This window comes from Amblyomma mixtum, chromosome 2 (genome assembly GCF_055824585.1).
Source record: "Amblyomma mixtum isolate Tamu chromosome 2, ASM5582458v1, whole genome shotgun sequence".
Lineage (NCBI taxonomy): Eukaryota > Metazoa > Arthropoda > Arachnida > Ixodida > Ixodidae > Amblyomma > Amblyomma mixtum.
Window position 1 is genome coordinate 73124470 of NC_143013.1, and position 142143 is coordinate 73266612.

The window sequence follows — 142143 nt, forward strand, 5'->3', positions numbered from 1 at the left end:
CCCTACGAAGACACCAAGCGGCCCGCGAATTTTGAAAAACACGGTTTTTAAAAATTCATAATAAATTGCCGGCTGAGTTCCGAAGACTCATACTTGGTGTCAATGCTTCTGAGCATCACTTCTAACATTTGCAAGCGGCTTTTAATTCTTTTCATGGTCCCTTTAACACGCAGACCACGCAATACAACGATACCATGACAACACAGCTTATAGACGTAAACTTCAACTTGGTTTTTTTCTATCGACTGATTCATTTACTTACAGTTATTTTTTCTTTAAATCGCGATAGCATTTCGATTAACACGCTCCCTAAGTTTACCGATGGCAGATTTAGGGGGTGCGGGAAGGCAGTATTCTACTCAGCGAAAAATTTATTTCGGAAATGTATGAAAACACAGTTTTTTATATAAAAACCCATTAATGCATTACGCAAATAGCACTCCCCTCTAAATGCTACTTCAATAGTGAGTCCCCTGCTAACTACGACCATTTTTGCATTAGTTACTCATACTGGTCGTGGTAAAGAAAAATGGCAAGATACTCTGTGAGCGACTTTTGACTGCATACTATATAACACACACACACGCACGCACACGCATGCAGACACAAGAACAGTGTGTACATGCGCGATTAGCAAGATTTCAAGAAAATCTTGAACTGAGGTCAAGTAAATAGAAGAAACATGCGTTATCCTTCTGTTCTCCCCACAATTCCGCATAACCTATTACTACTGACTGTTAGTATACTATAACTGAATATGAGAGTTTTCAATGTTCTGTCCTTAAGCCGCTACTTTTCCTAATATACTGAAAAGACTTGGCTTTTAACAGGCTGATGCAATTATAATTTGCGCTAATGACTACTTTTTGGCCTTTTGATTCTTCTAAATCTTTTATCGCCTTCAAAAATCACATGATAAAAGAGGCCACACTTGATTTTCAAAGTTTCTCCGTAATTTTTTTTTGGTGTTCATTTATTTGCACGCTTCTATTCATTTTGCAGTACACAAGTCTCGATGCTGTCGAAAAGCGCAAAATGTCATGGTCTAGTCGCATTTATTGAATTTACAATAATGCACTAAATGTATAGGTTGCCTGCGGCCTACATAACCGAGTTGTCTAAATCAATCTAAATGACTAGTGTGTACATAAATCTCTAATGATTCATTAGCTTGAAAGTTCGCATTCATTTTAAGATCCTTGCAGTTAATCGAAAGGTCATCCAAAAAAAGAGGTATTCGAGTTATGACGTGATTTTGAAAAGAAGTTTTCACCTGCGTCGGCACTGTCTACTCTAAACAAAATCTCGTTCTCTGCATGTCGCCGTTTTTATACACTGAATTTCATACGTTAGGTTATATATATGTCTCTCAAATATCGTCATACAACGGACCCACAGACAAATCACTGAAAAGAAGACGATTTGCTACGCATGCAATAACGCTTTTCATCTCACTTTTCTCTATCAGCACCACAGCAGTATGAAACTTTCTGCTTGCCGACACGCGCTCATTTCAGTCTCACCTATTTGTACGCGGTACTGAGGAGACAGAATCAGCTGCTTCTGGGCTTGTTGAATGCGCATTTTTTCCCCACCTGATTATGCCTTTATCTAAACGTTACTGTCCTAAACGCATCATTATAGCATTCCTTCCCACTCTTCATATTGTGCATTTAGCTTTGTAATATGCAGAAATAAATAAAACAAACAAATTGCTTCCTATAGGAGGCTAGAACCAAAACAAGGGAAAAGAACTGATGCGTGCAAATCAGTTAGGAGGCGGCAGCGGTTAGCCGAGGTCTCCTTCGTAGCTTCTGGAGGCGGGACGCGCGTCCGAGTGCCACCTCGGCGAGGCAGACCAGGAACGCGCAGCCCAGCATGGCCAGGCACAGCTTGAGCAGGTCCTTGAAGTCGGCGAAAGTGAGCGTGCCGTCGCTGACCGCTTGGCCGCATCCCTGCCAGTTGCCGGACGACTCCTTCCACCACTTCTCGACGAGGCCGCAGTCACGTAGCCACAGGATTCTGCCACGGACAAGCGTGAAGAAGGGGGAGAACAGCGGCTTATATCAGGAAGCATGGTAGGCTAAGAAAGGAAGAGGCTTTGATGATGCCGGGTTTCATTGAGTAATTATATTGCAACAATCGTTGCGTGAGAAATTCTCAGTGAGGCAAATGGCGCAGGTGTCGTAATCGGTAGTGACTCCAATTTAATTTTATTTTTCGATACCTATGTACTTGTGGTTTGCTTATTGCCTGTAGTTAGGTCTTAGGCCAATAACCCTGTACTATCAGCAACGAATGAAACGCGAACAAGAAGAATTCAGGGGGCCCTTTGGCTCTCTAAAGTGCTGCAAGGCGAAAGCGTTTCCTGGCGCACTGTTTGTTTTTATTTACTTTTTTATGTTTCATATTTTGTTTATTTTTTTTGCTCCTTTTCTTATTTTGATTGTTATTATTTTTATTTTCATATCTTATTTTTATTTTGTTTTAGCTTTTTGTTTATTTTCTCATTTTTATTTTTATTTTTCGTTTCCTTCACTTTATTCCTTTTTATTTTATTTATGAAACCCATGCATTCATTAGATGCGCCTTTATTCATGCCCAAACCTTGAGCCTTCGTGCCTCTTTTGTTCTGACAAAAAGAGTGTACTTGAGGCTCTAAACTTGACTAAACAGTTCTGCGATGTGTTAGGCGCGGCTCTTAATTTAGAGAAATCCAAAGGCTTTTGGTTGGGTTATTGGGGAACTAGGCCAAGCCAGTTCGGTGGCATATGCTGGGACTGTAGCCCTCTTGAGTAACTAGGCGTTCCGCTGCACCAAGTTCGCAACAGTACAGCCTACTGGGATTCACAAATTGTAACTCTACGGTGGCAAACACAGGCTTGGATTTGATATTTTTGATATTTTGATATTTATTTATTTACCACCACAATATACATGGTGACAGGGTGCCCATAGTAAAAGCGGCCTCTTGGACCGCTTGACTTGGCCATGGACACCCAGCTGCGAACTTTGGCAACAAAACCGTGGCACACTAAATACAATATTGCAAAAAAAAAATCGCGACAGGTACTTCCCGAAAGAAAAACAAAATGACAAACAAAGCAATGAAGAGTGCAATACAGTCAATTCGGTTCACAGATTCAATGCAGTATCTGTAAATAAAAAATATTCTAAAAGCTTTCTGTGTCAGGTGGTTTTTAGGTCAATGTCATTGACACAAAGAGCATTTAGTAGACCCAGTAATATGTTTTCAAGTGTTTGACAGCCATATGTTGTTCTGTATGTTTTAATGTGCCACTGATCGACGTTTCTTGTGTTGTGTACTTTATAGCTTACTTCAATGTTGGATAGTTCATGAAGGAAGGACGTGTGATTAATAATTTCGCGCTTTAGTGCGTGGCTGAGGCGAAAGGTGTACAATTTAGTTACCGGGAGTATTTTGTATTTATAAAAAAGTTCTTGTGTATGGAATGTTCTAGGAACATTTTGAATTATTCTGATAAAATTTTTCTGTAATACGAGTAGCTTATTGATGTTTTCTTGCGAAGTTTTTCCCCACACTAAATTACAGTAATTGAGGCGAGAACTAAAGAGTGAATGATATATGGCCAGCAATGCTCTTGTTGGCAGTAGTTGGCGATATCTGCAAATTAAACCAATAATTTGCGACAGTTTGCTGGAAATAAAATAGGCATGGTCATCCCAAGTCATTTTTTCATTAAATACAACGCCCAGTGTTTTAAATGTAGGTACTATATCTACATGAGCATTATTGAAGCAAATGTCTTTTACAAGTGTAACTTTCTTATTTTTGGCTCTAAAAATAACTGCTTTTGTTTTCGCGACATTTACCTGTAAACCATTTTTTTTGTCCATTCATATAAATTTGAGAGGGTAGAATTCACTGTATCTATTAAAGTATCTACTTTAGTTCCTGAAAAAAAAATATACTGGTATCGTCAGCATATATTATGTATTTTGCAGGGGCGATTTGTACAATATCATTAATAAAAATATTAAAAACAAAAGGACCTAGTATGCTTCCCTGGGGAACACCGCGGTGAAGTGATTCTATTTCCGATATATACCCATTATTACTGACAGCTTGTCTGCGATTACTCAAGTAAGACTGTACAAGAGATCCTGCGTTACCTCGGAAACCGTAGCGGTCAAGTTTGCGGATTAGTAATGCATGATTCAACAAATCAAACGCTTTTGTAAAGTCTATGAAAATGCCGATGACTATTTTATTTTGATCAAGGTGTTTTAATATGTACTCTTTTTGAGCTAGTAAGGCGTGCTCTGTAGAACGGTGCTTACGAAATCCGTACTGTGAGTCAGTTATTATATTTTGTTTCTCCTCGAACTTTGCGAAACGTTTGTGAATTAGCTATTCAAGTGGTTTAGAAAATACTGGTAGCACAGAGATGGGTCTATAATTGCCGAAGTCATTTTTGTCGGCTTTTTTGTATATGACAGACACACGTGCAATCTGCATTTTAGATGGAAAGATAGCATTAGCCATGCACAAATTAAAAATATGTGTGAGGCATGGAAGCAGGACATCAAGGGCAAACTTGATGGGTTTTAGTTGCATCCCGTCAATGTCTATACTTGTGGTATTGTTCAGCTCCTGGAAAACATGCAGTACCTCACCTTCTTCAATAGCGTCAAGAAATATTGTTTCACTGCTGAAAGGGATGTTGCGAAGGTCGTTATGCACGTATGGCGGGATTGAAAGATTAACGAAATGCTGGTTGAATTTGTTTACTAACTGTTGTCCCGATATCTCAACCCCATTTTGCTTGATAACATTAATATCATTGCGAGTATTACTAAAAACGAAAAGATTGCTTAATTTTTTCCACACTATCTCCGTCTTACCTCCTGCAGAACCAAACTGGTTAACGTACTAAGCGTTTCTTGCTCGCTCAAGTTCTTTGTTCAGGCGGTTTCAGTATATTTTGAAAGTCTGCAGTTCATTGATCTCTTTTGATTTGATGAATTTGTGATAGAGTTCGTGCTTCTTATTAATTTTATTTTTCAGGTCAGGTGTGATTCATGGTTTACGGGTGTGATGACTGCACTTTGTCGTTCTTACAGGAAAGCTTTCTTGGTAAACACTCTTGACGATGTCTAAAAAATGTTCGTACGCTTTGTTCGGGTCAGTCTCGTGAAGCACACTAGTCCAATCGACATTTGTCAACGTGCCTCTGAATTTAAGGAGGTTGTCGTTGTTTATAACCTGAAAACACTGCTTTGAATTTTTGAACTTATTTTTCTGTGTTTTATACAGAGGAATATGGGCAAGTGGTCACTGAGATCAGAAATAATAATCCCAGCTTTGAGATTGTCAGTTTCAAAATTTGTGATGAACACATCTAGTAATGACGAGTAGGTACGTGTAATTCGCGTTGGTGAATTAGTTACATTGCAAAATCCGCTTACTTTTAACAAAAGGTCTAGATTTTTAGTGTGACTATCTGGCACTAATAAGTTAATATTTATATCACCACTAAACAGCAGCCTTAAACAGTTATCATTAGCATAAGAAAGCAATGATTCAAGAAAACTAAAGAAATTCAAAGTACAACCTTGAGGGGGCCGATAACAAACAACAAAAATCACATTTTCGACACGAGTGGACAAAATTTCATAATCACATGTAGAAATAGTGGACATGGGTAGTAACTCGGGTTGCCATGCCTTCTCTAACAAAACACACACACCGCCACCGCGGCCAAAGACACGGTTTAAAAAGAAAGTCCGGTAGCTGTCTAACCGAGGGACGTCTATTTCACTCGTACACCAGGTTTCAGAAATCATAATGACATCAAAAGAATCATTGCAACATTGAAGTAAAGCTGATAGCTGCGATTTCTTGTTTCTTATTGACCGAGCATTAATATGTAGACATTTTAAGTGCTTTGAAAACGTTGAGCCGATATGGCCTCTAAACTCACCCGGAAGAATGTACGGGGTGGTAGAATGACGTACAGTACCAGCCATGCGATGGGAATACAACCTTAGGTTAGCCGATCGAGTTCAGACGCTTTAGTGATGTGAATGGCTGACATGCCATCAGACTTCCTTAGCAATACCTTGCCATTTGTGTGCCACACATACTTGTGATCGTGTACTTTTGCCCAATCCTTGACAGTTTTCAAGAGTTCCCGGTTTCTTCTAGTCAGGTTTTCTAGCACATGCACTCCGTCGTCAGCAGCGATCAGTTTCTTTCGATTCATCCACCGCATGTCCCTGATGCCTTGCCTAGCGAACCGGCAGATAACGCCCGGAATTTTATCGCGCCTTGCTGGCAAGCGATGGAGTGCATCTATATCTTGGTTACTAAGCAGTGGCACTTCAAGTTTTTCGGCGATAGCGTTCAGTTTGCCGAAAAGATCTTCGCTGTCCGTTTCCTGAATTCCATGAAATTCTAAGTTTGCTCGCTGATGTCGCCATTCAAGTTCATCGAACTGGCTTTCAAGTGATTCCACACTTTCTCTTTCGCCTCAAGTCTGTCCACTCTAATGCTGATTTCTTTTATTTCTCGTTCATTTTGTTCAGTGCGCCGAAGCAAGTCAGACATTTGATCAGACATGAACTGCACGGCATCCTTAATGCCATCGACTGTTTCTTTCAATGGCATTAAGATATTAAGTTTTTGATTGATTGCGTTGAGAATGAGCAATATATCCTGTTGTTCTTCTACGCTGTTGATTTCGGCTTTTTCAGTTCGTTGTGGGCGACCTTTCGAACCTCTGCATTGCTGACACCTCCAAGCTTTGCGATATACATCGCCTTTTGATTTCAGAGTAGCCTCAGACACTCCGGCGCATTTACCCATGTGATACACAGTGCTACAAACTAGGCAAAGCACGCCATCATCAGACTCTGACACACTATCGTTACATTCAGGGCACAAAGAAGTTCCAGACATTGCGATAGTTTTGGCAGCAGCAGCAGCAATTAAACAAAATCAGATGGGTAGGGAACTCTCGGATGGGAAGGGATGGGTAGGGAACTATCGGATGGGTAGGGAACTCTCAGTGTTTGCGAGGGCACAGGTCTGTAACATATTTTTGTCTGCAAAGCTCGCGTATGTCCTTCAAGTCCTGCATTGTGCGAGGAGGAAGGTGCAAGCAATACACAGAAGATTTGCAACACTCGTGTGGCGCTCTCAATGGGAGCCTATGAGGCGTGACAACTTGTTCCTTCCCTTAGAGGGTGGTGGAGTGGGCCTTGTTCACCTGTTCGTGCATCAACTTGTTTCCCGTTTTTTCTTTTTCAAATCGGCAAACCACCCGTTTCTGGTAGCTGTGCTCATTAGGCGGCTTAGTTTTCATTTGCCTTACTTATTCGCACCGACTGTGCAGGCTCGTGAGGGGACTTTATGGGGATTCCTTAAGGAGGTTGCGGACATTTCAATTTCCTCACTGTGCGCTTCTCTTTAGATTACCTGTATAGCCTCTCGAGAAAACAGATGACCCAGGCTCTCACTGAGTCTTTGTTCCCTACACCATTGTATCGGCAGCCTTATCTGGGGTCTTTGGACATCAGTGTTCTAAAGCGTTAGGCGGATGTGCGTTCAGGCAGCCGCTAAAACGTTCTTTTTCAAACTACGCTCAGCGACGCTGCCTGTCAAGACATTTCTTAATGACAAGCGGATGTTTGTACCCTGGAATGTGAATTGCCGTCTGTGTAACGCGCCTGAGACAATTGATCATTGCTTTATCCTGTGCCGTGATGCCATGTTCTTTTGGGACATACTACAACGAACTCTTAAGAAGGACATTGAAATTACATTATACACTATTACATTTCTGCCTGTTGGCAAAAACTCTGTTGTGCCTTATGATCTGTTTGTGTTGATGGGTCTTTGGAAAAGCCGTATGATGGACAGGCATGCTGAGCCACCAAGATCGTCCAAATCTGTGCTTCGTGAACAGTGTGCTTTGGTGAGGAGTGTATATGCTGCACGCGAAGAACCTCCAAGCTGGCTGCCGTGCCTAGATGCATGTGCGTGCCTCCCTGAATTTTGATGTTTTGATGGGGATGCAGTGTTGAGTTAGGGCTATGGCGGGCTCCTATTAAGCAGCCCGGTAACTTGAGACGCGAACCAGTCTGATTGAAGTTTTCCTCTTTTCTACGGAAGTTCTTCCATGCAATAAAGAAAAAAAGAGCCTTCGTGGCGGGGTGGTAGCGTCTCGGCTTCAAATGCCAAAGGCCCTGGTTCGATTCCCACCCTCGGCGCAGTTTGTTTTTATGCAGTGACGCCGAAAGGCGGACAGATCTGCCGACACGGTTGTCGACACGGCTGCCGACGCGTCTGCTAACGACTGTATGAGGCATTAAAGGCTTTAGCCTTAAAACTGAGGAAGCAACCCAAATACACCAACATATTAGCTCCTAGAGGGCAAATACACGCGAGGTCGATTAACACTTCTGTAGAAGAGTCTTCACGCTTCTGAAATGACATTTCTCTCCGCTTGTACAGAGCTTCCCCTTCCTAAGAATTTGTTACTTTTATGTGCCTGGCTCAATTGTCATGTTCGAGTTTCATTTCTTGCTGGTAGTACATCATTGATGACGTTCATATACAGGGTGCGTTTTTTTAACCTTTGCAGATTTTTGTTTTAAGAACCCTAAGAGATACGTCGGTGCGGTCTGTTGAGTAGCCCGTATAGATCAACATTACTGATTAATTAACCTATACTAACTAATGAACTTTTTTTTTTATTTTGGGGGGCAAGATTTCTTTTCTGCATTGAATACAATCAACATCGAAGATGAGCCCTGTATTTTAATCTAAATCTGCAATGTGGCTCGAAATGTTGAACGTCAAAAATACACATTTGAAAGCTTTCTGAGTCAGCTTTTCCGCATTACTTAGTAATCGGTGTCGCTGCGCGTGGTGTCGTCATATAAATCAAGTTAACTTCTTCTGCATCATTAAATGCACTAATTTCGCCCGTATTTTATGCTTAAAAATTGCTAGAGATGCGGTTTTTACAATAGAATCCGGAAAAGTCAACTCCACGAGCTTTGAATGCGCATTTTTGATGTTCACTATTTCGAACCACAATGCCTATCAAGAAACTTTGAAAACACAGCTCACCTTCGATATTGACGACCATCGATTTCGTAGCATAAAATTGCCCATTAAAATAAAAAATAAAGAGGTTTATAGATAACTTTACATAACTGTTTAATTACTGCCAAATATGAGTTATATAATGTCCACCTTGGCTTACAATCCAGCTTATCGAGCCGCACGGACGTATCTCTCTGTTTTTAAAATAAAAATCTGCAGAGGTTAAAAAATCACCTGGTATAGCACTCCCATCTTTGCAAGAAACGGATCTCATGTTCATTCTTCTGTCTGCTGGCTCGCTTTTGTGTCTCGGCTCCGATCATTCACCCCCCTCTGATCACTACAGGAATACACCGCGTATTCATGCTGTCCAAACACAGTGCCAACTCGGGAAAGGCTCAACAATACAGAACACGCGCGACGAAAGAGGGCATTCTCGCTGTTGCGCCACTCCCTTACAAAAAAAAGTTTTAGACAATCTATAGAGTGTCTATAGACCTCTGTCTATAAAGACTATAGAGCTGTCCATAGACAAAAGCCTATAGGCAAGACAAATGCCATGGACAGTATATAGACAATCTATAGATTTATGGCCATACACTTTTAGTAGACTTTTGTCTATAGACAGTCTATAGGCTATGAATAGACAAAAAGCAATATCTATAGGAAGTCAATAGAGTCAATAAGAAGTCTATAGACGATTTTTATAAGGGCTGCTCATACGCCCAGGTAATGATAGTAGTGAGTGACCTCTTTTATGGCGCAATTTTTTTTTGTTTTACTGCGAGGACTATTGCGGTTGCCTAAAGAAGTAAGCTCATGACACGAACGCATAAAAATGGTTGGCAGTCTGCCGCTGGGGCAGCCATCTGAAACACTACTCATTTCACTGCATCTCGAGGCCATGCCTCCTCGAGAAGCTGCCGCAGTAGCCCTAAATTAATTAGTGATTTATTTTATTTATCATATAAAACCGGCGTAAGATTGCATTGACAATGTCTTATGATCCACTGCAGCAGACCAAGTGTGAGGAGATCACTGAAGCTCGAGCGCTGCGTGTAGAAGACTCTTTGGGAAGGGATGCTGCGGCGCACATTGACGTTATGCCGGGGCATACAGGTAACAACGGCATAAGATATACCATTTAGTGCGCAGTTCAGGACAAAATGAGTTTTACTCTCAAGCTGATTTTGAAAACGTTCCGAAAGGATCGTATGTTTGATGGAATGGTATATATCAACAAAACAAAAGAGATGGTTAAGTCCATGTAAAGCTAATAAAAACCTGCATACAAATGAAAGTCCTTTTTCACAATGCTCAAATTTGCATGTCATAGTAGCTGTTTGCGGCTTTTCTTACACTCGCCCGATCGACTGGTGCGTGATATCAAATCTGTAATTACTAGCAAGCCTCTCCGACATCACAAAAATTATTGCGCACAGGATATGCCTGTGTTCTCTGCTCCATTGACCCGCGAGACTGCTGCGTACAAAAGCATAGAGCCGACACATTTGGCATATAGATATAACTGGAACAATCAGTTCAGAAAACGATGCACACAAAGAAGGAAAGTTCGCACAGGTGCAGAGCGCTTTTTGACGTCGTTTCTCAACGCATATCTTGGCGCTGCGTCTTCTTTCTCGGGCAGATGTCCGCACTGTGCGGAGAAGTCTTCGGAGAAGTCTTCGGACACCTATCACATGGTGTGGGCCTGCCCCTCTAACCCTGCTATCCCCCCTCACCCCAACCCAACCCGGGAGGACTGGGAGGCGACCCTGCTCGGCTGCTCTGACCTGCAGGCCGAACGGGGCTCAGTCGCGCGAGCCCGGGCGGCGGCCGGGTCCCGAACTAGAGACCTCCACCTAGTACTTGTAAGGGCTGGCCTCCTCTGGTTCCGCTCATTCATAACCTCCCGAAGTGTATCTATACATAAATGTTTTTCACCCCCACCACCGCAAAATGGGCCTTACCGTTTGTTGATGGCGTCCCTCAAGGGCGCGGCCATGCGCTTGTTGAAGTAAAAGACCGAGTTGAACTTGAAAGTGGGCACCTGGCCAACGTAGAACTCTCCCTCGCTGGAGTTGGCGCAAACCTCGGTGGCCCTGGCGGCCAGCGTTGGACGGCTCAGGATCACCACCGCTTTGCCGCGTATGACCTCACGCATGGAGTCGTCCGATAGGACCACGGCCGGGGGAAGGTCAGTCTTGTATTTCTGAATCATTCGCCACACCATCTGGTAGTACGGGTCCCTCGAGTCCTGTTTCAAGAAAGACAGAAAAAGGAAGCTAAGGCGACGTGGAGAAACTCAGACATCATACATAACGGAAGTCAACAGTCTGCACATATATCATGCGTTGGCTATCTGACTCGTAGACACAAGGACAAAAGAAAGGTCCATCAGTTGGCCTCGACGCAGATCATTTCGGATCGCAAGGTGTGTACCGATTTTCAACCGCCTGTTCGCGAACGATAGCGTTCCGAAGGAGCCGGAGAGAGTTAATCCTGATAAATGATCCAGTGCGCAGTTACTTCAAAGCCTAACCAGCATTTACCTGCCATTAATGAAATATGCATTAATTACTGCGCATTAGGACTAAAACAGTGTTCTTCATTCGCCAGAGCTGTAAATCAAATTTCTTTTTTGCTTTGGAGCAGCACGCTGAATAAAAGTGAGAAAACAAAGCTTTTATAAATTGATTCAGGATTGAGAGAGTGAAAAGTGGGCGCTTTGCGGAAAATGCCCTCAGCAAACAACTGTGGCCTCACCCTGATGGAGGATACGACGGCGCTGCCGGCCGGTGCGTACGGCTTCATGTAAGGCCTCTGAGACAGGTCCCGCAGGCTGTCGATGCGGTCCGCCTCCTCGCGTACCATCAGCACGGCCTTCATTTGGCCCGCGAAGGTGGTGGTCAGGACGATGACCACCATCCAGTAGGCTCCGACTAGGATGCGAGCGGAGGCACGGCTCGGCACTTCGGGCGATGCTGCAAAACCCCGTTCACAGAACGCATAGGTTCACTTCCAACTAGGGTGCCATCATATCAGCGCTTTGGGGATCGAGAAGCGTTTTTCGTTTGGGAAACGCATTTTGTTTCCCGATGGTTACGTCGAGACCTCAGAGGAAGACGAAACTGACAAGTTTTCGCCTAAAATATGATGATTAAGCCTGAGGACATTATCATCATCATCATATGATTTCCATGCCTGGCAGCTGTATTGCTCAAGAAGAACTCTAGTTTGGGCTAGTTGGTTCATGATTCAGGAGGAAAACGGCGAAAAAAAAACGTGGACAAAAAAGAGGCAAACACGACAGGACCAGCGCCACTGTCTGTATTGTACTGTCTCGTAACCTAGACAGCCGACAATTTGTTCTTCCGAGCAATAATACAGCGCCGCGAAATTGACCCTGTGCAACTAAATCGTGTATTTTTCATCTACCATCTTTTCATACCTTTTGGCGTATTCTGCTAGAAATTGTTCAAAATGTGACGCCCCCTTTACACAATGCCCTACGGGACTGTAAGGTATTTCAAATAAAAAAAAAGATTACCAAACCAATCAACGTGAGAATCGAGGATACATACTTCGCACAAAGCAAATAGCCAATTTCAAGCCCGTCGAATGCTATGAAACTAGATTACAGAGCTCTCGCTTGATGTAAACAAGCTAGACCAAGCGTTAGTTGCCATATAAATGCAGTGAAAAGATGTATCCCGAGGCATGCTCAGTAATCATTCGCATCCAAATTCATTCTTCTACTCTTTTGGCATTGCCAACTACCGCCTGTGACGTTATGACTTAGAGCTAGCCACTAATGTTCCTGGCTTGCTGTGCTATATCAAATGCTTGCACGACCAATCGAAAAGAAATGATAGCGACAAAATTTCTTACGAATTGTCACCAGGTTCTGCAGCTCAGGACACGTACTTTTTAACGATTACTTCATTTTGATTTCGTTCTGTCATTTCCCATTGGTCGCTGCCAGGGGCGTATCTAGGGGGTTGTTTTGGTGTCAGAACACGTCCCCCCCCCCCCCCCCCCCCGAAATTTTCTGATCGCTGCATCACCCTCCAACTCCTTTCGGCCTTTTTCTCGCTCATGCTCTTTACACACCGCATCGACATACTAAAATGTAAAAAGGAAAATAAGAGTGTCGGTTTGTTCTCTAAAATATTTGATGTACGTTGTCGCGGCTCTATAATAGGAAGTTGAACGCATTGCAAAAAAGTCACTGTTCTTCGCCATCGCACGGCGTATGGCACACCTTTTAATTCTAGGTACAGTTCACCTAATTAAACCTGGCTTTTGACGTCAACCTACTTTTTCATCCTTTGCATTGTCCTAAAATGATCATAAATTATTGCGAAAGTAATAAAGTGCTGTTTTTTTTAAAGCGCCTCTGTAGCCGGGCGCAGGTTCACATGCATATAGTGTGGAAGTTTTGACAAATGCCTTTCGTTCGCAGTGGCTGACTTTGTTGTGCAGAAGAAGTTTTTGTGTTGTTGTATAGTGTGGGCAAAAATTGTAAGTACAGCCGCTGTTTTTCGTACGAGTGTTCTTTTTGTGAGAAAGTGAATGTTCTTATTTAGTTTATTGGGGTTGAACGTCCCAAAGCGACTCAGGCTATGAGGGACGCCGTAGTGAAGGGCTCTGGAAATTTCGACCTCCTGGGGTTCTTTAACGTGCACTGACATCGCACAGTACACGGGCCTCTAGGATTTCGCCTCCATCGAAATTCAGCCGCCGCGGCCGGGATCGAACCCGTGTTTTTCGGGCCAGCAGCCGAGCGCCATAACCGCTGAGCCACCGCGGCAGTGTAAACCGGGAAATGAAAGCTTTCGCGGCGCCCACAATCATGTTCTGAAAACGGCAAGGAGGGCATCACTTTTACGCAGGTCTCTCGGTTGTAAAACGCGTCGTTGAACAACAGCTTCTTCTTTTTCCGAGCACGAAACACACGCATGAAGACGCTTTAATCAAACATTATAAGGTCACCTCAATTCACAGCACGTCCGCATCCACTACCTGCCAAACCACTTATTTTGCAGAGCGTGTTCCTGAGCGCGTTTATAATTGCAAATTACTCGACCGAAGTGCATTGGTGCCTTCGCATCTCGACTAATTTCATTCAGGGGCTCGAGAATAAAGTAACCCGAGTGGTCTGAGTTTCATTTATAAGGATAACTTGTTTGGCGAATATTTTTTTTCCCACTCAGTGCAGGCGCCTTCCGCGAGATATTAGGGCTAGAGCTGTAATTTCCACGTACCTTTGTTTTGTTGGTTGGACGACATCAGCAGTATATGCTGGTGAAAATGAAACTGTTGGGTGCTCCACCAACCAAGTGGAAAAATTGCTTTCCAATATGTGGTACAGGCAGCCTTTAGTGCCCAGGTGGCGTTTAAAGCGTTGCACTGGGCGTCTAAAAAACTGCTGCATTCAGCCACTGGGGCTACAAAGTCACGACGTCATTTTTTTATAGCTATTAAAGACTGGCATTTGGTTGATAGCGATGTAGCCCAGTTAGCTGCCGCATGCCGCGTGTGACTTTGAACAAGAACAGTTTTCTTATGCCGATAAGTGCAGGCATGTGGCATGGATAAAGTCCCACGGGTGTGCCAAAAACTGCTAGCTTCTCACGCTAGGGTGTGTGTTATGGCGGTGTGATCGACAGGGCAAACTTAAGTGCAGGTTGCGTATGGCACATGGAGACCCAATGAATCTTTGCTGGGTTGTGTTTTACGCCGTTGACTTTTTCAATTTTATTTATTAGTTACCTGCATCGCCCCGCAGGGCATTACAGCAGGGGGTGTACGACTTCATAAAACAATTATTGCAGTGTATGAAAAAATGCATCATTAGATGTGATACATACAATGCTCGATGGCAAACAGTTCCAGTCTCGAACAGATCTAACAAAAAAAGAATAACGCAAGACGTCATCCTTGCAAGAAAATTCCCTGACCTTCAAGCAGTGGTCCAGTCGCTTTGAGATATAATGAGGTGCCTGGATATATTGTTCGCAGTTTATGCCAGTTTTCGAATAATAAATCTCATGGAAAAATTTCAGTCTGATGTACCTTCTACGGTCCCTCAACTCTTGCCATTTAAGTTTTCGTTTGCTTTCCGTCTTACTAACTTGCCGATTATAATTACCAAGAACAAATCTAACAGCCCTATTCTGAATTTTCGCTAATTTGCCTACACACTCAGATGTGTGTGGGTCCCAGCAAACACAACCATATTCAAGTATTGAGCGTACATGACTGAAATACAGCTGTGTTTTTAAGTTACTTGGTAAATGGCGAAAATTCCGCCGTACGAAACCCAAACGTGATGCTGCCTTATTCGCAATATAATAATGTGCTTATTCCATCGTAAGTCCGATGTAAAAAAGACGCCTAGATATTTAAATGACTTGCTTATGTTTAGAGTAAAGTCATGAATTCTATACATATAAGGATGATTAGCACGTTTTCTTGTGAAGGTGACGTGAATAATTTTGTTTATATTTAAGGACATATAAACGCAGGAATAGTAACGTGCTGTGAATTATATGAAAAACTACCCATTTCCAGCAACACAAAGATTAGCTAGAGACTCACAAGGCAAATGCGCCTACTTTCAAGAGATAGCTTGAAATGATTTTCAATTTGAGGCACACTGAGTAATCAGGGGTCGAATATTGTAACAGTTAGTTTCCTGGTTCTTCTCTTTGCCACTCTGCTATACTGGTAACGACCACCTGTTACCTAAAGGCAGACGGGTAGAGAAAGCTTTGCTATTCGCTGAATCCACTATACTTCGAAGGCAGGCTGGGCACTGTTGAGATCGACGACAGCGGGTCTCGTTTGGAACCAGCCAGCACACCTGTTTCCACTGTAATGCTTCGAGCAACTGGAGAGTGATTGCTTTCGGGCCTGCCGTCTTAGACCCCACAGAGAAGACCCAGGTGACAGCTGATTCCAATTACCGAGTTTTGCCCGATCGGAGTGCCGGACCAAAACGAAGGGGCTGAAGTTTAAAGGGCCACTGACCAGGGTCCGGACATTTTTGAAAAACAAGCCCACTGCATAGATGAGGCATCGAAGATAACCTCTGCAAAATACTAGAGCCATGCGCGCCCCGAAAAGCTGCGAAAATTCAAATCAAAGCCTGTTCGTTCTTTCCTTCCTTCAAAAACGGGCCCGGCCCACTACTCTGCACCCCGCTGACGTCAGGGGGGGCTACTTTCGCTAAAGGCACTCCATTGGTGCATCGTTCTGACTGACGGGAGAAGGTTGGGCGTAGCCTTGGCGTCGCGTCGTCTGCACAACGCTTTCCGCAGCGCCTTCTGTTCTGGCTCATGCCTACAAACCCGCATGAAGGAACAAAAAAAAAAAAAACTGCGGAGGGAGCGTGCGGCGACAGCCTTGAACCCTAGCCATAAAAAGTAAAAAAACAGTAAAACTGAGGGAGTTGGCTCGCCCCCCCCTCCCCCTCCCCCCCCCCCCCCCCCCCCCCCCCCGCCGTGATCCCGTCACGAGACGCTCTGCGTGCGCGCTCCCTTCTCAGTTTCTTTTCTTCTATGCGAGCCCCCCAAAACAAGGTTTTAATTAGTAGTGCAGCAGAGCCTTTCCCTCGCTCGCCCACTTTACCGCTCCGCACACATACCGCTTATCTTTCGTGCATCTTGCGTACGCCTTGACTCCAATGAATGACATATGCTTTGGAGCGGAGAAAAGACACAAACACACAGAACACAAACACGCATGGAGAAAAGCAAACGGGCGGTTGCCGGGTCCGCGCTTCGCCGTGTGTTTCGAACACAACCGACTTCCGCCCCTCCGCTCGTGAAACGGTGGGGAGGCCTAAAAGAAAATGAAAAGGTGGCTCGTTAACTGGGAATGACAAACAGATGTATGAAAGGATGCGCTCGCTAACAAGTCTAGGTGGTCGAGCCGATCGCGCCTCTCGATCGCTCAGTGTGCGGAGAAAATGCAAAAACCAAGAAAAGAATTCTATTGAAGGCGGGGCCATGACGTCACCCTGTGACGCACTCCACAGACACCACGCCTCCGGCTTACACCGGAGAAGGAAGGGGTGATTTTGCCTTGCCGAGCCTACTCGACGAGGAGCGGGAGAGAAAAATTTCGAGGAGGGAGTGGAAGGAGAGGAGGCTCGCTGAAAGAGAGGTAGAGAGTGTCTGCTGAGCTGGGGTGGTCCGTGGCCCTTTAAGCAAAACCAGAGCCCCTTTCCGAAGTGTCTGCACGTGTCGAACGCCGCCGCCGCCGCCGCTGGGAGACGGACCTTATCTTCCCCAATTGCTGTGACCGTGCCGGGGAACAAAGGGCCTCGTTTCCTATGGCTCTTTGGCGTACCGAGCACGGCGACGAGCTGGCAGCATCATCCCCAACCCTCGCGAACAGCTCCAAGCACGAGGGACCACTTTCCGGCCTTTTCGTGACCTCGCGTTCCGGCCTCGAGCGGCGGGTGTCATTTGATGAACAACAGATGTCGGTGACCCGCGGGAACCTTCGGCTGGCAAAATCACCCCTTCCTTCTCCGATGTAAGCCGGAGGCGTGGTGTCTGTGGAGTGCGTCACAGAGCTACGTCATGGCCCCGCCTTCAATAGAATACTTTTCTTGGTTTTTGCTGCTGGGTCTGTTCGAGGGGAGGGGGGGGGAGGGCGCTGCGGGCGCGCACACTGAACGATCGAGAGGCGCGATCGGCTCGACCACCTAGACTTGTTAGCGAGCGCATCCTTTCATACATCTGTTTGCCATTCCCAGTTAGCGAGCCACCTTTTCATTTTTTTAAGGCCTCCCCACCGCTTCACGAGTGGAGGGGCGGAAGTCGGTTCTGTTCGAAACACACGGCGAAGTGCGGGCCCGGCAACCGCCCGTTTGCTTTTCTTCATGTGTGTTTGTGTTCTGTGTGTTTGTGTCTTTTCTTCGCTCCGAAGCCCATGTCGTTCATTGGAGTCAAGGCGTACGCAAGATGCATGAAGGATAAGCGGTGTCTGTGCGGAGCGGTCAAGTGGGCGAGCGAGGGAAAGGCTCTGCTGCACTAGTAATTAAAACCTTGTTTTGGGGGGCTTGCATAGAAGAAAAAAAACTGAGAAGGGTGCGCGCACGCAGAGCGTCTCGTGACGTGATCACGGCGGGGGGGCGAACCAACTCCCTCAGTTTTACTATTTTTTACTTTTTATGGCTAGGGTTCAAGGCTGTCGCCGCACGCTCCCTCCACAGTTTCTTTTTTTGTTCCTTCATGCGGGTTTGTAGGCATGAGCCAGAACAGAAGGCGCTGCGGAAAGCGTTGTGCAGACGACGCGACGCCAAGGCTACGCCCAACCTTCTCCCGTCAGTCAGAACGATGCACCAATGGAGTGCCTTTAGCGAAAGTAACCCCCCATGACGTCAACGGGATTCAGAGTAGTGGGGCGGGCCGTTTTTGTTGAAGGAAAGAACGAGCGGGCTTTGATTTGAATTTTCGCAGCTTTTCGGGGTGCGCATGGCTCTAGTATTTTGCAGAGGTTATCTTCGATGCCTCATCTATGCAGTGGGCTTGTTTTTCAAAAATGTCCGGACCCTGGTCAGTGGCCCTTTAAGTGCGGTGTTGTATTTGTGCGCACAAGTGAAAGCTCTAGGCCCGTCCCACTCCGGCGTGGGCGTCCTCAACCTAGGGACTTTAGGGAACGAGAAGGATATAAAAGTCGACAACGAATGCGGCAGAGGAGTCTCACTTCTAATCACCATGACGTAACAATGTAAATAAACCCACTCGTAATCTTCCTCCCATCACCCAACTCATTGACTCGACGGCACTCCTGTCCTGATGGTGGGGGGAACGGGTGGCGAAGCTTGACCGCGGTTCCGTCAAGCGAGCAGCAGTAGCCAGCTGCTCATCGCCAATAGTACTAAGAGAGAGTGAAATTGATGTATCGGAAATATATCCGTTCCAGACGTCAGCGATGACGTAAGAACGTCGTCCTGCATGACTTTCTCAGCTTTAGACATACAGCGGCAAAGTGAAATTAAGTGATGAAAATTTTAAGAAGCATACTCTTGGTGATCTGATTTGTTTGAGACCTTGCCCAGCTGCGCAAGCAGGTAAGTGGGCCTTCAACGCTGTCGCGTTAAAACAGTCTGTGCAGCGTATTTATAGCGATAGCGCAGATTATGCTGACAAATGATGCCCACGACAACTGGGGTGGCGCGAGAGAAACGACTACGTCTCACCTTCCTGAAAACTGCTCTCAACAAACGCCCAGATCCGGCCGAAGAAGGTGGCCGTGGAACTGAAAGAGAGGGTCTGGTCGCGGAGCTTCATGTGGACGTAGTCGCTGACGGACCACAGAAATGCCGAGATCACCAGCCCGCAGAGCGCTAGCAGCCACACCTGCAAAGGACGAGGTTGGTGCTCCTAGTACTCGATGATGAATAATATCAGTGCACTTCAAAAACAAAGCTTTCGGACAGTGTTCACAGCAAATATTCTACAATAGATTCGGAGTCTGCTTTTCGCAAAGTGGGCTCACACTTGGAAGCGGTTAATACTTGGTCATGCTTGGTTACTAATCCCTCTTAAATACTTATCAAACGTAGTTATTAAAATTGATGACTGCACTTTTTGTGCAGGCATGTTTTGTTAACGATATAATTATGAAATGGCCAGGAGCGAACCTGGAAGAGATATCAAGTAGGGCGAGAATTGACCTCGTAAATAACAATACTAAAACAGCCGCAAATCAGCTACAATGCAAGGGGAGCCGCAGTTAATTTCACTTCACTATGGAATGCATCAATGACGGTAGTGCTTTAGTTGAGAGAGATATCGCGTGGTCGCCATCGTGCTGAACATTCACTTTCTTCTGTTTCTCTGAAGCATATGCCAACTTTGTTGTAAGAAAGAGGAGTGTTCTCAGGCTGTTCAGCTAACCGCGCCTTCACATGTATAGAAGGACATGCGACAAGAAACTTTCTACTTTGGCCTTTGTTTTCTTTATTACGGTGAGCATAACTTTCTCTAAGATAAAACTCGAGCAGGTACGGCCCACTGCATTTATTTATTAGACAAGTGTGCTATAGCCTAGTGCTTGGGCTTTGGTTTTCGCAGGCTATGACACAAAGGGCCAGTACAGTACAGAGCTGACTGAAGTGATGCGCGTCTGAAGGAAAGCTACACATTCGTTCCTATGTCGTCTGCTATAAATCACGGAGCATCCACCGGTCACGTCCGCTCACCGCAACCGACTCAGGTGCAAACACGTTATGATCCGGTAGCTCATGATGCTCTCAACGGTTCAGTATACTGGCCTCTAAGTCACAGCCGGAGCAATACGAAATTCCTGGCGTAAGAATAATTTGATCGAAATTTTTTAAACGCCTTGGGCCCAGTTCTACTAGTATGTCGTTCCTTAGGCACTGTGCGCCAATATCAGCAGGAAACTGAAGCTGGATACCTGGTGTCGCCGCTCCATACAGCATTGCTTGAAGCATTCACGTAAAACTTTAAGCAGCCCTGACTTTGGCATCCGTGAAGTTTTTCATAAATTTTGCCGTCTGCTTAGCGCTAGTGGGGTTGGTACATTTGCTTTATCCCAGTGTTTGCGGTCGTAACAACTACCTTTGCGAAAAGTAGCCAGGCTGCCATTGGCGCTTCTTATCCCATCAAGAGACTTTTTTTTCCTCCAGAGGAGGATAGTGACGGAGCGGATTCATATAACGCAGGACATCCTTGCGGCCGATCAAGTTTTAGCGTCGGCGGCCACAGCGTAGCCGCCCTGCTATGAGCCCACTCCCGAAACAATCACGGAAGTCTGGTTACTTTTGGCAAATACGATACGTGACAAGGGTATGCTGCAAGTGCGTCATTTGAGTCCCCTTGCTGGATTACTGCTGCTGTATTACTCTAAAAGACTGCAAGAGTTGTTTTTGGTACCCTTCGCAAACGCTACTCAACGACTTGCATGCAAGTGATAAAACATTGCGTTTCACTTCCCAGAGGGCGAGCGCAAGGCGATGTGAACGGCTGCTTCCATCTGGCGGTGGCAAACGAAAACGCGCGGATCTGCTTTCTCCACGACAAGGCGGGCATATTAAAATAGGTTGATAGTTTCTTGACAGCTGTTTCGGTGCTCCTTTCTTGTTTTACGTATCTTTTTGTCGCGGAACATAGTTTATTTCAACAAGTGAAATTTCCGTTGGGTGCTTAACATTCTGAAAGAATCCGCTTCAGTGGGGCTCAATAGTTATCTGAGCTAGATCCACACTGCCAACGGGCGTGAATGGGCCAAAGTAACGTCTGCTCTTGAACTCGAGCGTTGCATCGGTTCTTCCCTTCCCTTTTGTAATAAATGTAGGACTGTTACTACCACCGCCCCTTCCCAACATCACCAGCGTTCTTGAAGCGCAGAAGCTGGCTACTGATGCATGTGCAGTGTTCCTGGTGCTAGGCACTGCAATTTATAGCATACTGTGCTACGTAATTTTTCTTCCCACGATACAGTTCAACCATCAAGTGAAGAAGCCGGACACAGATACGCTCTTCGTCGTTGGCTGAATTGACGCTACGCCTCCGATATTCTTCGCCTTGAGTAAATAACGAAAAGCGAACATAGATCACGGCCTCAGTTTGGCGAGTGGTACAGAGGGGAAAGAACAAAGAAATGAACCCAATAGATATCGAATGTTCACATTATTGTGTCCCAAAAAACCACAGCGTATTTGATTTATGTTATAACGTGGCTATTAATAAGGCGGCCCAAAGATAGCGGCATATCTGAGACAGTAATGCAGCAAAAAAGAAATATGGGCTTGTGCGCGCAGTCCGCCGCATGAGTCGATGCAAAATTAAATATTTCTAATGAGATCTATGACGGGTGCTCTCTCACCTCCCAGGGAAAAATCTGTATTATGCCGAGTATGTTGCTCTCGTGACGTGATTGGCGGCCAGCGAGGATCATGATTTCGATGGGCAGGATGGTCTCGGACTCGACCGCAACATCTTTCTTCTCGCTGGTGGGGTTGATCACCGACAGGGCGAGGTCGGCCTCCTGAAGAAAGCGGCAGAAACATGTGGGGAAGCGGGCTCTTGCACGCAGATGATGAAGTCAAAAAAATGTGCATGCACTCATTTCTCGCCTCACTCAACACATTTCAGGGCTACGGACCTGAAAACACTTATGTATAACGAACGTCACGGTCTTAAGATACTCGCCAGCTTTTATGGCGTAACATAAAGACGCAGATTAATAGATAGATACAGAGAGAAGGGAAAGGCAGGGATGTTAACCAGAAATGATTCCGGTTGGCTACCCTGCACAGGGGAAGGGAATGAGGGAATTAAAGAGGGAAGAGAGAAGGAATGTACACAGATTAAGACGCAGATTAAGAAAAAAACAAAGCACTGTGATACCCATGCTGTTCACATTCGTCTGTCGTGGCTGCGCTTAAAATAGTGACAACAAGAACACAGCAACTTGTTCTCGTTTTTGATTCAGTCTTGTTTGGACAGTAAAGGACTGATTACAGGTGGCACTAATTTTGGCACCAGCTGGCAGGATGAGTAAGTGATGCATGAAAATTCTGGCATGTTTTGTGGCGGTGCTCCTACCGCGAAATTATCAGATAGCAGTGAGTGATCATCTTCAGTACTTCGAAACATTCAGTATGTCTCCGTTTGGCGCTTTGACCTGTTTTACGGATGTTGAGAAGGCTGGCCGCGTGAATTTACTAAGAAGATGCTGCCCCTGCCACTAGCCCTGTGCGAGGCACTTAGTTTAACGCTTCATGCCCGACATTCAATAGGTTGGGGCAACCAAAAAGAATCAGAAATAATAGCTCCTGCCTTAACCACTTACGTGCAATAGGCTTAATCCAATTATCAAATAACAGAGGAAGCCCTAGCGCAATTTTAATTTTTGCCACCCGAAAGTGAAAAAATAAAATAAAGGGGTAGGGGTAGCTACTATAGCGACCCACAGCCGAGGGAGCGGGTCCAGGGAGACTCCCCTGATCTCCCCTGGGAAGTAGCGGTAAGGATGGGCGGTAAGGATGGGATGTAAGGTTGTCAGGAAGCGGGTTATGGGAATCTCGATGCGAATGGGGACAGCGAGTTTTTTGCTCTGATCCTTCAACTGTCTTGACTCCATTACTAGCCTGCCTGGCCAAGACAGGGAGCGCGTCAAGATTGCCCAACGGTGCGGCGCCAACTAACGGGATGCCCGACCACCCACAAACGCAACGGGCTCCGACCGCCGGAGACAGGACAACCTAACACGGGGTCAGCTACCTGGGGCCCCTCCACGACTGAAGGAGTTTTTGCAACCTACTAATTACTAACCGTCGAGTGCTTTTTCCGGTTTTTCAGACACCGACTACGGAACAAGGACACTGGCAAGAGCACTGGGTAGAGCACAGGGCCTGGTTTCCTGGAGGGGGGAGGATTCTGTGCCGCCGCGGGAAGCTTAGTTCCGAAATAGGCTGTAGATAAGAAGGTTTGTATCTAGTTTTTTTTTTTAATTCTATCTCTTCTAGGGTATAACAGTTCTGCTTTCTGTGAGTATGGCGTCTTTGTCGTTAGTATGCAGTAGACTGTCTATACAAGCCAAGTTCTATTTGCCCTCAGTGCCCCCCTCTCTTTTTACTTAGTGGAAAAAAGGTTAGCAGTAAATTTCTCCCACGAAACAGTTCGCAAGCAAAGCACGTTCGTCCTTTTTTCTGGCATCACTGACATCACGTTGCAGCATTCCCAGCACTCCGGTCCAGTTTCCGTCCGGCTTCAGCAGGCCCCAGAAGGAATCAAGGGGAAATGCGATGGTGTAGCTGCGAGAAAGGAATCGAGTGACTAATTTCACACAATTTACCGTTCGAACGTTAGCATTAGTAAAGTTCAAATATGAACGTTAGCAAAGACATTCCATAACGGCGGTGAAACGAAACGGTGTATGATAAAAAACCGTCTTGCTGATCTTGCTTCCAACATGCCGATACTGCCTCTATTTGTGATTACTGTCGAATAACGGTAGATATTTTTCCTATGTCTTGTTCAGGGACTGAATAGATTTGTTTCATCGTATCAATAAAAGATTGAATACATAATACACATATATTAAAGCCCATCTGAGCTCATGTTTCTCTACGGGATGCAATGTTTGTCGATCTTTTGAGCAGTTTTTGAACAATTTTATGATTTAAACTTGGCATATGAATAATCGTAAACGTGTGCAGTCCTCGCCATTCCCTAATCTATAAGCCATCTCTTTCTTTTTCAGCGCTTTATGGAACCAAGGAACTCGCTATAAAAATTTGTTTCCATAGGGACTTGGTAGGAATTTGTATTTTATTTTTATTATTTTATATTATATTTTATTTTATATTTGTGTTATATATTTGCGAGGTGCATTCAAAAAGTATCGAGCCTTCTTATATCCCACCTAGACCAATGAATAGCGGGAGACTTCCTTCGCTGGAGATTTAGAGGGGACATTCATGCGCACGCGCGATAATTTTCCGGCTCGCAGAAAGCGACCAAGCAGTGCGCGGTCGTCGCGTTCCAGTAAGTTGTACGATGACGGAACAACATGAGCAACGATACTGCATCAAATTTTGCCAGAAGCTTGATGATACTCAAACCGAAACCATTCGCAAGATTTGACAGGCTTTCAGGGACGATGCCACGAGCAGCTCACGGATAAAGGAGTGGTAGAACCGCTCCAAAGATGGCCGCACATCAGTGGGCAGTGACCCGCGTTCAGGCAGACGATGAACAAGCCGGAATGAAAATGTCATTCAGCAAGTGCAGACTTTGGTCATGAAAGACCATCGCATTACAGTCCGAGAACTCGAGAACGGGGTAAGAGTAAGCATTGGATCCGTGCATTAAAGAGTCAGTCTACTGAATTTTATCGACCATATTTTCTTTGCGGCAACCGATACCTCTTCACTCAAATTACCGTTTAGCCAGCTGTGGTGCCAAGGAGTGCGGTAGAACATTTTAAAATAGGATTTATTAATGTGGGAACACATCTGTATGAAATGGTAGTCTCATCTGGCAACCATCTGGATTTCCGCCGCGCGGCGACAAACATGGCGGCGCCCGTCGAAGCCGGACCTCTCGCTTCGGACTGAATTCTCGTTGTTGCTGCCTTTTTCAGTGCGTTCACTGGCCATAAATGGGGCGCCTGTCTTTCGCTTCGTCTCATCTCGCCTATAAGAAAACATATAAGAAATAAATTTGCTTTATTTTAATAATTAGAGTGACGATTCTGCCGCTCCTAGGCTTAAGTGGAGAGTCGGTTTGTTTACAGCAATGGTTCCCGTCCTGACGACCATATGGCGCCACTATATGCTGAGTTTATTTTTGCGTCTCTGCTAGCATACGCTGAACTAAAAGTGGGAATGTGCCTGCGTTTTGCGTACGTGTAACTATAAATATTCATGTGATTTACAGAAATAGCGAGCGGTACGCCTTCTACAGTTTACTAGAACAAAACGTGCGTTTCTCTGACATTGGGGCATACAAATGGTACGTAGTATATTCACTTATGCTTCTACAAAAAAAGACTACCACTTTCTTGAACAAAATGAACGTTTGGGGTCGCCACCATGCTTTTTTACGCGACTTTTAACGCCGAAATAAAATATAAATTCCTGCCTAAACCGGGCGCAGACCCCTCGTTATTGATGTTATAGGGTGCCAACTACCAGAATATGCCATTATTTATACACTCATCTCGGTGAGTAGACTGAGCCTTTAAATTTTGACTGAACACTTCGGCATGAGGAGAATTTCCGTATAAGTCGTACCGAAATTGCTAACAAAGGAGCAGAAGGCATGCCGTCAGGAAATCGCGCAGGACAAGCTGGACAATGAAAACCGTGATCCCAACTTTCTGAACACCGTGATCATAGGCGATGAGTCATGGGTTTATGGGTACGACCCAGAAACCAAGATGCAGTCGTCACAGTGGAAACATCCGATATCCGACATCCCCGAGGCCAAAAAAAGCAGAGCAGGTCCGCAGCAATGTGAGAGTCATGTTCACCGTTTTCTTCGACTCCCGTGGGGTGGTGCATCATGAGTACGCACCACGAGGCCAAACCTTCACAAAGGAGTACTACCAGGAGGTCCTTTGTCGCCTTCGTGTAGTTGTGCGGCGCAAACGACCAGATCTGTAGGCAGCACAATCTTGGCAGCCCCATCATGACAACGCGCCCACCCATTCTGCGCGTCTGATTCAGACTTTCTTAGCCAAGCACAACATTCCTATGGTTCGTCAGGCTACCTACTGCCCCGACATGGCTCCGTGTGACTTTTGGCTGTTTCCCAAGCTGAAAGTGCCGCTGAAAGGAACCCGATTTGAGTCAAGAGAAGACATCATGAGGAATGCTACGGCCCGGCTAATCTCCATTCCAAAAGACTCGTTCCAGAAGTGTTTCCAAGAATGGAAGTTTGCGCAATACCAAGGAGACTACTTTGAAGGCGATTAAGGTTTTGTGCCTCCAAATAAATAAATGTATTTATGCCGACCAAAGGTTCGACACTTTTTGAACACACCTCGTATATTATCTTTCTGGCCGACCTCGTTGTCTTTGTTTCATTAAATTTATCTAACTATCTATTATGTTTTAAATGGGCGTAGACAGGCCTCAGCCGACAGGTGCGCCGAACTGCATTAAAGCGGCGCGGCTTTCCATGAAATCGGTTACGTCGCTGGAGTTGATATTCTATACTTCATTAACGGAATGATTGCAATCTATACTTTGTGTTTGTTATTTTTGGTACAAGAAACTTCAGACGCCTTAATTTATTTCCCTTTCAACTAGTCATCATTTGCTGCGCGGTTTAACCATGCGTTCCCATCGTCTGATGTTTTCAGCAAAGCAGACTGCCACTATGCTACCAGTGACGCTGCCATCGCCAGTTCTGCTACCGACGAAAGCGGTTGCTGGTATCTGCGATGTATATCACCTTCTTTACTTTATTGATGGCATTTCTTTCAACCGAAGTTTAAATAAAACCTATGAATCTCGATGAATGTCACGCTCATTAGTGCCACTTCATGCCGCCTAAGGAAAGGGGCAGTTAGTCACTGGAAATGTTTTTCCAATTTGTTGACTCACTATATATAGTGTCCCCCGTGTGAGCGTTTGCATAGGCCTACTATCAAGCGAGAGCGATGCTACCGCATAGAAAAATGAGATTTTAAACTGTTCTGCGTGTTTGTCAGCGTCACAGCGGGGTATTCGTTTATTTTGAAGAAGTTATAGTTTGGCGGCAAAATATAAAAATAATTTCTTCATTGTAGAACAAATTCTGCACACTATGTGCAAAATATGCATGCGTGCAAATCGATTCAGATAAAGTTAGGCACAAAGTGCGCTGCTTACTTAGTGTTAAGCGACTGCGCGATTGCGATGAGTATTTCACCACAGACGCCTTTCACCTGGGCGTTGAATCCTTGCTCCGTGATCACGTGGTATGGTGCATACTGGGGGAGGAAACAGAATCTTTCATTGCTTTGTTTTTTGACAGAAAAGAGTCGGCTGCAACCCTTCCTTTTCCTTCGACTAATGCAACAGTGCAGCTTCATTAAATACTGACAGCACTACTCATTAGTTTTTTTTCTCTTAAGCCAATCATATCTAACGTGGCATGGTGCACTCGATATCAAAATTTTCGCTTAAATTTTAATCGGTAATGGCATCTACATTTCTGTTGAATGTAGAGTGTAATTATTTATTGCCGGCAGGAGACTTATATGCAGAGCAAACTACTACATTTAGGCAAGTACATCTCGAGGTACCGTACTTTAATAATTACTTCTGCCCTGAAGGGCGATGAGGAGTTGGGATGCTCGCATGGCGAATAGTGCAAAGCGGGAAGGTACTTAAATGATAGGGACTATATAAGTGCTGATTTCAGCTGAAAACATTTAGCAGTGAAAACAAACAACAAATATTAACCCGAAAGTCAGAGTATTATTTTCTCGTTCCCTCTTGCATTGTATTTTTTTTCTCGAACTGCTACTGCTAGCTGTCTCTTTATCTGGGTTGTGTTTTTAGGTACTTTTATATTTAATATTATTTTAATGGCTCGTTACCTGAAATATAAAGTGAAATTGGCTGCTTCTTACACTGCTGTGAATATACGAGGCAAGAGAGAAATATTAGTAACGTACTGAGACGACTCCGCGTAAAGGGGCTGGATACTGCAGCTCTTTCGCGCTAGCATAATAAGTAAAAGCAGTGTCACGGAAGCATGAAAATTTCGAAGTGAATGCATGCACTGAGAGAGACACAGGAAAAATCTGGGCTCTAATTGTGGGCATTGCGCCTTATAATGAACTGCTCTGGACTATGGTCGCCGTGTATAATGCGCCGAATGCGCACATCTACAAGATTACAGCATACAACGTAGGAATTGTCTATGCGCAAGATGCACTCTGTTTTTAAATGTTTATATGTCATATAAGGAACACGCAGTGATCTCAGATGAGTGCTAATACTTGCGGCCCGAGGAAAGTCCTTAACAAACGAGGTTATTTTTAGAATGTAAGTGAACGACATTCCATATGTCCGACAGTATTGGAAGAACTAGAATGTGATCACGAGTCTTTTTAATACGTTCACTATCGTGGCTAGGACGTCCAAGCGTCAGCTTGGAAATAAATTGGGAAATTAGTTTTTGAGAAAAGGAAATGGCGCAGTATCTGTCTCACTTATCTCGGTGGGCACCTGAACCGCACCGTAAGGGAAGGAAGGAAGATGGGAGTGAAAGAACAAAGAGAGAAAGAGGTGCCGTAGTGGAGGTCTCCGGTATAATTTCTATATTCTGTTTCAAGTAATGTTACCCGTTAATGACCGGGCGTAATAAAGCAAATTAAACGTAAGCATAGCTGCGACGTCTGGAAACACACACTGAGAGGAACATCCTATATAAATATCTCCTAAAAATTTCTGTTTTTGGAAGGGGTTTCCTGAAAACGTAGGGATTAGGAAGAGCTCGGCTTTCACCTCAAAAAAGAAGAAAGAAAAACGCTTTCGATCCAGACGACAAAGGCCGTCCCGTGAAAGCTGCGATTCTTTTCAGTGAAAAAATATTTTGCATTCCAGTACGCTGTAAATGAGTGATTATTTAAATACCCTCGTGAAGCGGCTCAAATGTGAGTCCTTTATGTTCTCTGAGTGCAGTAAACGGGAGGAAAACCTGTGGAAGTTTTTTTTGCGCGGCTCTGTTAAATCCACTAATCGCCAAGTCGAAACGGTTATTCATTTTCGAAAGCAAGGACACTCGAGCGAGAGAGAAGCATATATATAAAGAGACATGTGCTTACGTTGAAGCTGCTCACTCGTAACAGCCTGCCAGCAGCCATGTCGGACCAGCTTGTGGTACACGCAACTCAACCGCACCTCGCAGCTTTGTGCACCGAAGTGCCTCCAGCTCAGCGAATAAAAAGGCACGGCCGCTCGATGAAAGCACACGTGGTTGCAGCCTGCCACATACAGTGAAAAAGACGTAAAGCGGGTAGTACACCTGTCCGCCACCGTGGCGCCAGAGGTCAGGAACAACGCCCAGGATGATGTGTGAGAGAGAGAGAGAGCAGGCTTTTCGTACCGTTTCTAGGTTATGCACTTTTTGTAATCGTTGGCGTTTACCGTTTTTGTTGTCTTAAGCATTCGAGGGATCGTGCATTCCCCTGAATACAATTGCAGTTATTTCGTTATTGCGGCTGTTGCCAGCAAGTAAGGAAGAAAGGGTTGGTTGGAGCTTATGAAAAGAAAACTTGAGCGTTAAAAAGAATGCAACTGAAGACTACGGTTATCGATGACAGTTCTTTTTCCTCTTTTTTTTTTTGGAAACAATGTGCCGTGAAAGCGTTCAATAGAATGCGTACTTACTGCTCGTTTTATTATGAATCTTTTGATTTCTTGCCTCCATTCTTGCCCAAGCACGTGCATCAACTTTTGTTCAAAAGCCAGCATTCACTCTAATGTCAGATAATTGATGGTTAGGTTTTACATACATTGTCTTTCTTGGTGATGAAAAACGCTCGACATACTTACCTACTGCCACGTAATCACGGCTTTTCCCCAAAATCAGTCTGGTTTTACAGATGTATTACATTAAAGTCTGCATGCTAAGAAGGGAAGGTGTGGATGTGCCGGTGCATTTATGTTTATCCAATTCTAGAGCACACCGAGACGTCCATTCATGCAAAGGCCTGTCTAGTCGACGTGCGCCTTTCCGCAAGTGAGCTTAATTTCGCGTATGGGGGAGCAGTCCACAAAAGAGCAGAATGAAACTTTGCACCATTTTGACGAGCTTTTGAGTCTATTCATGATTTTGGCGCAAAGCGACTTTCCCTACATAGGGCGGGAAAAGCAACCCGCACTGCTTAACTATTCGCAGCGTTGTTTTAAAGTGTGCGAAAATCTTTGTACGTCGAGGAACCTATCAGTCCCGACCTATTTTGAACGGCTGTTTATTTTGTATGCTCGTTCTCCCACCTTTATTGCTAATATTTAAATAATGCAACTAGAAGAGAGCAAGAAACCTAGCTTTTTGACACTTGGAACCGTAATAGTATTAATTAACCTACACCAGACAGAAAAAAGAAAGAGATACAGAAGAAAGAAAAGCATAAAAGTTGACCGGCGATGCCTGTTTGGAGACGTGGCTAGGGGATCAAAGGGTTGAAAGAGGAGACTTTTAAAAAGAAAGTTTAGTGGCATGTTGAAGGCGCACCTTCTAAAGGTACCTGCCAAACAGAAGGAAGCAACTTCCCTTTTCACTGTGATGGGATGGGCTGAGGAAAGAGGTAGTATAGGTCACTTGTGCTGACGTTAATTAATTTGTTCTCTATCTCTATCTTCCACACACACACGCTCTTCCTTATTTTTTTCTCCCACCACCCGGGTTGGTTTGTGAGCTCTAACTTAGGCGAGCGTGCATCGCGCTTCCTTTGCTGTCAACGAAGAGCCCTGTACAACGAACGCTAAAGAGCGCAAGTCAGACCAGCGCGAAGAAAAACCTGAACGCGCGAGGAGTGCGGTGGCGACAGGAAAAGATACGGTTATCGAGAGTGCCAGCTACATTTTCGCAGTATTCACGTGACTTCGAAGATACTGTCCAGATAGCTGTTTTTGCCAGTGCAATTAATGAACTACACGATATAAAATTTATTGCTAGGTAGCGAGAGAGTGAAAAACATGTATTTGCTCATAAATTACGTTATATGAGGCTCGCAGATACAGCCGTATAACCACAGTCTCAGCTTATCCCCGAACTAAGAGCTGGAGAGGATCACCTCCCACTGGTTACTCATAATCCTTATAAACGCAGTCGTAGAGTACCTCAGGCGGCTAGTTCTCCAGCAGATCTGGTTACAATAGTCTGGTGTAAAACCACTACACGGTTACAGCTCTATGTCTCGAGCTCTCGCTTACACGAATAACGTGCAGCTCAGCAGGCCTCGCTTTGTTTGTTGCTGCTAAGTAACTGCGGTAGTAAAATTTCTCATCATTGAGGCCATAGCACAGGACTCACGAAGGTATAGATATGTGTCTGACAGGCTGTCCTCATGTCATTACCGGGTGGATAGAGATCGTTTCCATCGTTAAAATATGCGCTTTCGTGTACACGTGCATTTGATGCGATTATGTTGATCTGCATGTATTCCGATGGATGGGAGCTCAGTGTCTTTTATGCACAGTTATCAGATCTGTACTCATTTGCTGAATTTTTTTGTTTGAGGTATGAGTGCCATGCGAGAGGTTCATATTTATTCATCCTGCGGACAGCAGCAATCGCTAATGTGGGGTATGTTTTCATGAATCGCGGCGAGTTCTTGAGTTACTAAGGGATGCGCATAATAATTCAAAGGTATTTCCGGTTAATGCATTGATGACAAATCAATCAGTGTTATCTATAGCGTACAAGACTGCATTTACTTGGAAGTACGGTATGTGACCCACTCACGCATCAAAAATAACTGTGCCTAATGATCGCGTATAGCAGTTTGACGATTTGACGAAGCGTTTGCTAGAATCTCTGTAAGCGCCTTCTACGTCACAGCGCCTATTTTTCGTTCTTATCCTTTGTTCACTGCTCCGCTGAAGCGGTGGTCCCGGGTTCGAACCCCGGACCAGGACGAATTTTTCTTTAAGTACGAAGTTTCTGAGAAAGCTGTACAGCTTTCCTTTGTAGCCACATGGCTGCGCTCGGGTGGATGTCAATGAGTAAGTACTCCCTTATTATCCTTTGTTCGCGTACTACATTGCAGGTGCGGGCATTGTCCCGTTTCGTATGCACTTCATTTTCCGTGGTTTTACAATGCAATTAATGCCGTGCTACTTTGTGCTTCAAAAAAACCATGTATCTGACGTACGCAAGGTAAGTATCAGGTTTTGTGAAGATACCCACCTCATCTCAGCGCGCGATTTTTCTGCGGCAGTCCTAAAAGGGGAAAGTAAAGTTACTTCTCCGTCATCAACTAACCTACTAAAATTGCGCATACTTCTTTCTGGCCCATACATGCGCGCAGAGGGGGAGAAACAACAGAAATAAGCCTTGCTAGGAGTGAGCGATGAGTATGAGACTGTAGCGCTGATGCCGAGGCCGACACCGTTCTCCCCTCCTTTGATGTCGAGAAATGGATTAAAGCTCAAACATCTCTGTAAACGGCAAGCGCTGTTTGGCAAAGCTTCACGCGCGAGAACTTGAGGGGACCTCACTTTTCAAGGGATCCGCGACGCAATGGTTCGCAGATAAGCACCAACTTTAAACAAAACGGAGCGCTTAATACAGCACAACACCATGCTAACGGCCCAGGCTGCGAACGTTACAACAGGCCGAATTTCTTGAAGGCGAAATTCTAGAGGTCCGTGTGCTGTGCGATGTCAGTGCACGTTAAAGAACCCCAGGTGGTCGAAATTTCCGGAGCCCTTCACTACGGCGTCTCTCATAGCCTCAGTCGCTTTGGGACGTTAAACCCCAATAAACCAACCAAACCAAACGTTACAACAGACGAAACGCCACGGGTGGGCAGTGAGGGTTGCTTTAACAAGTTCGCTCACGGTATTGGAGATTCCGAGAGCCATGAGCTTATCAAGCGCGCGGTGGAGGCCGCGACATCCCAAGGGAATATTATACTAAAAATATAATATTCGAAATATATTCGAAAATTTCGAATATTCGCACACCCCTAAATAAAAGTGCTCGTTAACAGTCTGGCCAGGGGGAACAAATTCTTGTTGCACAATACTACGATTGAAGAAGCGTAGCTTGTTGGGCCAGTTGGTGCATGTTACAAAGGAATAGAAGAACCTATGTAGGCATGAGTCTGCTTACGCGCATGTGCGCCCTGCTCTGCTCGAGACTTTCAGGAAATAAAATATTCAGTTGTGTTCCAGCACTCTTCATGTGTATTTCTTCGCCGTGTGAACGCGACCTGTTTTGCTGGTTTTCTATTCCTTTGTAACAATTCCACATCAAAAAGACGATCATCGTCTTCACATTCGGCTTCAACTGCCTTGCTTTTCTTGGTCTGGGATAGTTGGGAACTTCCACTGGCTGACGCTTGCTTAGTTTCTGGGTCATACCCGTAACACCATCGAATACATAGCGCAAAAAGGACACGGACGACACAGAAGTGGACAGGACAGGCGCTAACTTGCAACTTTATTCTCGACTTCTGTGTCGTCTGTGTCCTTTTTGCGCTATGTATTCGAAGAATTGTTACCAACTAGCCCAAACCAAGCTACCGTAACACCAACTCTCATCACCTGTAATGATTTTGGTAAAGATGTTTTGATCACTTTCAGTCTCTTTTTATAAGTCCCGGCTCAAAATCAATCGAATGTTCTTTTGATCCTGCATGAGAAGGCGAGGAACAAGTTTAGTGGAAACACGTCTCATTTACAACTGCTCAGTCAAAATCCGCTCACACGAGCTCCAACTCACGCCTGTTTTTTCTGAAATTTGGTCGACCGTGAAACGACGATCTTCGTAGATTTTTTTGACGGATTTTTTCAACGTTTTCATATTTTCGATATGTTGAAGGACGCAGTAATGTTCACAGGTTCTTTATCTTCCTTCCTTGCACCAGGGGTGCCCCTCCGGAGACGGTTTGTTTAACTGGAAGACTGAAGCTTTTCTTCGCACCAGCGGTGCCCCGTCAGAGACGGTCTCAAGATGAGTTACGAGCACTGGAGACATATTAAGCGGCAAAAAGATACAAAACAACAAAAAGGTGGAACTGGCTAACACTAGGGGAGGTCCCTACTCGGCGTAGCCGAAGATGCATAGCACCTGACCTTAGCCCAGAACCCTTTTTCCGGCTCCGGTGCCCGGTTTTAAAGACCTAAAGACCCGGCCCACATTTGGCAGCTTCCAATCATGTTGCACTCTTAACATGATTGGCTCTTTAAGGGCATGGCCAGCCCTCCGGCCTCTATAAGGTAAACCACCCTCTCCATACCAAAATAAAAGCAAAAACAAACACAAACGCTCAGTCATGCCAGCACGTGCGGGGTAGAACATTCTATCCCTCCAAAATAAAAGTAAAAACAAACACAAAACACACTCGTGCGAGCACGTGCCAACGGTTTCTCCAATGACCCCCCGACCTTGGCGTCGTCTCGGAATTGGGAATTATCGGGCTTAAGCGGGCAGTTACCGCTGTAACTGCCATTGCGAGCTCGGACCTGCGTTCCAAGGCGACTTAGCCTTCCCAAGGCTGTTTAGTCGGCGCCCCACCGACACCCGGTCAGTAGTGTCACCCAACTCGGGCCTTCGCTGCTCCCGGCTAGCCGCGCTGTCGCCGGCTATTCCTCATCTTTATTGCTCCCCTCGTCAACGGCGCCCTGACGCCGTTCCGTACGGCAGTGCTTAATCCTGTCAGGAATTCTGCAGACTTTTCGAACGAGGCGTTCGTCACGAGTCTGCGCCTCGGCTGGTGTCCGTTAAGACGAGGGGATTAAGACAAGTGGGGGTGTCGTCGTGTGGCGGCTCTTCAGTCCCATAGTTGTCACCGCTCTTTTGCCCAGCCGCCGCTAATTGGCACCGCGGGGCGATGGACACCAGAGCGGCCCAAAAAATGTCATCCAAGAAATCGTTCCAAGAAATCGTTCCAAGAAATGTCATTCTTCGCTTCGAGCGCACCCCACCGTCCCGTCGCGGAGGAGGACGGGGGAGGGGGGGGGGGGGGGTGTCTATTGAAGACGGCAGCGGCGGGGTGCTGAGAAAGAATGACCGGCCCCAATGACCCCGCGTGCACTACCGATACCTTACAGACGCCCAGAACGAGTATGGTTTTCAACATGAAGAGCCCAAACCACTCGAAAACCTGTGTGCGGCTCATAGCATCCTCTTTAAAAGCCTGTTGCAACATTTGGTAAGCTTTCGTTGCTGATTTTTCAAGCAGAAAACAAAACATCAAGCACACTCTTGTTGTTTTAAATTTGCCATATATATTTCGCAGGCGGAATAGAATAACAGCAAGCGAAACACAACACACTCGAATATTTACCTACAAACTGATGCTGTCTGCACAGCTGTTTCGTGAAGGTCTCTACTAACCCCATCGAACTCTCTACTGCGTCTACGTATGGCAGCGCGCTCTCAGTTCGGTTTTTTTTGGGTGGGTCCCCCGTCGTATGAAGTTCTCCTTGTCTAGGACGCTGGAGAGTGTTTGCAGAAAGGCGTCGAATCAGACGGATGCCTGCCAAACGCCCTCCAGTGTCTCCAGCATTTAAGATTCACAAACAATTGTGTACTTAATTAACAACCTAACCACACATCAGTGACACCAGCAGCAACATCGCGCTAAAAGCTTTGGCCTCACCGGACTTTAAGTCAACAAAGTGCCCCCTGAATTTTTTATGCTATGGCATAACAGCCCCCATTTTCCCGCACCTACCACCTTTGTCGCACTTATCCAGCTGCAACGTGGCAAAACACGGAAGAGCCAGCTGCGACCTGCCACCTATCACGGTTGGCAGGTGACACAGTATAGAGAGGGAAATTTTCTCTTCTTCTCCAGGGGAGAGGAGAAAGAGACTGGAAGGTGGTCGCCGTGGGAAGAACCCTGTCACCTGCCAAGTTTGGCTCACGGAAGAAACCGCTGCCACCTGTCACGGTTGGTAGTAGCCAAGAAGATAGAGGGAAATCCCCCTTTTCACTTCAATGACATGTGCGGTCGTGCATGCCTGCTCACAACTAAGATTTTGTGCTATTCTACAGCAACAGGTAGTCGTAATTAGGTGCCCTCCAAGTTTTTGCTTGTCGAAATACAGTCAGACAAAAGCCGTTTTTCTCCAACAAAAATATATCAAGATTGGGCATTAATTAATTTTTCTATATAATTTACTGTTCGCGGGTCTTGTCGTCTTTCGAAATACTATAGTTTCAAAGACAGAAAACGAGTTCTAGTAGTTCATGAGTGGCTGCTACATGTTTGCGCTCGTAAGGGGATAGTCGCGTCTCTAGGTGCCTATTTCTCAGTGAGGATTATTTTTGGGCCAGACAGCGTCCAACAGTCATCGCTGCACTGTTAAGAAGAATTGATGCCCACCGACAGGCCCAGTTCTGAGGTGTGATAAAATGAAGATGCCAGCTACGAGCAAGTCACACCATATGTTGTGGTTGGTTTCAAGCAATCGTCCATCCCGCTTTTGCGTTCGCGATATGAACCCCTTCCGCAGACAGAACAGTGGTTTTTGAAGCATGCATAATGGCCCGACTCACGGCGAGACCAACGAAGGCCGAGCTTCGATAAGCGATGCGGCTTTAGTGCTGCCCATGGTGTCCGCGAATCAGGCCTTCTCAAGGGACGTTCATTTTCGCCAGGAAAAGCGTGGACTGGTGCGCTAAATCAAACGGCGCATTGAATATCCCCTCTTTGTGTTTTTTTCTTGAAAATACAAATAAGTTACCGGACAGGTTGGTTGGTTTATGGGGTTTAACGTCCCAAAGCGACTAAGGCTATGAGAGACGCCGTAGTGGAGGGCTCCGGAAATTTCGACCACCTGGGGTTCTTTAACGTGCACTGACATCGCACAGTACGTTACCGGACTGAAATTATACTCTTTTATTCTTGCCTAGTTATAATATTCTAACTAGGCTATAGTTAATAATATTATATAATAGACTAATAATACAGTCTAGTTATTAATGGAGTAATTAGGCTTATAATGATTCTATACTGCCACATCTTCCTGTGCGTTTCGGTCTCTTTTCCATGTTTCAAATATTTTCGAGTCGGTCTTCACTGTGTACACTTACTGCATTTCCAATTAAAGTGTTGGAATTAATATGCAACGCTCTAAATCACAGGCTGTTCTTGTGCTACTTATTGTTGCTTGGAGGCGCAGAAGGCTGTAATTAGCAACAACCAGAGTCATACACACCAAGTAATACGTCTATCCTTTTAGAAGTGAACACGTCATCTCTTTCGCTGCCATTGTTATAATTCCTGCGAGAAATGCACAAGAAAGCGCTCTTGTCATCCTTCCCCGCATTTTCTTTTACTGCAGTCTTTTCCTGACTTTTTCTTTTGCATTATAATACATCCTACTACAACAATGTGATAACTCTTGATCAAAAACACCACTGAATAAATATTCAAGCACTGACGGCTGCTTTGGCTCGGGCCTTGCTGACAAGGAGCGTGACCCACTCCAATAGTAGCGAGAGAACAGCGACTGCGAGGCTTGCGCAGAAGAGTGAAAATATCCCTTGACAGTTGTCGAAGGACAGCGTGTCTTTGTCGTGCGCTTGGCCGCAGCCTTCCCATTGGCCCGATGACTCGCGCCACCACTTCTGGATGAGGCCGCCCTCCAATAGGCGAAGTATTCTGCGGGCGCGAAAAGGAGCAAATTTGTGTAAGCCACCCTAGATGGCAGTATAGTGCCATTAGGGGCGGAATTGTCGGCCGAAAAATTTCTTGGCCTGAACGGTTCTTTGCCCTTCTATATAAACTTCACTAACACGGCAGACTACCACGACAACAGGAATGGTACTACTAATATTATTATAATTTTTTGGTGAAATCAAATGTGCAGCACTTAGGGTGGACAGCTGAGGCGCAACGTGAGGAAAGGCATGAAGGGAGCGAACGATAGGGTAAAGGCAGAGTCGCTACTGTACTGTGCTTTTAGTGCAGCAGCCCCACTAGCCGTATTCTCGCAAAATCCGGATGGCTGAAGCTTGCTCTCTGGCAGGCTGCCCAACTACCCATCGGATTGTGGGAAACCCGCCCAGGTGTATATTGTACTATAAATACCATATATACATACACATACACTGGACGGTTGTGTGACGTCTCAAGGTCACGTGATTTATATGGCAGGTTTTATATAAACAATAAAACAAAGTCCACACAGTGCTAGCACCCCTAATTCAGGTTTAGTCTAACTGCTTAAGTCGACCAGCATTTTTTGATTAACTTCGTCGACCTGTGTTTGTTTTAAAAGCTTCATTTGACGTTACACAGCGGAAAGGTAATTTTTTTTTAATTTCTTAGTTCACCTCCGTCGAAATGCGGCGACAGCAGGAGTCTGTAACTTCGTTAGCAACCGAACGCTGCAACCACTGTGTGACCACAGGTGCGTATTTCCACCACACTTGTTCTGCGCAGGAGCACAATTCTAATATGTGCAAGCTATATTATCAGAAAGGACATATTCGTATTAAATAACGTATCATAGTCCGACAACAAGTAAATCATTGTAAAAATGTGCCGCCGACGCAACAGGGCAACGAAAAAAAAAGTGGCTGTGGCTCAACTCAGCAGAGCCAGGATGTACAGAGCGAAGGCTATGTTGAGCATGGTTAGACACGGTTTAGCTTTGGTTCATCTTCATTTTTTCAAGACTTCAGTAAGAACAAATTGTTTCAGCGATCGAGTGCAAATCCCGTGATGCATCATCTGCCACAAGTGCAAGAGCGAGCGTCCAGAGTGGCGGTCGGCGCAGCTGCGGACGTGACTGCCAAGCGCAAGAGCGAGTCACGTGACATATCACATGCCACAACTGGCGAGGAGGAGCGGCCGAGCAGCAGCCAGCGCAGCGGCGGACGTGACTGCCATGCGCGCAGCTATGGCGTCAATGAAGGAGAAGATCGAATCATCTGTCACGCGATATTTTGTGCATGCGGCGCGCCTTCTGTTGGAGGTCAAATCTAAGAGCCAGGTGACCTTCAGGCTCAGCATGGGGGGAGTAGAGATTTTCGCTCTAAAAATACGGCGACATGTGTCAACACCGCGACGTTGCAGTAACGGGGATGAACGCTAATGCAGGTACAGCGCTCCGTTCGGCACAAAAAGAAAAGTGTGCCTTTCGAAGACTTCGCGAGCGCTGCAGAGTTCTTGAAAACTTTTTCTTATGTTTAGAAGCCGATACAATAAAAAAACTCGTATGGTTCGTTCATATCTATTTATAGAACTAAATCCAGTAAACATAACGCTCAGAATTCTTTCAAGCATTAAGTTTTCATTTCCTGCATCTCATAATAGCGAGTAGAAGAATTCGTTTTTCTTTTCATATTTAGTGCTTGCTTGCACGGATTAAAAACATCTAGATCTAGGACGTGGTGTACCTGCTGTTGATGGCTCTGCGCAGGCGCGGTTCCAAGCGCTTGCTGAGGAACACTACCCCGTTGTAGGTGTAGCACGGCGTCTGGCCCACGTAGAGCTCGCCACGAGTATCGCTGGCACCGCAAGCCTTCTCAGCTTGAAGGGCGTGCGAGGCGCGGCTCGATATCAGCACCGCTTCTGAGCGCATGGCTTCTCTCATTGTTTCTGGGGTCAGAATTCGATGAACCGGGAGCACAGAGGCGCGCCTTTGTGCCATGCTCCACACGAGACGGTAGGACGGATCTTGAGAACCCTGCACGATGAAACAGCTCATCTCATAGGCAAGTCTTCGAAATGAGCATTTCACAGGTGGAAAAGTTTGACCACAAGTGTCACCATGAGTGTGGGTGGTGGGGTACCAAAGTACGCTCTCAACCACTCTTGGAGAGAAGTTCGTTAGGTACGGGCCATCCTTTTCAACGGCGGGATTCACTGACGTCCAACTATAGCTCGGATGCTCCCATCGATTCAAGACTAGAGGACGATGATAAGAAAGCTCGCTTGTTGTTCTCTCAGTAATTGAGTTCAACCCTTAATCCTTTCAGACGCGCATTATGTTTTACTGCAGAGAAAGATTTGTAAATCTGCGTGCGTACATTAAAGACCCTCAAATTCAGAAGATTAACGTTATGGCTATAAGGCTAATAATTGGCCCACGGCGAACACTTCCGCGCTCACGAACGAGCCGCCATATTCTTAAAACAAAAAAAAAACATTATGCCCAACTAATCATTTTCCTTAACATGCGAAGCTGTTTCCGCAAAGCTAGCTCAGCCACAGCATACTTTACTTTAGCAAAACATTCTACAGCGTGAGCGAAGAAAAATGTTACAGAACGGGACACACTTCCTAGGCGCTCCTTAGAATTCAACTGGCGATATTCATCTCAAAGTCTGGATTTCCAAAGGTGATTTTTTTTTATAGCCGTGAAATGGTCCTACCATTCTGTCAAGCAGAAACCTAAAATGTAGCCGTCATCACTGATATCGTGAAGACAGTTCTAGACGCTAATAAAAAAAAATAGTTTGAAATGTGACGTCTACAAACGTTGACGCGGTGCCTCAAAAGGGTTAAAGACAATGCGAGCCTGATGCGTACACAGTGCCAGAAGCCAGCCATAGCTTGACTAATGTGACGCACCCCGTTTTCATGCAGCCAAAAATTCAAGGATAATTAACAGCTCACTCCAACGACACTGGAAAAGAGCAGAATTCACTCAAAATCTTGGAATTAGGTAGAACAGAAGACAAAGTACTCGATGAGCTGATAGAACTTAAATGAAAGGCCTGTAATTGATTGGAGTGGAGCCGTTTGTCAGTTTTTGTTGGTACGCAAACAAAAATTTCTCATTGCTTATAACAGACAAGTAGCGATAATTGTTTAAGAACACTACGAAGGCACCGCCTTGCTGTTGTTACCCTGGTTCCTCACCTGGATCGAAGACACGACTGAGCTGCCTTCCGGGATGTACGGCTTCAGCGCGGGTCTCTTGGCGATGTCCCGGATGGAATCGACTCGGTCGGCCTCTTTCTTGACCATCATGGAGGCCTTCATCTGACCCGCGAACGAGGTGCTCATGACAATCACCAGCACCCAGAAGACAGCCGTCACCAGCCGAGCCGGAACAGTGGTGGGAGTAGTTGGGGAGGCTGGGCGATACCCGGCATCCTTGATTAGTGCCAGCAAACACGCACGATAATTCGCGCATGTGCTTAATAAAAACTTGTACATGATAGAGGAAAGCCACAAGTAGTGCATAGAGTAAGACCTTATTCATTACAGCCTTGATAAAGTAAGTTGGTTCCTTCGGATTACTCCCTCCAAAGTTATTGTAGGTACGAATTGCGCACAAAAGACACGCACAGGAAAACACACGAGGGAGACTGAAAGAGCGCTCTTTTCTGTCTCCCTCGTGTGTTTTCCTGTGTGTGTCTTTTGTGCGCAATTCGTACCTACAACAGTATGCACCAACTCGCCCAACAAGAAGTTCTTAACTCCCTCCAAAGCCATATAGGGTTGTATGATGATGATGATAATCAGCATCATCATCATCAGCGTGACCACGCCCATTGCAGGGCAAAGTACTCTCCCATGTCTCTCCAATTAACCCCGTCCTTCGCCAGCTGCAGCCACTGTGTCCCCGCGAACTTCTTAATCACATCCTAATTCTTATCTTTCTGCCGCCCCCTGCCACTCTTGCCTTCTCTTGTAATCCACTGTTTATCTTGCCTTCGCTTTACATGCACTGCCCAACCCATTTCATCCTCTTGATTTCGAATAGAAATTCATATAGTTGTATACGTTTTAAAACAAAGTGGCCGATCAGAAAGGCCCACAGACACCGCTAGTTAGTAAGAGGCATCTGGAAAAGGCAAGTGGGATTGAACTGAGGAGTAAAGACCGCGATCTTCCGCCTTCTATTTTCTTTTTCTTTTACAGTTGGGGCGACGAAAGGAAGGTTCTGACTTTGAAGCTCAGTACGCCAACTTCTTCATCTCATACGCCTTACCGCATTATGATAACAAAAAGAGGGGATAATGTGCATGCAATGCCTTTCCTATTCCTCCTAGAATGACGTGCATTCTCTTGAATACAAATGAATTGCTTTGCTACTCGGCGTGAGTAAGCTGGATCCTGAATTACAAAGAAGGCGACAAGAAACGAGGAAATATCTGGAAGGCATTGAACTGACAGAACAGTACAGACGTGGTGGGGCGTTCTGGAGTAAAGAGGGGATTAGGGGCGGGAGTAACTAACCTTCTTTTCTCCACAACCACAGCAGTTCCTGAGGGCCGTACACTCTAAAGAGAAAGGAGTATAAAGGGATTAAACTGTCCTTCAGTGCAGTCTCTTTTATGAAAGGGAGTGCTCTAGAGGACAGCTTATTCCGAATTAGAACGAAACAGAACTGCGCGAAGACGACGGGAGAAACGAAGGCGCGAATACACACACACAAAGCGCAGACTCGGCGAACATGTCCCCAGGAAGGGCCCGGGGTGCCGAAAAGCCTGTGGATTTCGGGCGGCACAATCTTACGGTTCAGGCAGTAGCTCCAGACTCTTGACTGACACGTTGACAGCGCGATGAGGTTAACATAGGTAGTTGCTGCTTGTTCCTTGTTCATAGAAAGAGTGGTAGAGCCCAGAGTAGAAGAAATGTATTGAAGTAAGACATGATGTTGGGCTAGTTGGTTCATGGTTAGAGCGAAACAGAACTGCGCGAAGACGACGGGACAAAAGAAGGCACGAATACTCACACACAAAGCGCCTGTTAACCTCATCGCGCTGTCAACGTGCCAGTCAAGAGTCTTGGGCTACTGCCTGAAGCGTAAGATTGTGCCGCCCGAAATCCAGAGGCTTTTCGGCGCCCCGGGCCCTTCCTGGGGACATGTTCGCCGAGTCTGCGCTTTGTGTGTGTGTATTCGTGCCTTCTTTCGTCCCGTCGTCTTCGCGCAGTTCTGTATCGCTCTAACCATGAGCCGACTAGCCCAACACCATGTCTTACTTCAGCTCTTTCCCTCTTTACTTCCGCATAGGCGTACTCGTGTTTAGAGTGTAAGCGCATGAACAGAAATTGCCACGAGTGGGGCTCCAATGGTACGGGAGCACTACGATACGAGCCACTCCTTTCGCGCAGGCGAACAGGTGACGAAATTGCACAAAGGAAATCAGTAGGAAACTGCCGTCCGCTAGTCCGCATCGTATCACCGCTACCTTACACTGGCTGTTCGTCAGCCATGCCAGCCTCTGCACACAAGTTCACATCTTGCCTATTTTCTAGGAGCAACAGTGTCTTACCGTCGGTGAAGATTTACGAGACGCTGAACTGTCAATGTAGATACGAAGCATTGCCGGTTTACGGAAACAACTGAGTGCCATTTAATTTTTAACGCCTGGAATCTTTCCGTATTCCAGCATGCAAGTAAAGCGCTATTTGACACTTGACCGCACAGCGTGTCATGTGGGCCGCTCATCAAAGTATTTTTGCGAGAGGCAGCTGACTTTCACAGCCCTCCCCCCTCCTGCTCACAAAAATGGGTTAGTGGCCCTGCCAACCCTGCCCTCATTGTTTTCGTTCTATGACGGCGCCGCGCGTAGCGCTTTACTCGCTCCGGCCTTTGGTCACTTGGAGCAGTTTCTCTTTGAGAGCACTGTACTGCGTGTCAGGCGTCTCTGGGCAGGAGATGATAAAACAAATAAATTCAAAAATTTTCATTTTCAGTAGTATCTCTTTTTTTACTTTGGAAGCAAAGCCACGTATAGTGGCCGTCTTTTTTCCAACAGAAGGCGCAGGACACAGCAAGATGTTTTACAAGAGCAAGGCAACAAAGCTGACTTGCCGCAGTTCGCACCCTGTTTTACATTCACGTAAAGCCGCATGCGGAACGAGTGTAATCACAGAAACTAATCGCGCAGACACAGGAGGATGAAGATGGACGATGCACGCGGTGTTCGTTTCTATCTTGTCAAACCAACTAGGCCGTGCCAGTACCTTTGAGAATGTAACAACGTTGCCCAACGAGCCCCGCACGTCCGATATTACTTGTTGAATGACTTCCATGCTGTTAGATATTTTCTTTTTAAATTTTCCGTCACCGTGAACAGTAACGGTTGTTAAAAATGTCGCTTTTACGTTGCACATCTCTTTTAAGGAATTAAATTTTGGAACGAAAATTTGTTCCTTTTTTAACTATATTGTTTGAATAGAAACTTCGTGCATAATCAACAGCTTTATTGAATGTATTCAAGGCGTTCAACGAATAGCGTACTTTCTTCCGCTGAGAAGCTTTCTTTTTTTGTGCTCCATTAAAAAAAAAAAAGAAAGTGGAGCTGTAGGTAACACCACCATCACCGAAATGTTTGGTACTACCTGCAAGAGTAGCGGTTATTAAGAGGCGCCTGAGTTTCCAGAGTACTCACCTTCGCAGAACGTATTCGCAATGAGCTCCCAGACTGCCTTGTTAAAATCACGCAGCCACGAATTCCTCTCGCTAGTGGTCCGCTTCCTGAATTTGCTCGCATGGGTGCTCCACGCAATCACGATCGCCGAGGAGAGCACGGCTCCAAGGAAACAAGCCCACACCTGCATTAAAAGCACACCCTGGTGTTAAAACTGATTGATCGCCATTTGAATATGTCTGGCTGATAATGCGGGGATATATTTTACCCATCTTAATACTTAGGACACGGAATAGCTGGAGATTAAACTCAAGTCAGCGCAACGAGCAACGAAGAGGAAATCCCCACAGGTAACACCAAGAGACGGAAAGCAGCGTGGGTCGGTCAACAAACACTTGTTAACCATCTCCTATCAGAAATGAGGAGGAGAAAACGGAGCTAGGTGAGGCCTGTAATACGAAAAGCAGGTAACCGATGCTCTTTTACGGGAACAAATTAAATTCCAAGAGCAGAAAAAGATAGCTTGAGTTAGGAAAGGGCCCGATGGGGTGATAGGACGCGTAAAATTTTTGCGATAGAAACCTTTTTAGAGCAGCGCACGTTACTAGTCCGATTATAACTGTTAATGCTGTAGTATAGAAGTTATCGTCCCACCAAAACCACGCCGATGTTCACTGTTAAAATATTCCCTTATTCATAAAGACGGTGGGGACGTCATGAGTGTCACGTGACCACAAAAGACCAACCCCAGAGCACCACCCACTGCGCCTAGACTCAGACCACCAAATGCGATGTGTATTGAGAAGGATTATGCTACAGCATTGGAGGTCCCGTTCTCAACAAAAGTAGGTGCCCGTTGTTTTAGAGAGTGGTGAGAAAGAAAGAAAAGCAGTTTCGCTTAAAATAAAAAAGGTGGTCAAGTGGAATTCAGCGGCTATCTTGTGGGTCGCGAGCCGGGCATGATACCTCTGCATTACTAAGGAGCGTTCGACACAATGCTGTAGCATTGTACTCTTAGGGGTAGGCTAAGAGTGGTCAAACTTCATTCATTTATTACTTTTTATAGTAACGAGTTCTCGATCACAATGACAACGAGACTGCCTAATAGGCTTCCAATATTTGACCAGCGAATTTCATCTACTGTAAGCACATGCTCTTTTGTTTGCGTTTTTCCTTGCATGCTGGTTGTAGATTCAGTAGTTTGTCTAGTTCAAACCGATTTTCGCAAGCCGATCATCCATTACTATCTCGCTTGCAGACAGCTATACTGCCTTTGGGTAGCATTACGTATAGGTTCAATTAGGTGCTTTATTGGCGCTAAAATTAATATAGGCGAGGTAGTGGGCCTTCGGAAAAGCTCGGTATGTGGCATACGGAATCCAAAAAGGTTGTTATATTTACATGCTTAATACCGCTGGTTTCGTGAGCTTTGTAAATTTTGTTCACACATGTGGTACGTGCCTGCCAGCTGAATATGCCAGCTGTGTCGAGGATGCTGCCGTTGCTCCAACTGGTGCGTCCGGCCAAGATGACCAGCTCAATGGGCACAAAGATCTGCACGCCGAAAGCCACCTTTTCAGCCTCAGCGCTTGGGTTGATCACCGACAGGGCCAGATCCACTTCCTGCGACGAGATAAGATAACAGCAAGTGAAACAACAAGCGCGGATGGGCACATGAAACACGCTGTAGACACTCTGTTGATTTAATACTGTCAGCGTGGTTCTAGTGGCCAAAGGTGTGAATAATTGGCCTTTCAAAATTTCATCCTGGAGTGCTAATGAAGGCTGCATACGAAGGCTTATCTAACACTATCTGGCTTTTATTTTTTTTTTCGGAAGCCTATACTAGAATATCTGAGTTAACACTAAACTTGTATCAACTGTAAAAAAGAGAACGGAGGGCTCGCACATAACTCACTCAAAGGCAACTGCTAAATAAAATGCTCTCTTTTTGTCAGTTATAATATCTCAGCCTGTTGAAAATTTGGCGCTAGTTGAATGTGCACATGTCTAATAAATTTTTTTGTATTTATGCATATATAACGCGTTCAATGGGGAAGCGTTCAGTGCTGTGAATGGGAACCTTTCTTGAACAGGAAATAGGCTGGATTTCTCCTCGCATTTTACCTGGATTAAGACGCAAGTGTAATAATAATTTCTCCGATTTTGCTCAGTCATCTTTAGGCTGGCCACGGAGAGTGCATGCTTACAAGGAACTAAAAGAAGCGAGATCAAAAGCAAGATGAGAGGAGAAAAAAATAGAAACAGTATGGCTCTGTGCCAGACGGCTATGTTCTGCGCTAAACGCATTACACCTAAGAGGCCACATATCTTGTTAAGATATGCTGCACTTCTGCTGTAGACGCGTGAATTTATTTTATTTTTATTTTTTTAATTTACAATAAAATCAGTACAGAAGGAGGTCCCATAGTACACGACTGTCGGGGGGACCTCCTAGAACAAATCAAGTGGGGTAAAATTGCAAAGAATGGAAGGCAGTGTATCAATTAGCATAAATAAACAATCTACAAAAAAAAATTTACAATGTTATGTGTGAAAAACGGAACAAAAAGTATATACAGCAACAACTTTGTAACATAATGCAAAGAAAATGAGACTTTAAACAAGGATTACTACTGTTTAGGCATGTGAACTACACAGGAAATTAATTAAGTACTCTTTAATGCGGTGATGAAATGAGTGAACAGTAAACGACGCTTTAATTTCACATGGCAAAGTATTCCAACAGGATATGCCGGCAAATATTGTGGTAAATTTTCCATAATTAGTCCTCACTTTAGGTAGAAGAAGATTATTACGCTGTTGAAACCTAGTAGAATTAGTATTTATAAGCTGATCAGGAAACTATACGGAAATACCGTGACGAAAATTATAGTTTTTCTTAAATTGATCCCGTCAACCTTCTGCTGTAGACGCGTGAATGAAAACTATACGGAAATACCGTGACGAAAATTATAGTTTTTCTTAAATTGATCCCGTCAACCTTCAATTTAACCTAATGCTTTTATTTGGTCCTGGCAGTTCATTACTACCTCGAAGGCGAAGTAAAGCTACGCTTTGAAACACGAGAAAAAACATTCAGCACTAAGAACAAAAGAACGCTCTACTGATCTGCTCTAGCTTACCGCGTTCAGTTACCTTTAAGAGTGCATATTTTACCACAAGTTTCCCTTGCGTTCATGTTCTGTGTGTCGGCCCCTTCTCCTTGCGTTTCTGCAGGCGCCATGTACAATAATTAAGGATAGTACTCAGAGTATTCAGGCAATTGTAACACAAGCAAAGAGAGTGTTCATAACATGATTTTGATGATAGAGCTAAAAGAAGGGGAACTTTTTTTAACACGATGTTTGAGGTTTTCCAGTAATAGGTAATACTCCTAACCTTTCTTCATTGTTAAAGAAATAACCAGCCCTGCTTCCACCGTGACATCTTGTCGTGATCACTCTTAATATTGCGACCTTATACCGTGCTCAGTTCTCCAGCTTCTCTTCTATAATGCTCAGTCGAGCTGCAAATTCCGTAAAGTCCGGAAAGTTTAACCTCCTGGGGCTCTTAACGTGCGCAGGCATCGCACAGCAGCACATGGGCGGGCCCCTTTGCACTTCGCATCCATTGAAACCCCATGTGCCATGGCGCTCTTTGGCCAAAGATGCCCTTGCGCCATAAAAACCCATCGTCATCACCACCACTGAAGCGTGACCGTCGCAGCCGGGATTCGATCCTGCGACCTAGGAATATGCAACCTAATGCCATAGCCACTAAGGCAAGAAAGCGGGTGGCCGGAAAAGGAGGCGAATATGTGGAGGAGCTGAACCACGGAATGGTGGCCCATTATGTTGTAATGTCTTGCAACCCCCCCCCCCCCCAAAAAAAAAAAAAAGCTGTATCGATGTGCTATCGATCGTTTTCCGAATTTCTGCAACAAAATGGTTCCTCTTTCATTCGAAGCGACCTTGACTGCCGTAAACGCATTGGAACAAAGCCCGGGCCCGCGTGCCCGCTTCTCGCTTGCGCTCTATGTTTAGGAGAAAATAAAGAAAGCAATATGTGTCACGCCTTAAGGTTAGCTGTAGGGGGCGAAACGAAACACAGCTGCACAAGCGCCGTTGCATGTGTCGTCAATAAATGTAACTGAACGAAGCAAGGACGTCGCAAAGGAGTGAATACCGAAAGGAAAGAAATGGCTCGAATGGAGGCGTCGCGATTAGGGACGTATAACAAAGCCGGCTGCGCGAGTTTGCGCTGTTTTCGTCACTGCTTGCAAGTAAACGGAAATAAGCTGTCTGACGCTGTAGGCGGTGTGGGATGGGTGATATTCTTATGTTTTTGCTAAAGCAACACTACGCGAGTCGCCGAGCCATTTCGCGGAGCTGACGAAAAGCCATACTGCGCAAGCGCGAGAAGCAGCGACGCCACACGGCGCACAGCTGGCGCGCCGCCGCCGTCGCTTCACGGGTGACTCAGAGGTGCCGCCGCCGTGCTCGCCACTTGCGCATGCGCAGTAGCGGCGCATAGCTCGCGTGCCGGGGTCACCGCCGCTGCCGCGCTCTCTCCATCGCCTCTCTCTCTCTCCTCGCTGCCTTCGCAATCCTCCAGGTTTAACGACTGCCATTTTTTTTCTTACTAAAAGGCTCTACTAATGAATATCTCACGCTCGTCCTGCAGAATTCTGGCCACTCGAATTAGGCGAATTTAGCTGGGCTCGTGAAAGCTGGGTGTAAAATGTGGCATTCATTACGTCTCTCTGAACCATGCCGATGAGTCCCGTCCAGTTTCCATCTTCCTTCCTGAGGCCCCACTGCGTGTCCCGAGCCGGTATCAAGTCGTAGCTGCAAGCAATAGGAAATACATACGTTTAGAAGACGCAAGAAAAAAAAAAAAGGCAAGGCACCAAGACTCTCACTTATGTCTTGTTATAGTTGGAAACGCATTCACGTTGGTAGACAGGCATATCTGATATGCCCACCTCCCATATAAATTAAGAACTATGTTACTAAGCATATTAGAAGAGTTCAAATCCAACGCATAACATCGGATTTTTCGGAGAAGAATCCGAGCTTTAAGACTGCACTGCAATGGAAAAATAGACTTTTTCTTCGGTGCATTATAGCCTCCACAAAATATCATGAAGTATGTGACAGCTACCACTCAGCAAAGTAACAAAGTAAAATTAACGAATTTCTTTTTAATTCGCAAGTCTATCAAGAATTGGAGCTCATCCCAGTCCAGGGGTAGTGTAATTAGTAGCTATAAGGGGATTAACATTTTATCCAGAATAGCTGGCAATGAAATGTAGTAAAAAATATACCGCCTTTCGTTGTAACTTTGTAACAAGAAGGCCTATTATCGCTGTGTTGGTCGTTATCCATTGCCCTTGTTTCTCTACGGACAAAAGCTTTCTTACGTTTCGGTCTGAGTTCAAATAACGTGCTCTAATATAAAATATTAACTGAAAGCATACCATCCCCCTTACCTCATCTGCAACGATGTGACCACAGTTCTCAGTATTTCACCACACACACCCTGGATGGAAGCGTCAATGCCTCCGCGTTCAAACACATGGTAGGGAGAGTACTGAAATGGAAACAGGCAATCTACACGTGAATTTGCAGGCCGAAATGGTCATTATGAACAAGTTAGGCCGAAGGTCACAAAATTCTAGGTTGAAATTGTATGCAGCACTAAACCAGAACTCTTCGATGCTTTCTGATGGCCTCTCGGACGCAGAATCCGGAAGACAATCCGACAGAGTGGAACGCATACTGCGTCGACCAAGATTTCTTTTAATGTTTTCAATTGCCGACTATAGCTGCGCGGCAAATTTTGACTCCCGTGTAAACATTGCCCTTAGGCAAGGAGATTAATGGTTTTGGAAGAATGTGTACTGAACTACTGCTTCAACAAGAAGGTAAAAAATCACTTCTCCCTCTCAGAAACAAAAACTAAGTTTCCCGGTAGCAAGTAGTGAGGAGGAGGAGGAGGTTAAACTTTATTTTCGTCGACAAATGCAGCTGACGGTGTGGGGTTACAGCCTCATCAAGTGGCCATGAGCCCGTGGCGTTCGGCGACTTCTAGGGTTCTTGTCACAACCCGGATCTGTGTGTCCGTGTCGGAACTGAGCAATGCGGCCTCCCACTGGTCTGGATTCGAGAGCTGCAAGCCTCGAGGGGGGGAGTCCCGAGGGCAAGCCCAGAGTATGTGGGATAGAGTGGCATGTCGGCCACATAGTTGACAGGAAAGGGAGTAGACCCCAGGGTATATGCGGGCATATATCACGCTGTTGGGGAAGGTGTTCGTTTAGAATTGCCTCCACGCAACTTCTTGGGGTTTGGTGAAAATTGCACTTGCAGTTTACCGTAACAGCCCACTAACTCTCCCGCGGTAATGTTACAGTGCGACGTTAAAACAGCGCCACATATTAGAAATCATTTTATTTTCTGCTATAAAATGAAGGATACATCCAGGTCTCATTCAGGCACATTAAAACCTTTACGTAGATCCTATGTCTAACAGCCGCTTATTAGGACGGATGAGAAAAAGTCAAATAATAAAGTAAATTGCATAATCGGGCGTGCTGCGCTTGTGTAATGAGCTGGGCTATAACTTTTCAAGGTATTAGTTTAGCACCGCGATGAGTTACTATGACCAGCGGTATGTAACATAGAAAATAAACATAGAATAATCTGCCACTTACTTTTACGGGCCTGTCTAAAGGCTTAAGTTATGCTTTAAAGGAAAACGCCCTGCACAGCGTTCATTGCGCTGATCGAAGTCAGTTTTCATAAGTTGGCTCGTTTTACAGTTCAAAAAGCAGTGCATTAGCGGATCCCTCAGCCTTCTCTAGAATCTACAGTTAGCATCAGGTAGAATTGTCTATTCGGAGTCATTAGCGTCGCCGAATGCCACGCCGTATCTATGTTCATTATCTATTTCGCCATACGCATAAAATATTCCTCTTTCACTCATTATTGCAATATCTAATCGATTCGTGCAAAAAGAAAAAAATTGCACGATATTCACTCACCCCTTTTCTGTGCACTGTGCTCGAAGTTGAGCGTGTGCAGTCAAGCATGCACGTGCTCAGATAGAAAAATTAAGACGGGTTTTATGAGCTGGAACCGCGACTTTCCGTTTCTTACATCAAGTTCTGTTTCACCAAAAAAGCAACTGCTCCTTGTTCTATCTTTTCACCCCACCGTGAAAACTGTTCTGTTTCTTTTTGTAGCTTAATTTTTTGTTTGAAAATTCTAGAAGAGGACAGATAATTTGTTACCGCTTTTGGCTGATTTTTAGCCGTAAAATTGCGATGTTTTGTTCAGCAGTAGCACAAAGCTCATGGGCCTATATATTGTAACTCATGGAGATGGAGGTAGCGTTACGTAAGGTCGTACTGACGCAATGCCTTTTTTCATCTCTATTCCTCGAATACCCGCCGCAGCGGCTCAGTGGTTACGGCGCTCGGCTGCTGACCCGAAAGACGCGGGTTCGATACTGGTCGAGGTGGCTGAATTTTGATGGAGGCGAAGTTCTAGAGGCCCGTGTACCGCGCGATGTCAGTGCACGTTAAATAAACCCAGGTGGTCGAAAATTCCGGAGCCCTTCACTGCGGCGTCCCTCATAGCATGAGTCGTTTTGGGACGTTAAACCCTAACAAACCAATAAATCAAACCAAACTATTCGTCGAATAAAACATGGAAACGTGTGAATCCCCTCTCCCCGTTTTGAAAAAAAAAAAAAAGAAGCTAATCTCTGCTTGAGACGAACCTCTAGCAACTAGAAGATGAATAGGCGTTGGCCTATTCATCTACCGTGCGCGTGGTATATCTCATGTCGCATGAGACACACCTATACATAAATGTTGGCTCTTGAGCAATAAGGTAACATTGAGATCGAAGGGAACGACGGTTTTAGGGTTCGTTGTGGGCTCATACCTTCAGGAATAAATCAGAGAGGCTCAGCGCTCTGTTTGTTACGGCCACACCAGTAAATCTTTTAGTAGGATTCTTGAGCTCCTATAAATTTCTCAGGTTCACAGTTCTTACAGTGACGGCATGTGGCGCGCGTCAGTAGACAGTCTGCATTTGCGTATGCCTTTTAGGCCCATTCCTCCACGCTTTTCATGCAATTAGAGCTGCGGACGACCACGATGACCTGCTCTTTAATACTCGTGGTTGAGAGCAATCTGTGCACTGCTAGGTTTAATACGTGTGCTGAGCAATTTTCACTGAAGGTGATGCGCAAGAAATGAAGACAAAGACAAGGGCAAGCATCATCTTTCTTCTTATTAGTGACATTCGGTGATGCTAGCGAATAATCTGTTGCAAAGAAGTATTACTCGGCGAAGACGCGTGACCTTTCTGCACAAAAATCTACACCTGGCACTTGCAGTGTCCGAAGCACTGTATGGAATTGAAGAGGCGCAGTGGCAATCACAGACGCTTGCTGTAGGGCAGCTTATTTGAATAAAGCGACCTTCTACCGCGATGCCACTTGAATTAGTTATAAGCATAAGCAGGCGTCTAACGGCAGACGAAAAAAGGATAACATTAGAGACCCTGCATGCTGTTTGGCGCAATTGATCCACGCGCTGTTGAATATGCGCGAGAGTAAATCTCAGCCGTGCACCGGGCTGAAGGGCGCATGTATTTAAAAAAAATATACGTACGCTACGCAGCTCATACCAATCTTTTGCAGCGCATACGCAGTCGCATAGCCAAGGGGAACTGGGGGTGAACTGTGGCAGCAATTAAATATGTTTAGCACCATTATCATCAACAGCCTGATTTAGCCCACTGCAGGAGAAAATACTCCCTCTTATCTCTTCAATTAACACTGCCCGGTGCCAGCCGCGGCCGCCTTATACCCGCAAGCTTTGTAATCTCATCCGCTCATTGCCCGCCATACACCGCCCATTCAGAATCAAACTAAAGACTTTGCAACGAAAATTAATTAACTTCGGGTTTGATCCTGGCCGCGACGGTCGCATTTCAATTCAAGCGAAATCTAGAGGCGCATGCGCTCGACGATGCCAGTGCGTATTAAAGAACCCCAGGAGGTTGAAATTATCCGGAAACTTCCTCTACGGGGGGTCTCATCGCCTGACTCGCTTTGGCATGTTAAGCCCCATAAACAATAAACCATAAACCACTAATTAATTTTGAAAAGTGCAGGGGTCATCACGTACAATTCGACCACCTGATGTTCGACTAGTCAGGCATTAAGGGCAGAACTGCAACCTTTATATTGCACTTACTGCTTGGTAAGTTGGGAAATTTTTTGCTGCCGCCTTAGTCTGTGCATAAGCGTCGCCACAATGCGCTTCAATAACAGAAGTGCCCCGCATTGAAACTACGAATCCTTCTAAGGGTCTCTTTTCTGCCTTGCATAGCCCCTGAGTTGAACGAGTTTGAGAGAACAGGTAAAGGGAGAACGCGACGAGGCTTTTTGACCGTTCCTGTTGGATATTTCATCATCGAATTCAATGTGAGTTCTTCCTTTTCTTAGTACGTTATGACTAGAGCTTCCAATCAGCTGCTTAGGCGTGATCTGTGAAGTCCCTCTCTGTGCCCATCGGGTTGTGGACAACCTGTCTAGGTGGCCCACCTGCCACCTTGGTTGCCCCTGAGGTGGCGGATGGGCCACCTAGGTCACGTGACTTCGTGACGTAATTACAACCTGCCCACCGCATTGTGAGCAAACTGCCCACCGTGGCTGGTGGCAGTTCAATTAATGACTGATCGCGAGAGCTTGCTCAGGATGAGCCTTATAGGTTTCACAAGGCAAACATGTGGCAGCGCCTGTCATCGCAGAGCAGTGCCGCATCGCTTAACCGCTGCAACAGGAGTACGATGAGGACTCCCAACGATGTATGCATGTAAAGTAGAGAATGTCCAACTCCACATATATGGACATTAACCCATTAGCTACGCAGCCTACCCTTAAGGCGGAGCTCAAGTCCAATTTCGCCGATTTTTGTCTGAAGCCTGCATGGCCTTGAAAACAGAGCCTCGAACCTGAATCGAACTGCTAGCGCATCTAATTCGCATTGGACCTAACCATCTAAATCGCCGCCACTTTTTACAGCGGAGATCTTCCCGTTCCTGCGTTCTCCGTCGCAGTAGTAGTCGTCGGCGTTGTCGGCGTAAACGGTTGTCCACGTAGCAGAGCGAAACGCCACTTGGAAGGTGGCTGTTAAGGGAAGATAGAGGAGGGTGCCGAGCAGCGTGACACTCCACCCGCCATCCCAATACGCGTCGGCGTAGTCGGTGTAGCACGCTATCTGACAGGTGACAGGTAACCTTGTAACCGTAACCATGTAGGTCACCCTGTAGGTAATCGTCGATGTGGGTAGGTCGCTGTAGGTCGATGGTAACCCTAAGCCCAGTTCTCGGTATGTGGCCTGGTCAGCCTTGCCTTGAACACTCCATCCTTTGTAGGTGCGGAGCAAGCTAGGGGAAACAATAAGTGTGCGGTTGGTTGATTGGAAGCACGGGTGGGTCCCCTTGGAGGTGTTAGGTCATGGTGCCAAGAGCCCGACGGCCAGAAGGCCGGTAGGCTGACGATCTAAGCCTCTACTCGCCGGATCATACATACATACTCCGTTGTCTGAAAAACCGCGAAAAGCACTCGACGGCTGGTAGCTGGTAGGCCGGAAACACCCTTGAGTCGTGAAGGGGCCCCAGGTAGCTGAACCCGTGTTATGTTCTCCTGTCTCCGGCGGTTGGGGCCCGTTGAGTTTTTGGGTGGTCGGACATCCCGTGAGGGGGGGCCGAACCAATTGGCAGTCATGACGCCCTCCCTGTTGTGGCCATGCAGGCCATTAATGTAGTCAAGACAGATTGAAGGAACAGCGAAAAAAACTCGCTGTCCCCATTCGCGTTCAGATTCCCATAACCCGTTTCCTGACGACCTTACATCCCATCCTTACGACCCATCCTTACACCGTTACTTCCCAGGGGAGATCAGAGGAGTCTCCCTGGGCCCGCTGCCCCCACTTTGTGTGGCTATGGTAGCTCCCCCCCCCCCCCCCCCCCCCTTATTTTATTTTTTCATCTTCGGGTGGGAAAATTTAAAATGGTCTTAGGGCTTCCTCTTTTATTTTATAATTGGATTAAGCCTGTGGTACGTAAGTGGTCCAGGCAGGGGCTATTTATTTTTTTTTTCAATCTTTTTGGTATCCTCACTCTATTGAGTGTCACATGAAAGGTGGCGTGCTGATAGGTAGTAACAGAGCGAAACGCCACGGCGAATGCGGAGGAATGGACAGCTGATAGGTGGCTGAAACGCGAAGCTACCGAAGTGGGGCGAAACGAAATACGTGAAGAGCTGCGCTTAAACTTTTCATTACCGACATAGTGATCGTCTGTCAATTAATACTTCTAGAACGCGGATTATAAAATTTCACTCACCTTCTTGTTTGCCTTATTTGTTTTATTCACATAGGACTGGGAGAGTGAAAACGCTAGCGAACAGGAGGACTGCACCTGTCATTGTCAATTCCTGCACCACCTGCTCGGCTCCCATATGGAGAGCGAGTCTTTCGACCTCTTGCTCCCCTCCATGCGTATTTAAAGACGCTAGCTACTACCCCCAGTCAGTCTACCCTGAAGAAGGAGCCGAGCCGGTTTCGAAACTTAGGGTTTTAAACATGTTCTTTGGTTGGAGATATGTCAGAGTTTTTACTATAAGAGTTGTCTTCGAGGAATATATTTCACTACTTGCATATCTGAACGTGGTTCTACAGTGGCGCATTTCTCTCAGTGTCTCCTAGACTACAGGTGGCCTATATTTATTATTAGAGAGAGGAGAGGTAGATGGTTTCTTAACACTCACAGTGTGAACAAGGGAGGGGAATTCAAGCACCCTGAAGCTTTCCCCTCCCTTGCTAATTTTGTGACTATATTTGTTATTATTATTCTTAAATGCATGAGCGACTAAAAGTTAGATCTTCTCTCTCGTTCATATATTACGGATGCACACGCTGTTACCTTCAGATGTTTACTGTATGCGCAAAGCGAGAGAGAGACAGAGAGGGGATTTGGAGAGGCAAGCTTTTAGGCCCGTTTGAATTGTATTCAGTATATTGAAGGAAATTCTTGTGAAGAGCAAGCGCACGCGCACGATGAAGTAACGATCATAAAAGCAGAGTAGAATTCGTCAGAGTTCCTACTCTCATCGGTTTCATCTAGTTTCAGAGACAGTGTGTTTGTTTATTTAGGAAAATGAGTTGCAGTCCACTGAATAAACTTGTGGCGAGTTCGGCCTGCCGATAGGTTCAGAAGGCTGTGTTGGTCCCCATAGTTATAACTTTGTGATCGTCCACTGCTAGTATACTCTATTTCTTGATTTTGGCAGGCTGTTTTAGTATGCCCCGCGCTGTGTCGCTATTTGCGGGCAATGCACGACATTTTGTAATTTTTAATAAAATGAAATTATACGATGTTTCGCTTCAGCTGATTGTTTCGAGCATAGCACGATTCTAGAATGGAACCAAATAATTGTGTTATATTTCTTTGTTATTATCCGCGAATATTAGAAAAAAGGCACTCTTAAAGATTTATGTTGCGTTGTCCCCAGATCTCCCCTACCGCTCGATAAAGAGACACGATTGCAAGAAGCCCGCCATGTTGTGTAGTGTTTAAGACAACACAGTCATTATCGGCTGCATCGATGGCGTTTTCAATCCAAAGCTGCTCTATATGGGTTATTCAGAAAAGTATCTGCCCCAAGTTTTGTCGCGAAATTCTCCGTATCGAGTTCGGTCGTAAGCACGTCGATATGTAAAAGCAGTTGCATCATACCGGGGGTTCCCACTTATGGTGGGTGGGCGTTAGATAGAGTCCACTAAAGGGTGTGGGTGGAGAGGTCGAACTGGTCGCTCATATCGTGCCGTTAAAGGCATATCGACCGGTTTTGTCTTCCGCAGTGGACGATACAGTGAAAATTATCATGGCTACCAGTAGTGGCTCCACTTCAGCATGGCTGCGACTGCAGTGCCCGTCGATTGAGACCCTAGAATAAAGGTCTTCTTCGACGAACGCCAAGCCTGCTAAGCATTTCAGCTAAAAATATAGGATAAATGTAAAAACATCAATGATTAAAGCCGCGGAGTGCTTGGGGGTTTGAATAAGTAACACTGCAGCTTCAGGAAGCGGGTAAACGTATTCATTTGTGGCCCTTTCGGTGTCAAGGCGGCCATCGAGGCGGTATCGCTAAAAATTCACTTTCCCACTGCAATGTAGGCTTTTATGTCTTAGGCCCCACTCTGTGAAACTCTGCGTTGCTTATTTAATCTTACGGGCGCCATTTTAAAGCACCAAGGTTCCGATAGAGTCAGCGCTTATAACGTTATTAGCTCAGAAAATGGTGCAAAGAAGCTTACAAACGGCAAAAATGGAATACATAGACGGCATTTTCCAAAGGAGGAAAATTTAAGTTTGGACACCTTGTGTTAAAAGGCAGTTATTCTCTTTTTTCTGCGCGAGTGGTTGCAGTTAGGCAATTTGCAAAAAGCAACAAAATCTTAATGACAGAACAGAGCGCGCTTGCAGTTTACGCACTGATTTAGTAAGCACTTTAAAAGGGAAATTTCAGCTATCTCTCCTTCCACAGCCGCTGAAATGAAGGGGCGCTGGGAGCGTGAAACAAGGGTGGGGAAGCTTTCCAGCAGTCACTTTATACTACCGCCAAAATAATGCGTCACCCGAAACAGTGCTAGTTGTGAATGGTATCTTGTTTGTCTCAACTGCAGCTGTGGTATAAGACATACTTAAGTTAACACTCACAAAATTCACTATTGCTTATAGTTAGGAAGGCAGCTGTTATGGTATCATGTAGGTGTACTACATCCCTTATGAGAGGTGGTACCTAACCGACAGTCGACGAAGGACGCCATGCTCTGCTCTCATTAAAGGTTGGTTGGTTGGTTTATGGGGTTTAACGTCCCAAAGCGACTAAGGCTATGAGAGACGCCGTAGTGGAGGGCTCCGGAAATTTCGACCAGCTGGGGTTCTTTAACGTGCACTGACATCGCACAGTACACGGGCCTCGAATTTCTCCTCCAAAGAAATTCAACCGCCGCGGCCGGGATCGAACCCGCGTCTTTCGAGCCAGCAGCCGAGCACCATAGCCACTGAGCCACCGCGGCGGCTCTCATTAAAGGACTGCAGAAACTGGCGCCCCCCACCCCCCCTCCCTTTCAACACAGTCTCTGTAGTATTAGTGTTCATGGGACTGTTTTAGATTTCACTGGATTTTCTCTGCTAACCTCCGGTTTTCGGATTTTGTGAAAATCTATGTGAACTAATGAAATGCTTTTGCCGCTGCCAATATTTTCCCATTTGGATGCTCATGAAAAAGCTCAGCGTAGACTCTTTTACATTTTATAACTCATAAAAGACAAGACTTCAAACTTCTTAAACACAGTAGGGTGTGAAGTGAAGTATATCAGCACAACCATGTTAGTACTGTAGTGCACTAAACTCCTCGAAGACGCTGAAACTACTACTACTGTTAACTATTTACAGACGCTTCTAAGTGCGGCCGGTACCTAAAAAAAAAACCGAAACGCGCTTCTCACGAACCCAAGCACACCGTTAAAGAAAAGCATATCCCTTGTTATTACTCTCAAATAAATCGACATAGCAAGAAGCTTTTTTCTCAAAGCCCCAGAAATGCAGTTAATAATGGAAACTCATTGCAACTGCTTTGTTGGTTGGGCTGTTTTCTGCTAACTGCTCAGTACTGCCAGGTAAATGAAGGCGCAGGCTGATTACATTGTTCCCGGGTTGCACAGGCAGCTGTAGATGAAGGCGCACCTTTTTTTTTTCTTATTTTCTGATGCTGGGAAAAGGCCGCAGCGGATTGAGAGATGGTGTCAGTGTCAGGCAGACATCCCCATTGTATGCAGCGTCCTTTGTTCGCCGGAACGTTACGCCATACAACCTAGCCCTGGAGCCGTATTGTATACGTATGTCCGGTCTTCACGCGGCCACACAGTTATACTGTAGCTTATCATTAGCTCCTATTTTTCGCAGATGCTGCCAGTGATATTATCGACAGTGCATAGACTGCGCCAGTAACCGAACTTCCGTGTCTGGGTAAATACACAGGCATGGACTCCAAGCAAGCTTACCGAGAAACTGCCGACTCTCAACAACCTCGACATGCTACCGTTTCCAGAGTCGTCCGCCATGATGTAACGACGATGCAAGACTGATGGGACGTTCTCGAGGTTGACGCTCAGCAATAACCGACTGTTCAATTTCTCGGCTGAATGAATGCATGCGCTAGCGAAAAAAAAAAGTTCATTTTTCACTGCGACCTCCATCAATAGTAATTTGAATTTAAAAAGCTGCATAGAACGAAGTCTGGAGTGCTCTCGCAAGTTCGACCAGTGACTGGATTTACCTTGGTTTGAGGCGCATAATGCAATTTATTTTGTGTCCGTAATGTGAGTCAACCCAAGCAGGTGAAGTGCGCATATTTCTCTCCCAAGCGCCATGAAAAGCAGGCGCTGAATACGGTCGATTCAAAGTAAACTTTCATCTCAGAAACATCACTTCTGCGTGGCCGTTCCACCACAATAACGAAATGACAAAGCACATGTTCTTCCATATTTGTCTTCTGGATGGGAGAGCCTTTTAAAAGCAAAGTTTTTGTGAGTTTATTATTAAAAATGACTGCGTCGCACTTTTAAGAAAGGGCATGCCACTGCAAAAAGTTCGGCTTCATTGTACACATGTTCCAAACCCACTTTCATATCACTACAAAATGCCACTGAAGCATGCTTCATTCTATGGGATATTGACCACTAGATCACCGGCTCAGAGTGTAGAACAAGCCCGTGTAGGTTTGAGGACTTGGCTGGTGTAACGCGTGTCAATAGTACTAGGAGCATGTGTATGCAGTTGAGTCAACTTGCAACGACATTGAAAAATATGCACTCTAATTTATTGACGGCTCTTCAAGTTAGAAAGCATAGCTTCCGGCTTTAAACCAAGCCGCAGTAAGAGGCTAAGTAAATCTTTCTAGAGTATATATTGATTTAAGCTCCATCTTCGTCTGCATATTTTGTGGCCCAAAACTATGGCTTCGAATTTTGGACTAAAAGCTGTTTGTTTAAGCTGCTGCACTGCAGGTTATTTCGCTGAAAGGTATGTGTAACATTTAAAAAATCTAAGTTTATTTTAACGTAAAAAAAACCTCTTCCTCGGCCTAGCGGACACCAGAAAGCAGTTAAGTCGTATTAAGCCCAACGTTGTTTAACTAACAGCGTGTAGCAGACAAAGAGGTGCTCGTTACGACATAAATGACGGAAGCCAACAGTCACCGAAACCAAGGAGCGGGGGGGTGTTTATTTTTTTAATTCGTTGTTTTTCATCAATTACGGAAAAATAAAAGCAGAAGAAAAACAAACAAATGCCGCCGGTTGGATCCGAACCTCCGAACTTCGCGTCCGTTACTCTACCAACCGCACTACGACGAAGGATGTCCAATCTTCTGCTGCTTTCAGGGGTATTTGTGTGTAGTGTCACCGAACCTTGAGAGTGTTGCTTTTCTTTATTCAGAGGCACTACGTAATGGTGGTGGAATGCCGTCACGGCCCTGTAGTCCAATAAGAACTTCCGTAGTGGCGTCATTATTATTGTACTCTGTGATCGCTGTGTGGTGTTTTAATTAACCGCGCGAGGTAATGTAGTTGTGACGTCACAATCTCTACCAATTCTGATGTTGGGTCGCGCTAAAAGCCACCTTCATAAAATAAAGCACGACAACGTGCCTCTGTGCTCCTGTATACAGAGGCGTTTTTTATTTGTTTCGCTTAAAGCAAGTCCGAATCGCGAGGCTCTTTCGGACCGACGCTTTGAGGAAATGCTCTTACTACCATGAAGTAATATAAAAAAAAAACGGCTGAACAACAGAGATTAGCAAGATGTGCTTTGCGTGACAAAAACTTTCAGCCTTATTATTATGTGTTGTTCTCCTTCTAGCCTCTAACGAAAAATGTTCAACTTCGAACGCCTATTAAACATAGCGTTGGGAAATATCTGTTCAGCTTACACTTGAGTACAGGGCAAAGGCAGAGACAACCGTTAAATACTGCGGTAACAAATGAAGGGCAACAGAAACAGTTTCAGGTTTATTCGTACGTAGTCAAGTGCTCAGAGATCGGTTCGCATGAAGAACACAAGTGCTCAGAGATCAGTACGCATGAAGAACACAAGTGATCAAAGATCGGTTCGTATGAAGAATATTAGCTTCAAAAAAAAAAAAAAAGTCGTTGCGAGGCTTCTTACGGAAGTAATCGTTTCAACGTCACTATGGTGTCATTCCAATGCTAAGGTTTTAAAGAAACCAGCCGCGGTGACAGTGGAGCCTAAAGAAATGGGAGAAATCCATGCGGCCGGATTCGTTTAATCCCTTTCAGATACAGTACGCTATATAAAACACACTAAAAATTCCAGAAAGCACCGAGAAATTTCTTCCCTTAGCAAATCGTATTACCAGCTTTATTAATATTGGCGATATGAGTGGTGTATTGAAGTATCGGCAATACAGTACGGAATATCTGTATCGGAAACCAATTTTGATTCGGTAACTTGTATCGCTATCGGGAATACAATTCTTCAGGCCATCGGGTGTCGGTATTGAAGATACTTTTTCAAGTAATGAGCCCATTGTCAATTTCACAGCATCCTGCCTCGTTCTGCAAGTGGGCAGTGCGCACGTTACAGGCGCTCTTGTGCGTCGTATTTTTGTCCTTTTTTTCTCCTTGTGTAAACGTTTCAGCAGTGTATTCAAGGGTAGAGCAGAGACAAGCCCAGATTTCTGCTTTTACGCTACACGTGCTGTGCAGACAGTGTACCCCTTTAAAGATAGCACGTTTATAATATTGCCTAGATGAGCTCTGTACAATGGAGACGCAAGAACGTTGACGCGAATCATGTACATGAAACTTGGTTAAGAGATGACATGTACGCCATGAAGTGCATTTCTATGCTAAGAACGAGTGCTTTCTGCGCATAAAGAAAAACCTGCTACGTGCGGAAATGGCTGTGTGACACTTATTATCTTTGTCTCTTTAGTACGACCTATGTGGTAGTACTGAAACTGAAACGAAGGTTAGGGTATATCTTTTCATGCACGTAGCTAAAATTTAGTCGGTAGTATTCTTTCCTCGGCGCGCGTGGCTGCGTTGAAGTGGTCTAGTTATTGCAATCAAAGATTGTCGCGCCCCATCCCGGGAGCAGAGCACACCAGATGCGCCCTCCAGGAGAAACACGACCGTAGCAGCACCTAGCATGGCCAACCAGAACAGCAGCAGGTCCTTGAAGTCGGCGAACGTGAGGCGGCCGTCACTGATGGCTTGGCCGCAGCCCTCCCAGTTGCCGGAAGACTCCTTCCACCATTTGGCTATCAGGCCAGTCTCACGAAGCCACAGAATCCTGCATGATCGGTTTCACAGTAAACTTTGGGCGGGTTGGCGCTAGTTAGGACCAGCTGTATTTGATGCGAAATCCATGATCTAATTCGAACACCATGAAAATCAACCATTCTGGATGCCGCAAAATTGACCGGTCAACTTGCTAGTAATTTAAAAGAGTAACATCCGCTCTAACTTGATTGAATGAGTTTGGTTGATCTACCGAAGATTCAGGCCCTGTTGCGGTGACTAACACGCCAAAATCAAGAGTAACGGTCGCCTCCTGCTGGCCGGATCGCCATGGCCGACAGCCCTTCTTGTGTAAACTGTGCCTGTGAAGAGACAATCGCTCATCTCTTGTGTGAGTGCCCTGTCTTTGTGACCGAAAGACATAAGCTGCGATGTGCTCTGGACCGCCTTGATTCTCGCCCTTTCACAGAGGCCAAGATCCTCAGTCTGTGGCGACAACAGTCCACTTCCATCAAGGCTTACAAGGTTTTTTGAGAGAGACTGCCTTGATTGACAGATTGTGACTGTCTCCCGTTCCTTCTCTCTTCCCTCTTTAATCCCCTCATTCCCTTCCCCTGTGCTGGGTAGCCAACCGGAATCCTTTCTGGTTAACATTCCTGCCTTTCCCTCTCTGTGTATCTATCTATCTAGAAAAGCGAAAATTCGATGAAAACAAGTGCCGTTCCCATTTTCGACCTCTCATCGGTGGCTCTACTTTATAAGAGTTATTTTTTGTAACAGGTTGCAGCAGCCCACATCATTCCGAAATACTAAAGAATTCGATGTAGCTGCCGATTGGGTTAAGTATATAGGCCTCTTTCAAACAACTCACTCATTTGTATGTCAGGTTCCAGCCTCACTTTGAGCAGCCGATATAAAGTGACGCAGTTACCTAATTTATGCTGACTCTCAATAGTGTGCAACGGAGGCCCACGGCAAAAAAAAAAAAAAAAAAACTACACTGTTACTTAAGATACGCAAGAGAGTTTCACGCTTCACTTCATGCTATGACGCGCCACGAGGGGTATTGTATCCTTTGTTAAAACAAGACGAAGCCAGCACGGCAAGAAACGTCCTGTGAAGAGGCCGAACTGCTTTGCATTACAATTTTCTGCTGAAGCAGCGAATAACAGCTGTGTTTTGAAGCGAACAGTTCTAGCCTGAAGAAATTGATCGCTAGCAGGGTATTTCAAGCACGAAATAAAAGATGAAAAAAAGAAAGGTAAAGAGTAATGCTACAACAGATACAACAGAGAGCTCCCTCTTTTCTTTTTCTTTTTCTTTTTGAACTCCGTGATTAGTACAACCGGTTCTCTCTTGTAAACATGCAAGAAGAGAAAACATAAAATTTGGTTACAAGATTAGCGTGATTGCGGAAATGATTAACGACCATACTAGCACAAGTACGCTGGCATCTCCGCGTTTCATGGCAGCGGTATCCCCCTCCTTACCGATATTTGAAAATAAGCATAGCTCCTCGGTCCTCGTACGAAAACTTGACCTTCGTGTCTTCAAAAGGAAGGAGCACGGCTAAAACCACGGTAAACTAAGTGGCTAAAGGTAGCTTTTAAACAGGACATCAGCATTCGTAGTCGGTACTATTCTTGTCCTCTTGCCTTTTTTTTCTCTTTGCTCGATTGCTGTTTCTGATTCTGGATCATAAACTGTAAGTATAGTATAGTGATTCCGAAGTCTTCGTAGCAGAGACCTGTTGTTGATGTCCCGCCTACGGTCGGCTGAGAGGCGCTTGCTGAGGTAGAAGACCGAGTTGAACTTGAACATGGGCTCCTGGGCCAGGTAGAATTCTCCGCGATTGAAGCTGGCGCACGCGGCTGTGGCTCTCGCGGCGACACTGGCACGGCTCAGGATGAGCACCGCCCTGCCGGTAACCACCTCTCGCATGGTCTTGTCCGCTAGCACCACGGAGGTGGGCTGGTCGGACTTGTACTTCTGCATCATGCGCCACACCTTCTGGTAGTCGGGGTCATTCGAGTCCTGCGTCGAGGACAAGAGAAACCTTCACTTCGGTACCGCGTAGGCGTTCTGTGCACTCAAGAATTCTGCTTTATAGAGGTAATTTCTCGTGTACTTATGAAAATTTCCCCACGTTTCGCCTCGAATGACTAGATCATCTGTCGGCTAAGGAGCAAGTTAGACTCCTTGTTCATCCCGCCCTTTCCGTGGCCGGATGATGTCGGCTATATGAGAGCAACGGAAAAGCGTGTCATGGTACATCCGGGCACTTTTTCCATCGCGATGAGTGGAACAGACGCGGCTGCTAAACACGCAGCGAAAATGGCTGCGCTCAAAATCACATTACCTCAGAGGTAATGCGCACTCAGATATTCAATCTGCAACTACACGTTTACGCAGAAAAGCAAAATGCTGCTGACAGCCAAAGGAGAACATCACCTCTCACCGCGTAACATATGGCGTTATCTGGCACAGTGTTACATACACACACACATATTCTAAGACCCTGGGGTCGGACCAATCGGCGGCATGTGGTTGTTTTTCTTCTACTTTATTTTTGTTGTGCTGTCTAATCTTTCAGCCATAAAATAACTTCACTATTAATTTCTCATTTATCAACATTACTAAATCGAAAACAGACAAAATTGCACACACACGCGCGCACACCCATATGCATATTCTCGTGTTCGAATGGTACAATGCATTCATGCTATCAGCGTCATTAACCATTTTGAAAAAGTAGATACCGCATGGGCTCTTATGAGTAACGAATAGCCGATGAATGACTTCGTACGAAGCTAAAAGACATCGGGCAAGATGACATTGTGCGAGTGCATACGCGACACAACATGCGACGCCTATCGCCAGTCGCCTGGCGAGGTATTAACATTATGCGCCAAGCATCGCTACTCCGGACTCAATCCAGTCGCACTTAAAGAAGTGTGTTGCGTCGCTAGTGGAATAACAGCAATAAGAACATGGCAAGTCTTGAATGCATGCCGAGGGATGCTCTAAAGGCGGTTGGCATGCTTGGTCATGGGATAATGTAAATCACATGAAGTTCAATGCGAAGCAGCACTCGCGGTGGCATTGTAATCGCAGCAATGAAACTACTGCGCTGTTCTTCACATATACCACACAGCCAAAACTTTCTTATTAGTAAAGAGGGCAAATCACCCGTCCAGAACACGTTCTGGGCGTGTTTCGGGCTGCACACGCGGTATCTAGCGATATCATTTGGTTAAAAATGGTCTGTAATTAAGCATGTGTAGTTAAAATCACAGGATTTCATCGTCATTTTCTGCGTTCCTCGTCGCAGCGCCTTTGGGAGCTGCAGGACACAAAATTCGGTCGCTCTAGACATATGTTTTTCTATCTGTACATACCTGCAATTAAGTGTTTTACTGCTGCCCTAGCTTCCTAACACCGGACGTGGTGTCTCATTAATAGCGTTATCTCTCCCTCTCTCTAAGCGAACTATTTCAATGGTTGAAAGTTGCGTGAGATAAAGTATCAATCAAAAACTGATGGGAACGGAGACGAACAGTGCTCAAGACTCGTTGCTCTCATTGCAGAGGCACTATGCGCCAGACGTCGTGGGCTCAACGACTGTCGCGCCCTGACAACGGCGCCGGAGAAACGGCACATTTCTTCAGTATGCAAATGGAAATACTGCCGCCAGCCGGCGGCGCCTAAAGCGTAAACTCGCCGCCAACGCCGGCGTCTGGTGGAAGGCGGATCGTGAAGAAGTGCAGGCCAATCGCTCAAGCCTTAGCAGTCCTTCGGCGTACATGCATTAATTCCAGCGCAGTTTGCGCGCAAGAACGCTCGTTTTCCTTTTGAGAGCATGGCGTGGTACACTCACGCGCACGGAGGATACTCCCGCGCTGCCGGCGAGCGTGTAGGGCTTCATTGTGGGCCTGGCCGCGAGGTGGCGCATGCTGTCGATGCGGTCGGTCTCCTCGCGCACCATCATCATGGCCTTCATCTGGCCGGCCACCACTGTGGTGACCACGATGACCAGCAGCCAGAAGCTGCCCACCACGATGCGGGCAGAGCCCCGCTGGGGCGTCGACGGTGACGCTGGGGTCGTCGGGGGGAAGACGGTATTGCCGACAGCACATATGAAAACAGACAAAGAAAAAAAGAAAATAAGAAGGGAAGAACAAAAGGAGGAAAGAAAGAATGAAAGAAAGAAAGAAAGAAAGAAAGGAAGAAAGGAAGAAGGGAAGAAAGAAAGAAGGAAAGAAGGAAAGAAGGAAAGAAAGAAAGAAAGAAAGAAGGGCAGAAAGAAAGGAAGAAGGAAAGTAAGAAATGAAGAGAGAAAGAACGGAAGAAAGAAAGAAAGAAAGAATGAAAGAAAGAAAGAAAGAATGCAAGAAAGAAAGAAAGAAAGAAAGAAAGAAAGAAAGAAAGAAAGAAAGAAAGAAAGAAAGAAAGAAAGAAAGGAAGAAAGAAAGAAGGAATGGAAGAAAGAATGGAAGAACGAAGGAAATAAGGAAAGAAAGAAGGGAAGACAGAAAGAAAGAAGGAAAGACAGAAACAAAGAAAGAAAGAAAGAAAGAAAGAAAGAAAGAAAGAAAGAAAGGAAGAAAGAAAGAAAGAATGAAAGAAATAAAGAAAGAAAGAAAGAAAGAAAGTAAGAAAGAAAGAAAGGAAGAAAGAAAGAAAAGTAATTACTAAACTGATTGTGAAGCGATCACGCCTTAATTTTTACTGAAAAGAGGAAATTGTCATTTATGAGGAGCATTGCCATGCACACGTATATCTACCTCTCCGTTAGTATCAAACCCTCTAATAGTCTGCCGGTCGATTTTTGACGTGAGGCTCCTGGCTTAAATTAGCTGGAACACGACGTTATCAACACGCTGCTATAACAAAAGCAGGGCAGTTTCGAAGTAAAGCGAAGCGGTCTACAGCTGAGACAGAAGAAGTTCATTCACGCCTTACTGTTTCCTGCAAAGGAGAGCAAATTGTCGTTTATGAACAAAAATACACTGCACACGCATAACTGCGTTTCCGTTACTACGAAACCTCCTTCTAGTCTGCCGATGGATTTTTGCCGCAAGACGCCTGGCTTAGAATAACAGCTGGAACCAGTCGTCACCAAAATGGTGCTCTAACTGTTTCGAAGTAAAGCCTAGCGCTCTGAAACTCAGACAATAAAAAGCTCGTCCTACGTAGATCGTCAATGCTTCAGAGGGGCACTTTCCGCCTTGGTAACAGCGTTCTGACGCCTATTTACTCGGAAGGATGCCTATCGCGGACTGTCCAGCTTCAGAGCGAACCGCATGTATTTCGCCGCTCAGAGCCATTCCCTTCCGCGACAGCATTTATTTTTTGTGCTTGTGGCAGCCACCGAGAGGTTCATGGTTTCAGCGGCATGTCGCGTAATTATGATGAATGTTCGGCGAAAGGCCGTACAGTATGTCGCAATTCTCGCTTTCCGGCACCGTCCCGCCGGTCGTAAATATGCGCGATGCGCGCATTTCAAGGGCGACTGGAAGGTATGGGCGGAAGCATATGTCTTCGGCCGTCCCACTCACCTTCGAGGAGAGTGCTTTCCACGAAGGACCAAAAGTGGCGCCTGAATGCTCTTGAGAATAGATAACCATGCGATGACTCTCCTGCAGCTTTCCAGTGGGCCCAGTCGCTGAGAGACCAGAGCAGTGCCGACAGGCCCATGCTACAGGCGAACAGGAGCCAAACCTGAGGAAAAATTTGAAGCGAAAAAGAAGTAGTTCCTTCAATAGCGTATATATGCGACCCTGACATTAGATGCGATTTTTATGTAGAGAAGTTTTGCGTTTTTGGTTCCGGCAATCAATGCAGTGAATCGCAAGTTCATTCTCAGGGCAGGATCAGTTCTCCGAAAACCACAGGGTGCATTAAAAGTATACTTAGGCTGTAGGGTCTGTCTGTTTCTTAGCTATGAAGGAGTTCACTTACAACATATCCTTAGTTCGGAACCTTTGTATGGGATGTTCGATATTTTTTTCTCACCTCTGAGGACTTTGGCAGCTGCATAGGCGTCTTAAGTGTCAGAATGTTAATAGCATTATTCCTTTATTATTAAAAATACCGTAATGGTCCTAATTAGGAGACTGCTACGAAGGGAGGGGGCCACAATCATTGGTTCAAGAAAGCAGATCACAATCTCAACACCAAAGCACAAAAGTAGTAATCCGGGAACAATAATTATTCCAACATAAAAATTCTGAATGAATAAACACTACAAAGAAATTATTGGATATGATAATACGTCATCATAACCACATACAGGCACAATAAAAGCTGCTGACAAGTGCACCCCCCGCTTGCGAACTTCTGACCGCCCTGTATAATTATTTTTGCAAGACATTCTCCTGTTAGTAGGCACACTGCGTTTATGAGCGACTGCTTCACTGTCACATTTATGCACTAGCATAAGGCTGAGTAATTTCAATCATCTAAACCATGAGACCGTGTTTCGGTTACTTTTGACGCGACTGGCGCTAGTCTAAACGGGATTTGATCTAAGCAGTTCCTTTACAGGACGAATTCCTTCACTTCTCTAATCGTTTGCTCCCGGAGTAGGTGGATAATGACAGTGCAAGATCCCCTTTTGATTAATTTGAGCTGAAGTTGCACGAATGCCAGCATGTTTCAGTGCGCAAGCTACACTCTGAGCAGAAAGCAGTAAAAAGGGAATAATCAATCCTGTAGCACACTCTCTTATTACACAGAGTGCGCTAGAGGACAACTTGCTCCATTTCAAGGCGAAAGCCTTTAATGCCTCATCGTTGTCGACAGAAGGTTGTCGGCAGAGGTGTCACGCTTTTCGGTTGGTCGAGATTGTTATGACGTCAGAATGCGCGGATACGAAGTAATGAGGTCACTCACGGATGCCTGACGCCCCCTTTTGGAGCACACGACAACTAATGAAATAGTTGTCGTCCGCCCCGAAAGGGGGCGCAAAGCGTCCGTGGTGACCACACTACATACCTCATTACTGCTAACAGAGCCATGGATACAACCGAACTAACCGAAGCAGAGAGAGAGTCGTGCTAAAGAAGCAGTCAAAGTCGGCAGTCAATATGTGTAGTTGTAATGTGTAGTCAAAGTGTGTAGTCAAATAAGCCACTAGTACAGCACAAACGGTCTCGCAGTCAATTCCAAACAGTGCGCCAGGAAAGGCTTTCGCCTTGCAGCACTTTAGAGAGCCAAAGTGTCCCCTGAATTTTTTTTTACTCTCATATAGGCGTATTCTTGTTAAGCGTGTACAACTAACACTCCTTGCCTTCAAATTCAATATAATTACATTTACACACGAGAGAGAGAATGTGGCGCCACAGAGTGCTACGTACCTCCCACGTGAGCACTTGGATGATGCCGAACACATTGCTCTGGTGCTTGGAGAGACGGCCGGCAAGAATCATGAGTTCGATGGGAAGCACTGTTTCGGTCTCGACAGCGACATCTTTCTTCTCGCTAGTTGGGTTGATGGTAGCCAACGCGAGGTCCGCTTCCTGCAGTACCACAAAAACGCACAAAAAAGTTAACCTCTTTGCATACTGCATGGTCTAAAACGTGGCACCCGCAGCTGTAACTGGAGTGCACGAAAGCCGCTACGATTCTCCTTACAAAAGTTCAGAGAGGAAGCGTGGAGAAGAGTTGAAACACCTTTTTTTTTCTTGTTGCAAATTCCTAATACTCTGTCGATGGCATAATGAATTATTGTTCAGTTGAAACCTGTTTTTGCTCAGGGTTAAAAAAGTTCTTTCCTTTAACTAATATCAAATGGCAATGAAACTTCCATGAATATTTGTCGACGTCTGGAAACTAAGTCGCGTATCCTGTCTGCCGTGCCAGAGTCTCGTTTCATGTTTCTTTTTATTGCTGGCTTCCTCTGAGTGTCGTACCAGGTAATGCTTTAAAAACAGCACAGATGTTGCGTATCCAGTGCGTTCCTCTGTGGGTAAGTTGAAAGATGTTCTGAAAATTGTCTTGCGTCTACAGACAGACATTAGCAAAACTAACTCTATTTCGGACTCTGTGGAAACGTAACGTCGATAGTATGGCGAACTTAGTTGAATGTCCTTAAAGCATAAAAAGCATCCTGGGTGCGCTTACGTCTCGTTGAAGCATTCCAAGTATTCCAGTCCAGTTTCCATCCGGCTTGAGCAACCCCCAGTATGAATCAGGTGGGAATGCGACACTGTAGCTGCGTACAAAAAGGTTGGGTCGCAAAATGTTGTTGCCAAGACAGATGCCGAGGATCGGCATAGGAAATGCAATGTATTTCACGCACAATAAATAAATATCGGGGTATGGCACGTCTACAGGAAAGGCTTCGTATTGATTTAACGACTCGTATTCCATGGCACTAATCCAAAAGTCTAAAACGTTTTAACGAACATATGCTCTTCCAGTTAATTCAATGGTCGAAAAGTGACAACCATGTTTCACGGGAAATAACAGACTTTGTTATTGAGAAGACTGCGGGAATTTGTGGTCGCCTAATGTAAAACACAAGTTAAAAATAAATTAGGGAGAAAAGGATATTTGCTACGCCGCTGGGTTCCGTAGGTACCCCGTAAGCCTAAACTCTGCACAATATCGTATCGCTGAAGGACAGAGCCTGAATTAACCCTCGCCCCTCCCCCTGCCTCGCCGAAGTGATATTTGAGCTGGATAGTTTTGGATCACACCGACACCGCCCCGAATGCAACTTATTACAGCTAACGCTACAAATTAAGAAATTTCTGCTTTAAGCTGCCGAGGATCCAAATTATTCGTCATTGCCAACTACCGACCGCGCTCAGCTCATGAGAACCGGTCCGCAAAATGTTTTGCAGAAGTCACAATTTGTACGCTTAAATTCCCCGTGGATTCTGAGGGCAAGATCACGCATGATACGTGACTCAATATAGAGAATTTAGTCATCGTCGCGTCATCTGTCAGCAGGCGGATGACTTGCACAGGGGTGACTTTCTGGCAGAAGTGCACATATAATGGGGCACACAGTCATAGCTTCCCATGCAATACCGAGGGCCTTATTATGAAGCGCAGTTCTTTGGACCACGCTAGTAACGACACATAGCTGTATATAAGGACTCTTCCTGTAAAACAGCCCTTAAAGGTTCTCAGAACCTTCGCGGCGCATTGACAGGTTTGCACCTGTCTGTCGCTTAAGTGCTCTCGTTTGCCCTTCGCCTTTTCGTACAGTACTTGGGTCACTGATCGTATGCTCGGGAAAACGTCGCTTTTGCTAAAGATCTCAGAGAATTTTTGCAAATTAACTCATTTATAAGAAAAATGCCTCACTGCAACTGAAGTTATTGAGGTGGTCTAAGCCTAATTTATGCTTGTGTTGGAGTGGGTCATGTGAGGCCAGTCCGCCCATTCAGTAAGGTGCTACTTTCGCCATTTCACTTGTGGGTGTGTTTTCCTTACTTGGTCCTCAGCGACGTCGCGATCGCCTTCAGTATCTCGCCGCAGACACCTCGGACGTCGACATTGAAGCCAGGCGAGTCGATCAGGTGGTACGGGGCGTACTGCGCATCAAGAACAGCACTGTAACGAGTTTCAGTGTGTGCCTGTCGTAAAATGCGTGTCAGCCATTCGTTCGCTATAGCCGCAAGAACTGAAAAGCGGCAACCAGAAGAGAAACTACATTTGTTGTTAAATGCACATATTGAATAATCCTCCAGGAGTTCTTCAAAACAATCTGGTTAGCATTGAGTGCATTGCAAGAATGCAGGAGTTTCGCAGCCAGAATATCTTTCGGTATCTGTCGAACGGCTGGGTTGGTAGATGGCAATCAGGACCTTGAGGAAAAACAGTTCCAAGAAACGAATACGAAGTAGCCCTAGACGTCCACAGGGATCTCGTCATGAAGTGGGCATGGCTTAGAATGTCTTTCAAATGTTGCCCCGGCTTTAATGTGCCATGATAACATGGCAGTGACACGCAAGTACTTCAAAAAAAAAAACGTAAGTGAGAAGCAGTAGAACAGAAACGAGATTTCAGCATCAGTCTAGCTGCTTATACGACGCTAGCAGGGCTAGAGAAAACAGGGCATAACCGACGTCTCGTTGCGGCTTTAGAAGATACCACTAGCAACGAAACTGCACACGAGGTAATAATTGATAAACGAAGAATTCATCTTTTGTTGCGAAAGCAACACTACGCGAGTCGCCGAGCCATTTCGCGGAGCCTAGGAAAGGCCATACTGCGCATGCGTGACAAGCAGTGACGTCACACGGCTCACAGTTGGCGCGCCGTCGCTGCGTGGGTGACTCAGAGGTTCCGCCGCCATGCTCGCCAGTTGCGCACGCGCAGTAGCGGCGCATAGCTGGAGTGCCGGGGCCGCCGCCGCTGCCGCGCGCTCTCCATCGCCTCTCTCTCTCTCCTCGTTGCTTGCGCAATCCTCCGGGTTTAACCAGAGCTAAACCACTGCCAATTTTATTCTGAATCGATAGAGTGATTTCAGCGGTGCCAGCAATGGTCGCTTGTGCACAGCGTAGACGTCAGAACATCACTTTAAAAACTTTTCTCGGCATTTTGTACCCAGACATGTTCAAAGAGGAGCATAAACAAGCATCCAAACGAGCACTCTTGCGCAGGAATTTCGAGTAATTAGTCTTTTTCAAGAGCTCGCAACAATCCTCGCTGACGTGTATGCCTGCCCGCGACTTGTCCAGACACATCACAACCAACGTGATGAGGTATGTACTCACTTTCCCTCCCTTGACCAGTGGGCATGGCAGCCCTTCACGGGTAGAGCGGATGGTCTTTTAGCCTAGCGGATTATTTCAGAAATGATCTATTCTCTAAAATGATGCCACCAAAAAGCGCTGAATTAAAGTTCACAAGATTTTGCTCCAAATGAATGAAAAATTTGATGTCAGCAGGTCGAAGAGTTCTCCTGCCTGGGCTATACTTTGTTTCTGGGAAAGATGTGAAGGAATACCAACAAAAAATCTGGCTCGAGCACCGTATGTGAAGGCAAAGAAAGAAAACTCGCTTACTGAAAACTAAACCTTCATTTCGAGCTACTGCCATTGTGATTTTTATGTAAATAACATTCAAACCTTTAAAATCACAATGATTTGCACCGCCGTGATTAATGCACAATGCTATTAACCCAAACAAGTACCTGGATTGCCAACCAACAAAAAGGCATAGACCGGCAGGAATGATCACATCGATGTATCGGGGACACGGTTCATAATTTTACATCATGGAAACAGCAGCGCATGATTATGATTTTTGGGAGAGCTCTGGTTCCTGCTTACCTAGAAAACAAAGCGATAAACAGATGCGCCACCGGATATAAACAAAACAGAAATAGAGGAAGAATAAAAACAAAAACGAAGCTTCGTGACAATATTGTAATTTATATGTCCCATTCTTCTCCTTTTCAAAAACGAACAGAAATTTTAAAAACAAAAACAAGGCTGTGAACATGTCTTCCATTTAAAATTTTTCATAGTTTCTTGTGAGCTCGTTCATTTCACTATTTGTTTACTTTTATTGCAGGCGAAACCTTCATTCGAGTTGCTGTATTGTGTACTAAGCTTTCTCATGCTGCCGGCGAGGCTTTCACGAGTACAGCATTCGTATGAAGCTCCGGCAACGACGACAGGCGCTCTTTTCCCAAGGATTAGTCGTTTGCGAATTCTATCGGCATGGAAAAAGCTGCCACGGATGCTTTAAGGAAGCGTTATGTGTCATTATGTATACAATACACGCGCCAGTCTGCAGAATCTCTGCAAGCCCGGGAAGTAATAAAGTAAGAAACATGAAAACACTAGATAAAATAACCGTACCTTTCAAAGCACCGCGAATTTGCTGCGACAGCATTTCACGCAGTCTGAAAGATCCTGTCCTCTTCATGTGCCTCCGGCAGCGAAAAAGCTGCCCGGAAAGTGCTTTTCAGTCCTCGTTCCGAAATTCGCAAAAAAGAAAGCTCTTCAAGGACGGGCTACCCGTAAACAACTAGATGGCCTCCACACACGAGCGGTTAGCGCTGAAAACACGGCCGGCGAAGAGTGACAAAGTTTTTACGTTCGTCGAATCTAGAGCTTTGCAAAGGGGTATTCATGTTTTCCTGGAACTATTTGCGGTGGATTTACACGCGTCGGAAGGTGGCTGCCTTGCGAGCGAGATTCCTAAAATCCGCTTCGCTGGAACCATGGAAACCTGTGTAGCTAGAGGGGACGCCCGCTAATCAGAGTGCAAATTATTAATCTAGTTTTTCTGAAGTAACTTTTGTGAGAGCTTCTCTTGTCATAACTTTTCTTAATACGTCTCGCTCACACAGCTAACGATTTTAACAAGGGAAAAAACTGCTATACATTCCTCACAAAGCATTCGATCACTTGCGCCCACCGGTTTCTTTCACTGGCTCACGGCTCGAAAGCGGCCGCGCGCGCGCACGCACGCACGCACGCACGCGCACACACACGCACGCGCACACACACACGCACGCGCACACACACACACACACACGCACGCGCACACATACACACGCGCACGCACACACACGCACACACACACGCACAGACACACACACGCACACACACACACACACAGTGCCGCCGCGGTGGCTCAGTGGTTATGGTGCTCGGCTGCTGACCCGAAAGACGCGGGTTCGGTCCCGGCCGCGGCGGTTGAATTTCTTTGGAGGAGAAATTCGAGGCCCGTGTACTGCGCGATGTCAGTGCACGTTAGAGAACCCCAGGTGGTCGAAATTTCCGGAGCCCTCCACTACGGCGTCTCTCATAGCCTTAGTCGCTTTGGGACGTTAAACCCCATAACCAACCAACCAACCATGTTTTTTTTATGCGAAGCATATTAACGTAGGTTTCGGGCCTTCGCGCGACGCCCGGCGGTGGCCACCATTGACCCTGAAGTGGGGTCACGTGACATGACGTCACGTGATGACGTCACACCGGCTGCAGGTGGGACCTCATATCGCGCCGTCGGTCGCCTCCCGGCGGTGGCCACCATTGACCTTCAAGTAGGTCACGTGACATGACGTCACGTGATGACGTCACACCGGCTGCAGATGGGGCCTCATATCGCGCCGTCGGTCGCCTCCCGGCGGTGGCCACCATTGACCTTGAAGTGAGATCATATGATGTGACGTCACGTGATGACGTCACACCGGCTGCAGATGGGGCCTCATATCGCGCCGTCGGACGTCGCCCGGCGGAGGCCTCCACGCTTCGGTTCGCGCCGTCGCGCGTGACCCGGCGGCGGCGCCACCATCGCTGCATCACGTGATATGTGACGTCACGCCAGGGATGAAGCGGCGCGCGCCCGCCGTGCTTCGCATCCACTGGGCTTAACCTTGATAAGCCTCCAATTTTTTCCTTTTCAGTGAACACAAACACCGAGAGATTTAAAGCGAAAGAACTTGTAGACATTTCTCTCTAGCTTGGAGCGAAAACGCTACAACTATCAGTGTGCCATATTCGCCTTCTTGTGACTGACTGAGAGAAGGATGAAAAGGAAATTGCACGGGGCTGCCTACTGGCCATATCCGCCTTCTACCTCATTCATGCATTATTGCGAAAGCAATAGTAGTTGTGCTTTCAGCCCATCGCGTAGCGAGGCCGGTAGCTACCAAGGACCTTTAGCATGACCCCCTGCTGTGACGTCAGGCCATCTGCCGCAAAAACCAGGGGCCCAACTCGCGCCGTCGCGTAGCGAGGCCGCAGCTACCAAGCGCGGCCTAACTCCTGCTCCTGCTACGCGCGGCGCGCTTAGCGGTCTGACGTCACAGCTGCAAGAGCGGGGCTCCAACTTGCGCCGTCGCGTAGCGAGGCCGCAGCTACCAAGTGCGGCCTTAATCCTGCTCCTGCCGCGCGCGGCGCGCTTAGCGGTGGGGTGTCCACCGAGATGACAGAGAATTACTGCGCCATTTTCTTTCCTCAAAAAGCGCTGCGTTCAAAGGGCAAGGCATGGCGCAGTAATTCTCTGTCATCTCGGTGGATACCCGAACCACAGGAAGGGAGGAACGCCACCACCCGTTCGGCGCGATGCCTTGCCCTTTGAACGCAATGCTTTTTGAGGAAAGGAAATTCTCTGTCATCTCGGTGGACCCCCGAACCGCACCATACAGGAAGGGAGGAAGTGGGAGTGAAAGAAGAGGGAAGCTTCTGGACAATCATCCGTTAGCGTCAGCCGCTCGTTTTGCCGACCGAGGCACGCATAAATCTCCCAGCACGTGGGGGCCCTCGTGTGGTGAGTATAATGCCATGTAAAACAAATGGGAAGGGAAAAGGGAAAACTTTATTTACACTAATGGTTTTTCCTGCGGTTTGGGGGCATCTTCAGAGACGTCTTGGTTCTACCCCCATGAGCCTTCTCTGTCGAAGTCGTCCGCCTCTAATCAGTGGTCGGTTGCCCTCAGTCCAGGGCTCCGCTGGCCACTGCCGCCCGTTGAGCTCGCTGTACCAGACCTTGTTGGTCTTCGCAGCGGTCGCTAGACAGCAGAGTCTCCCACTGCTCCGCACTCGGGTTTTCTATTTTGGGGACCACGTCTATGTTTTGGCAGGCCCATGTGATGTGGTATAGTGTAGGTTTTTCGTCGCACCAGGGACATTTTTCGTGTATATCGTAGGGTGCATTTTGTTTAGTATATGTAGTTTTGGGAAAGAGCCTGCTTGTAATTGTCTCCAAGTGACAGCTTCCTCTCTGCTGGTGGTGGTGGTGGTGAAAAACATTTATAGTGCAATAAATATTTACAGAGAGGTGATTGGGGTAGACCCCATTGGCCCTTTCCCCTAACAATACTAGGTGGAGCCCCTATTCCGGGGCCCCATTGACAAGCAACGCCGCCCGCGTCCGGTGAACCAAGGCCTTTTGGGTCTTTAGGTCCTGACAGCCGAGCAGGGCCGCCTCCCAGTCCTCTCTGGTGGGGTTGGGGTTGGGGGGGATAGATGGGTTGGATTGACACGCCCAAACCATGTGGAAGGTGTCAGCCACCTCCCCACAGAACTGGCACGTGCCATCAAAGGATTCGTTGAAATGTTTAAGTACCGCCGGGCACATTACAGTGTTAGTAAGAATTTTGATGAGGAGGCGCTCGTCAGCGCGATCCAGTCCCTTACAAGGGGCCGGGTAGCGCCGGTGCTCCTCCTTGTAGTAATCGGTGATGTGTTTGAATGTAAGGGCCAGATTGTCTGATTGGGAGTAGGCTTCCAAGGACAGGGAGATAGCCCGGGGAGAGAGTGCGCGGGCGGCCTGATCGGCCTGTTCGTTTCCCTGTAGGCCCTGGTGACCGGGGGCCCAAATCAGGTTGCGTGGAGTTGGATCTTCGCATCGGCAGCTATATTCCAATATGCGCCAGGCAAGCGGGGGAGCCCAGCCCAACTCGTAGTTCCGACAGGCCCCTCGCGAGTCGGTGATGATGTGTTTTGACTTGGGATTCGTGAGAGCCAGAGCAATGGCAATCTCCTCCGCGTGTGTTGCGTTGTAGGCTTTGAAAGTCAGCCCGTTAACTGTGTTTGTGTTGTGTACGACTGCGGCCGTGTACCACCCCCCGTGGTGTGGGCCGGTAACGTCCACGTAATACACGTGTTCTTGGTTACCATAGTATCGCGCCAACGCTTCCGCGCGCGCCTGGCGACGACCGCTATGGTCTTCTCTGGACATGTTGCGGGGAAGGGGTCGGACCCGGAGGGCGCGTCTCCAGGGTTCTGGCACTCTCTCCCTTTCCTCAATGTGGTAGTTATATTTGATGTGTAGCCGGTCCAAGAGGCGGCGACCGGACGTGGTCTGTGCAAGACGTGTGTATTGGTTGACTAAGTGGGCTTCTCGAAGCTCCCGGAATGTGTTCACCACGCCCAAAGCCAGAAGTCGCTGGTTGGACGTGGTGACCGGGAGGTCGAGAGCCCGCTTGATGACTTTCCGGTGGATGACCTCCAGTTGGTCATCATCATGTTTGCGCAGGTGCAAGTAGGGGGTTGAGTAGAGGATTCTACTCGTCACGAAAGCATGGGCAAGCCGCAGTGCATCCTTGCTTCGTAATCCGCCCCGCTTGTTGGAGACCCGGCGGACCATGCGGCCCACCTGGTCTCCCACTGTGCGAAGTTTGGCTAGGGTAGTGTCGACCCTGCGTTGATGGTGTATGAAGAGACCAAGGACGCGGATCTCCTTGGACTCCCGGATCGGTCCCGAGGGGAGACTGATGCAAAGCGGAATTGTGTCCCGAGGGGAGGGACGTATGTGCACAAAATTCTGATTTAGATGGGGCGCACTGGAGTCCGCAGTAGGCCGCGCAGTCGTCGACTAGGGTCGCCGCTGCTTGCAGGCAGGATTCCATGTGCCCCAGGTTACCTTGCGTGGCCCGGATTGTAATGTCATCCGCATAAAGAGCGTGATGTATCCCGGGCAAAGAAGACAATTTGGAGGGAAGATGAAGCATTGCCAAATTGAAGAGGAGGGGAGACAGGACCGCGCCTTGAGGTGTTCCCCTCGAGCCGATGGTGTATGGCCCGTGTTCCGTATCTTGTATGCGTATGTAGGCTTGACGGTCTGTAAGAAATTGTTTTATGTAGTTGAATGAGAGATTTGTGCGGTGGGGGATATCGCATTCTTCTGCCTCTATAGTTTTGTAGTATGGCCGAGTATTCCCTGGGTGCTGGCGCGAGTTCCGCGGTCTCGTCGGAACCTCGGAAAGTAATGTATCCTCGAGCTATCCTGTCGGCCTCTCGGTTCCCTGCCACCCCCGTGTGCCCCGGTACCCACACAATTTTGTGTCGGATCTTGTCGTTTTGTTCTTCCCGGTTTTTAATTCTGTCGCTCGCTTCGACGAGTATACGGAGCGCGTGACGACCTATCCTGCCATTCATGTAATTTCGGCAGGCTGTTTGAGAGTCCGTGAGTATTGTTAGTGACCGCCCGGTTCTATAGCCCTCCGCCACCGCTAGAGCAACGGCTACTTCCTCGGACTCTGCAGCTGTGCAGCCTCGGCGAGACGCGCTGGTCATTTCGCGTAAAGACGAATCGACCACCGCCGCTACAGCGATTTTGGTATCTCCTCCTCTCCAAGACGCGTCTGTATACAGGGTCGTGGCTTGAGGAGCGTATGTTTGCTCGATGAATTCGGCCCTCGCTTCTCTTCTGCCTCGATGGAGGTTGGGATCCATGTTTTTTGGTATTGGCGCTACCTTGAGGGTCTTGCGAAGCTCGTCGGGGATCGTTGCCGTCCTCGACATTTCTCGCATCTGCTCGCGGTATCCAAGCCTCTGCAGGAGCGCTCTTCCTGTCGTTTGCAACAGCCTGAGTTTTTGCGACTCAAGCTGCGCCTCTCGTAGCTCCTCAAAGGTGTTGTGTAATCCCAGGGCCATGAGCTTTTCTGTAGACGTGTTGCGTGGTAGTCGGAGCGCTGTCTTATACGCTTTGCGTAGCAGGGCATCCGCTTGTTGTATTTCATTTTTGTTGAGGCACTGGTAGGGTAGGCTGTACGTGATTCGACTAACTACTAGGCTTCTGACTAGTTTTAGTGTGTCCTCTTCACGCATGCCATGTCGCCTGTTGGTGATGCGGGTGATCATGCGTGCGACTTGTAGCGTTGTTGCTTTCAGTAGGGTAAAAGTGTGAGTACTGCGCTGGTTGGATTGAACCCACATGCATAAACATAAGCTTTACTAAGAGCACTACCAAGACACACCGCCAGCCAAACCAGGCGCAGCCAGGGCTATTGCTTTCGCAACTTACCGGGCTTAACCAAGCTAAGCCTCTGCTAAATTTTTCAGGAGCCCTCGCAAATGAGATATACTGTGACTGTAGAGGGTACCTGGACCGTCTTAAATCACATGACTGGAGGGGAAGAATTCTCGGTATATCCTGAATTCCCTGCGACTCGTGGCTATTGCATCTCAGGCCAACTTGGATTACAGCCGCGTCTCCTAACAGGTGAACGCGAAAGATTTTGGTTACAGCATGCTTCAGCAGCGATGCCTTTCACCGCAAAATCCTCTATACCGCGGTTGCTGTAAACAAAACAAGATAATAGGGAGATAACACAAGAGTATAAGGGACGGATAAAAGGGGAGGAGATAATGGAATGCGGTTGGCCCTATTAGGGAAGTGTTTACTTTTTGAGGACAGGAGGTAAAACACTCAGTGATCTTATGCTTACTAAGGCGCCCGTGTGCTGTGCGATGTCGGTGCACGTTAAAGATCCCCAGATGGTCGAAATTATTCCGGAGACCTCCACTCAGGCACCTCTTTCTCTCCGACTTCTTACACTCCCTCCTTCCTCCCTTCTCTTACGGTGGTGGTGGTGGTGAAAAACATTTATAATACAATAAATATTTACAGAGAGGTGATTGGGGTAGGCCCTATTGGCCCTTTCCCCTAACAATACTAGGTGGAGCCCCTATTCCGGGGCCCCATTGGCAAGCAACGCCGCCCGCGTCCGATGAACCAAGGCCTTTTGGGTCTTTAGGTCCTGACAGCCGAGCAGGGCCGCCTCCCAGTCCTCTCTGGTGGGGTTGGGGTTGGGGGGGATAGATGGGTTTGACTGACACGCCCAAACCATGTGGAAGGTGTCAGCCACCTCCCCACAGAACTGGCACGCGCCATCAAATGATGTATTGAAATGTTTAAGCACCGCCGGGCACAGTACAGTGTTAGTAAGAATTTTGATGAGGAGGCGCTCGTCAGCGCGATCCAGACCCTTACAAGGGGCCGGGTAGCGCCGGTGCTCCTCCTTGTAGTAATCGGTGATTTGTTTGAATGTAATGGCCAGATTGTCTGATTGGGAGTACCCTTCCAACCTTTACTGAGTCTTTCATTTCCTGATAACCAATCATACATACTATTATTAAACACAATCAAAATAAGTAGCGAGCGCCTAGTATATGCCTTCGCGAGGGCACATTGAGGGGATGCGCAGAAATCAGTCGCGTTGAAGAAAAAGCAGAATTGACAGAAAAAAACTGATTGAAAAAATCTTGCCAGCAGCGTGATGTTACCCGTGCATGAAGCTACGTTTGAAAGATGTGCGGTGAAGTAGTTAGAAACAGCCACACTCGCTCACCAGAAGTCGTAAGCACTAAGATATCGGGATGAAATTGGTTTGGTTTGGTTTGGTTTGGTTTATGGGGTTTAACGTCCCAAAGCGACTAACGCTATAAAAGACGCCGTAGTGGAGGGCTCCGGAGGAAAAATCAGCAGGGAGCAACCAAACTACCAAAAATAAAAGACAAAGAGACAGTGAGCAGAGACACATAGATCCGTGAGAACATAGCAGGGGCTGTATTTTTTTTAGCAATTAAACTTAGTCATTTTTTACTTGAGTTCTGTCTACCTGTTTAGCGCTATTTCTGAGACTCACGAGCACAGTTTACAAGAGTCACCAGAGTAATTACTCCCTTATTACTCCCAAGCATATTAAAACTTTTTTTTTAATGTAGCAGATGAATTCATGTATCCGGGGAATCTACATTCCGTAAACGATGGAAAAGGGAGTAAAGCTCGAGTCGTAGGGCGAAACACACACACGCTACACAGCCAGACTAGATGACTGCGCAGTGTGTTTCTAAAGTTAGCATGAAAATTCGGCCGTGCATATTTATACGTCAGTCCTGTTATGGGGAATTCAGCAGCCAATAAAACAAATCTGTGGTTGATTTAAAACGCCTGACTTGCGTACGGTAGTGTGAGGCGGGAAATGAAACTTCCTATATTTGTACAACAAACCATCTAACATCTATCTATAAGCGCCCATGAACTGTCGCCTGGGATATAAATTAAAAAAAAAGTTAAGAGAGCATGGGGGTTCGTGCTGAAAGGTGGCTATTAGTTTTTACTGCGAAAGCAATACTGCGCTAGGTTTTGAGCCTTCAGCGTCGTTCCGGCGGATCCACGTTTGACCTTTAGCTTGACCTCTGGTGTGGCGTTCATTGATGCGCTCTGACATAGACAGCGTTGTAGACTGCTTTGATTTGGAGGAAAGGAAAGGCGCCTTACCAACTCTGTGGTTTAGTGGACACCTCAATAGCACTTTAAGCTAACTCCGGCGTTCATTGATGCGCTCTGACATAGACAGCGTTGTAGACTGCTTTGATTTGGAGGAAAGGAAAGGCGCCTTACCAACTCTGTGGTTTAGTGGACACCTCAATAGCACTTTAAGCTAACTCCGGCGTTCATTGATGCGCTCTGACATAGACAGCGTTGTAGACTGCTTTGATTTGGAGGAAAGGAAAGGCGCCTTACCAACTCTGTGGTTTAGTGGACACCTCAATAGCACTTTAAGCTAACTCCGGCGTTCATTGATGCGCTCTGACATAGACAGCGTTGTAGACTGCGTTGATTTGGAGGAAAGGAAAGGCGCCTTACCAACTCTGTGGTGTAGTGGACACCTCAATAGCACTTTAAGCTAACTCCGGCGTTCATTGATGCGCTCTGACATAGACAGCGTTGTAGACTGCGTTGATTTGGAGGAAAGGAAAGGCGCCTTACAAACTCTATGGTTTAGTGGACACCTCAATAGCACTTCCGGCGTTCATTGATGCGCTCTGACATAGACAGCCTTGTAGACCGTGATTTGGAGGCAAGGAAAGGCGCCTTACCAACTCTGTGGTTTAGTAGACACCTCAATAGGACTTTAAGCTGATTCCGGCGTTCCGTGCAGCACTCAGGCTTTCGCCTTTCACTACTGTAGTCGCTAAACTTGCTCGTAATTTGCTTTCGCAACCTTCCGGACTTAACCAAGCTATGCCTCTGCCAATTTTTTTTCGCTGCGTTTGCACAGCTTGAAAATAGAGTACTGTACTCACAGAAAAGCTTGTCACTCTCAGAAGACTTGATTCCTCCATTCTCAGGTTGTCTTCCCTGAAACTCAGATTTCCACTGCGGTCCGTATACGGGCTCTCACACTTCTCTCGACAGCGGGGCTTTATATTTGCTCGCCACGAACCGAAACACCTCACGCAAATCGGATGTTTCAATTCTTCATTCCCTTTTTTTATTGACAGTTTTATGAATACTTTGTCCGGTTGAAATACTTGGTATTGCATTCGTAGCCAATATACGTTCCCTTCCCCCGTGGTGTCGATAGCAAGCTCCAAATAAAGCCGCCAAAACTTGGCACATCGAGTGTCACTGGTTGATACTGCAGTTGCGGTCGCCTGCCTTAATGACATGGCGGCCGAGCTAATGGCTGAATTATCACGACTTCCGAGCGTTTCGCCGCTTCTAGTGTTTCCCGAAAGACCTCTCAGCCACCGCGACAGATACGAACTTTCGCTGGTCACACGGCAACAACCGGCGCCAAAAAGTTCCCTTGGTTGGGACGAATGGTATACAGTATTCATGCACTCCTGATTGGTGCGAGCGAAACGCATCAAAAGTTAATTATGATGGCGGCAAGATATCTAATGCAGTTTTTGAGAGGTCGTATGCGCATTGAGCGAATTATTGTCTTTTTCTATGAATCATGCAGTGTGGACATCACTAAAATATCCTAATTTGTGATTCATTTTAATGTCATGCGGCTACAGGTTGAACTTGGCACTGCTAGCGGCTCGAGCTGTGCTCCCCAGGCTTAACCGAGAAGGCCACGTGACAAGTGTGTCGTCGAGTAACCATTATTTGTGTCACTGCGAACACTATACAACCGCGCGGTTTTCTCTTGACGAGAGGAATGGCCAGAATTCTACTCGCCAAAGCGTCTAAGCTTCGTTCCGAAATTCTGCAAAAGTGATGTCTATTAATAGCGGCAAGCTACAAATGTCGTCTTCCTACCAGGCACTCGGCTGAATTTATTATTAAATTAGCTATCATACGTAAGTCACCTTACTAGTTACCCTGACTCACCTGTTTGTCAACGTGCGTCACCACTAGAATTACAAAGAGGCAAAAACCTTCTTTATACCGCAAAAAGCCTATTTAAAAAAAATTATTTCAGGACTTCACCGAAGCATCGGTTATACGCCCCTTGTTGCGTAGGCTAATCAATGGCACTGCACAATTCCTAACTGTTTCTAAATATACTTATTGGCCTTTGTCTTGCAGCTTTTCTCGACCGGAGTGACAGTTCGGCGACGAATCAGGGCAGTCTTTTAGAAACAAATTGGCAGTGGCTTAGCTCGGCTGTAACAAGATATACGTAGCGAAACAAGGACACGGGTCTCTCCTCCGACTGCTGTCGCTGCTGCTAGCGGTCGATACATCGGACGCTAAACGTGCCCGTCTCGCGGCGGCATATTGAAGGCGTTTAGCCAGTCGTTCGGCGCGCTGTTCCTCTGTTTCCTGGACGTTTCGTTTCCTCTTCATCTCGTTCCGATGTCGATTCCTGGCCTCCTTCTGCTTAGCAGACTTGTCGCCGTCCATATTGCCGCCTGAACTGTGGTTGCGGCGCACGCCAGCTCTCCTTTTCAATCTTCCGGCATGTTATCAGGCATGCGACACTGCTGGCGAAGATCGCGGAGGCGAGCGCAACAACGAGGCAAGCGGTGTGACGTCATACCAAACGGCAGCACCGGCTCCGCGGCGAGGCGCGCGGTGTGACGTCATGCCAAATGGCGCTGTGAGCGCGCGGCGGCCGCCAGCTGCGGCGGTTGCTAGGCAACGGCTCAAGGTCGGTCTCTGTGCCTCCTCGGAGCAACACCACAGCGAAATCGCAAGTTCGTGGACAATGTAGCTTTGCGCTATAAAAACATTCACGTGTCTGGCGAAATAACTTCGCAAGCTATACGCTCCCTTTTGTCGGAAAGAGCACTATCTTTTGTGTTTGGCTCGGACGTGCAGGAAATATACACTCTCCTTTTGACAGTTTTTACGCGGTAGCTTATACAGCTCGTTGGGTCGAAAAGCCGGCGGCGTTGTAGTAGTCGGCACCGCGTGTCAGAAATAATCGGGAGTGTCGTAAAAAAAATCGTATCATGGTAATTTGTGCTTCTAGTGATTGATCATTGATTGGCGTTTAATAGGCGATGAAGGGTTAATGAAATCATTGTAAATGATTAATTAAAGAAATGAAAAATAAAGTTTGAAAAAAGGGGTGTTCAAAGGTGTCAAGATCCTCAAAATGAAAAGCGAATGATTGATGATGCAAATTAAGAAAATTTAGAGTTAGTAATTGGCCAACCCATTAATTAAAGCAATTGAAAAGAAAGAAAAATCCGTTCAAACATGTCAAACTGCACAGAATGGAAAGCCTAATCCACTCCGCTATCGCGTCCTACCCTTAAAACTGAGCTTAAGTGTCCTCTGCAATTTTAGAGCGCAGCTCTTTGGCGCCCGTTTCTACGTTTCGCGGCGTCGCCGTAGCCGTTGTCCTATGTGTGCTACTGTATAGTTGACAGAGTAACATACATGGCCGTATGTTACTCTATGCAGTGTACACCTCAATCGTGCTTTAAGCTACGTGGCGGTAAAATTTATAAGTTGGTTTTTGAGGAAAGGAAATGGCGTAGTACCTGTCTCACATATCTCGGTGGACACTTGAACCGCGCTGTAGGGAAGAGAGGAAGGTGAGAGTAGAAAAAAAGAGAAAGAGGTGCCGTAACGGATGTCTCCGAAATAATTTCGACCACCGGTGGTCTTTAACGTGCGCTGACAACGCACATGTAGCACACGGGCGCCTTTTGCGTTCCGCCTCCATCGAAACGTGGCCGCCGCGGTCGGGTTCGAACCCGGGTACTCCGGCTCAGTTGGGCTCAGTAGACGAGCGCCTTAACCACGGAGCCACCGCGGCGCGTGGCGGTAGTGACAGATGTGCGCTGCATCCGTTGGCATTGACAGTGTTGAGCCAGAAACTCGGCAGTGGACGTCTGAATCGCACTTACGGGTACGTGGGGTGATTCTGAGAGAGAGATGCGGGCAACAGGCATTGACAACGTTGTGCCAGAAACGCGGCGCTGTGAGCCATAGGCCATCGGCGTTCAGTGGCGTAGGCGTTGGCAACGTTTTGCACTCCGATCATTTTAAGGAAAGGCAGTGCGCATAACTGGGGTCGGTGGACGCATGAATCGGACTTATAGGTACGTGGGGTGATGAGAGAAAGATGTGGGCTGCAGGCATTGACAAGGTTGTGCCAGAAACGCGGCGCTGAAGCTATAGGCCGTCGGCGTTCATTGTGTTCATTGGCGTCGGCGTTGTCACTATTCCGATGATTTTAAGGAAAGGAAGGCGAGAGCGCGTGGCGAGGCACGCCCTCTGTTCGTAGTGACGTCACTTGCTGCTCGCGCATACGCAGTGTGTCTTTAATGTACATATAAAGACAAACAGGAATTTTTTACCACTTATGCGAGAGAACATCCCCTTCCACTCGCTCGTAACACCTCCCACGGCTGTGACAACCTCGCGAAATACTTGCACAACCACGTCTTTGAGAATCAGGCATTGGTGCTGCAAGTCGAGCATATATTTATTTCTCCGACCACAAAGCTTCCTTCATGACAATCGAGAACTGTTAGTGGAGTGTTTCTTAAGGAAGGAATATGTGTGAAAAATAACACGTTGTCTGTAACTGTACATACATGCCTTGCTCGAATTTTTTTCCCTCACTCTATGGAAAAGCTGAAACAGCTGATGAGCTGCGCTCAAATTTCGCATTAGGAAGTAACGTAATCATCGGCCATTTTTTTTCCTCCCTCTTCATCTGATACGCTGTGCCAAGAGGTGCCGCGGCAGACACGGCATATATAAACGCCATGACATCAAGAGCTCTGATCACAAGTTGCGAAATTCTGCTTCAAAAAGTGGCTAGTTTTAGTGGCCTATTTCGGCTTCATATGGATGCCTCCGCCATCTAGAAGCGGGAAATAAAAGCTGTTACCTTATGGTGCCCCTGTCTTTTGAAAAACCTTCTCTCTTTTTTTTTTGTTGCTTCTTTCATCCCTTAATTTATCTGTCAGGCTGTTATACCTAAGGATTTTTATTAATGCATCTGTTTCATTGATTTTGTTCCGAGGCAGTTGATTGTTTATAAAAAATGTGCACGTTTGCAACCTGAACGCAGTTTACATCACTCACCGCGAGCGGCATGGTAATCCGCAAACACCCGAATTTTTGGCCAGCTCGAAATGCCTTTTTTGATACATGGACCCTATGGGAAGTTTCGCAACTAGCAATATATCTGTGTCAGGAGAGAACGTGTGGTGAAAGGTGCGTTCCCACCGCCTCCGAAGACAAAGAAGAAAAGGTAGTTGAAGCAGACATTTCGAACACCCTTGTTCCTTCAGAGGCAACAACAGGAACACCATGGTCCGTGTACGGGTGGTGGAGGAGAGAGCACTTGGCGATGCTACCGACACAAGCTCGGAATCAGGTGAGGCATTTTATTAACAGGACAGGCGCATGCTTTGTCCTGCAAGCGCTTAGCGAGGCCATGCATATTACAGAGCCGGGAACGGACGACTCCTTGGAGACATCGGACGTATCTGAAGGTTCTGATGTGGTCGGGGATTTCCAGGCTGAGTCATCGTTTCTTGCAGAAATGTATTCGGAGGACAAAGCTCTCGTACCCGCCGTACTAGAAAGCGTCGTGGGGAAGACGACGTGGAAAGCAGTGCGGTTTTTGGGGGTGAGTTGTTACCTTTACGCGCCTGACGTCATAATAAATGATATGGCGCATTATAAGAAATTTTTTGAAGTTCAGCGTCAACTGGGAAGCCAAAGCCGATGTCTTAGGGAAGTTGTGTGAAAAATCTTACCGAGCGCAATATATATAACCCCTCGGGTGATTTGTTCAGCTTCGAGTGAAGTTGCATGGATGCTCGAGACAGTGGCTTTGACAAGCGTGTGCACTCGCGCGCTGACGGGATCACAGTGCACGTTAAACAGCCTATGAACTCCAAGTGGTCGAAATTATTCCGGAGCCTTTTGCGTTTCGCCTCCATCGAAACGCAAAAGGCGCTCGCGTGCTGTGCGATGTCAGTGCATGGTAAAGATCTCCAGGTTGTCGAAATCACCCAGGAGACCTCCACTACGGCACCTCTTTCTATCCTTCTTTCACTCCCATCTTCCTTCCTTTCCTCACGGCGCGGTTCAGGTGTCCACCGAAATATGTGAGACAGATACTGCGCCATTTCCGTCTCTCAAAAGCCAATTTACCAAAGGCGGTCGCGTTTCGATGGAGGCGAAACGCAAAAATTGGCTGTGGTTTAGGTCTGGTTAAACCTGGAGTTAGGCGATAGCTACAGCTGGCCGAGTGGAACTCGCTCAGTCGAATTGCAGTCAGACTTTCGCCGCTCCGTTTCGCTGGGAGTTCCTTCTTCATCTTCGTCCCTGGACGTGCATTCATTCTCTCCCCCCTCTCCCCCTCTCCACTGCTCCCCCACTCGATTTCGCCGGCGCGCCGTGCCGCCGGCAGCTGCTTCGCACCTCGTCACCAACCACGTGACCAGCCACGGCGCCGCCGCGGTAACCACGGTGCCGCCATGCTGAAGGCTCGAAATGCTAGCGTAATGTAGGCTCGCGGCGCACACACCGACCAAGGAGGATATATAAAACTGCCTGCGTGCTCTGACGTCACTCCGCGCATGAGCACAGCTGGCTGAGCGGTGGTGCCACGGCTCAGCGCGCAGCCACACTGACCTCGCGAAGCGGCTGGCGTAGTGTAGCTATCGCTACAAAAGGCGCCCATGGGCTAAGTGATGTCAGTGAACGTTAAAGATCCCCAGGTTGTCGAAATTATTTAAAAGACCTCCACTGCGGCACCTCTTTCTCTATTCTTTTACTGGAACCTTCCTCCTTCCCTTACTGGGCATTTCAGGTGTCCACCGAGACTTGCGACGGATACTGCGCCATTTCCTTTCGGCAAAAGCCTTTTTGTCACCTCTTTCTTCGTTTATTTTTTCACTCCCTTCCCCTAAGGCGCCGTTCGCGAGTCCATCGAGATGTGTGAGACTGTTACGGCGTCATTTTCTGAAAAACCAGTTTTAAATTTTTTTACAAGCGCATCTACGTCGAAACTCTCACCTCGCCAGTGTAGATTCTGGTTTATGGGGGTGTAAGGTCCCAAAGCAACTCAGGCATTGAGGGACGCCGTAGTGAAGGGTTCCGGGAATTTCGACCACCTGGGGTTCTTTAACGTGCACTGACCGCACAGTACACGGGCCTCTAGAATTTCTACATCGGTGTGGCGTAACGTATGCAACTAATGATGTAAGCTTGGGTCAGAAGGTGAAATAGCGCTCGCTTGCGTCGTCGGCACCCGAAGACACACAATAATTAGCGACAGCAAAACAGCCATTTGGAATTTTGCGAAAGGTATAATTTCGGAGAAAGCCAGACTCATCCTCTCAACGAACCCAATTAATCGAAAAATATCCATCACATGGACACCTGCGCACTAATCTCTCCCTGGCAACGAGGCTGCACACGTGCTCGCTCGAGATCTCTATTGCCGAGAGACCGTAGAACAGCCCGGATGCGAGGGAACGAAAGGTAGCATCATTAAATTGTACGAAATCACCGAAAACTATAAATTACATAGAAGGATATTTCCACCCCCAGATCGGTCTCTCTCAAAAAAAAATTAGGCAGTTGCTTAGCTCTGGTTAAGTCTGGATATACAAGCGAAAAGCTGCAGTTGTGCTTGGTCTAACGTCATGGCTGCCGCATTTGGCGCACAAAGCACAGGGAGCACCACGATAACGGTGGAGGCGTTCGGCCGTCCACACACTGCCTGTACGGAGGTGGTGGGTGGTGAAAACATTTATTAATCATAGAGAGAGGTGTTGGGGGCCGTGACCTGAAGGGTCACGCCCTTACAACCACTAGGTGGGATGCTTAGTCAGGCACACCATTGGCGTTTGCCGCAGCCCGGGCGCGCTGCGTTAAGGCCCTTTGGGCCTCGATGGTGCAGCAACCGGACAGGGTCGCATCCCAGTCCTCTCGGGTGGGGTTCGGGATAGGGGGTAGGGATGGGTTCTCCTGGCGGGCCCACACCATGTGGTAGGTGTCAGACACCTCCCCACAGTGTGAGCACCGCCCGTCGAATTTAGGATCGAAATGCTTTAGAACTGCCGGGCACAACATCGTGTTGGTGAGCAGGCGCAGGAGTACCCGCTCGTTGACCTTCCCCAGCCCTTTGCATGGGGTGGGAAGAGTTTGGTGCGTGGATTTGTAATAATCGCATATTTCCTTAAAAGTGTAAATCGGATTGAAATGGAAGTCCTGGTCGGCGTCGGGTCCCGTGGGAAATGCCCGGAGAGAGAGTGCGCGGGCGGCGGCGTCGGCTGCCTCATTTCCGTGGACGCCTTGGTGACCTGGAGCCCAAACGATAGATCGGTGCGCGGGATCCGAGTCTCGGCTACAATTTTGGTAAATACGATAAGCTAGGGGAGTAACCCACCCTTGCGTGACGTTTCGACAAGCCCCTCGTGAGTCGGTGATTATGTATTTGGAGGAGGTGTCAGAGGCTGCCAAAGCGAAGGCAACCTCTTCTGCGTGAATTGCTGACTGGGCCTTGAAAGTAAGGGCGTCTACTGTTTTACCCTCGTGGACGACCGCGGCCGTGTACCATCCCCTGGAGTCCGGGCCGGACGCGTCCACGTAGAAGACTCCTGGTTTGCTCCGGAAATGGCGGTCCAAGGCTTCCGCCCGCGCCAGGCGCCTGCCATTATGATCCTCTTTGGACATATTGGTGGGGAGAGGCCGCACGTGGAGGGCGCGTCTCCAGTGTACGGGAAGGCGGCATCTCTCCTCTGTGAATTGAGTGTGCTGGATGTGTAGTCGGGCTAAAAGGCGGCGACCCGACCCTGTCTTTGTGAGACGAGTGTATTGGTTGTTGAGGTGGGCCTCCCGAAGCTCCCTAAAAGTGTTCACCATCCCCAGTGCCATAAGGCGGCTGGTAGAGGTAGAAACTGGGAGGTCCAGCGCTCGTTTCATGATTTTGCGGAGGATGACCTCGAGGGAATCCTCCTGTTTCCGCAGGTGGAGGTAGGGAGTCGAATGCAAGATTCGACTGGTCACGAATGCGTTCGCCAGCCGCAAGGCGTCTTTGCATCGTAACCCACCGCGCTTGTTGGAAACCCGGCGGACCATGCGGCCCACCTGGTCCCCCACCTGCCGGAGCTTGGCGAGTGTTGTGTCGCAGCGTCGCTGGTTGTGTATGAAGAGTCCAAGGACTCTGATTTCCTTGGATTCGCGAATGGGACCGCTTTGCAACGAGAGATTGATTTGGGTCGAGCATGTGCGCGAGGTACGTAAATGCACGAATTCCGATTTCTGCGGGGAGCATTGCAGACCACAGTCTCGAGCATAGCGGTCCACTATGCTGGCGGCCGTTTGCAGGCTGGTCTCCATATCCCCCAGGCGTCCTTGCGTAGCCCAGATGGTGATGTCGTCGGCGTATAGCGCGTGCTGGACCCCTTCGACCGCACCAAGCAGGGCGGGTAGGCGCATCATGGCAATGTTGAATAGCAGAGGGGACAGCACTGCGCCTTGTGGAGTCCCCCTCGTGCCGAGCAGGAAAGGTCCGTGCTCTTCGTCCTGTATTCGGATGTAGAACAGTCTGTCCGTGAGAAATTGTTTAACGTAATTGAAGGTATTGGTGCCGCAGTGAGTTTGACTCAAATGTGTGAGTATGACCTCGTGAGTTACGTTATCGAACGCTCCTTTCAGGTCGAGCGCAAGGACAATTTTATCGTTTTGGGGATGTGTAATGGGGTTCAAGATTTCGCGGTCGAGTTGGAGCAGGACATCCTGTGCGGATCTATGTGGGCGAAATCCGAACATGGTGTCCGCGAAGGTGTTGTGTTGTTCGAGGTACTCGGACAGCCGATCCCGCACCATCGTCTCCATCAATTTTCCCACACACGAGGTGAGAGAGATGGGGCGGAGGTTGTCCGTGTCGATCGGTTTGCCGGCCTTCGGGATGAAGGTGACAAGAGCCGTCTTCCAGTCAATGGGGAGCGGGGTTTCCCCCGTCCATATCGCATTGATGTATTCTAGAAGGCACTGGTACGCTGAATCAGGAAGGTTCTCCAAAAGTTTGACGGTGACCTTGTCCCGGCCCGGCGTGGTGCCCCTCTTCATTTTGGCCAGACCCGCCCGCAGATCGTGAAGCTGGAAAGGCTTGTCCAACTCCGAGTTTTCCCTGCCGGCGTAGGAGTAGGCCGATCTGCGGACGTCCTGCGTTGTGCACAGGTAGCGATCCCGGAGCGCCTGTGCCAACTGCGTTGTATTTCCTTGGAATGCATGCATGGCTTTGTGTAGTTGCTTCTGCGTTTCTGTGCGGGTATGTGTTGGGTTGATGAGGGCTCGGAAGAGCCGCCGCATGTTGCGGCTCGACATCTGCCTCGCGGCCGTGTTGCAGCGATCTACCCAGTTGGAGTCAGCGAGTTGGGCCGCGTACTCTGCTGCCTGCCGGGTAAGGTCGGCAATGCGCGCTTTGAGCTTCTTGTGTTTCTGGCGCTTCCATGCGGCGCGTGAGGCCGCGGCGCGCTTCCCAGTGGTGGAGGAGGTGGTTGTCCGCGTCCGTGACCACCTCTGTAAGCTGTATCTGCTTCTCGTGGGAGCGAAGGTGCGATATGACTGACCGGGACCAGTTTGCGTATCCTTGCTCTGTGATAGTCGTGTTGGTGTCGGATGGGAAATTTTTGCGAAAGGTGGTCCAATTGGGGATGCGTGCTAGTGTGGTAGGGCGCTTTAGGGGGCGTGTATAAACAGTGGTGTTGATGATGCAGTGGTCGCTGCCGAGGGTATCCTCGGTGTTGATCCAGTCTGCGTGTCTTATGTTACGAGTGAAGGTGAGGTCCGGGCATGTGTCTCGGGTCACCGAGTTGCCTACGCGGGTAGGAAATGCCGGGTCGGTGTGGAGGGTGAGGCCCAGTGTGGACGCCAGCTCCGCCAGCATGCGTCCGCGCACTTCCTCCTTACGATAGCCCCATAGCTGACTAGGGGCGTTGAAGTCGCCCACAATCAGACGGGGTCGCGACCCGCCTCTTTAAGTGCACGGCGAAAGAGGTCCGCGAAGGTCACTCGCTTCACTTTCGGGGAGCAGTATACATTAAGTACGTGCAGGGGAGGATCCGATCGGCGAAGGGGAAGGATCCTTACCATAGCGTACGAGTACGGTACGTTGAGATCGAGGTCGATTTCGGTGGCTGTGTACGACTTGTGTACGAGGAGACACGACGAGGGGTCTCGCTGGAACGTCACGTAGTCAGTCAATTTTGCCGCCGCTCCTGGCTCCACCACGGCGGGTAAAGCCCCGAAAGTTTCTAGGTAGAGGCGCAGGTTCGCGCGTTTCTGCCGAGACTTGAAGCCTCTACAATTCCACTGCGTTACGGTTACCAATGTGTGTGTTTTCGGAGGAGGGGAACGCTTGTTAGGCCGTGCCGCCATCATTAGGATTAGAGGTGAGAGACGGGGGCTGACTGGACTCTGGCCTAGAGCCAGCACTGGGTGGGGGTGTGGCGTTGGAGTCCTGCGATACCGCGTCTCTGGGATTGCAGATAATTTTCTTGTGCGTATTGAAGGCTCGGATCCCCTCGAACCGGCGACTGGTCCGGGTGGTTTTTGATTTCATGCAGCGGCTTATGGCTGCGGAGACCGATGCCGAGCATTTGGACTCCATGCAGTTCATAGCCGTTTCCACCATTTTCTCAAGCTGGGAAGTGAGACGCGCCTCCATCGCGGCCATTGCCGACGCGAACGCGGGCGGCAGTTCGGGCTCACTCTCCATGGCGTCGGAACTCGGGATACCCGTCGCGGCAGCTAACTTTTCTTCTAAATTTTGAATTTTGGCGAGCAGTTGCCCGATCTGTGCTCTAAGCTTCCCATTTTGCCGGCGGCTTTCGACATCTACGCCGTAAGCCGAGGAGGGGGAAGTGGACGAGGGGGAGGGAGGGGAGGAAGCGACCCCTGCCCAGCTGCTCACCTGTGTGTGTTTGTTGCTGCGCCGGGGCCCGGGCTCTGGCAGCGCCACTTGGTTTGAGGGTGGGAAAGTTCTTGGCGTAGTCTCCGCTAGAGGGCGGTGGCGGTGCCTGCTTTTTCTTCTTGTTTTTCTTCTTTCTCTTCTTCTCTCCCGTTGACTTCAGTCCGGGAGATGAGGAAGCCGCGTTGACATTTTCCTCGAGCGAGCCGGTGGCGTTATTGCCACGTACCGCGCCGCCATTGGCTCCGCCAGTGGTGGGATCTTGTTTCCAGACTCTGGCTTTTCGAATCCTCCATGTCGAGAGCACGGTGGTCGAGAGGGCTTGACACCGGCAAGATGATGGTTGGTTGGTTTATGGGGTTTAACGTCCCAAAGCGACTAAGGCTATGAGAGACGCCGCAGTGGAGGGCTCCGGAAATTTCGACCACCTGGGGTTCTTTAACGTGCACTGACATCGCACAGTAAACGGGCCTCGAATTTCTCCTCCAAAGAAATTCAACCGCCGCGGCCGGGATCGAACCCGCGTCTTTTGGGACAGCAGCCGAGCACCATAGCCACTGAGCCACCGCGGCGGCGCCCGGCAAGATGAAGTCGGCGGAATTTTGCCGTGCAATCTTTCGAGCCCGTGGGGTGGGCTAGTCCACAGATTGCACATGTTGGGTTGCACTCATGTGGCGCAGGGCCATCCTGCGTCACAGTAACATATTGGCCGCAAAGGCCACACTTAGATGAATTTGGAGTGGGGCAAGTGTCCTTGCGGTGTCCCACAGTACGACACTTTACACAGGCGGGCACGGTTCGCTTGTATTCTCGGACGGGGGTAAGTTCCCCGTTGTAGTGGACGTACCGCGGGACCACCTTACCCACAAAGGTGATCACCGCGATGGACGATTTTCCAAGGCGGCGAATGCTGGCAATCTGCCCGCCTCGCCAGGCAATTTGGGCGGTGAGCGTTGCGCTGGTTTCCTCGTCGGCGATGCCTCCGATGACGCCGCGGCATACGTCTCCGGTTTGTTTCAAATGCCCGTGTACGGGCAGGGTGCCTTTGCTCGTGGTCAAACTGACATCGCCGATCAGGCGATCGGCGAGGTGCGGATTCCGTACGCCTACAACGAGCAGATTCTGCTCCCAGGCGGGGACGATGTTGAGAATGTTTTCGGCAGCAGAGACGCCGAGGTGCTAGTTCAGAGCTTTGCCCAACTCACCACGTCGGAAGGTGTTCCGTAGGTCGGCGGTGACTGTGCGCTTGAGGATGACAACGTAGTCTTCAGGGTGCATCTGTGGCATAGGACGCGGCTTCCACTGACACGACTGGGCTTGTTTTCTAAGTGATGAGGCAGGCCCGTGCGTGAGGCCTTGCTGCGTAGCTTGGGAGGCCATCGATGTGGCAGCCTGCTTTTTGGAGCCGGCTTTGCCCCGCCGGTTGACGAGTTGGAAGAGCTCCTCGTGCTCGAAACGAGTAGGTTCCGCAAGAGCTTCAGGTTGGGTAGCTGGAACAGTCGTCCAGGCCATTTCGGAAGGGTCGTAGCCCCTGAGAGGGGCTTGAGAAGCCATCTTGAGAATTACCGAGGGTGTCACCGCCGCGGGAGCGACGCAGCCGTTAGGCGTAGCGTCCACTCCTTGCGGCAAAGTGGAAATCTCCCCTCACAATGCGAAAATTGGGCCCACCTGGTGAAATTTGGTGGCTCCAGAGTCCTGGTGATGTTAGGAATCCACTCGTTCAAATTTCAAAAGAGGCCGAATTGATGCGCCGCAAGAATTAGCGACACTCGACGGAGCCGATATGGCATGCGTCCCTTCGCGTTCTCTGAACGGAGGCGGAGGAGGAGACGCGCGCGTAGTGAATACGGTGCTGTCTTAGAAGGTTGCTTTAGAGACATGTGCTGTGGTGTCCACTCCTTTTTGGTGTACACCAAGGTATGAGAGACAGAAATTTCCTTTCCTTAAAACCAATTTTCATTTCACTTTCCTTAACGCCCTTACGGCGCGGCTCGGGTATACACCGAAATATGAGGCACAAGCTTCGTTTCCTTTCCTTAAAACCAATTTTCTTTTCATTTTCCTTCCCCTACGGCGCGGTTCGGATGTTCACTCCCTTACGGCGCGGTTCGGGTGTCCACCGAGATATCTGGAACACTGTATTTCATTTATTTTTTATTTGTGATATTTTTCTTTCATTTGTTTTTTGTTTTCGTTTCTGTGCTTATTTTTGTTGTCTTTTTTTATTCCGGGGTCGGCGGCCACCTGCGCTGTGCCAATACCTCCTAGAAAGACTTCTTTCTAGGAGGTATTGGCTTTTCGCGTCTTCACTCGGTTTCGCGCATGCGCAGAATATGGCTTTTGCAGCATACCCGGCATACGCGAAGCTCGGCTCCGGCCTTCGTAGTGAAGCTTTTCGCTTCAATAACAAGGAGCGCATTTGGAGGGGGTTACAAGCTCAAAATTACATCTGTCCCGTCTGGCTCTACCTGGCACAGATCGGGAATGAGAACTATTTTAAATTTGGAAACTGCGGTAAAAGGAGCACTCTTGATCACATAATTTCGGAATGCGTCGATTCCTTGTGCGCCGGCTTAAAAAACAGTAGAGAAGCCGGGGAAGTTTCGCTGCGGAGAAAGGTCCCTGCCATCCAGCAGCGAGCCACCCGCCTGGCGGCTGAGGCCGGGAAGAAACAACGCAACTTCACTAGTCCTTAGTGTGCGGAGCATCCCCTCACCGCGTCCCAGGCCTGCTTTGCTGGGACCGAGGTTTTGGAGGCTCCTTCTCGTTGGGCCAATAAAAGTTTCATTCTTTCATTAATTCCACATCGGTGTGAAGTGAACCAGCTCTGAAGACAATTTCGAAGCAAGAGGCACAAATTTCATAGAAACCGTAAGTCAGCGTGAGCAAGGTGGACGGCGCAGCGCTTTACGGCCTTCTTCTACCCCCCCCCCCCCCCCCCCCCCCCCCCTCTTTCGAATTTTAAAAAGTGTGCTCAGATTCGTGGAGGAGGAGGAAAACTTTTATTTCTATTTACAGTGAGAGGTCGATGGGGCGAGCCGGAAGGGCCCGCCCCTTACAAACACCAGGAGGGATCCCTGTAGCTTCCGCAGCGGCCCGGGCTCTAGCTACCAATGCCTGTTGGGCATGGAGTTCGGAGCAGCCGCGCAGGGCAGCTTCCCAGTCCTCTCGAGTGGGGTGGAGGTGGGGTGGGTAGGCAGGATTGGAAGGGCATGCCCACACCATGTGGTAGGTGTCCGAAAACTCCTCCTCACAGTGTGGGCACGCGCCCGAGAAAGAAGAATTGAAGTGCTTAAGTACTGCCGGGCACAGTACAGTATTGGTATAGAGGCGGAGAAGCCAGCGCTCCTCCACCCTGGTGAGGCCTTTACAGGGAGGGGGATAGAGACCATGAAAGTTTTGATAAAGAGAGGTGATCTCTTTAAAGGTGATGGCCGGATTGAAATTGAATTGCGGATCAGGCTGCGGATGAAGCGATGCCCGGTGAGTAAGCGCGGAGGCGGCAGCGTCGGCTGCTTCGTTCCCCTCAAGACCCGCATGAGCCGGAGCCCACACGATGGTACGATGGGACGGAAACCCTGTGTATTCGCATGCGTGGAGAATTTTGAAAGCACGGTCTGGAATATACCCGCGCTCAGTATTGCGACAGGCACCCCTGGAGTCCGTGATAATGACAACGGGACTCTGGATCTGCGGTGGCCAGTGCAATGGCGATCTCTTCCGCAAATGTAATGCTTGGGGCACGGAAAGTAAGGCCCTGAACTGTAGTGTTTTGGTGGATGACGGCCGCCGTGTACCAACCCCCATGGTGTGGGCCGGCCGCATCCACATAGAAGAAACCTGGCTTATGGCCATATTGTTGAGAGATAGCCTCCGCCCGCGTGAGACGGCGACCATCATGGGTGTCTGCAGTCATGTTCTTCGGAAGGGGTCGCACCTGGAGTGCAAAGTGCCAGGCTTCAGGGATGCGGACCCGTTCTTCTGTCTGTGTTGCGTAGGATATGTGTAAGCGGGTCAGAAGGCGGCTCCCCGCAGGTGTTTTGCTCAGGCGCAAGTATTGATTGTTAAGATGAGCTTCTCGTAACTCCCCAAAGGTGGCGATGGGCGATGGGTGGGTGGCTTAGACCACCGAGGTCGATATTTTCACTGAGTGGCAGTAGAATTACTTGCGCAGTAAAAAGCGTACAGCTGGCCAAATCTTTAGCTGGCGTGTGTAACGGCCGCGTTTTCCGTGCTCCTGCAGCTGATGATGGAGCCTACTTGCGAAAATGCCAAATCTAAGCACAGACTCACTAAGCCCGTGCTTAGTATTGAGCTTTCCGCAAGTTTGTTTCGTCGCAAAGTGCACGTGCGCAGAAAAAGCGGCCGTCGCGCACACTGGCTAAACATTTGGCCGCCTGGTTTGTACTCATCATCAAGGTGATTAGCGAACTCCTCTTAGTTTTGTAGCGAAAGCTACATTGGCCAAGAACTAGCGATTTCGCGGTGGCGGTGCTCCGAGGAGGTACAGAGACCGACATTGAGCCGTTGCTATAGCAGCCGCCGCAGCTGGCAGACGCCGCGTGCTCGCCACGCCATCTTGCATGACGTCACACCGCGCGCCTCGCCGCGGAGCCGCCGTTGGTATGACGTCACGCCGCTTGTCTCGCCAGTGACCCGTAAGGGTCAAGAACACTTTAAATTTATCGACAATAAAGTTTTTTCCATCCATCCATCGTCATTGCGCTCACCTCCGCTCACTTAGCCAGCTGTGTCGTATGCCTGATGTAGGGCCCGGAATTTTAGGCATTTGCCTAAACATGCCTATAAATGCCTAAACGGGGGTTTTTGCACTTGCCTGCCTTTTTTGTCAGTTTTTAGGAAATACTACCTACATAACTGCACTTTTTGCCTATAAATGCCTAAATCCAGCACTTCGGTCCTCGGTGCCGTTTTTCAATTTTAAGACATCTGTCTATGTACGGTGAAAGGCGCACGCCGATGCACGCACAAAAGGCGCGGGTCTCGCCGAACATTTTTCTGGAATTGTAACTTGAACGTAGTGTAACGAAGTGTTTATCTCGAAGTGCAGCAAGAGGCGAGTTTGGAAAGAGACCTGTCAAACATTCGTGCAAACTTCTCAACATTGACGGAAAGGATGACAAAGTTGGAAAAGGCTGGACTCTCAATAGATGAATCGTTGAAGGTAGTGGCAGAAGTACCAGCAGCACTTCGGGGACTGGAAGGAAAGGGCGTTTCTGCTTCTACGGAGATGCAACAATTGGTAGAAATAAATAGATGCCTAGAAACAATTTCCCAAATTGCCTTGCGCTGTGTTGTTCTTCCTTCGTCCCGTGTCTAGCGCTGTTTTACTTACATACCAAATCAGAGGCGGAGACGATACGGCCACATCACCTGAAGGCCTAAGCCTTTATCAACTCTCATGTTTTAGGTCCGTGCCACTGAGTTCATGTGATGTCAAAAAAAGCCTCTTAAAGTACAAAGCTATACTTAGCGAAAACCGAAGGTGCTTCAAGTCCGAAAACCTGAGAATGCGCTTCATTGCTTCAGTTGAGGACTGCGTACGCTCCGTGCTTGACTTACAAATCTTGTACATATGAATAAAGAGTATTATTCAAAGCGCCTATTTTCGCTTTATAGCGCCTATTTCAATATTTTTTAAAGACTAGATGCCTGCCTATTTCGGGGTTCTTTAGTGCCTAAATTTCCGGGCCCTACAACATGTCGGAGGATTGACCAAGCTATGCCTTAGCTTTCGCTACGCATATCCTGGCACAGCCGAGCTAAGCCACTGCCAATTTTTTTTTTAGCCTTATTATCCTCACGTTGTTTGTGTTCTCCCTACTCGTACAGATTGTTTGGACAGCGGTCTGGTCGCTGTTGGTACGAAAGCTCCTTGGCGGACGCTCGCTCAAGCCAACCCTGGTGCACGCTGTGACGTTCCTCGCCTGCTTCGTGGCAGGCACGGCGGGATCGCTGTTCGGCGTCATTGTGAGCGTCGCCCGCCCCAGCCGAGCCGCTGACATCGTTGACAACTGGACGATTGCGAAGCTGGAGCAAGTGGTATTGGCCACCGCTCGTTCCGCCTCCGAGAAAGCCTCGCTGGCTGCCGCCCTGGTGGAACGTGATGCCGCGGAAAAAGCTGCAAGAAACCGCGCTCGCATCCTCGCAATAGACAGTCGTTGATCACCGACTGGTATTGAAACAAGTGCCTTCCCGTTCTTCTGCAAGAGGAAAGCTTGAACATGTTGAGAAATAAAAGAAAATGGAGCGTTTTCTCGATCTGAGCGTGACCTTCTTTCTCCAGGATCACGATTGTGATTCGGGCGCATTTCTTGACGGCACACGGAAATATAGCATTTTTTTACAGCGTAATATGGTTTAGTTTACGAAGGTTTAACGCCCAAAAGTGACTCGAGCTATGAGGGACGCTCTTAGTGAAGGCCTACGGAACTCTCTACCACCTAGGGGCCTTTATCTGGCACTGACGTACTACATGTACACGGGTTTCTGGAAATGCGCCTGCATCGAAATTCGACCGCCACGACCGGGATCTTTAGGCTCGGCAGCCAAGCGCCGTACCCACAGAGCGACCGCGGCGGCTTTCAAAGAAATATGTAGCAGCTTTGTAAACTGCAATTAGTAGAATCAATTTAGGGAGGAAGAGAATAAACTTTATTTACAGAGTCTTTGAAGAGCGAGGCTCTCTTCTGACGCAGGCGGGCTACTGACGCTTGGAGGCCTTGATCTCTTTGATCTCAGTTACCTGGTCAGCTCTCTTTGTGAGCAACTTTTGTTGCCACAGGTCCGAGTTGCGCAGTGCGGTCTCCCACTGTCTTCTGTGGTTATTCCGCTTAAAGGGTTCTTACTGCAGGCCCACATGATGTGGTTAAGGTTAGCATACTCTCCGCAGCTTTTGCTTTCTGCAGAGTATGTATCTGGATGAATTTAGGGAACACAACGGCAGCCGTGTAACCACACGGTTCCCTGTGAAATGACATGCGATCACGCACGAACAGAATGAACGTCCGCAGTACGTCCCACACAGTACGTCCGTTGGCTGCTAGGGGGCCAACGGGAGCGGATGCCTGCAATGTCGGCTCCGGCAAACGGTACGTGCTTCTCCTACCCAATCTCTCCTACGGCCACTAATCTGCTCGAAAACCGACATAACTGCCTAAGGAGGACAGGAAAGCCGCCCATTACGGGCAAAATCCGACCTATTCTGAGAGAAGAACAATTATCGGACCGAGACGCCAAGCCGCACAGCTAGGCCGCACTAGGATTCCTCCCCTCCGCCGACTCCGTCGGCGACGGCAGCCGTTGTCATGGGGGTAACGGTTGAAGGCCGCACCATCACCGCGGAAGAGCAAAACTCAAGCGACTGGACACCGGTGCTGTATCATAGAGTTTCTTACTATTACCTAGAGGGAAAGCTGGCGCCCCTTCTATGGGAGTTTGCATGGAGACCCCACGTGACCACCTCAGCCACCATGGGCGCTCAAAGCATCATGGGGCGGTGAGCTACTTGTTGCGGAACTGCAACTTTTGGCCAAAAAATAATAGAAAAATAAAGCTGTTTGATAACTACAAGCGTCCTAACATTCAATATCTTGTCTAATTATTGCAGCAAACGAGCAGAAAAGCATTTAAGTGCAAAGTTTGCCTAAAACAAGACATGACTAGCTTTCCTATTGGCCAAGTGATGAACACTAAAAAAACTAATATTTCGTAATTAACAGGCGCACTTTTAAAAGTAAATATGTTTTAAAAAAAAAATGTTGTTGTTCAGATACTTTAAGAGGTTTTTTAATGGCATTTCGGAAGAGTAAAACCTTTTATTGGCGTCGTGTGTCGTCGCGTCTTCACTACTATGGCTTTTGCACACTGCGTTCGCGCGAAAGTCGTCTGCGCACACACTAACTACGTTTTCGGAATGAAACGCCTTAGTACTGCCACTCTGTGTTCCCGAAAAACTACGACTGTGTCGCAACAAGTAGCTCACCGCCCCATGATGCTTTGAGCGTCCATGTTGGCTGAAGTGCAGCGCCGCCAGCTTTCCCTCTAGGTAGTAGTAAGAAACTCTATGTGCTGTATAAAGCCTACGCCTCCCGACCAGCCAGTTCGCCGAAACCTTACCGCTCCGACAACGCTTCCTCAGACGCAGCTCACCCGAACGCCAACAACGCGTCGCGCCACGCAGCAGCCGTAACCGGCAGCGGCAAGACGCCGGCCCGTCTACCACCTGCGACTAAGGAGGCTCGCCTCGCAGTACAGCGGAGCAAGCAGCTGCCACCACTCCCACCGAACGCTATTCGAGTAGTCGTTCGCCCGCGAGGTGAACTACGACTCCTAGATGTCCCAGCACCCCGGCTCTTGAAGACAGTGCAGACCCAGCTCGATATCATTCCACCGGACGACTTCTGCCTGCGCGTCCACCCGACCAATAATACTTTCACCATGGCAACCACACATTTCCCAACAGTCGAGACTCTCAAGACGCTGACCTCTCTCACCATCGGAGGCAAAACATATCCCTGCGCGGCATACGTAGCACCACCACCGGGGGCTACCAGAGGAGTCATCACGAACGCGTATGACGACGAGACGCCGACGCAACTGTACCACGACCTCGTGAAAAGAAATCCTGAATACACCATTCTAGCAGCGCGACGCATGGGCAAGACACACTCCATCCTGATCACCTTCGACGAAACCACAGTCCCTCACTCCATCAAATACATGGGAGCCATCCACCGCTGCACCCTATACCGTGGCAGTCCGGATGCCTGTACAAACTGCAGACAGCCGGGTCACCGCCACGACGTATGCCCGAGTCCCAAGACAAATATCTGCCCCCGTTGTGGAACACAACACTCCCAAGAAGACACACTTTGCACGCCCAAGTGCATTCTGTGCGAGGGCCCAGACCTGACAGGCACGGGATCCTGCAAGGGACGCAACATCCACCAGCCACGGAAACAGCCAAACCACCGACAAACGCAGCAGCACGACTTGGTCCTATCCAGAGAAAATTTTCCCCATTTGTCATCCGGACTCCCACAGCCCAACCAAAACAAACCAGCTTGGTCAGTGCCGTTGAAACAAGTCTGGGACACCTCCGCTTCTTCACACAGGCACACGACATCCTTGCCTGCACAACCCAGTCTACAACAAGCCCTGGCAAAATCTCAGGAGGAGGCAGCAGCGGCTAAAGCAGAAGCTACAGCAGCCCGAGCAGAAGCCGCCGCCTTGCGTCAACACATCGCCAAGCTGGAAGCCCAGATAAGTGCTCTTGCCGCTGGTTCTACCCTTCCACCTGCTCCCGCTCCTACCACATCCCAAACTCCTCCTCCCAACCCGCCTACCGCCGATACCTCGTCCTCCCACTCCGAGCTTAATTCCTCTCCTGATTTGCTAGCAATGGAGGCTGACACTAATCCCTTTACTAATTCACCTCCGTGCACAACGCCCTCTCCCTCCACACCCATGTCACTAAACAACATACCAACCCTGCTTGAATCATTTGCAGCTCGCTTTGAGGCAAAACTGCAGGACGCTTTAACTCGCATCAACGAATACACACCCATCAAAGACGCAGTAATCCGCATAACACAAGACAACGCTATTCTTAACCACCGATTCGATGTGCTAACTCAAGGATTCTCTGAACGCTGTAACGATCTTGAGTCCCGACTCCCAAAGCGTGACCCCACACCAAACAGACGCAAGAAGCCCAAAGCACCGGAGGAACAGGCCAACCCTATCCCTACCATAGTTCAGGGCTCCCAACCCCCCGTTACAGCTCCCTCATCTATAGATTGTCATGATGGCAGTTCCACTCCGTAATCTTACACTCTGGCAGTGGAACTGCCGGGGATTTGGTCACAAGCGTCACGTAATCCACCAACTGCTGTCCTGCACTACAGGACCCGACATCCTTGCCCTGCAGGAACCCTCAAACCCACTCACCCTACCCGGCTATGCTCCTGTTCTGCCCATATCCCCCACACCCCCTCGGGTAGCATTTCTGGTTCGTCGTTCACTCACCACCATCTCCCATTCCATAGTGATTGAAGACATTGATCACCTTCTTATTGAGCTTGTGCCGCAACACACTCGAGCGAACAGTGTCTTCATCCTAAATGTATACAGCCACCCTAAGTGCCTTCAAGGTAATTTCGAGCGCCTCTTTACCCTCGCGAAGCGCATAGCCAACAAGTGCCCCTTACTCGTCGTGGGAGACTTTAACGCCCCACATACAGCCTGGGGTTACCCACACGACACACCGAAAGGACGTCGGGTATGGTTAGCCGCACAACAAGCCGGTCTCTCCCTTCTCACAGACCCCACCTCTCCTACACGCACGGGAAACAGTGTCTGTAAAGACACTACGCCAGACCTTACGTTCGCACATCGCCTCCCTCACGCCACATGGTGCAACACACAAGAGAATCTTGGTAGCGACCATTTCATCATCGAGATTCTCTTACACATTCAACTACATCGCAGGCCTCCCAGAGGCTCCACTCTTACAAAGTGGGACTCTTTCCGCTCATGTAGAACAGCACGCACTTTCGTTCCCATCACGGACATCACCGCATGGACCGAGCAGCTAAAAAGCGATGTCCGATCCGTAACTTGTACTCTACCCGAAGACTGCCCAAGCGACACAATTGACTCCCGCCTCCTACATTTATGGGAGGCTAAAACAGGCCTAGAGCGCCGCTGGCAAAGGCAGCGATGGAATCGGACACTTAAGCGTCGCCTCGCCCGCCTTAACAAAGAGATAGAAACACACGCAGCGAATCTTTCACGTCAGAACTGGGAATCTATCTGCAACAAGCTTGATGGCAATATGAGTGTGCCTCAGACCTGGAACCTTTTTCGGCACTTAATAGACTCCACTCACTCTAAGACTGCCCAGAGACACGCCCTCACCAAACTCATACATACTTCAGATCTACCTCCACCAGACCTCCTCCAAGACCTTCGGAATCAATACTTACCCACATACCCTCCTGCACACCACCCTGATTATGCAGGCCCCCCTAACAACCAGCTTGACCAACCCATTAGAGAAGCAGAGGTCCAGGCTGAACTCCAGACGCTTAACACGTCCTCAGCCCCCGGCCCAGACGGGGTAGGCCAGCCCAGCGAACCGCAGGGCTGGCCTACGCGAGCGAAACACGACTCGCCTCACCCAGGCTTACATCATAAGCCGCACAACATATGCCCTTCCATACTTACCCCTCAAACAGAAGGAGAGAGACCGGGTTAATGCGCTCCTACGTAGTTGCACGAGAACGGCTCTACGTCTTCCCCCCAGCACATCCAACGACCGACTTCTCAAACTCGGTGTACACAACACCTTTGAGGAGCTGAAAGAAGCTACCTTTATGGCACAACTATCCCGTCTATCCAGCTCAGAGGTTGGTCGTACTTTGTTGTCCCAGTTGAGCCTGACCACAATTACAGAGCCTACCGAGGGGGTCCCCCTTTCTGCTACCCTCCGCTCTAACCTCAAAGTAACCCCCATCCCCAAGAACATGCACCCTGAGCGAGACAGGGAACGCAGAGTAGCAAGGGCTCGGGTCCTTCACAAACAGTATAGCGAGGACCATGAGGTGGTCTACGTGGACGCAGCGGAATATACGACAGGCTCCCGTATGGCCCTGGCGGTAGCCGACAATAATGCAAAGCTTCTAACCTCCAGCTCAATCATTACCAATTCGACCACAGAGGCAGAAGAGGCAGCCATCGCGCTTGCTCTCATTTCTACATCTGCCACAAAAATTATCTCCGATTCCAAATCTGCAATTTTAAATTATGCGAAGGGCTACATATCCACCACCGCTGCTCGTTTACTACGTTTCTGGCAGCCCCGGCGCCTCATCACCCTCATCTGGACGCCAGCACATGCTGGCCTCCCTGGCAACGAGGAGGCTCATTCCCTAGCCCGAGGTCTCACATTCCGGGCAGGAGTCGAGCCCCCTCTACGAGCCTCGGAACGCCTGCTCTCCTTCCGTGATATTCTCTCGTACTACCGAGACAAACGAAGGGAATACGCACCCCCAGCTCCATCCCTCACCATACCGCAGGCTGCACATTGGCGACAACTACAAACCCGAACTGCTCCATACCCAATACTGCTGCATGCCCGATACCCAGACCAATTCCCGTCATCATGCAAACTTTGCGGCAAACCAGGAGACTTCTTACACACCCTCCTCACATGCCCCACCTTCCCTCATCCCCCATCACCAACCGCGGCGGAGTCTTACTGGGAGTCTCTTCTGACCAGCTCGTCCGCTCAAGACCAGCGCCGGATCATCTCCAGCGCTCACAGAAGGATTGCGCTCCAGGGGCTATCCTTCGCGTTGTAAGGGTGCCTCCTCCTCACATTGAGGAGGCATCCAAGTGCCATGTAGGGGGCTTCGCCCCCACGATTTACATCATTGGCAATAAAAGTTTACACCACCATTACCACCACGCACGAACATGCGCAGCTTGGGTTGGTAAATTGGTTGGTAAATTGGTTTTTGAGGAAGGAAATGGCGCAGTATCTGTCTCCGATATCTCGGCGGACACCTGAGCCGCGCCGTAAGGGAAGCGAGGAAGGTGGGAGTGAAAGAAGAAAGAGAGAAAGAGGTGCCGTAGTGGAGGTCTCTGGAATAATTTCGACCACCTGGGGAACTTTAACGTGCACTGACATCGCACAGCACACGGGCGCCTCTTGCGTTTCGCCTCCATCGAAACGCGGCCGCCACGGTTGGGTTCGAACGCGGGTACTCCGGCTTGGTAGACGAGCGGCTTACCACTGAGCCACCGCGGCGGGTGATTGGGTTCCAGCGCCGCAATAAATTTATGTGTGCCTCCCCACATGGCGTAAACTTTTGGTGCGATAGTACGTCCCCTTCTGGGCGGACGCGCTTGCTGTGATGCGTGTCTTCTCTAAACCTTACCTCAAAATATGTGTTCATGAAATGAAAGGCGCAAAACTGTTTCACTTCTTGGTGGGCACCTCAGCCGCGCCGTGAGGGAAGGGAGGGAGGTGGGAGTGAAAGAGAAATCGGAGGGAGAGCTGCGTAGTGGAAGGCTACGGAAAAAAAAATTGCCGACGATTACGTTACTTCCTAATGCGAGATTGGAGCGCAGCTCATTAGCTGTTTCAGCTTTTCGATAGATTGAGGCAAAGAATTCGAGCAAGACATGTGTGTACAATTACAGACTTGTTATTTTTCACACAATTTGCTTCTTCAAGAAACACTCACTAACAGTTCTTGATTGCCATGAAGGAAGCTTTATGAAAGGAGAAATAGATGGACATATGTTGTTGTTGTTGTTGCGACTGAAAGAAGGATGAAAAGGAAAGTGCACGGGCCTGCCGACTGGCTCGAGCCGAGCCATCACCGCTGCCACGTGCAGATAGAGGAGAGTTAAAATATAAGAAGAAAGAGTGAAAAAAAGAGACGCGCGTCGCAACAACCGCGTCCGCCGAAGCGAAGACGCTGGCTAAAACAACAGATACTCCAAGATCTCCCCCGATGGATATCTCGACTTGTTAAACCAATGCCTGGTTCTCAAAGACGAGGTCTGCAAGTATTAAGCATGAAATGCTTTTAAGCATGAAATGCTTTTAGCTCCCGTTGTCGGCAGTGTGGTGACGTCACGCCGAGACCGAGAGCCATCATCCGGGCACTGAAATCCACTCATCCGGGCACTGAAATCCACTCATCCGGGCACTGAATTCCAGTCATCCGGGCACTGAATTCCAGTCATCCGGGCACTGAAATCCACTCATCCGGGCACTGAATTCCGGTCATCCGGGCTCTGAAACGAGAACATCCTGGCACCGTACGAGACTTAACGAGATTTAACGAGACTCTCTAAGCCCTCCTACGCGACCGGCATGCAAGCGCCGGTTGGTCTCCAAACGAGACAAAAAATAACTGCTGTCAGTGCCTTCTCAATGTTTATCAAGATATCAGTGGAGCTGTGGGTTTGATAATGCACGGAATTATAATTTCCGATTTCTAATAACGCGTGCAAAAAGCACATAAATGCCACGTTACACTTCGTTGTCATACGTGATCCGGGGGAGAAGCGCTGCGTTCAAAGGGCAAGGCATCGCGCCGAACGGGTGGTGGCGTTCCTCCCTTCCATTACGGTGCGGTTCGGGTGTCCACCGAGATGGCAGAGAATTACTGCGCCATTTCCTTTCCTCAAAAAACCTTGCGTTCAAATGGCAAGGCATCGCGCTGAACGGGTGGTGGCGTTCCTCCCTTCCCGTACGGTGCGGTTCGGGTGTCCACCGAGATGACATTAGGCCCGTAAACATTTCATGCTTACTCTACTCTCGGTTACGGGAGAGGCAGAGAATTTTTTTCGCGAGGCTGTCACACCCGTGGGAGGCGTTACGAGCCAGGGGAACGGGATGTTCTCCCGCGCAAGTGGTAAGTTGTTGTTGTTGTTGCGACTGAGAGAAGGATGAAAAGTAAATTGCACGGGCCTGCCAACTGGCTCGTGCCGAGCCACCACCGCTGCCACGTGCAGATAGAGGAGAGTTTAAAGACAAGAAGAAAGAGTGAAAGAAAAGAAAAGATGCGCGTGGTAAGACATTCCTGTTTGTCTTTATGTATGGTTTGTGGCGTTTAACGTCCCAAAGCGACTCAGGCCAGGCGAGACGCCGTAGTGAAGGGCTTCGGCAATTTCGACCACCTAGGGTTCATTAACGTGCACTGCATCGCACAGTACACGGGCCTCTAGAATTTCGCCTCCATAGAAATTATGTACATTAAAGTCCCCACCCACCCTGCCACCCTGGCAGGCGGCAGTTAATGATTGATGCGTTGTCAGCGCCAACGCATGCAGCCCACATCCCTCTGGCATCATCCCACGTACATATAAGCGCGATTCAGGCGTCCCCTAAACCAAGGGGGCCAGTTTTCCTTAAAATTATCGGAGTGTATAACGTTGTCAACGCCAACGCCAATGAACACGAACGCTGACGACCTACGGCTTCAGCACCACGTTTTTGGCACAACCTTGTCAATGCCTGCAGCCCACACCTCTCTCTCATCAGCTCACGTACCTATAAGCGCGATACAGTGTCCACTGACCCAGGGAGCCAGTTACACGCACTTTCTTTCCTTAAAATGGCACAACGTTGGCAATGCCAACGTGTGCAGCGCACATCTCTCACTACCGCCAGTAGCTTAAAGCACGATTGAGGTGTTCCCTTTTCCAAGAGGGCGGTTGTGCGCCTTTCCTTTGCTTTCCAAGCTCCCACTCTATTGGTTGCGCCGCTTAAAGCTTAGTTAAGGTCTAAGCTGCTGGTTACAACAGACAACGGCGACGGCGACGCCGCGAAACGCAGAAACGGGCGCTCTAAAGATTGGCACTTGCTTAGCAGTTATGCCTGGATGTGCGTAGCGAGGTTAATCTTATTAGCTTGTTTATGTCTACGTTTACTTTATTGTCGTTTAGCTTGGTATGTCGCAGTGTTTAGATTTTGTTGTTGCTTATCGTTAATTTATGATTATATTAAAGATTGGTTTGGTTTATTGGGGTTTAACTCCCCAAAGCAACTCAGGCTATGAGGGACGCCGTAGTGAAGGGCTCCGGAAATTGCGACCACCTGGGGTTCCTTAACGTACACTGACATCGCACAGTACACGGGCCTCTAGAATTTCGCCTTCATCGAAATTCAGCTGCCGCGGCCGGAATTGAACCCGCGTCTTTCGGGCCAGCAGCCGAGCGCCGTAACCACTGAGGCACCGCGGCGGGACTTATCTTGTATACGTTGGCATCAAAATGGTTCGTGCAAAAAAGAAAAAACGGATAACTAGCGCTCGATCATACGCTGCCTCAGCGTCTGGTAACTTTTTTTAAAGTCTAACTGCCGGAAGTAACGGCTCGAAATGTGACTGCGGTTACTCCATATGAGAATATGAAATGCACAGAAGCTCACGGCGTGGTTTGTTTCTTTCGCTGCTTTACGATTATTGAGTGAATGGTCGCGACGTGCAAAGTGCCTACTTTTTATTTCTTCCTTTTAAGGCAAAACACTGCGAAACTGAAAGCCGCTGAATCCATTTTTTTAAACACTGTGTTATAGCAGCGCTATAGTCGCATCAACCACAACGCGCTCAAACCAGCTGGCGCCGGCAAGCACTCAACTGGCGAAAAGAAGCTCGTAGGAAACTGCTGTGCAAAGCATTTATTAACAATACTTGTGGAAAAAACCGCGTCAGGAAGCACAGGAGATTACTATTTTTTTTTTCAGAGTGTGGATGGGAAATGAAGGCGGTGGAGCACGTTGCTCGAAGAACATTCTTAACGCCGCAGCGAAGGCGATCCGTTCATGGCAAGAGCACGCTGAATGCAATAACGGTGCACATTCCAGATCGAGAAGGACAACCAGATTTTCCCATGTATTCGTGAGGAACAGAAAAATCTCGCACGACCCGCTCCTGACACTGCAGTGGCAGATACGAGATCAGAGGTGCCCACGCCCGATGCACGAAATCCACTTGGCGTGTGTACACTCTAAACACATTAACCTTTGGGTAACCTTTGTAAAGGTGCACATTTTCACATTGAAGTATACCTATAATTTAAAGGTTACAGAATGTAACCTTTCCACTTATAACTTTTGTAAAAGTTACAAATGGTAAAGGTTACTTCTTTCTACGCATAGGTTACGCGACTTTTTTAGCGCTGTAACCTTTACAAAGGTATACATCATTGAGTTAGCCATAGGTTACGTGCTCCAAAATGTGTAACCTTTGTAAGGCGCAATGGCTGGCCTAAAAATGGCAAAAATGTCGTTCCAACTTGCTGAAGGTGATGCAGTACAGAGCTCTGCTGGATTTCAATTTGAATGGAACAAAAAATGGCCAAACAAGAGAATGGTTTAGAAAAGATGGTTTATGGTTTATGGGGTTTAACGTCCCAAAGCGACTAAGGCTATGAGAGACGCCGTAGTGGAGGGCTCCGGAAATTTCGACCACCTGGGGTTCTTTAACGTGCACTGACATCGCACAGTACACGGGCCTCTAGAATTTCTCCTCCAAAGAAATTCTAGCCGCCGCGGCCGGGATCGAACCCGCGTCTTTTGGGTCAGCAGCCGAGCACCATAGCCACTGAGCCACCGCGGCGGCGGTTTAGAAAAGAGAAAAATGAGAAATATCGGCATATGATAGGCAAATTTTTAATTCACTCTGTAATGAGACGACTCGCACAATTAGTGTGAACGGCCGGTCTTTGTTCAATCGGTGCTGTTCAGCAGGCCAGCGTTCGCAAGCGCGCTCCCGAGCTTCGTCAGCTTCGTCTTCTATCTTCTTCGTCTCCTTCGTCGGCGCTAGCCGCTGGGGCAGCAAACCCCAACTCTCTTTATTACAACTCCAACATCTTCAAGACCAGAGGAAATACAAAACAACAAAACGTTCCAAATATTGTCTACACTGAAGAACAACTAAGGAATGTAACAGATGCAGGTATGTTCAAGGCACCAATTTTGCAAACTTTTTGCAAAAAAAATCACAATAAATGGGCATGCAAGGCCCTAAAATATGGGCCCATATTACAGTATTACTGTTGGCATGCGAAACAGAACCACGTTCAACAAGCAACTCAATAAAGCATGCTCAGATGAAGTCTCGCTCCGAATAGAGCTTGGCTAGGCATATCACTCTTATTGCAATGTAAATAAAAACATAGGTACTGTAATTGTAGTACCAAAAAGAACAAAATAAAAGCTCTATTATGTAAGACCAAATGCCAAGTCCACTTGACATTGTGTGAGGGATACAACAGACAAAATATCAATGGCAAAAATATCAGAGAAGGCAATATTTTGATCGCACATTTTACCACACTTCTTAAAAGAGACTAACATGACTATACAATAAGAAATCAAGAAAGGTGGTCCAAGCAGTGCAGATAACATAAGTTCTTTTAAAACTCGCGGCCACATAAAAACGCAAACAACAATCAATCGATTTAAACATATTGGCTAAAAGCAACCAGAGATATACATGTACCTAGCAGCTTTCAGAGGTACATAGCATCAGCAAATTCAGCACAACTTGCCTAGATCATATAAACAAAAGCCCTTTCTGACTCCTCCAGTCACTTCATTAACAAAGATGCACAATGACATTACCAATAACTTGCAACATTAACAGTGCTATAAGCCTGACAACACTCGCATAAGCACATCAACCTGTGTACTGAAGTTAAAAAACTTGCTCAATTTAGCTGTACAAAATATACTTCAACATATTAGAAAGTGAACAATTGGAACACATTTCTTTCCAGAAAATTACAACAAAATATTCTCTTTCAAGAGCATGAACAAGCCCTTAAGTCGGTTCGTCAGTAGTCCACGTGGCATTAAAGTGTCTGGCAGGGCAATCTTCTGCAGCAGGATGAGTATGGCGGAAAATACCGCTGGATAGTCGAGATTTTTTATGTAACATGTCACCAGGCAGAAGATGAGGGCACGCTCTAGGTTGCCGTTGCTGATCGAGATCACTTCCTTACTTCCAGCGTAAACACTCAGCACAGGTGTATACATGAGTTGCAGTCACTTGCAACTCTTCAGGCAGTGGAATCTGTAGAATGTTAAATTAGCGCCAGTGAGCAACCATTCATACTTAAAGCATGGCTGATATTCTCACCAGAGTGAAAAGTGCTACACAAAGAACACCGCAGTGCCCACCGCATCGCAGCGCCGCTGCTGTGATTGCTACGCTGTTGCTTCCGCAATTCACTCAGGATGGCCATTGGTCAAACCACAGCTAATTTTTTTAATGGGCCCAGTTGTATTGCCAAAATCGTATGGCGCACCGATCAATTGATAATCAATGAAACGGCGTGCAAAGTTCCAAAATTCAGATTTAAAACAAAAGTACCGCTTCATAGTGAAAACAGCGCGGGAAAACGAGACGAGCAAAGAAAGACACAACACATCGTCTCGTTTTCCCGCGCTGTTTTCAATATATGAATCAATACTTTTAGAGATGACCGAAACGGGAGGGGAAGCGAGTGAGAACATTCGACGCTCACACAAAATTGTCAGAATAAAAATATATTGCAGTTACAACTTAATTCTTGTTAGCGCACTTCAATAGGGCTCGCACTGTCTTACGCACGTCCGCTCAGATCGCTTGCGCACCACGCACCCTGCGCTGCGCTTCTCGTCGCCAACGCTGATGAGTCGAAGCGCCGAACTCGCGAAAAACAACCATCACAAACACAAACGTCATCCAGATGACGCCGGGAATAGAGGAAAGAGGATAGGCAGGCAATGCGGTTGGCACTGGGACCGACCTGCGCACCGAGCCAGATTCACGTGATCGCGACTCGAGTCGACGAGGCGACTGCCGCCGCCTGAGCGGGAGTATAGCGCCGATGTGGAATTGCGTCATAAAATCGCTTACATTACCAACTCGCCCAAATCGCAACCTTCATTAAAAAAGTACCGTCGTGCGTTTTAGTCATGTTCTTTTGTACGTATGAAAAAAAAAACGCGCGCACACGCATGCAAACGATCAAGGATTAGCGCTGGATTACCCCTGTATTATCGCACCTAATGACCCCAAATGACATACGGCAACAATAGTCGAAAACAAATATTCTGGATAACCAAACTTTTGGCAACGAAACCCCGCGCAATAGGTGAATGAGGCACTCAAACTACTGAACCACATTTCGCTTCGAAGTGCACTCAACGAGGCTTACGAATGAAGCTGCGCTGGCAAACAAATAAAATGCGCACTTTGACTAGCATGAAATAAATGGCTTCGCAGGTCGTTATTGTGCATATGGTAAAAAAAAAAGCCACTCACCCAAGTTCGTCATTCTTCCATGAACCCCAGGAACGTGATTGCAGTAGTCGCAACGAATAGCGCCGGGCGCGGAGCTGTCCGCCGAGCACACAACGACGTAGCGTCTACAGTCACATTGAGGTTCGTTGCAGCTGCTGCGCAGCGTACCCCACAGGTCCCTGCTGCTTAGCGGCATTCCCCCAAACAAACCACTTCAGGAACGCCACCAAAAGACGCCGCGGTTCACGAACGGTTCCAACTCTCGTTTCCAACGGTTCCAAGAACAAAGCAGCCGCCGCAACGCTGCAACGTCCGAGCCTTCCCGCCGTCCAGACTTGCCGGCGTGCAACGATGGCAAGCGTTTGAAACAGAAGAGCCGCTTTTCATTGGGTGAAGCGCCGGCCATCTGCGCATGCGCGTCTCACGCATACTGGAGCGGCCGTCATGCCATATTTTGAGTAGTTCTTTGCCAATTACTCGTTTCTTATAGGCGCCGCCGTTCGTACCGTGGGCGCATAACGTTTTCATTTGTGATATATATTTTCCACCAGAACTGATACATTGGAAGTGTATGAAGAGAGCAACATGAAGGGAAATCAAATCTCGCACTCGGCGGCCCGCAAATGCGGTTATGTCCACTGTCGCCTTTCAAGTTCGATACGTCTGCTTTTTTACTATTCATTGCGACCGTTGCTAACGCCTATCGGTTCAAGGAAGGTGAGAAATAGGCTCTATCCGAGTCATCAAGAAATTACATGGAATTTGAAATACTTGTTCATTAACGTTTATTCGCGCAATAAAATCGGTACAGAACATGCTTAGAGAAGTAGCACGTTGGGTTTCTTTGCAAAGCTCATGGATAGGAATCGAACCTTCAAGATGTGTTCTCATATATATACAGCCTCAAAACACTGCATTTGCATTGCATTCGCAGCCTCCTTTGGTAAATGTGAAGGCAGATATCTGATGACGCGCGATTCAATGTGGCTGCGACCCAAAACAGTAGTATCGGGCCCATGCGATAGCTTACGATGATGTCTCCCCCTTGCTGTCGAAACTGCAGCCCCATTGCATCCGAAAAGCACATTCCCGCACATAAAGCAGCATACGTCCTCTATATGTGCATATCTCCTGGCTTGACGACGCATATAGGTTACCGTGCTGTGCAAAGGTTACAGCGCAAAGGTTACAGCGCAAAGGTTACTCGGCAATTTTTTCATCGTAACCTTTAAAACGGTTGCCTTTTGACCGTTGTAACCTTTGGGCTCCACAAAAATAAAGAAAACATAATGAAAACATCAAATAACATGAATTGTAACCTTTGTGACAATAGTTACTCACGTCCAAAAGTTACGTTATAGGTTACTGTGTTTAGAGTGTAGTACGAGAAAGCCACAGCCAGCGAACCTGCAGACACAAAAGGCGATGTAAACAAAATGACACCAGCAGGGAATTCGCGCGGGCACTCTGACCGCATCCAACCAACGCTACTATAGGACCAGCAAATTTATTTTGTAGCAAAAGTTTAAGGCCCCCTGACATTTGCCTGTTTGTTAACGCGAATTTCATGGATAGATGGCGTGCGTGGTCGACAATGAATGGCCGGACGCTTACCCGGTGACAAAGGATAGCGGTGTGTCATTAGGGCACAATATACATGAGTCACGCATGATTGTAAATCCATCCATATGTCTAGGAACATGATCAGGTGTGGAAATGCCGCGTTGACAATGCAGGACTATCCGGGTACAGTAAGCAGTCAACGATGCGGATGTGCGCACGAGATGTGTGGGGTTTGTTCGGGTTTTCTTGATGTATAAGAGGATTTTGCGGCTCAGGTTGACCTTGAGTGTGGTGGCTGTGAAGGCGGTATGTACTACATTAGGTGGGTTTACGTAAGGGCGTGCGTGGATGACGCAACCTCTCAGGACACCCTAACAGCTAGCACTGATAAGTGAAAATGATAACTGGAAGTACGAAAGCCGTTTGCTCACTTGGGTAGACACTGAAGGCCTTGACCCGCCGCCTCGCCTACGTTGGTGGCCGCGGACAGGGACAGATGCAGGCGGCAGCTCTGTACGCCCCGCCGGCAGCAACTCGGAGCTGGCACACCGGAGCCCGAGCAACGGCGACGATGGTCCCGAAGCAGCAGGTCACCGCGTCGATTTCCCAGAGGCGCTGACCAGGGACCCTCGTTGCGTTGACGGGAAGCAGCAGCGTGGAAACGGTTGGTCATCACGCCCAGTCTGTAGGCTTCGGGATGATGATGATGATGAAAAGCCTTTATTTAATAAAAGAGGTGAGGCTTTCTTAAAGAGCCCCGCAATGGGTGGAGTCCCTATTCCGGGACCCCATTGGTCGAAGCCGCCAGCTTAGCCCTCTTGACCAAAGCCTTTTGGGCCTGAAGGTCCGAGCAGCCAAGCAGGGCCGCCTCCCATTCCTCTCTGGTAGGGTCGGGGTGGGGGGAGAGAGCTGAGTTGCGCTGGCAAGCCCAAACCATGTGGTAGGTGTCAGCCACCTCGCCACAGTGTTTGCACATGCCAGTGAACGCGGGATCGAAGTGTTTTAATACTGCCGGGCACAGCATTGTGTTAGTGAATAGTCTAAGTAGAACGCGTTCGTTTGCTTTCCCCAGTCCCTTTGCAGGGGCTGGGTACACGCGGTGCCTATCCTTATAATAAGATGTTATGTCTTTGAACGAGAGTAAAGAGCCACCTTCAGGTTTCAGGTGCTCAGGAGCCAATGGGAACGCCCGGTGAATGAGTGCTCGGGCCGCCGCGTCTGCAGCTTCGTTTCCTGCTAGGCCCTGATGGCCCGGAGTCCAAACTATGCAGCGGGGAGTAGGATCGGTGTCTCGGCTGCAGTTCCTTAGTATTCGTTCAGCTAGTGGAGTTATCCAGCCAGCCTCATAATTTTTACACGCCGAACGCGAATCTGTTATGATGTGTTTTGATTTGGTATCAGAAGCAGCTAGGGCGATAGCAACCTCTTCAGCTTGTGTTGTGCCTGGGGCTTGAAAGGAGAGACCATCCACCTGTATTTCTTGATGTATGACCGCGGCAGTGTACCACCCCCCGTGGGTCGGCCCGGCTACATCTACGTAGTAGACACCTTGCTTGTTGCCATAGTGGCGCGCTAAGGCTTCCGCCCTAGCCTGGCGACGACCACTATGGTCTTCCTTATCCATCTTAGTGGGGAGGGGTCGAACTCTGACGGCGCGTCTCCAGAGTTCGGGCACTCGGACCCGCTCCTGAATGTGGAAATCGTGTTGGATGTGAAGCCGGGCTAGCAAGTCACGGCCCGACTTCGTTTGGGCTAGCCTCGTGTATTGATTTGTGAGATGGGCTTCCTTGAGCTCCTGAAAGGTGTTCACCACTCCCAATGCAAGAAGTCTCGCATTGGAGGTGGAGACAGGAAGGTCAAGTGCCCTCTTCATCATTTTACGGAGTATTACCTCAACTTTGTCTTCGTCGTGCTTCCGCAAGTGTAGATAAGGGACCGAATAGAGAATTCGGCTGATTACGAAAGCATGGGTCAGCCGAACTGCATCCTTGCTTCGCAAACCCCCTCTCTTATTGGAGACGCGACGGACCATACGGCCCACCTGGTCTCCGATTTTGCGGAGCTTGTGCAATGTTGTGTCTACTCTTCTTTGGCTATTGATGAAGAGTCCGAGTATTCGAATTTCTTTGGCCTCATGTATGGGGCCACTTGTTAAGGAGAGATGTATTTTGGTATTGTCCTTAGGTGATGCCCTAAGGTGTACAAATTCAGATTTGCTGGGTGCGCATTGGAGACCACAGTGCCCTGCGTAGCGATCCACTACGTGAGCGGCTGCTTGCAGGCATTCCTCCATGCGCCCTAAGTTTCCCTCTGTGGCCCAGATCGTGATATCATCGGCATACAGCGCATGCCGTATGCCGTCAATACCCTGCAACTGGTCCGGGAGATGGAGCATCGCCAAATTAAAGAGTAGGGGGGATAGCACCGCGCCTTGTGGTGTCCCCCGCGTACCCATTTGATACGGACCGTATTCTGCCTCTTGGATTTTGATTAATGCTGTTCGATGGGTGAGAAAGTCTTTGATATAGTTTAAAGTGTTGCGGCCACAGTGGGTCTCACTGAGGTGTGTCAGTATGACGCTGTCGAAGGCTCCTTTCAAGTCTAAGGCAAGGACGACCTTGTCATTATGTGGATGTTCAACTGGTTGTATTATGTCTCTGTTGAGTTGGAGGAGTATGTCCTGTGCCGACTTATGTGAGCGAAAGCCGAACATAGTGTCTGGAAACGTATTCCGTTGTTCCAAGTATTCGGAGAGCCTATCCCGCGCCATTGTCTCCATTAGCTTGCCCACACACGAGGTGAGCGAGATAGGCCTCAAGTTGTCTGTGTTGATTTCCTTTCCCGCCTTGGGGATGAAGGTTACTAGAGATGTTTTCCAGTCTAGAGGGAGCGGGGTTTCGCCCTTCCATATAGTGTTGATGTATTCCAGAAGGGCCTCATACGCCTGGTCAGGGAGATTGGCCAGAAGCTTGACTGTGACCTTGTCCCGTCCAGGCGCAGTGCCACTTCTCATTTTAGCCAGGGCTGCCTTGAGGTGAAAGAGTTGGAACGGTTCGTCTAACTCAGGATTATCTTTGCCTGCGTAAAGATACTCCTGACCACAAGGGTCCTGTTTGCAGCAGAGATACTTGTCCCTAAGTGTGTCTGCGAGTTGTGTTGTGCTGCCCTTGAAATTATGAAGTGCTCGTTGTAAGTGGCGCTGTGTTTCGCCCCGGGTCTGCGCGGGGTCTATAAGGCTGCGGAAAAGCCTCCAAGTGTTCTTCCCGGACATCTGCCTGGCAGCCGTGTTACAGCGATCTATCCAGTTGGCGTCAGCAAGTTTTGAGGCATACTGAGCTGCTTTGTGAGTGAGATCTAGGATGCGCTTCTTGAGTGTTCTGTTATGTTTCTCTCTTTTCCAACGTTTCGTGAGACTGCGGCGGGCTTCCCAGATGTGGAGTAGATGGTTGTCCACCGCTGGGCAGTCCTCCGTGGTTTGTATCTGTGTTTCGTGTTTCTTGAGTGTTGTCATAAGTGTTTGGGCCCACTGCTCGTATCCATCTTTAACCAGGCTGGTTGTGGGCAGGGACTTTCTGAAAGCCTGCCAGTCTGGGAGTCGAGCCTGTGTGAGTGGCCTTTTGAGAGGCCGCGTGTGAATTAGTGTGTTAATGATGCAGTGGTCACTGCCTAGCGTGTCTTCTGTATTGTTCCATTCCACGTGTTGGATGTGTTTGGAAAGTGTGAGATCAGGACACGTGTCCCGAGTCACAGAGTTTCCCATTCGTGTGGGATGTGCTGGGTCGGTCTGGAGGGTGATGCCTAGCGTAGAGATAAGCTCCGCTAGCTTTCTACCTCGCGCCTCCCCCTTTTTGTAGCCCCATAATTGGTTGGGGGCATTGAAATCGCCCACAATCAATAATGGGTCCCGACCCGCTATCTTCAGTGCCCGGCTGAAGATATCTGAGAAAGTAATATGTTTTAGCTTTGGCGGACAGTATATATTCAGTATGTGTACAGGGGGGTCAGAGCGTCGCAGGGGTAACACGGTGACCATAGTGTACGAGTATGTTATATCTATGTCGAGGTCTACCTCCTGTGTATGACTTATGTACAAGGATACAGGTGGATGGGTCCCGCTGAAATGTGTTATATCCAGAAATTTTTGCTGAAGCCTCAGGTTCTTGAAGCGCGACGATGGCGGCAAGAAATTCTAATGTTTCTAGGTAAAGGCGTAGGTGTGCTCGTTTCGCGTGGTCGCGAAAACCTCTACAATTCCATTGTATTACGCCCAAAGGTTCCTGTTTTGTTTTATGAGGTGTCCGTTTACTGCCCTTAGCCATGATGAAGGCTAGAGGCTGGCTGGCTCACCCCACTCACTGCATTGGTGTTCTGCACCATAGCGAGGAGGTTAGCCTCATTCTCTTCCTCAATAGCGTCGCGGCAAATTTTGGATGGGCGGCCTACTTCCTTTACGGGTCCTGCGCGCCTAAATAATTTTGGGCTAGTCTGTATCCAGGCTTTAATGTTCTGGGTGACTTGCTGAGTAATGGACACAATTAGTTGCTGAGTTATGGTTGTTACCAGCTGCTGCATTTGTGTTTGGATAATTTGTAAAATAATCGCTGGTAGTTGGGCCATGTGATCGGCCACATTTTTCTCAATATCCGTCATGCGGCTTTCCATATTTGCAGTGAGCGGAGCACTTGACGGAGCGACGCTCGAGCACGCAGACGCCGGTTCACCAGCGTCCTCCATTGTTTCAGAGACAGGTGGCTCTGGCCTAGCGTTTTGTAATGCGTTGACTTGGGATTGTAGCTGCGCGTTCTGATTTTTGAGAAACGCTAGCTCTTTTCTCAGCTCAAGTTCGAGAGGGGAAGGGGAGGGAGAGGAAATAGAGGCGACACCCGCCCAGTTGCTTACCTTTGATGTTGAGGGTGGGTTGTTGCCAAGGGGGGGGGGGGGGGGGGGGGGGAATCCCCGGCTTGGAAAGCTGGCGGCTTGGCCCCGGTCCCGGATTTTGCCTTTTTAGAAGCTGGAGGTGGTTGGTTTCCGCTTCCTTGTTGCCCGGCAGTTTTGTCGGACTTTCCAGTCTTGTTCATAGGCGACTTGCCCGGCTTGCTTGGTTGACCAGCTTGTTGCTGCTGGGCTAGCGGTCTCGATCGTTGGAGACGCCGAAACTTGACCTTGCAATCCGCGGAGCCAGTCAAATGGGCCTGCCCGCCGACCATGCAGCATGGGGTGCAGTCATGTTCTTTTAAACCCTGCTCGGAGGCTCCTACGTTATTCCCGCAAAATACACATCTTCCGATGTCCGGGTGTGGGCAGTTGTCGACCCGGTGGCCGATGGTCCCGCAGCGGTAGCATGCAGGGATCGTCCGTTTATATTCTCGCACAAGTGTGCATTCACAATTGTAATGCACGTAGCGGGGCACCTTGCGGCCCACAAAGGTGAGCACCGCCACATTTGTGTTTCCCAGTTTGCGCACAAAGGCTATCTCACCTCCGCGCCACTGCACCTTATTCTTGAGGGTAGCCGTCGTCTCATCAGCCCGCACACTGATCACACACCGGCACACCTCACCATTAAGCTTCACGTGGCCCCGAAATGGATGGGAGTCTGCTCCGGTCTTGAGGTCAAAGTCTTTAGTCAACTTATTTGCTGCGTCGATGTTTTGAGTTCCACAAACCACGAGGTTCTGGGTCCAGACTGGCCATATGCTGAGCGCGGCGCCAGCGTCTCCTCCCACATACTGGGCAATAGCCGCTCCCAACTCGCCGTGCCGGAAAATCGCCTTAAGGTCCATGGTTTTCCTTGGCTTGAGAACTACAATGATGTCTTCGGAGTTCATTTTCGGCGTCTCTTGCGGACGCCAAAGAGCAGTCTTGTTATACAGCGGCAGCGAAGCGCGATCGCTGCCGGGTGCCTGTGTTGATTTGAGCGACGCCATCGATGCGCCGCCCTTGGATGTCTTGGGACGCTGGGCCCGCTTGCGCATTGAAATCAGCGTAAAGAGGCCTTCATCTTCGATGGGCGGAGAGTTGTCTTCAGGCTGTTGGATGTCGATTTCAGTCCAAGCCATTGCAGTTGGATCATAGCCGCGTTGGGTAGTGGTCGCCCTAATGCGGTGGCTTCGGGGAAGTTCCCGCGCCTACGGAATCGAGGCTAACCTTCGGCAGGTTTAGCCTTCCGCGGCGTGGCGATGATGAAAAATTGCCATAAAACAGCCAGTTTTGGGCCTACCTGCTCAGGACCAGTACTGGCAGGTTCCTCTCGATGTTGGGAAGGTGATAGTAGCGATTTCGGTGGGGTCACACGAAAAGTTCCACGGTTCCTGGGGAAAACAGGAGCCGATACACCGCACCTCTGGTCACTCCACGCGCTCGCAGCGCCCCTCGGCTTCGGGAAGGAGACGACGAACACTGCTTGCGACGTTGTACCACCGGCGATTAGAACGTTATTCTTCCCATGTGTCAAGTAGTTGCGCCACGTCGGTGTTTTTCTTTTCTTCTTGTTCTTCTTCTTCTCCACATGAAAATGGCACACACGCGGGGGGATTGGCCAAGGTATGGAGGTGAATGCCAAGGAGGTATATGTGCGGCTAAAAAAATAAACAGGTCTTATTTCATTCAACCTCGTGCTCCTGCTCGTGACAGAAGGAAGCACACTGAACATCTCCGTACACTCGAACAGAAAAACAAAGGCTGAGATATGAACATATAGTCAAAATACGCAAGGCGACAGGAAAGGCAGGGAAAGAATACTTATAGAAATAGAGACAAAAGTTTTTCAAATGAGAAAGCAACCTTGCACACCGCAAAAGAGCCGGACTCACGTCCACCTTGCCTGGTCAAGAGGCCCCCTTGAAAGTATGCAAAAGGTGTTAGCATATTCAGGCGATTTGGAATGGCTGCACTGATGAGAAGGTTAGTTTGTGGTTGAATTGCACAGGAACGTGTAAAGTAGTTTGCAGTAAATGAGAGGGTGAGCAATGCACAAATAATGAGGGTGAGCAATACACAAATAATGATCAGGACAACGCAGCGAGCTATGGAAAGACAAATGATAGGTGTAACATTAAGAGATCAGAAGCGGGCAGAGTGGATGAGAGATCAAACGCGTGATAATGACATCTTAATCGAAATCAAGAGGAAGATTTTTTTTTTGTTTTTATGGGGTTTAACGTCCCAAAGCGACTAAGGCTATGAGAGACGCCGTAGTGGAGGGCTCCGGAAATTTCGACCACCTGGGGTTCTTTAACGTGCACTGACATCGCACAGTACACGGGCCTCAAGAATTTCTCCTCCAAAGAAATCTGGCCGCCGCGGCCGGGATCGAACCCGCGTCTTTTGGGTCAGCAGCCGAGCACCATAGCCACTGAGCCACCGCGGCGGCAAATCAAGAGGAAGAAATGGTATTTAAGCAGGGCATGTAACGATAAGGCAAGATAACCGCTGGTCCTTAAGGGTAACTCAGTGGATTCCAAGTGAAGGCAAGGGTAGCAGTGGGCGGATGAGATTAAGGACTTTGCGGCGGTACAGTGGTTGCAACTGGCAAAAGACAGGGTTAATTGGAGAGACAGGGGAGAGGCATTTGCCCTACAGTGGGCGTAGTCACGCTGATGATGATGTAAAGTAACGCCAAACATCTGGATATTCGACCATACATTCAAAAACAATGATGAAAGGCGAAATCAATGAAAACTAAAAGGGAAACAACTTTAGCCAGTAATGATGTGACAGGCTGCTTGGAAGTATTTGCTGATGCCAAGAATGTTACAAATACAAAAGTAATGCTTGCTGTTTGAGATCTGACTCCAGTGTAGGTGCAATATATGTACGAAGTGGTCGAATGCGTTGAAGTGCTGAGAAACTAGAGTGTGTGGCCATAAATGAAGGTGCTACCTGCAGCTGAATTGGGTGAAAGTGACATAGGTGACTGTTAGCGATACGACTAAGCAGGACGGAGACAAACGCGAAAATAAGAATTTATATTGAACGAAGGGTGAACGGACCAAGCGTTACGTGGGCCATCAAGTTTTGTAGATTCATGACAGACATGTAAGTAGATAAAGCTCTTGTGGAGGGAGTGTAGGTGCCACACATGTAAGACATGTGCGAATGTGGTGAAGTGCAGGTAAACTGTCGAGTGTGGGGCCATAAATAAGGATGCTACCTGCAGCTGAATTGGGTGAAATTAGTGTAACAAGGGTGACTGGTATAGCAATACGACTAAGCAGGACGGAGAGAAGCGCGAAAATAAGAATTTATATCGAACGAAGGGGGAACAGTCAAAATGTTACGTGGGTCATCGAGTATTCTAGATTCTTGACAGATTTGTAAGTAGATAAAACTCTTGTGGACGGAGAAGGCATACGTGAGGTAGGCATTGACTATCATGCGTGGTGCATGAACACCGGACAGGGCCACAGATCCGAGCTCGTACTTTCCGAGCTGCCTCCGAGAACCACAGTCGGCGTACCTGCAAGGACAAGTCGAAAGCATGGATGTTGTGCTTATGCTACAGAGGCTTCCGACGGGCACACTGCACACTTTCCGTACTGTCGGGAGCAAAAGTGTATGCCATGCCAGTTCCGATTAAGTTGCACTTACCACCCTACTGGTGTCTAAAGAGCTTGACACCATCCATTCACGCATGCACGCCTCCATCCATCCATCCATGCACGCTTTGAGTCGTGCATGAATGCCGGACCGGGGCCACAGATCCGAGCTCGTACTTTCCGGGGTGCCTCCGAGAACCACAGTCGGCGTACCTGCAAGGACAAGTCGAAAGCATGGATGTTGTGCGTATGCTACAGAGGCTTTCGACGGACACACTGCACACTTTCCGTACTGTCGGGAGCAAAAGTGTATGCCATGCCAGTTCCGATTAAGTTGCTTGGTTTGGTTTTTGGTTTTTGTGGGGTTTAACGTCCCAAAGCGACTAAGGCTATGAGAGACGCCGTAGTGAAGGGCTCCGGAAATTTCGACCACCTGGGGTTCTTTAACGTGCACTGACATCGCACAGTACACGGGCCTCTAGAATTTCTCCTCCAAAGAAATTCTAGCCGCCGCGGCCGGGATCGAACCCGCGTCTTTCGGCTCAGCAGCCGAGCACCATAGCCACTGAGCCACCGCGGCGGCTCGATTAAGTTGCACTTACCACCCTACTTCTGATGTCTAAAGAGCTTGACATCATCCATCCACGCATGCACGCCTCCATCCATCCATCCATGCACGCTTTGAGTCGTGCATGAATGCCGGACCGGGGCCACAGATCCGAGCTCGTACTTTCCGGGGCGCCTCCGAGAACCAGAGTCGGCGTACCTGCAAGGACAAGTCGAAAGCATAGATGTTGTGCATATGCTACAGAGGCTTTCGACGGACACACGGCACACTTTCCGTACTGTCGGGAGCAAACATGTATGCCATGCCAGTTCCGATTAAGTTGCACTTACCACCCTACTCCTGGTGTCTAAAGAGCTTGACACCATCCATCCACGCATGCTCACCTCCATCCATCCATCCATGCACGCTTTGAGTCATGCATGGATGCCGGACCGGGGCCACAGATCCGAGCTCGGACTTCCCGAGTTGGCTCCATGCTGTCCGGGTCCAAGGGAGACCCGAAGCCGGCACATCTGCAAAGATAGAAAGGAACGTCCGCCAAAGGCAACCATAGATGGAAACGACTGAACAGCGCGAGCAGACGGGACGGAAGAGAAGAAGACAGACATGATCTGTGTTCTCTTCCATTCCGTCTGTTAGTGCTGTTGAGTCGTTTCCAGCAACATGTACCAACCATTCCGACCAAGCCCTCTTCTTGCAACCATGGATGCCGTGAGCATTTAAAAGTCGTCCGAGGGTCTCACCGTGCACTGGCTGTACTGTCGGAACCAAACGTGGCCTATGCCAAGCGAACTTCGACTGAACTACATCCTCGACCCCTTGAGTGGCGCCTGGTGTTTAACAGCCTTAGGGAGTACAGCTTTCATCTGCAGCCATGCCAGCTTTCCAGTTTCGATAAGTCGCGGTCCTGCTTACCGAAAACGCAGAAAACGGCGCTGTGATGCAGTGCAGTCAAAGCATCCGACAGTACAGCGTTTGTGACTGGTGGCAGAGGGTGCACGATAGGAACCTTGCACGACCCGCGACCGCCATATCGGGCCAGATGTAATCGCGGGCCGAATGCACCAGTGCCGTTGGATCAAGTATGAGAATGCTGAAGCTCGCATATCTGCAAAGAAAAAAAAAGAGGTGACAGACACGCAAGCATATCGCAGTTGCACTAATACTCACCGTGGCAGCAGAGTGAGCGCGACTCAAGCCATGTGCCGTGGGGCTGAAGCAAGAAAAGCGAACCGACCTTGGCTGCAGCGGAAACGCGATGTGCTGCAGACCGCAGGCAGCGTCCGTTCTTCCGAGTTGCTGGACGAAGCTGGCGAGAATTTCCGAGCGCCGTGTACGGCCGCAAGCCACATGTCGCGCAAGAGAATATACTCGCCTGGGCGTTCGGCTTGCACGACATAGTGGCTTGGTCGCAACGCCGTTCGGAACGAGTTTCTGTGCGTGACGAAAACGGCAGCGAGCTCGCATATCCAAACCCCCTTGTGGCAGCGAGAAAAGGGGCGGCGCGTATACGAAGTTTTCTCGCTGGCTCAATACCTACAGCTGACCTGCCTATTGTGAGCTAAGCCTAAAGCTGTATACGCACCGCAAATCCTACCGCTCACCACGCTTCCGTCACGCACAAGAAACTCGATGGAGACAGCCCATGAAACCTCTCCTTTACAAGCTGCGTGTTGCTTGCTTACTATTAGCCAATGCTCGCGGAAGCAGCGCGAGTAAACCTTAAATTCGCTCTAACAGCACACAGCAGGTTTCACGGACACGTCCCCCTCGCCGCGAGGCCTTGCCCCGCACTCACCTTCGACGCCGGCGGCCTGGCTAGTAGGTGTATTCCTCGGCAGTCGTCAGTCGGTCGTGAGTGCAACGGCTCCTAGGAGTCCCCGCTTGACGGCGAAGACGACGGAAACCCACTGGCAACGGGCACAAAGCGATGTCTAGTAGCACTGCCGCTTGTACAGCGAAAACAAGCTCCGCAGTGAGCAGCAAGGAAGAAAGAATGGCGGTCTGATGCGTCTGTGGTGGCGTTTCTCACCCGCGAGTAAGCTGCTTGCACATGCGGATTGCTGTCGGCTGCAGAACTTTTCAGGGGCGGTCTGCGCTGTCGCTCTTATCAGCGAAAGAAAACATCTTCTGGGCGGAGAGGCCTGGAACAGTGGCATGCGCACTTCGCCGCGCCGCTGCTTCCATGGGCAGACGGCGCGTCGTCGCGTTTCGTACGGCCATACGTTTTTCTTTTTGTTTTCGTTGTCGCCTCTGGCCCGACTAGATGAAGTGATATCAAGACTGCTTTAAACGCGCAAGTTTCGCCGTGCATGCGCATGCCACAGCTTGGGCGGTGCTTTCCGTGTTACTCTTTTCTCCGGCACTTTAAACAAGTGGACTGAAAGGAGAGGAATAATTTTCACATCCCTTCGTTTTAATTCAAAAACTTAATAGGCTCCGACTTCCGCAACTTTGCTGAGGCCTTTTTTAGAGCCCTGTTAAGAATTAAAAAAAAATGAACAACTCTGAAGGTGATGTAGTCATTAATTAAGCACTACCTTGTTTAAGGCACCCCAGAGTGACACGAAGAACGTTAAATTAGCTTGTTAATCTTGCTCTGCAAGTCCTTTATTTTATGATTACAGCACATTGGCGAATGCGTCAGCAGTGCTGCTTTGTGAAAGAAATTTGCAGCCCAAGAAAAGTATCAGCGCGGAATAGGCGTTCGGAAAAGAGTTGTAACTTGTATTTGAAATTATTTGTCTTTAGATGCATTGCTCAAATGTCCTGTTATTCTACTTGTCGCTGTGTTGCATAATGTTAAAGCAGGCAAGTGTTCCAATCGCAGCTGAAATGTGGGTTAAACAATTTTCAGAAGGGAGCTAGTCCTTAGCCGTAACAACAGCCAATTCCACTACAATAGGTTCTAGTATGGCTGTAATTAATCTTCGGCAACCGCTCTTCTCTTATTTAAATCCACGAGGCGTAAGCTTCAGATTAGCGAGCGTACAATGTTTCCTCCCCTGCTGCCCAAGCCTTTCGCGCTGTTTTTCTTCAAATGTGTAACTAACTCGCCTCTTTTGCTGTAATCCCTATTATGCACATGAATGAACAAAGGGACAAAAAACGGTAAGCTGGACGGTCTCAGGCTAGCATGCATGTTACGAAGTTTAGATTTTGAGTGGTAAAAATGAATTTCTTGGCGGTGGTTAGTCTATTTTCGGTCGCTATATCATCGTTTCGCACCGATTTAAGGTGTGAAAGTGTATGTTGTTAACAAAGTACCAAATTTGAGTGCAGGCTGCTAAAACGAAAGAAACAGCAGTGAACTGGGGAGAAGCAGCCAACTTTTCGCCGCTCCTCCACCGCCGCCGTTCATGCTGCATGACCGTTATTGGCTCATGACTGCGCAATGCTAACCTTCACAGCCACCACTCCATTCAAATCACGCGCGCCATCGAGGCACCCTGCTGCGCGTGGAAGGGTAGTGACATCTTGTGGTAGGCAGCAAAGCTGTGTGTTGTTTGAAAGCAGCATGTTTGAAAGCAAGGCACTAGATAGAGCGAGAGCAGCTATGAAAACACATGGAGGAAAGAAAGAACGGTGGAAACGTGAAGCAAGAAAATGGAGAAAACTAGAGGAATGGTTTATTTTGCGCACGGTTTACAGTAGTAGCAGTCGTAGAGCAAACGAGTCCTGGCAGATTTGTAGTACAATAGTATTTGTAGTGAACCTACTACTGCGTGTTCCGCAATTAAACGAGCGCCATAAAATGCATCTTACAGCTTAAGTGGTGAAGTGTTCGAGCTTCAGTCCGGCACAAGAAAGTCATTTGGTCGGCAGAATTATTTTGTACCGCATTTGTTCTGACTATTTGTCTGAATTATAAGAAAAAGTCGGATATTTGCACCGACTGCGGCGACGACGAACGAAACTGGGCACTTTCTCAGCGATTGCACCGGTGGAGCCATCTCGTTTGTCGGCCATGGAGATTCGGCAAAGGAGGTGAGAGAGTGTTTTTTTTTTTTTTGGTTTGATGATGCTGCAACGCGAAAGTCTTCGTGCAAAAACTTCATGCACTTTTGGCCTAACTGAGCTTTCTGTGATTATTGATAAAGCAGTTGCTGAAGAGTCTTCAAGCATCCCGCAAAAGGCCCCCGTCCTTCACCTAATTTCCACAGCCGACCAATGAGATGGCGCCACCGGAAAAATTGCCGAGAGTGCGGCCTGTTTCATTTCTCCGTCGCACAGATATACCACAGACGGTGTGAATATCCGACTTTTTCTTATTGATTCAGGCAAGTACGCCGAAAAAAATTCTGCCTACCAAATACCATTTCTGTGCCTAATTGGAGCTCGAACAATTCGCCAGTTTAACAGTGAGGTGCATTCTACGGCGCGCGTTTAATTACGGAAGTCTTATTTCTGGCTGAAAAGGTAAACTAACTTCACTGTTGCATAGGACAGCGTAATAATTACCCTTTACTGTCTATTTGAGCAATGTCATGCTTTATTTACAACTCACATGCCAGCACCATCTCCGTAATCACCCGTTCTCTCCACAGGATGCGCTTTGGAACTCGGCAAAAAACCAAACTGGCTATGCGGGAGTGTTTCAAGCCTGCCGGGACACTCACTCGAAGCACTGTACGAACTTTTAACTATCAGACCAGTGCACATATGATTTATTTATTTATTTATTTATTTATTTATTTATTTATTTATTTATTTATTTATTTATTTATTTAATTATTTATTTATTTATTTATTTCACACTACAGTGGGCACGGGCATGGGCAGTGGGAGCACGGGCCGGGAAACCTTTTTTTTTTTCAATTCTGTTTCTTAGTCCCACCATAGTGGTACTAGTGAATACAGTAAGGGCCCAGCAGGGCATTACCTAGGGGAGAGGAGGGGCTGAATAAAAAGCAGGATCATATAAAACAATAAATAAGAACAGAGGTGCTCCGTTTCACTCGATGGACCCCGTAGGGCTCTTGGTTAAAAACTATTTTGCTCAACTTATCCTAACCAAACAGGAGCATCATCCTCATCCTATCCCCGGCCGCGGCGGTTGAATTTCTTTGGAGGAGAAATTCTAGAGGCCCGTGTACTGTGCGATGTCAGTGCACGTTAAAGAGCCCCAGGTGGTCGAAATTTCCGGAGCCCTCCACTACGGCGTCTCTCAGAGCCTTAGTTGCTTTGGGACGTTAAACCCCAATAAACCAAACCAAACCATCCTCATCCTATCGGCATTTGCCTCATTACTTATTTTTCCGAACTGAGCATTGATATAAGGTCCGAATGCATAGCTCAAGTAAGTATGACTAACTTTCTTCAGCACTATTCGATTGTGCCAACCAGTAAGGAAAGGAATTCACGACTGCGTGATCCAGTGAGTCGGAATACTGCGCATCTCTTTTACGAAGCGTTGCAATATCCACAGCGATAATTCCATATGGGGCAGCGGGTTTTCTCGTAGTAACAAATAAAGTTGGCCTGATAATGACGGCGATGTAAGCACGGCTTACCTCGTTGTGATGCATACCGCAAACATATCAGTAGTTTTTGTTTCTGATCGTGAATGGGCATAAGTTTCTGGAAATATTTCAAGAATGTAAGCTTTTTCAAGAATCTTTATCACAGCAAAGTCAATGTACCAGCAGACAGAAATGCAGAGGTCTTCCTGGAAGAAAACTAGCCCGCTGGAAAGCTAGCGCTAACGTCCAGAAAGCCTAAAACTACCTGGAGTCATACTGCTCCAATCTAAGGCGCCGGAACAGTTTTGAATTTCCATAATCATTTGTTGAGCGCCCCTTAGTATTTGTGCTCTAAGGTATCCTACTTGGACACTCGGAAATTACCGTCATTCAAAAACTTCACTCAGTCACAAGTAATACATTACTTAATAAATCTACCAACTTTTAACACTTCTTGAAGTGTAGGAACGTGTAGTGACTGAATACAGTGTGTTATGGCATTTTCGTTTCTTGGGTAATACTCGGTTAAATGCGCCAACGAAGACAAACAGGTACCCACGCGTGTTCGCGTTCAAGGTAATTGCGCCCGCATATTTTCGCGTGTTATGTTAGCTCTAAGCCAAAGATCTACAAGGGTTCCGGAAGCATCTTCAGCTGCGTCTTACGCGCCATTTTTATAATAATTCTCGGGGTCTGTGTGCTTTGCGATGTCAGTGCACGTTAAAGAACCCCAGGCGGTCGAAACTTCCGGAGCCCTTCTCTACGGCGTCTCTCATAGCCTGAGTTGCTTTGAGACGTTAAACCCCATAAACCAAACCAAACCAAACCATAAAAGAGCAAGTCGAATTCCCAAGGCGACTGGTAGCGAGTCTTCGGATGGTTTCTCAGATTGGCTTCTCGATGACATCGGCGCATTCTTCGATTTCCTTGCTTCTGAGTGATGGCGCGCTGCCTGTAACCAGTCGTTGATCTCCTTCTCGCTGAAGTCAGCAATGACCTCCGGGCCCTGCTTCTTTATTTCTTTCACCACGATCTCTTTGGGAGCGTTGAACATGGACGTGAGAGACGTCCTAAAAGGAAGAATGATAACGTAGTGAGGTTGCACTTCAGAACATGCCCCTTTTTATTCAGGGGCCCAATAGCATTCATAAATTGACCACTCCTGCTTGTTAATGACTGCAGGAGGCGAGACTCAGCAAGATTGCACTAAGTAGCATGCAGGAAAGCGCGAGTCAAGAATCAGGACGCCAACGCAGAGATAAGTTACGTCGTCCTCTCGTGAACAGAGCACCGACGATTGCGCGAGTTCCACCTACGTTCTGCAAATTAGCCTTTCTCTTGAATCTTAGCAAAGCATTATGCAAGCTAACGGTGATAAAATGTGGCCGCCCTCTCCCATGGATGTCGTCAACCCCATAATTTTGTGTGAAAGTTGGTTAGCGTGTGTCCCTCGTATTACGGTCGCCCGCAGTTCCGTATGTGATGAAGACCCGAAGACTGATGTTGTTGTTGTGACTGAGAGAAGGATGAAAAGGAAATTGCACGGGCCTGCTACTGGCTCGAGCCAAGCCACCACCGCTGCCACGTGCAGACAGAGGAGAGTTAAAAGAGCAGAGGAAAGAGAACAAGGAAAGAAAAGACGCGCGTCGCAGCAACAACTGCGTCCGCCGGAGCGGACGCTGCTCAAAAAACAAATAAGCGGCCGAAGCCGCGCTCGCCGAAGCGAGGACAGATACTCATACTTCGTTACCGAAGACTGATGAACGGTGAATACCGCGTAATAGTGCTACACCTACCTGTAGGCGCATGGTTCGACGGTGATGAAGTCAACTACCTTGCCGCCGCATTTTTTGCGGAATATTGCGTCCATCATGGAGAACACGGCGTGTTTGGATATGCAATACGGTGCCACCGTGGGCAGCGTGAAATGCCCTGCGAAAGGAGTTTAGGCTCATTTAGGAGGAAGGATGGATAGCTGGGCGAGTTTGTACTGATACATCGTGGGAGGGAACAGCGCGAACAAAACGACAGACGAAGCAAGAGGACACAAAGACGAGCGCTGACTCGTCTTCACGTTTGTTCACGTGATTGTGATGTATATATGTTTTCTTTTTTCAATAAAAAATTTAGTTTCGAGTCAGCGCTCGTCTTTGTGTCCTCTTGCTTCGTCTGTCGGTTTGTTCGCGCTGTTCCCTCCCACGATGTATCATTTAGGAGGGCCAGAGTACAACAATTCTATGAAGCTCAGGTACGCGAGCTATTCCCTCTTCACATGCAGCCATCCAGTAGAAAGAAAAATTGGCTGTGGTTTAGCTCTGGTTCAACCTAGAGTGACGCGATAGCTTGGCCGAGTCGGACTCGCTGAGTCGAATTGCAAAGTCAGTCTTTCGCCGCTGCGTTTCGCTGGGAGTTCATCCATCTTCGTTCGTGGACGTGGATTCACAGTTACTGTGTAACTTCCTTTCCTCAAATTCATTTTATTCATTACAGCCCGTCTTTCTCTTTCTTCTTTCACTCCCATTCCCTCCCTTCCTCTATAAATGGATGACGGGTGTCCACCGAGATACGCGAGACAGTTACTGCTTAGTTTCCTTTCCTCAAATACAATTTTCATTTTCTTCATTACGGCCCCTCTTTCTTCTTTCACTCCCACTTCCTCCATTCCTGTACAGTGCGGTTCGGGTGTCCACCGAGATGACAGAGAATTACTGCGCCATTTCCTTTCCTGAAAAAAACGTTGCGTTCAAAGGGCAAGGCATCACGAGTGGTGGCGTTCTGTGGACTCCCAGGCAGCGCTACAACGCGCTGTCGCGTTCCACTCCTAAAGGCGAAGCTTAAGCGACATTAATTAGCAGTTAATTAGTATTTAGTTAATAATCATTAATTAGTGACTAATTAGTAATTTGTCGTTACTTATAATTAGTGCTTTATTATGTGTGACGTCAGCAGTGGTGACGTCACCAGTGCCACAGAGGCAGTCAAAGTGGTGCGGAAAACGCTTTCGCCTCTACGCATTCCAGACAGTCAAAGTGCGCCCTGATTTTTTGAGTAAAGGAACTGGCCCAGTAGCGTCTCACATATCTTTGGACACCTGAACCGCGCCGTGAGGAAGGTAGGAAGGTGGGAGTGTGGGCATGCGCCATTATACGAGGTGAACAACAACAACAGTAACAATTTTTGTCATGAGGCAGACGCAGTCACATCTGTGGAGACAAAATAGCCAGCGCTATCCAATCCATTGCCAAATCCATAGAAAAGAAGCTTGGCCAGTTCTTTTCATCAGCAGCAGGCACGAGAGGGGACGAATTGACGTTTGTGAAAGCAGCCATCTGGAACCCCAAGCATGTCCCGTGTTGCGCGAATCGTACTTTTCTCGCGAAACTTCACCACTTCTGCCTTGCGAAGGGCGGGCGCTCACGATGACCACGACACGTCCGGCATCCCCGGCTCGGTAATGAGAAGGCTCATGGCTTCGCAGCAGCGCCCTCAGCTCTGAACTTCTGCTGACGCTCTCTTCCGCTGTCGTTGCAGAACCTGCCCTTCAAGATCGACAACAGGTTTGGGCTGACCATCAAGTTCGCCATCTTCTTCGGCAGTGGTTTCGCGATCCCATTCGTCGCTCTTCGCCACCACCTGCTCAAGAAGTGAAGTGTTGGATATCGGTGAGTACCGCGGTCATATGTCTTTGGGGCTGGTCATCGTCTCGGCGCGTTCCTCTTCTGTCACGCTCCTTGTCTCTTCTTGCCTTGAATTGTTTTACAGCAACCCGGTGCTCAAGAGCAGCTAAGGAGTGTTCCAGAGTGGCCATGGATAAATGTTTTAAGAAGAGAAGAAGGAGGCAAAATAAACTCCATTGGTTCCTCTAACGTGCATTTGCATCTGCTTTTGTCCCTGTATGGTCGCGGTGCCAAACGCGGGCACGGTGTGCAGAGCGTACGTACGGTTTCTTGTCACACAACCTTTCCGAGTTTAATTTAATATGAAGGGAATATTAAATAACCTGGAATTGATTCTCTTATACTATCTTAAGGGAACTTGTTCAGCGTTCATGCAGTGTGTAGTCAGTGCACGCTGAAGAACCGCGTGTGCTCTGAATATTTCCGCGACCTCGGCTACGGCGTCCCTCTTGCCCGAAGTTTCGCTGGCTGTGAACTCTCACAGTATACAATTTTATGTCCGTCTGTGTGACGTATAGCGTTATAACTGTTTCGTGATGCTTTCCAGTGAAGCCTGAAGTGGGTTTTGGAACAACACCCATACCACAGCCAGGTGGTGGTCGTTCAGTGCTTTTTGTCGAAACAGAAAGGCTAAGCCAAGTACGCAAACGTTCTTGAAACACGCAGGCCAAAGACAAGTAGCTATTAGTGTGTCAGCTACGTTTATGGGGGTTTTACGTCCCAAAGCGACTCAGGCTATAAGGGACGCCGTAGTGAAGGGCTTCGGAAATTTCTGCCGCCTAGGGTTCGACCATCTGGGTTCGGTGGGGTGACGAGAAATCAGCCGTCGTCTGCCTGCAGCGTTGCAGCGTTTCAGAAAAACAGGTGTTGTAGAAACACTTTTCGGTCATCGTTTGTGTTACGCTATCACACTCCCAACAAATCCTCTGGAGGCGACTCCATACCCGAACTCTTCCTACCCCTCAGCTTCTATCCTACTTCCGCCATGTTTCCCCAGAGTGCACTCTCTGCGGAGAATCGCACGCCACCCTGGACCACATCCTCTTCGGCTGCCCTGCCGATCCTCCCCCGCAGGGACAGCCCGCCATCGGTACATGGGAGGAATGGGAGGCCCTCCTTGCGTCGCAGGACCCGGACGCGCAACTTCGCTATGTGAACCGGGGTGCCAGTACCATGGCCCTACGTGGCCTGGACACATGAGCGTAATGTGAGGGCTGTGCTTTGGCCCTGAGACCTTGCACGGTCCAAACTCGCTTGCGTAATAAAGTTTTCCATCCATCCATCCATCCGGAGACCGGCTGATGAAGCCTGGGACTAACACTTTAACGCTCTATTTCCGAGGGCAGATGCGTGCCCAGGATGCGTGCAGTCCTTGGGCTAAGAAGCCTAAACCTGTAGCCACTAAGGAGCCACGGTGGATCTCTTCTGCAGCTGAATGAAGCACAAGTGTAGTTAACTAAAGAAAACTAATTTAAAAAAACACAGGTCATGAAAGATGCTTAGGCTGTTTGCTGAGTGCTCTTTAATTTCGTCGTCTGGAATACATGAAATGCACATGTAACAGGACTGCACGCTTTTTGAAGCGAAAAGCTTCACTAAGCTAGTCAACACCGCGCTTCGCGTGAGGCGGAGCCCAGATTTGATAATTCTGCGCATGCGCGAAACCGAGTGACGTCACGCACGGCGCAGGTGGCCGCCGCCGCCGCTGACACAAAAAAATAAAAAAGACAGAAATAAAATATCACAAATAAAAAACAGATCAAAAAGAAACAGTGCGCCAGGAAACTCTCTCATCTCGGTGGACACCCGAACCGCGGCGTAGGGGAAGGAAAATGAAAAGAAAATTGGTTTTAAGGAAAGGAAACAACTCCTGTCTGTCATAGCTCGGTCGATACCCGAACCGCGCCGTAAGAGCCTTAAGGAAAATGAAATGAAATGAAAATTGCTTTCAAGGAAAGCAAATGCCTGTCTGTCATGACTAACCAGTCATTAACCAGTCATAACTATTAATGACTGGTTAATGACTAACTAGTTATGACTAAGTACTCATGACTGCCAATGACTAACCAGTCATGGCTAATAAGTCATTAGTCATGGTTTGACATGACTAACCAGTCACGACTAAGAATGACTAATGACTAACCAGTCATTACTAACTAGTCATGACTAACAAAACATGACTAACTAGTAATGAGTGATCAATGACTAACTAATGACTAACCAGTGACTGGTTAGTCATCACTAGTTAGTCATTAACCAATCATGACTAACTAGTCATCAGTGGTTAATGACTTTCGCCTTAATACATCTCTCCTACGAGGCGAAGCTGCAGGTGCGGTCTTGCGAGACTTCTCAGGAGATGGACGCACTTGTGATGCGTCAGGTTGGTCTGCCTGATCTGCAAGTTGGCGAAGCACCATAATCTTCGCCCCCACCACTCCACTCCTCTGGCTTCTTGGTGGCCAGGGCTACAAACACGCCAAATATCGCAGTAGCAGAGGGCGCGGAAAAAGAAAGGCACCGGCGGCCAGAATTTTGCCACTTTCCCTCTCTTCTGGAAGGCCCTGCGCGACATGTACTTAGTTTTTGCGGTGAAATTGTTTATAAGGTGCAAATTTAGTTTCTCTTAATATTTACTGCTCTTTTATAATCCATTGTCATTTTATATCCTTAGTTTGTGCCCTCATGCAGCTCTGCTCCACACCGAGCGGCAAAGAGGAAGAAGAACCGAGCACGACGAGCTTGCGAATTTTTCTAATGATCCGATAAGAGTTTCATAGGACGGCGAGTAACAACGTGAAGCAACACCTCTACACTTTCGAAGTAAGCGCTGCCTCCAGCACCGAGGGCAATAGCAGGCGTACTCTGGGTGAGCCGTGTCTTTCTACGCGGTGTGTCCACAAGCTGTAAGTCTGACGGCAGGAACTCCGTGGCGAGAAAGCCTTCAGTGACAGCAGCCCGAGACTGTGGCAGGTGGCATCATCAGTAAAGAAGCTCACGTATACAGTTTTCAGGACCGCCATGAAAAAGAATAAGCAAATGAAGCCGAAAAAAGCTCCAAATGCATCGAAACCTATCGCAAGACCAGTTTCCAACCCGGCAAGTACTAGTAAGTACAGTCGGTTAAGCGCAAGTGAAATATCGTCAACGGAAGAAAGTAGAGACCTGGAAGACGCCGTCACTGGCAGCGAAGACACTGAAGATGCCACGCAACCTGACAAGAAGCAGCCGGCTCCGGATACCAGCGGTCCAGCCCCAACTAAAGGAAAATTTAAGGCAAGCACTTCGCAAGGCCTGAGATTTATGGCCGAGGGGCTGAAAACGATAGCCGACGCTCTTGCTGGCGGAAAAGAAGGAAAAGAGCCTGAAGCGTCCCCTCTGACCACTCTACAGCCTCTAGTTGACGCGTCGATTCTTGGTACAAACAAAGCGACCGGTTGCACATCGTTAGACAACTCGCGCTGCTGCAGCTGTCGATTATCTGAGAGAAGTGATGCTGGACGACAAAATGATAGCCCCTGCATTCACAACCGCCGTCAGGACTCAAAAGTGGTCATAACGCTCAAAGACTCGAAGGAACCTCCAGCTAACGGAGTGCCGCAAAGATGTCCATGCATCCCAGCGTCAAATAACCGTGAGTTAAACTTGGAAGTACCTCTTGCTGACAAAGCGTCGCAAAAATGTGCATACGCTCCGGTGGAAAAGAACCGTGAGTTAAACTTGGAAGAACCTCTTGCTGGCAAAACGTCGGGAAAATATGCGAACGCCTCAGCGGAAACTAAGCGTGAGTTAAACTTCCAAGCACCTGTTGCAGAGAAAACGTCGCAGAAATACGGATGCGCTCCTGCCGAAGATAACCGGGAATTGATCTTGGATATTGTGGTGGATTCGCCCATATATCTTGGAGAAGATATAGAATTCGTTCCGCGAAAGCGCGACGTCGTCAAAAGGAGTGCTGCAACGCAGGAGTCAAAAAGACGTCCAAACTTGAGCACGTGTGCTACGAATACAGAGAGACGCCCGGAAACCTCAAGTGCTGTCTCTACGGCGCACGAGCAAAAGAAGAGAATGACTGCGCAGAATACAGAGAAGTCAAGCAAGAAACCTCAAATCGATGTACAGGAACGGAAAGATGTCCCGGCTGTCGCTGCTGATGTTGCGGATGATGCTGTAAAGTCAACGACGAAGAAAGAGCAGGAAGGAGGTGAAGATGCAGCAGCTGTACCAGAGCAACTCGTCCCACTAGGTGACGTATTTCAGAAGATCGAAGATCTACCCAGGCAACAAGGGGAGCACGGCGCAGCAGCACCCGGTGAGCGACGCGTTCCTGTGGACACGGACTCCGAGGTGCGCTACAAAGCCATGGGTGGTGTCACCATAGCACTCTTTCTCATGGTCCTGCTCGTCTTGGCGGTAGTGGTGGCCGACCTCTTTCTTTCGAACAAGGATTCCACCGATAGGACCACACCCAAGACGTCGCCTAAGGCGGCTTTGGCGGCACGAATTGGGAGCGAAAACCGGACCTCCCGCATTTTCGTCTTCATGTCCGAGGAGGAGTCAAAAAAGGGGGACGTCGCTATTCTCGATGTTAACGACGAGATATGAGCATTCTCTTTGTGGTGTGCGGTAGTGTTTAGCACCAGTTTCACTAGAACATAATGAGTCATCTCAGCAACCTCGGTAGACAACTTTCGGCACGTCATGCGTAGGTTGGGATTTGGAAGGCAGCGCTAGGCCTAGTGACTCTGCAGTTAGCCAAGTATTTCTTTTCTGTCATAAGTACGAATTGTTCTGCGACAACCAGTGATGGTGCTCACGCTACCGAATGTGACTTTATAGTCGTTGTTCTGATAGTGCGAAGATATCTTTCTTGGTCAATAACGGTCTGTTTTAGTAATATGGTTCAGCGATTAAAGGTATATTCAGTATATCTGAATCGACATCACAAGTGTGCCTCTGTTGTCCTGAGCATGTTTTGTCGTAAACTTGCACATTGTCTCCACTCTGAGAACTCATCCCTCTGTAAGATATCGCAGTCCTTAAGAACTGTTTTTGTTTGCCTCCAGACCAACCACTCCGATAGCAGATAGGACTGGCAATCTTACCAGCAGAAATGCTGTGGGAGTTGTCGTCTGGATCGTCAGTGGCTACTTTTAACTTTCACTGCGAAATTTAGACGTGCTCAAACTGCATGCGCCTCGCGTGTGGACCCATGCTCCAGTGGCGTAGCCAGAAATTTTATTCGGGGGGGGGGGGGGGGGGGGGGCTCATGTTGCAGCGCGGCCTCCTCATAGCATTTGTGGAGGGATCAAACGCAAGAATAATAACTGCATTGCCATTGACAATGCCTTTGTGAATTAGATAACGTTACGCATTGTCTATACAAATGAAGTATATTTTTTTTAAATAAAAGAATGTATATTCGTATGTCTTAAAAATCGTGGCAGACTTAACTGATGTACTTCCATGTTTTGCTCATTTAATGAGTAAAGAAAATCACACGAAGTCTGCAGCTATATCAGTCCAAAACCAGCAAAGCAGTGCATGCCACTGATATAAAAAACGTAAAGGGCATGAAATGAATAATTAGAGAACAAATATTTTAATGAATCTTTGTCGTTCAAGAACCATAACATTTTTGTACATATGCAACGGCCAGGGAAAAATCTCAATGACGCTGTCCTTCGTTCCAGTCCACTGCGCTGCAGCAGCTGTCACCGGTCATGTATTGCGAAAAATTGCACCGAAATTTTAGTCGCAGCAGCGAGCACATGACCACACGAGGTGTTCTGCAAAATATGCATTAGAAGTACGAAGATATGGGCTATTTGAAATGCGAAGATGCAACCTGACAACTTGAAATTTAGAATAAAACCACCTTGGCGCAAATAATTTCACAAGGACAAAAAAGACGAGGAAATTGTGAAGTTATTTGCGCCAAGGTGGTTTTATTTCAAATTTCCAGATGCTAAACAAACTAGCCCGGCAGCATGCCTTACTGAACAACTTGACAAAGGACAAAAAAGTATCACTGGTAACAGAGTCACTGTATGTATACACAAAACCTTGCAACAAGATATTTAAATACCCGTATGCCTCCATTACATCTACGTATCTAAGCAAAAGTCACTAAATAAAATGCGTCAGACAAGGCAAATAAACACCTTGCGTGATCAGAGATAGTAAACTTTACACACGGAAAGACAGACGATCAAGGCAAAAACAAAAGTATGATAGCAGAAGTCGCGATATGTACTTGGGCCATGCTGCGGTCGGTGGCAGTTCGAAAACATTTCGAGGGAGGGGCTACGGCGAAACCGCAATCACGGCTGCGGGCTGCTGGAAAAGGTACGTAGGTGCGGAGGGGAAAGAAAGGAGACGGCAGGTTTGCTCATAACCATCCATGTAAACTTAGGGTCGACGGAACAGCGATTCAAAAACTACATTTGCTGAAAATTTGTTTCGGGAGAGAGAAATGATAGTGAAGAAACTGGAATGAGCTGGAAAGTAGTTACCAGACGATAAGATTCCCACAGACATCTAATTCTATGACGTGTTAGCTATGCCATAACATTAGTAGCTGTTGATGCCTTTGCCTGAAGAAACGCCATTCCCGGTCTGCTGGCGCCACTTCCATGCAGTTAAAGGAAATGCGTTGGTCTGGCGACGTCATACCCCTCCAGCCAACAGGAATGCTGTGGTCTGCTGACGTCACTTCCCTCCAACAAATCAGAATTCGCTGGTCTAGTGACCTCACTTCCCTCCTGCCAATTGGCGAATTCCAGCAAATCGCCTGGATATGCTCCGCTGAAGTAGTTGGATGCTTCACTGGACCGAAGGGGAGTAAACAGCCCGATAACCCCTGTCATGACCCTCAGTAAGGGTTAACAGTATGAATAAATAAATAAACTCTGAGGCGCCTGCAGACCAACACTTTGTGGGGCCCTGCAATAGCGAAACATTTTGACCCCAAAATTGATGGGCGCTGCCCTCACTGTGAGGAAGAGCCTGATCACTTCCACATGGTTCGGGCCTGTCAGGATAATACTTCCCTTCCCCCAAACCCTTCCCCTTCCCGAGAGGCATGGGAGGTAACCCTGTTCAACTGCTCTAGGCTAGAATCTCAAAGGGCTCTAGTCCGACGGGCGCGAGTAGCGGCCTCGTCCAGCGGGGTCCCGGACTAACGACTCCACCAATATAAAGGTTTGGTTTGTTTTATCGGAGTTTAACGCCCGAAAGCAACTCAGGCTATGAGGGACGCCGTAGTGAAGGGCTACGGAAATTTCGACCACCTGGGGTTCTTAAACATGCACTGACATCGCACAGTACACGGGCCTCTATAATTTCGCCTTCATCGAAATTCGGTCGCCGCGGCCAGGTTAGTACCCGCGTCTTTCGGGTCAGCAGCCGAGCGCCGTAACCATGCACTGAGCCACCGCGGCGGAGCACCAATATAAAGGGCCATTTTCGCCTGCGAACTCTCAGTGAATAAAAAGTTTCTACCAACACCAACAACCCGTACAGGAAAGCGGTAACAAGAGACCTTATCGATTTCATGGATGTTATGCGCGTCTGCCGTCTACCGCTCCGCTTTCACGCCGAACATTTCGAAGCGTCACATAGA

At 48.0% G+C, this 142143-nt stretch overlaps 7 protein-coding genes across 9 annotated transcripts; 4 read left to right on the forward strand and 3 right to left on the reverse strand.

Moving 5' to 3' along the window:
• Positions 1-1772: 1772 nt before the first annotated feature.
• Positions 1773-29455, reverse strand: LOC149359726 (glutamate receptor ionotropic, kainate glr-3-like). The gene is made up of 8 exons (XM_089569121.1): positions 29417-29455; positions 27471-27571; positions 23813-23903; positions 21971-22132; positions 19317-19476; positions 11864-12081; positions 11068-11354; positions 1773-2022 (listed from the first exon to the last, which is right to left on the reverse strand). The coding sequence occupies exons 1-8, from the start codon at positions 29453-29455 to the stop codon at positions 1773-1775; spliced, it is 1308 nt and encodes a 435-aa protein (XP_089425247.1).
• Positions 29456-39662: 10207 nt separating this feature from the next.
• On the reverse strand, positions 39663-59827 carry LOC149359727 (glutamate receptor U1-like). Its single transcript, XM_089567734.1, has 7 exons — positions 59768-59827; positions 50108-50208; positions 49373-49463; positions 46075-46236; positions 44635-44797; positions 41147-41364; positions 39663-39968 (listed from the first exon to the last, which is right to left on the reverse strand). Exons 1-7 carry the CDS (start codon positions 59825-59827, stop codon positions 39663-39665), a joined length of 1101 nt encoding a protein of 366 aa, XP_089423860.1.
• A 2944-nt stretch (positions 59828-62771) lies between these two features.
• Positions 62772-73340, reverse strand: LOC149359728 (glutamate receptor-like). Its single transcript, XM_089567735.1, has 8 exons — positions 73293-73340; positions 72476-72618; positions 71153-71243; positions 70387-70548; positions 68587-68749; positions 66906-67123; positions 64776-65062; positions 62772-63080 (listed from the first exon to the last, which is right to left on the reverse strand). Exons 1-8 carry the CDS (start codon positions 73338-73340, stop codon positions 62792-62794), a joined length of 1401 nt encoding a protein of 466 aa, XP_089423861.1. The 3' UTR covers positions 62772-62791.
• Positions 73341-86597: 13257 nt separating this feature from the next.
• LOC149359729 (uncharacterized) lies at positions 86598-101133 on the forward strand. 3 transcript variants are annotated; one of them, XM_089569124.1, is made up of 4 exons: positions 86598-86837; positions 88234-88319; positions 88393-88574; positions 100731-101133. In XM_089569124.1, exons 2-4 carry the CDS (start codon positions 88253-88255, stop codon positions 101061-101063), a joined length of 582 nt encoding a protein of 193 aa, XP_089425250.1. In that variant the 5' UTR covers positions 86598-86837; positions 88234-88252; the 3' UTR covers positions 101064-101133. The 3 variants fall into 3 exon arrangements, with proteins under 3 accessions (XP_089425250.1, XP_089425248.1, XP_089425249.1); XM_089569122.1 differs by lacking the exon at positions 86598-86837 and adding an exon at positions 87335-88156; XM_089569123.1 differs by lacking the exon at positions 86598-86837 and having other exon boundaries at positions 87335-88319.
• An 837-nt stretch (positions 101134-101970) lies between these two features.
• LOC149359730 (uncharacterized) lies at positions 101971-104687 on the forward strand (the record flags this gene model as incomplete). Its single annotated transcript, XM_089567736.1, has 2 exons — positions 101971-101989; positions 102946-104687. Coding segments are annotated over exons 1-2 (1761 nt in total), but the record flags the coding sequence as incomplete, so codon positions are not given.
• A 9-nt stretch (positions 104688-104696) lies between these two features.
• LOC149359731 (uncharacterized) lies at positions 104697-107345 on the forward strand. The gene has a single exon (XM_089571859.1). It carries the CDS (start codon positions 104704-104706, stop codon positions 106156-106158), a length of 1455 nt encoding a protein of 484 aa, XP_089427985.1. The 5' UTR covers positions 104697-104703; the 3' UTR covers positions 106159-107345.
• A 26508-nt stretch (positions 107346-133853) lies between these two features.
• Positions 133854-134708, forward strand: LOC149359732 (cytochrome c oxidase subunit 7C, mitochondrial-like). Its single transcript, XM_089569126.1, has 3 exons — positions 133854-134293; positions 134374-134504; positions 134605-134708. Exons 1-2 carry the CDS (start codon positions 134186-134188, stop codon positions 134488-134490), a joined length of 225 nt encoding a protein of 74 aa, XP_089425252.1. The 5' UTR covers positions 133854-134185; the 3' UTR covers positions 134491-134504; positions 134605-134708.
• The last annotated feature ends 7435 nt before the right edge of the window (positions 134709-142143 follow it).

What these genes read in the sequence shown, in the direction of transcription:
- LOC149359726 (XM_089569121.1), bottom strand. Translation starts at nt 29,455, where the DNA reads ATGGCTGCTGGCAGGCTGTTACGAGTGAGCAGCTTCAAC. An exon ending in GCGCAGTCGCTTAACACTAA is followed by an intron (nt 23,904 to 27,470) that starts GTAAGCAGCGCA and finishes CCTTTCTCGCAG; the next exon opens with CTACACCATCGCATTTCCCC. An exon ending in TACAGATTTTTCCCTGGGAG is followed by an intron (nt 19,477 to 21,970) that starts GTGAGAGAGCAC and finishes CGTCCTTTGCAG; the next exon opens with GTGTGGCTGCTAGCGCTCTG.
- LOC149359727 (XM_089567734.1), bottom strand. Translation starts at nt 59,827, where the DNA reads ATGGCGGACGACTCTGGAAACGGTAGCATGTCGAGGTTGTTGAGAGTC. An exon ending in CTGGCATATTCAGCTGGCAG is followed by an intron (nt 44,798 to 46,074) that starts GCACGTACCACA and finishes CTTTTAATGCAG; the next exon opens with GTGTGGGCTTGTTTCCTTGG. An exon ending in TGCGAATACGTTCTGCGAAG is followed by an intron (nt 41,365 to 44,634) that starts GTGAGTACTCTG and finishes GGTATCGCCCAG; the next exon opens with CCTCCCCAACTACTCCCACC.
- LOC149359732 (XM_089569126.1), top strand. Translation starts at nt 134,186, where the DNA reads ATGTCCCGTGTTGCGCGAATCGTACTTTTCTCGCGAAACTTCACCACT. An exon ending in CGTCCGGCATCCCCGGCTCG is followed by an intron (nt 134,294 to 134,373) that starts GTAATGAGAAGG and finishes CTGTCGTTGCAG; the next exon opens with AACCTGCCCTTCAAGATCGA.
- LOC149359731 (XM_089571859.1), top strand. Translation starts at nt 104,704, where the DNA reads ATGATGGCAGTTCCACTCCGTAATCTTACACTCTGGCAGTGGAACTGC.
- LOC149359729 (XM_089569122.1), top strand. Translation starts at nt 88,035, where the DNA reads ATGGTAATCCGCAAACACCCGAATTTTTGGCCAGCTCGAAATGCCTTT. An exon ending in GAGAGAACGTGTGGTGAAAG is followed by an intron (nt 88,157 to 88,233) that starts GTGCGTTCCCAC and finishes TTGTTCCTTCAG; the next exon opens with AGGCAACAACAGGAACACCA. An exon ending in CGACACAAGCTCGGAATCAG is followed by an intron (nt 88,320 to 88,392) that starts GTGAGGCATTTT and finishes TGCATATTACAG; the next exon opens with AGCCGGGAACGGACGACTCC.
- LOC149359728 (XM_089567735.1), bottom strand. Translation starts at nt 73,340, where the DNA reads ATGGCGGCGGAACCTCTGAGTCACCCACGCAGCGACGGCGCGCCAACT. An exon ending in GCAGCGACGGCGCGCCAACT is followed by an intron (nt 72,619 to 73,292) that starts GTGAGCCGTGTG and finishes ATTTTACGACAG; the next exon opens with GCACACACTGAAACTCGTTA. An exon ending in TCCAAGTGCTCACGTGGGAG is followed by an intron (nt 68,750 to 70,386) that starts GTACGTAGCACT and finishes ATTTTTCCTCAG; the next exon opens with GTTTGGCTCCTGTTCGCCTG.